We start from the raw sequence: 144,179 nt of genomic DNA on the forward strand, positions 1-144,179 counted from the left end.
TTCGTAAAATATGAGTGAGGGCTAGGCATAGCTAGCCAACTCCCCGTGTTAATTGAATGGAGATTTGACCGAAAATATTGGTATCGGACCGCTCACTTCTGAAGGATGCCACAAAAAAACGGTACAAGCTACATTTTAACTATTCTCTGGCAATGATGAGTTTCATATATAGTATGCCGAAATTGGGTACTGTAGGTGATTGACAAATGGTCGCACTTTTCTGATAAATAAGTGACAGTGAACATGAAATATCAGCGCCCATAAACCCAAGTTAGTAGCTAGTTAGTGGAGGCCGTCACGGGACTGATTATTGATTATTGAAGTGCCTTATTAATATATACGCACGATTTAGGGCAAGAAAAAACAAACCGGGATACTTTTGGAGACATCATCATCATCATCATCATCCTCATCATCATCATCATCATCATCAGCATCATCGACATCATCATCATCATCACTTTCTACATTTTTTCTTAACAACAATGGGCCTACCGTTTTAATAAGATTTTTTTCTTGAAATGCATGTAACTATAATTATTGTTTAGAGCGTGATGAAATAAAACATCACGATTTTCATCACAAAACAAATATAATGCATAAGAAATCGTTTGTTTTAGAGCGTGATGATGAAATAAAACATCACGATTTTCATCCCGAAACAAAGTAATACATAAGAAATCAATTTTTCGTGAGTGATGAAATAAAACATCAAAATTGTCATCACGAAACAAAGTAATACATGAGAAATCGTTTGTTTTGAAGCGTGATGAACTAAAACATCACGATTTTCATCACAAAACAAAGTAATAGGCCTACAAAAGAAATACATTTTTCAAGAGTGATTGAATAAAACATCACGATTTTCATCACGGAACAAAGTAATACATAAGACATCGTTTGTTTGATTGCAATCAACCGCGACAGTTCGTCTCACACACGTAACAATGCACTGCGATCAAATAGGTTGATGACAACATTTGATTGAATGGACTGCACTGCGCCATGATTACGTGCACCGGTTCAAATCCTTTGTTTGGAGCCAATCAATAATTTCACGTACAGCCTCTATGCAAATTAGAGTTTACACACGCTGCAGCTGGGGTAATCGACCGAAGCTTGTTGCCGTTAGTGATCGAATGCATGAGCTTATTTGCTTTACTGAATCGATTTACTGGATTAATTTCCTGTTAACTGGGTTTAATGCCACAAAGGTCGAATCGCCTTTGCCATGGACCATGACTGCATCATGGAACATTGTATGTGAGCCTCGCTGTAATAACATAAAGATCAGTCTGATCAGTGTGATATCACAGAGCAGACCCTTGAGAGGGCACTTGGCTCATTTGCATGGCAGTCGGACTCTCCATTGTATTTGATCATTTGTGTATGGAGATGGCGACCCGTCATTGTATTTGTTCACGTGTGTATGGAGAGCCACTCTTGGAGCCCATGGGACTTAGGCTAGGTCCTCAGGTAGAGTCAGACGCTGATGTACTAGAAACGCCCATTCTTGATTCTGCGTTCATTCAATGTTAGCATTAAATTTGTATTGCCCGGCGGCCCCGCGTAATGGAAAAACCTGAATTTGTTACATAAAAAGAAATGAAAATTAAAAAGGCAAGGTTCCACCTGAGTACATATTAAATGGGTGTAGAATTTTTTTCAAATATATATATGAATTTAGACAAACATACGGGATATAATGAACCTTTGACATGACGCCATGATGACATGATTTTATTAGTCGTTTTATATATCACCTATACCGTGTATCATAATACCAGTATTTGTAATTTTATATTATATAGAACTAATATTTTGCATCATAAATGCGCAGTTCATATGCACAGATGATTACTAATCTTCACGACTTCAAAATAACATGTTACAAAGCAGGTAATAGGTGCTGGCCTTGTCATATTGTACTTGTTCATTTGTGTATGGAGAGCTCACTGACCTGTTAATAGAGGTCAATGGAATAGCTTCTTTATGGGGCACCTCTCCATCGGTTTCAGGGCGCAGTTCATTGAACTCAGCGGGATTCTATTGCAAGTGCTTTTATATTATTACAAAACGGATCGTGGTTATTGCCTTGACAAACCTAATAAATAATTCATACCAGGGATGAATAAATCCAGGGTGCGGACATTTCATTGGTCGCAAACCACCGGGATTCGATACAAGTTTGCGTTGTAAATGAATGCGTGAATAAGAGTGTCATCCCCTTGGCGCGATATTTGATTTCTGAATATACTCAAGTTGCCGTTGAAAATGCCTAAAATCATTAAGATATTGCAATACTGTCTAAAGTGATGTAAAATTGTGGCAAATTTGTATGATTTATCGCACATAATTTCTGCGTAGCGTGGAGAATCATTTACATAGGATTTTGGAGAAAAAATGTGATAATTTTAGGGAAATATAGAATGGCGGAAGAAACAAATAAAACATTTTCCTGGAATGTGTAGACCATACTCTTTCTGTTCCTATTGATTTCTATACTGAAATAATTCTTAAAATGAAGTTGTTGGATGATTTTAGTTGGCATTTCTAGAACGTAAACATGTAGGCAGATAGTAGAGAGGCCACTCCATTCACGAGATTTCTTTTCCAACGCCAAAATAGCACGAATTTTGGTGGTTTGCGAGTGAAGAGTGTCCGCACTATCGATGGACTACGTAACTGTTCAATAGGTTTTTGTAAATGAGCTAGTGTTAGTGGGTAAGCTGTACATCTCTTTTGCATTGTTAAGACAACCACGCTAGGTTTTTCGATCAACGTACTATGCGTGTTTGGTCAAGCGAGGATAATTTGTAAAGCAGCAAGTAATGGTGAGGATGTTGCCCTTTTTAACTACTTCTTACTTTTGATTTAGCCCAAAATGAATCAATAAAATCGTGTATAAGATATTTGTGGGGATATTTGGGCGCTATTACAACAATTTTAATAAATGGGCACTTCTGGGTTGGATATATTATAGACTCTATAGAATTTAAGAATATTTTCGATGGTAAATATATTTTCACTTTCAAAGTTTGTAGTTTTCATAATTGCAATTTCTTAATATTATATAAAAGGTGAGAATAAGACTATAAATGTAAGAGTATGGGATCATTTTGATTGTTAATAAATGCGAAACGCCGGCGGTAGACATCAGCAATATCAGGGATTGCCGCGATTCTTGCAGTAGCTTTTATGAATAGAATACAATAGTGGATACAATAGCGGATACAATAGCGGAACAATAGAGCTCTCTTACGGGCAAATAAACCTCGTCGCGTTTTGCTAAATTTCACTTCTTCTTTTTCATGAACTAACCGTTATTTTTTTAAACTTGTGGCAAAACTTCGACCGAAGTTTTTAATTTCAAGCCGATCATCCTCGGCAGACACTGTCTGGCGCGCGATTTCTTGTCTGAGCACCCAACACACTGAAAGATAACCTGTCGCTGTAGTTCCATATAAAACTTAAAATTTAGGCAAATTGTGTACGAATTGGCACCCAAAATGTGTGTATGATTTCATTTTATAATTTTATGTAAAAGAAGATTTGGTCATGTTGTCCTTAGGGTATCTCCTTAGGCCCGGCGCATGTATTTCAATAGTGACTTTCATAGTGAAACCTGTACCCCCTTCTCGGAACTACTTTGAGACAAAATTATTCCCCTGAAGAAAGATTAAAATGATCGATGCTCTTTGAGCGTGCTGAAAAAGTGTCCATACTTTGTAGCTAAAATTAGGATCACCTGTTGTATAACCACAGTCCACAGGTGAGATAGCATCGAGTAGTTTTTAAAATGATTTTCGACCATTTTCTTTCCCAAACTCGTATCAGTGGGAATATCTGTAGTGCCGAATTCGACAGCGTTGTCGCGAAATATGTACATGATACTGTACATGATACTGAGTTGAACTGTTGAGTCATATAATTGGCCTACTAATCTGATCAGGTTGGTTCCGCCCCCCCCGACGAAGACAATAAACTGATGCCATAAGCTTCAGTGACAAAGTGTCATAGGGGCAAGGTTTCCCGCCCCCCCCCCCCAGTAAAAAAGTGTTTTTGTTTTTTTTTAAATCAAATTGATTCAGAACTAAACAAGTTCGAATCTTGTTCGCTGGGGGTGATGTGTATATCATGGTAAATCCACCCCCCTTCCACCTACCACTACTAAAAATGTTTTATCTTTCTCTAGGTTATCTTGGCATAGGCTTATGCTGAATACTTTATACCAAATTTGCCTGATACATGTCTCCTATTGAATATCTTTATCATGCGGACCCCTATCCACCATTGTGTCCACATAAGAGTTTAATAATGCGAGGTTTTCTCCAATATTATTTCCTAATGTAGCTCCATGGGTATAGACCGTTATTGCGTCATTCTTGTTATACATATTATAAATAAATTAGCATGACTAACAACGGTTCTTCTGCAGTGTCGTGGATTCGTTACTGGGATTGTGATCAGGAGGTCTAGAGTTCGAATCTCATTGGCGTCGTTTTTTTTTTTTTTTTTTTCATTTATCCCTTTTTGAAATTTCAGATAACACATACGACGGCAGGTTTATCGATTCTTATTTTTACACAGCCGTGACGTTAGTCACGGCTGTGTCTTTTTTCTTACAGGTTCTTTCTTTCTTTACACAGCCGTGACGTTAGTCACGGCTGTGTCTTTTTTCTTACAGGTTCTTTCTTCTTCTTCTTCTTCTTCTTCTTCTTTCTGTCAACCAGTACATTTGCTCTAGCACTCACATGCTTACATTGATTTTGACCTAACTTGGTCACAATGATCACTGACCGTGCCCTATATGTCACATGAAACTTGTGGGGTCAAAGGTCACGCAGGGGTCATAGGGGTCAAAAACGTGATTTCAACTAAAATGCATCTTCTCCCACATATAACGTAGGACAGTGATGCCACTTGCACACGTGCATTGTCATTACCCAGTGTCTATGGGGTGTACACAGATTTGGGGTCAAAGGTCATTAAGGGGTCACTTCCGGTATAAAACGAAAAACCTTCAAAACTTTTAATTAGCTCAGTCAAACATGGGACAGTAACGGTATGTTCACATATGATCTGCAGTCACCCAACGTATATGTGGTATTTTTTTATTTGGGGTCAAAGCTCATTAAGGGGTCACTTCCGGTATAAAAAGAAATACCTTTAAAATGCATCTTCTTCCACAAATAATGTAGGACAGAGTCGCCACTTGCACACATACATTGTTATTACCCAGTGTCTATGGGGTGTACACAGATTTGGGGTCAAAGGTCATTAAGGGGTCACTTCCGGTATAAAACGAAAAACCTTCAAAATTTTTATTAGCTAAGTAAAACATGGGACAGTAACGGTATGTTCACACATGATATGCAGTTACTCACTGTATATGTGGTATTTTTTTATTTGGGGTCAAATCTCATTAAGGGGTCACTTCCGGTATAAAACGAAATACCTTTAAAATGCATCTTCTTCCACAGATTATGTAGGACAGTGACGCCACTTGCACACATGCATTGTTATTACCCAGTGTCTATGGGGTGTACACATATTTGGGGTCAAAGGTCATTAAGGGGTCACTTCCGGTATAAAACGAAAACCTTCAAAAAATTTTATTTGCTAAGAAAAACATTGGACAGTGACGGTATGTTCACACATGAATTGTTGTTACCCAATTCATATGTGGTATTTTTTTGTTTGGGGTCAAATGTCATTAAGGGGTCACTTCCGGTCTGAGACGAAAAACCTTCAAAATGCCCCTTCTGCCACAAGTAACATAGCAAAGTGGTGCCACGTGCACCCATGCATTGACATTAGCCAATGTCTATTGGCCGTTTCATATATTTTGGGGTCAAAGGTCATTTAAGGGGCCACAACACGGCTGTGTTCGTGGTCTTAGACCACAGCTAAGTCTAGTTCTTTCTTTCTTCTTCTTCTTCTTCTTCTTTCTTCTGTCAACCATTACATTTGCTCTAGCACTCACATGCTTACATCGATTTTGACCTAACTTGGTCACAATGATCATTGACCGTGCCCCTACATGTCACATGAAACTCGTGGGGTCAAAGGTCACAGAGAGGTCATAAGGGGTCAAAACGTGATTCTAACTAAAATGCATCTTCTCCCACAGCTTACGTAGGACAGCGGCCCCACTTACACACATGCATTGTTATTACCCAGTGTCTATGTGGTGTACACAGATTTGGGGTCAAAGGTCATTAAGGGGTCACTTCCGGTATAAAACGAAAAACCTTCACAAATTTTTATTAGCTAAGTAAAACATAGCACAGTAACGGTATGTTCACATATGATCTGCAGTCACCCAATGTATATGTGGTATTTTTTTATTTGGGGTCAAAGCTCATTAAGGGGTCACTTCCGGTATAAAAAGAAATACCTTTAAAATGCATCTTCTTCCACAAATTATGTGGGACAGAGACGCCATTTGCACACATGCATTGTTATTACCCAGTGTATATGGGGTGTACACAGATTTGGGGTCAAAGGTCATTAAGGGGTCACTTCCGGTATAAAACGAAATAAATTCAAAAAATTTTATTAGCTAAGTAAAACATGGGACAGTAACGGTATGTTCACACATGATCTGCAGTCACCCAATGTATATGTGGTATTTTTTATTTGAGGTCAAATCCCATTAAGGGGTCACTTCCGGTATAAAACGAAATACCTTTAAAATGCATCTTCTTCCACAGATTCTGTAGGACAGTGACGCTACTTGTACACATGCATTGTTATTACCCAGTGTCTATGGGGTGTACACAGATTTGGGGTCAAAGGTCATTAAGGGGTCACTTCCGGTATAAAACGAAAAACTTTCAAAAATTTTTATTTGCTAAGAAAAACATAGGACAGTAACAGTATGTTTACACATTAATTGTGGTTACCCAATTCATATGTGTTATTTTTTCATTTGGGGTCAAATGTCATTAAGGGTCACTTCGGTCTGAGACGAAAAACCTTCAAAATGCCCCTTCTGCCACAAGTAACATGGCAAAGTGATGCCACGTGCACACATGCGTTGACATTAGACAACGTCTATGGGCGTTTTCATATATTTTGGGGTCAAAGGTCATTAAGGGGTAACAACACGGCTGTGTTCGTGGTCTTAGACCACAGCTAAGTCTAGTTTAAATTATAATCCATTGTGAAATCTGTGAGATAAATTAACAACGTCTCACGATACTGGTTATGGCTTATATTTTATATACACCTATTTGGATACAAATAACGTAATGTATGTGTTTTGCATCAAAACAAAGTAATCATAATAATTTTGTATTAGAAAATGAAGCTCGCATTAATTTCAGTGTCAAATAACCACAGGTTAATTTAGTGCCGTACTATTACGCTGACTTTCGTATTCGGCGAGGAGGACGATTTCGACCTCCTGGTTTGTTTACAAACAGAGAGGTAGACAAACGACCGTTCCGCTTGTCCAAACACTCAAGTATCAGAAGGATGGTCCACAATAGCGTGATTCACGTAACATGAATAGGGATTAAAAAGCTGTCACATAGAGCCATGTGCTTCTATTGTCCAATTTGCCATCAAGATTTCATATGGAAACAGTTCAGACCAGTACACGATCATGTCAGAAATTAATATTTTGTTCTGGGTCTGATAATTCGACTAAGGTTAATTAGTAGGCCTATTGCTCATTCATTTGGATGAGAAAGTTTTATAGAAATGAATTCCTCATTTAAAACAATGTGACAGTTGGTTGACACGTTAATTAACATTTCTCATTCATTTGGATGAGAAAATTTCATAGAAATGAGAAAATTTTAAATTCTCATACTTTTGTCCAATTCTCATCGTTTTGAAAGAATTCTCATCCTAAAAACGCGACGCGACCTCGATGACCGTGTCCATTGAAGTGAGAGAGAATTGTACGTCACAACAGAAATTAACACATTCGATTCAATCATTCTTTAGAAATAAGACTGACCCGCTTTTAGATGTAAATGAGGTTTTGTCATTTTAATTGTTATAAACCGTTCCAGTTGGTTTATATTCGACAACGCCTATAATTTGGTATACAAAATACTTGGGCGTAGACCACGCCATTGCTTTACGCTCAGTCATAATAACGGTATGAGTAGATAAGCTTTATCTGGAGTGCGTTTCTTATTTGATCTATTTTCTCTGGGGCAATCACTGGTCTTGATCATAAAGTGTCCAAGATGTCGCTTCTACCGCTGGCAATACTACTAATGTTAGGTAAGATATATTTACAATAACGTTTTAAAATGTTTTCGTGCACGACCTTTATATAACCCGGCATTTAAATCAGTGTTATTAAAACGTTTTGTAAGGCTGAGTTCACATAGAAGTATACGGTATACGGTATTCGCTATACGAAATATGCTCATTCGATCAGGCTGAGTTCATATTCAGTCATGATTCAGTATCGAAGTTACGTAATGTTACTATGTCAACGGGATCACGCTCTTGAGTAATGAACCACGATCGAAACGATCACCACACAAAGTATATGGCACTCGAAGGCATACCAAAATAGTGTGATCCAGTAACCAATAGAATTACGTAACCACTTCGATGCTGAATAGGAGTATACTATGTGAACTCAGCCTGATCGAATGAGCGTATTTCGTATAGCGATTACACCTTGGTCTCGCCGCGACTTTTTTTAAATTTTCCACTAGCATATATACAACAACAGGGGGCGCTATCAGTAAGGGATTTCCCCCTCCCGCAAATTGGCGCCAAGTGCGTAGCTTGACTAAAAATTGCGTGTCCATTCATCAGTTAGCTATCAATTAATTTGATGCAAGTCCCTTTAACATTTTTTCATTCATACAAAAATGATTACTTGATCGTACTAATTTATTTAAGATCAACAAAAGCAGTAGTACGTATGTGTAAATATTTTTTCCAGTGGTTTATGTGATGCCTAAGGTAGCGATTCTAATAAGTAAAACGAAGAACGAATGTTTGAAATATTGTTGAAACTTTCATGCCACTAGTGTAGATTTGGGATCATTAAAAAAAATGGACTCGTGTTTTTTACAAAATATTACTCGGGTAGCTTTTTCAAATGTTATGTAAATCAATAATCAGATTTTCTTATCTGCTCTCCTAATTTTTTTGAAGCTACGAAAATAATAAAAGAAAATTTTCTCGCTATTTCTGTACGAAAACTCGAAACATTTTTGTTGAAATCTATCCGAAAAAGACGATATTGTCGGACCGCGCCGAGCCTTCGCTGGTAGTGGTGCTCCGTACAACTGCTTTACATGCATCGTAATGAGCATTCGTGTTATTATCATGTATCAGTATCTTCTCTTTTTTTTATTTTTTACTATTTATTGCTCTTGGAATTAAATTAATTTAACTTTAAGTTTCTTGGTTTGTCTTGTGTTCATGAAGATTTGAAGTTCAAATAATTGTTTAATTCAGGGGTCATCCTTCGAACCTCATGAGGTCAACGTTCAAAAGTTCAACATATGCAGCGGTTCTCCAGCCATGAAGTGATGAATCTTCGAACCAAATCATGCAAATGTGCAATTTTAGACGACATGATTAAGGTATTGTATGTTTCAAATGTTCTAATAATGTTGTAAAGAATCTTTTTTACCGAGATTATAACATTGAGAAGCAGTGGACATGTTTGGTTTTTGATGTCACATGCGCATGCATGATACCGAGAGAGTCGCGTCGTACTATTGTACACACATGCACAACATACACATGGGCATGGACATGGTTAGTGCACTGATATGCTGATTAATGAGTGCCATATTATTACGATATGCATGCATGTATCGAATTCATGAATTAAATTAATTTTGTCAGCAATCAGTATTTAATAATCACATGTTGAAGTGGAGTAAAAAGTAGCATTATCTGTATCAATATCAACATCAACATGTTTATACATGATCAAGCATGTCTGTCAGTCACATGGCTATGCAGCATTGGCATGGCCAGCAATAATCATATAATTGAAGACCGAATTAAAAAGACTAGTTTGCGTATGACGTCCTGTCAACCAGACCAAAATTGCTGTACTGCGCAGGTCAGCAACCAATCACGTCCACATGACATGACGTCGCGCCTTTGCCCTGACGTCAGGCGCAATCGCAAACTAGTCTTGTTAAATTTAATTCGGTCTTCAATTAGTGCAGTGACAGTGTAGTGTAAAGTGTAACTGTAAAAGTGTAAGCGAAAGCGCATATAATTTTAATACTACGCACTGGTCAGTTAGCTGCTGTCTTATGCTTATTTATTATTCATTCAATGATTCATGTCATTTTGCTTTTTTAATTTTTATTTATGGAAATTATGAATATATCATGATACATCATGATCATCAGTGCAGTAATAGTGGAACCGGGCGGGGGGTGGGTGGCACAACTGCCACTGGTAAATGTACCGGCAATAGTCCTCGAAAATCTTAAAAGTGGGGGGGGTGTAGGGCTAAATTCACAGCGTTACGTTTTCGATTTCCTTCAATCAATGTGTTAACGTTGAATTATTTGAGCGACATGTTCTTTGCTTCTTCAACATACAAAATTGTCTATTGTTGACACCCAACCAAGCTTATTAGGCCAAGTAAAGTCAATTTTGAGTTTCCCGTCACCCGCCCTCACTTCATTTTCTGACCCTCACTTGAATTCATTATTGTGATTTTCCAAAAAATACCAATTAAAACTGGTTATATTTGCCAAAAAAATATGAATATCCCTTTATTTTTTGTGGAAAAATCAAAATCAAAACATACATTTTGCTCTCAACCTTGCAGACTCTTTGTAATATACTTCTGAATCTCATTTGGGCTAAACATCCATCTTCAAGTGAGTGGCGGCAAATAACAACACATTTTACATGCATGTTGGTCATATAATGAAAGGCAGACAAATAATGAATAATGAAAAAGTTACCTCACTTGTTTTCAGAAATTATGTGAGGAAACTCAAAATTGACTGTTAGGGGCCTTACCTTTAAAGACCATTAACCAGTACATCAGGCCCTTCGCACTTGATTATTAGTTTCCTGTTTACCGCCAAGTCCAAAATTGAAAATCTCAAAATAATTAATTATTTTATTTTATTTCTAATTTTCAACTACTTCTACTTGCCATTTTCTGACTTGTATAATATCAACAATAATGATGAATAAACAAAGAGTAGGCCTACAACTCCACCTTCACTTATTTATAAAATCAAATATTGTTGTGAAATAATTAAATGCCGCTCTAGTCAAAACAAGTCAATAGTTGCTTGTAATAGTTCAAACTAAATAAAGAAAATAAAAGATAATTAATAATTAAAGGGGCATTTAAGTGATCCACAGCCTCATCCCCCACTTTTCTCAAAAAAAGTTGAGATTTTTATATCACTGGAAACCTCTGGCTACATAATGTTTATGTACAAAATATTTCTTGCAGATTTATTCGTTTTGCAAAGATATCGTGAAATTTGAATTTCGTTCTGGTGCACCAGAACGAAATTACAACGCATTGTCTATGGAGCAGTGTAATACACATAAACATGCATAACTCGCAAACGCAAAATCGGAATCAACTGAAATTTTGGGAATAGGCTTTTTTCGTGGATATGTACTGAAAAATGTCATAAAAAGAGGATGCTAGGATCACGAAATACTCCTTTAAAAGTCACCTTGTGGCCACGCGTTTTGAACTCGCCACCCAAAAATGGTGGTTTTGTTACGCTTTTCCAAATCCAGACCCGTTCAAATTGTTATATCTCTGCTTAAACAAAAGGTATTGTAGTGTGTTTGGTGTCATTTTGTAGCTAAATGAGTGACCTAACAGACCTCCAAAGGAGAATTGTTTATCAGCTAAGATAGTGGAGTTATAATTTTTTTTGTTCAGAATGGCCGAGGTGGTTGTTGTGGCGGTGGCGGTTGTGGCGGTGGCGGTATGTACAAAGTCTATGAGAAATATAGATTTTGTGTGTGCACGTTGAATCAACTGATCATATTTTTGCATCCATATGGGCTACAGGCATGGTTAAGAGCTCTTGTGAAAGGTTATTAATTATGCTAATTGTTTTTAATCATTTGGAACTCTTTATTATTGGTTTAGTCTATAAAATACAAACTTTTACGTACAAAACTACCCGTTTTCATATTAAACACTGTAGTAAGCAATGCGGATGTCTTCAAAATCTAAAAGTTGCTGTAAATATTTAATTACTTATCCTATCATAGTCAAAGTATACATTTTCTGAGATGAAATTTGACGAGGAATCTAAATATGGACTTACTTTTTCTGTATGGGTTAGGGGTAAAATGTTTCAGTTAAAAATATGTTGAATTGTAAAAAATTCGAACATATTTTGGGACACCCTATATTCTGAGATTACCAAACAGCTGTGATTTTTTTCTTCCCCAGTCAGTAGGATCCCCCTAACCTCTAACCAAATCAATGTTGTTTACTTTCAGTTTATAACTGCAAGTTAGTAATAAGCAATGCATTAAGTGACCCATTATTTATTTGGAATTTTTTTATTCCACCCTGTATAACTTCAAGGTCACCCTGTACAATGAGTTGAAATGTGTATATTTGAATTGCTTATGCCTTCAGCTTTTCAAAAATGTATACTTTTGCTAGTTTAGGGTTGATAGTTGTGTAGATATTCTAATTTGAAACTTGATTGGTGTAAAATTCATAATATTTGTGATGTAACGCTAAGGGTGGCGAGTTCAAAACACATGACGGCCTTGTCCCTTTTACTAAATCTTTAACAGGAAACTAATAATCAAGGGCGAATGGCCTAACTTTGAAAAGATTCAGGGTTTGCACAACTTTTGAGTTCAATTTGTGACCTACTGTACTGTACTAACAAATATTTGCCAGCCGTCTATAATGACACCATATTGGACATGAATGCAAAAGGCAAAATCCTAATTTTTTAATTTTTTAAAATTTTCAATCAGTGTTGACACCAACAAATGGTGCCATCATTAAGTGCATGTATGTAGGCATTTCCATTGCATACTATCAACAGTAGGGGAAGTTGGAGCATAACGGAACACTTAACTTGAAGATGCTCTGTGGCGTCACCATTAGTAATTTGACTATAAAAATTATATGTTCAGTTGAAGTTTGTATTTACCTCTAATATACCACTAACCAATACAACTTGACTCTTACATTGTACAATTTTTATAGAAATGAACAAATGTTTTCAAAAAAAAAAATCTGTTTTGCCCCACTATCGGGGCAAAAGCGGCACCGGGTTTAAGTGCCTAAAGCAGAGATACCAGTTTTCAGGTTTTAACCTGAATTCAGGTTTTGTGAGTTAAAATTCCTGCGTTTTATTTATTTTCAGCCTGTTTTGGGGCTTTTTGGCCTGCATTCACATGCTTTTCAGGTTTTTTTTAGTGAAACTGACTGGCATCTCTGCTAAAGGTACATATCGCAACATTGAGTCAACATTATCTTCTCACTTGACCATTTATAGTATGGTAATATTTTCATTACTGTTACAAAAAATATTAAGTATACTTTAGTGGAGTGAGTGGGTAACTTATCATGCTTAGGCCTATCAATTAGTTTAATCTGTAGGCCTAGTTATATGTAGGCCTACGACTATTATTTGATTACCAAAAATATTAACATGATTAATTAGGCTACCCATCTTTGTGGAGTGAGTGGTTAATTAGAGAATAAATGATAGGATTTTGTCTTTTGCCTATCAATATCGTGTCATAATGGATGGGCTGGCCAATATTTTGAGTAGTGGATGCGGCGCATACGATAAAAATATTGGCCACCCCATCCATTATGACACAATATTGATAGGCAAAAGAAAAATCTATCTTTATTCTCATTCTTATTCAGTTTTAATGTAATTTTTGCGAGAAAAACTGCCTTTTTTCAGAAAAAAATAAAGTTACTTTTGTGAGGACATCCCCGTTGTTTTAAATGAACGAAACCATCATGAACATCTAAGCCGCCGAATCGCGATTTAGTTCTCGCACGTGTATTACGCGAGCGCATTATCGTGCGATCATTGAGGAGCAACAAGCGTGCCGCCGTTGCGTGGCGGCGCGCGCCCTGACTAATATCACTATCAACTATTGTGAGATATTATACACCAGAAAACCAATCAAATTACGTGAATTCTTTAGAAGACGCGCCCATTGAATAAAATTTTTAATCATTAATTCTATCCGTGAGTGAAGGCGTGTAATGTCCAATTGGGCGAGAGTGGAGCCCTGTTCGTGATGTCCCATTGGGGCAAAACGGACTGCTCCACACATAGTGGTTCCGTTTTGCCCCATACCCGATTTTTGAGAAATGGTTGCAGGTTTGCATGCCTAATACATTGTAGCACATACGCCTACACGCAGTACTTACAAATTTCTGTTGTAAATCCGTATGGCCATACTTGTGTTCCTCAATATAATTTGCATAGAGGGTAGTAATTGCCAAGGCCTGTTTTATTTGCCCTGGGGTCCGTTTTGCCCGGGGTCCGTTTTGCCCTGGGGGTCTGTTATGCCCCACCTTCCCCTACTAGGCATTCTACCTACCATTCTACCAATATCAGACTCATGCAAAGAAAATCACACAAATTAATGTTACAAATATAGCATATTTCATTTAATAGATGCTGACCCTGGAAACTCATCCAGATCAGGTTAATGGTCAGTACATTTGCAACAATATGTACAATTTGTAACATGCTATTTTTATTTTTAAAATGTTGACAAAACTTCATTCTTTCTCTAAATATTTTGCCTAATTAAAACAATGCATTTTGCTTCACAGTACCAGACCGGTACTGTACCAGTAAGTAAGTAATTATCCCTAACCCACCCAATTACAAAATGCTAAATGCCAACCACTGTGGCTTTTTGTAGACACCGGTAATTTTAGTTAACTTGTCAAAATAAGCAATATTTGATCTTAAAATTGCAACAAGAAAGGAGTGTTGTCTCACAAACCCGAATGCACAAGTAGCTGGTACATGTATGTGAAAGTCATCCTCATCCTCGAGTTCTCACCAAGGTCCTTTTGCAATGGCAATGGATGACTGGCTAAAGCACTTGTCCTGATTATGGTATCACATAAAAATAACCATGCGGTTTGGACCTATATCATGCGATGCTATGCAGGTTGTTCAGTAAATGAGGTGAATGTTTATTATTTATCGCATGATTTAATTAGCCAAACTTCTTCAGACTGTTCAGTGCTAAAAGCCTAAAATTTATAGCAATTTCAAAAGAAAGCTGGTGAATAGTACAGCCAGTATACAATGTAGCATGTAGCTTGCTGCTAAAACCACATTTAAAAAAAATCATACATCAGCATATTTTAGTAATTACTCTAACATTTGTTTGTGTTTCTTCCAGATGTCTTTAGAGTAAAGAGACTGACAACACAATTGAGTGAAGTACAGTAGCAATGTTAATATCATAACATTGTAGCATTTGAAGTAAAATATATTTTCTGTTATGGTACGATAGAGTTGACAAGTATGCCACTTTATTAACTCTTATGTGCTAAGCAATTATGTTTGCTAACTTAATATGCCCTACAGATGAAAAAACCTGGCGTCCATTATTGTTCAACGTTCATTTTGTGATACAACTCTTGGTGTTGGTAACTTCATTTTGGATGTGACTTCAGGCATTACACCAGTAAGGTGACGCCTCATACAGAAACGATACATCCTGAGTGGTTGGCTCTTCATGTGGAGGTAACTGTGGAGCAAATTCGCCCAGTATTGGTGTAGCGATTCAAGTCCGTGTTCACTTAGCAGGCCTAAACCACAGCCTGTTCTCTGTATCTGCTCCATTATGTGACGTTCTAATATGTGCATTTTAAGTGTAACAGATTCTCGCGGGAAATATGCCCTGAAGTACTGAAAGAATTCAGTGATTGCTATTTCTGCAAGTAAAACAAAATCAGAATGTTATGCACATAATATTATGCAAATACATTATGTATTAGATGTACCAGGGCTTGTTTTCAAAGTTCTGTTCAAACAATTACTGATAAATCAAAGACACTCTTTGGTGTATCTCGAAGTGTTTGGCATGTTATAAAAGGTCCAAATGTTGTAAATTTATTATAAATGTTAAAATATGCTACTGTGTGGTTCTTCCTTTCCTTGTATATTGATTAAGATTAACAATTACACATCATTTTGATCTAGAGAGCATGTGTGTAATGTTTTAGTGCTTCTATGTTCCACTGCAGTGTACGACGTGTAAACCTCTTAACTTGTTTTTATTGATTTCAGCATTTGGAAAAATATAGGAGTTAAAAGCAGTTGGAGATTGGAAGGGTCTTGAACTGAAGGTGAGAATTCTATAAGATAATATTCATCAATATTCCTTATGTAAATGCTCATTTGGGTACCATCATCATCTGTTGAGAATCCTGTTTTCTTACCGATGTCACTATGTTCCTCTTCCTTGATTGGGTTTGAGTGCCCGACCAACTTCCTTACTTTGGCGAACATCATCAGCAGGATGGAGAAGTGTTCTTGTAAATCATTCGCCTCCCGCTCCAGAGTTTGGATAATTGAAATTGGTATATCATCTAAGATGTGGTCCAGGGCACCCAAGTGATTGTATTATATGCGTGCCCTGTAATATCATTGATGGGTTCTTCCTATAAAAAAAAAAAGACATTTAAATAAATATGCTGATATTTTGCATTTTGAACCAAACTTACAGGCTTGTATGATAAAATTAGTAAGCACACTAATCCTCACTTTGGAATCAAAGACAAGAAAGGGTAGAAGAAATTAAATACACTTCAATCAAAGTGCTAAGAGGAGCTGCAGTATGGTTTTACCCTTGTAGAAGCAAAATCATTCCGATGTATCTCAGTGTCAGAGGAATAAATTGTTGTAAAGCGCTTTAATCAAGTTGAAAAGCCTCTAAATGTGTTAATTTATTTAGTTATATGAAATTCACCTTCAATGTTCATACTCAGTTTGAATTACCTAAAAAGTTTTCTTAAGCTTACATTTTGTATTGTTAAACTTTAATTTTTCATACCTTGCATAGTTTATCGACATGATTTCCAATGAAATGGCCACCTTGATAAGCAGCAAGTTTGACTTTGTGCTTCTTCAGCACATCATCCATGCTGCTTACCAAGTGGCCACATCCGTATTTTAGTCCCTCGTGTTCAAGTTGCTTTTCCTGAGAAGAAATGGAATGAAGAGATGTTTACTACATAAAAGTGGTAGAATTATTATAGCCCAGCCAGTAGTACTTACAGATGACAACTATGCTTAAAGTATTCTATAGTTTTCATTTTGGTAGGGGCTACCACTTTTTTAATTTACTCAAATACTAATTAGGGTCAATTATCATGCAAAATGGAGAATTTGATACAATCTTTTACTCATGACATTACTGGCATGGTAAATTGCATTTACTTATGGCATCTGAGAGAAGGGTGTTGGAGGGGTGTAAATGCTGAGCCAAGTTTCATCATTATTCGTAGTTTTAAACAGTTCGCTGCAAGTTACAAAACTACTTAAAACAGTGATAACACTATTAAACGAATCTTGTTTCTCTACAGCAGTAAAATAGCTCACCTTTTCGGGTAGCTTTTTGTCTGCAATTTGCTAGACTTTCTTTAGACTGATAACATTAATTTTATCCAATTTCTTTACAGGATTTGAATCTCTTCCTTAACTGAACCTGAAGGAAAATAAGTATAGCCATGAATAACAGGCCAAACAGGGACTGTGAAATGAGTTGGAGATAAAAGGATAAATCCTGATAAGGATGACGGGAGCCACACTTGGAATGAAAAGTAACAAAGGTACCAACCAATTTCTTTATCTCAGTCTGTAGTTTCGCCTTCACTCTTACTGCCTCTCTGCCTCCTCCCACCTTCTCTAGATCCTCGACCACCTCCTCCAGCTCACTCTTCTCTTGCATGCACTTCGCTACCCTCCTCTGCTCAGTTTCCACCCATTTCAAAAACTCCTCTTGTTTGCCATCGCCATCTTCTGCCCAAGACCGGGCCAGGGCCAAAAACATTTTTTGGTCCAGCTTGTGTAATTCTCTCAACATCATGGTGTAGATTTTCTTAAAAATTCCAGTCCATATGTGTAGACTTGGTATACACACCTATTGCATGAAATTAAATAAGAACAGGCATTATTAGTCACTATTTGTAGTACAGTATAATATAATCAATCATGTTCTCACTGCAAACATGTGGATTCACAATCCTGTACTTACCGATTCACATTGATCAATTGCATGTTCATTACAAACCCACGTATGACCGGATGTTGAATTATCCATTCCAGAAGTTATATGGGCCCCTACCATTTCCAACCCACTTTGTTGCTGTTAAGGATTTGGCAATTGTTATCAAAAATGTTGACTAATAGGCTACATGTATGCTCAATCTAACCATGAAAGACTCATAAATAACCTTATCGGTGAAATACTTTTTACAGTGCACTTAATGTTATTGCTGTTTTGGTTCGAAAATTTTTATATTTTGTTGAAAATTTTTAGCACTTACATGATCAATGGGGACCGGAAATATCGGTGGGTGAATGATGCTGTGTGATAAATCTTTGGAGGATTCCTTCCTTCCTCCTGCCTTACAAAATTTCCTCACATCTTCTTTCATCCTCTCAAGCGATCTGTTCTCCACCGGAACTCGTCCATCTTTTGAAATGGAAAATTCTGATTTAGATTCTTCACAATATACACAGCAGTATCTACCTGGATTGTGAAACAATAAAATAAAGATACTTTCTATGTATGTACATACACTTTAGTAGTAAGTTATCATGTTTGTGGATACTTTTAATTACAATTGTAACCACATGTATGAGCAAAAGCAATGCAATTACATGCAGTAAAATGATTGGGCATATATAAGATAAGCGTATACATTTTGTAAAGGTCAAGTGAAGGACTTGGACCTACCATATATTATTGATCCATAATTTGTAAGGTTTAATTTTCATACTCACTTTGACATCCATTTATTCCATATATGTTCACCAAAAAAGCCAGATCTCCATTCACCCAGAGTCGAAACTTTTTGCCTCTGTAATGAAAATGTGTATACTGTTATTATCACTTCATTATTTTATCATTCCAGATTGACTCCTATTTCATGTTGGTCAAGAGCACAGTGGCACATTGAAGATGAAAATCGAAGCTTACAACACTTTTCAAGTCAGTGGAAAAAATGTATTGCATTTTAATATCAGGTAAATGGTCACCAACCAGCGTATATTTGCATAATGAGACTTTGTAATATATTTATACAACCTTGATGGTATTTATGTGTAAAAAAAAATTTCGGTTGGTTCTAAATATAAGTGCTATCCATGGTATATCTTATAATAGCTTTGGTTCAAATTTTAAAATTACTTAGAATATTAACTTTTCCTTCAAGGTGGTGCACAGATTCATTTAAAATGCAGCATTTAAATGAAAATCAATAGACTAATGCAGACTATTTATCAGTCAAAGACCCTGTGCTTTGTATTTGTAGGCTGTGAATTATGGCTTATTCATGAGGGCTGATTGTTTTATCGTGCGTGTCTAACAATCACGGCAGCCTTACATGTCTTTACGTATTTACACAAGATAGATATACGGTTCATGGAACGATCGGCTCTCATTATTGGGTGATGCTGCGACTTTGACTGTTTGTGGTTAGTCTTTTTCTCTATAGTCCATGGAAAAGTTTGAATGTGTTCAATGTTTCTCACCTCCATGTCATGTCTTCCAAAGACATTAGTTGGTCAACTATTAAGGGTAATACTCTCTGGACATTTGCTTTTGTCTCACTGCCTTCAAGGAGTAATATGCAGATGGTGTTGTAGGATGAGTTTGGGTTTGCTGTATTACACACTGACATAGCAACCTTAAATGACCCCTTGCCATGGTCTCCACCAACCTTGATCCATACCTCGTCATCGGGAATAACGCCTCTGTTTGTTATCTTGCCACTTCTGTATAGAACAAAAAATGTAACATTGAACACCAGCATTTTGCAATATTTGTGGGATAATGACTGCACTGGTTGTTCGAGTTGATTGCAAAAATCGAACAATTTAGCCATGGAATAGAGCGCTCTTCCTTGTAATCCAGTATCCAAACAAATTGTTAAGATTTTTCACAATAACCATCAAAATTAGAATGATGCAAAGTCATTAACCTCATTCATAGCTGTCACCTTTCAATATGTTTGATTCCACCTGTATACATGTAGGCCTAATGTTAAGTTTTTAATAAAATTTAAATTATTATTTTATCTTTCTTTCATTTTTGCATTTAAAATTTGAATTAAATCTAGATCTGCCAGTGACCAATTCATAATGTTTAAATGTGCAATATACAAATAGGGTAGTTGCAGTTCCACTCTAAAACACAAATTATAACACTAAACATCCCCTAAAGCGATGGAGAATTAGATGTGATTTTAATCCTATTACTACTGCTGGAGTGGGGCACTCTACTTTAGAAGTGATGGGTATGTGGCTACTGGCATCACAAGGTAGGGGCCTATTGATACAAAATGTTTTACAATAGGGGTCATTGGATACAAACAAAATGAAAAAGAGTGTCATTGGGTATGACTTTTTTTTAAAGGCGCTCATCAGAATATTGGACTTCAAAAAAGGGGTCTATTGACAGACCATAACATAACTTCTAAATTGAGTACCCCTTGACTCTTGCATACAATAAGATGCCTTTTGAACTGTAACTTGCAAAGTTTTTTTTTAATTTCACCAAATACATACTTGTCCAGTCTTTCCATGTAGTCTAACAGGAACTCTCGTATATTGTCTATATATGTGACAGGGCTTTCTTAGCAAGAAAACCATTGGCGCTGTTAGGTGCATTTGACGGCTCCTTGATTATGACCATTTTGGTGACAACATGTGCAGACTCTAGAAGATTATTTTGACGAGCCCTCACATCATCTTCCTTGGGAAGCTTCGACCCTGTAGGATATCTGTGGAATACAATTATCACTGGTTACTGGACCTAGGATTGTACCTCAAGAATAAGTCAATCCTACAAGGTATGTTGAGTACATTAACATTTTATCACGGTTTCATTTATTTAATACTGTATACATAGTTATTAGATGTGTTTAATTGTTAAGGACTCATTATGTAAGATAAAATTTCCTTTTTTTTAAACTCATGTAATGGCCAAAGTAATTTTTTATTCAAAAACTTCCTGTCCCTGATGATACCCTGATGATAATGGTGCCTCCCTTAAATAGATGAATACAGTATTCAAGAAGTCTGAAATTGTAATACCCATTTTCATGTCAAGAAAGTCCATAAAGAAAGGTAAAAAAAAAGTTCATAGAATATGGAATGTTGGCATAAAATACTTACAATCTCAGCTTTCTTGAAGCTCTCCACGTCATATTACTGTGGGCCATTAATGCCAATGTTCTTGTACATCCCATTCTCTTGGTTTTTGAACAACTTCTTCTTGACCCCCAGGTAGTGTGTAATTGATCGTAGTTGCGATTTTCTCCTCCTCGTCTGTCTTTGGCCTACTTTTCCTCCTGACTTTGGCAGTCTGGTTATTGTGAATGACTGTAAAATGATAAATTAGCAAATATCATTATTATATATCATTTATAGTTATTAATTATGTAAATTATAATAGTCATGAAATTCTTGTCTTTATACTCACACTTTGGCAATATTAAACGTAAGAGCTGCTCTCTAAATGGCAATTTATATACAGAAAGGTTAATTTTATCAGTATCTTTTTAAGCAGAGTATTGTGTTCCAGTTTAAGTAAATTCAATTGGAATAAATTATTGAATATAATCTTTCACATCTTACTGTGGTAAGTGGTTACAATACAGTATGTACACATGTACATGGAGCACAAAAATTACACAATAGTAACTACTTGTGTTAAATTGTTTTAATCATGTTAATTGATTGGTGTTAAATGAGTTTACTTACCTTTTTGGCTTTGGGATTACTTTTCAGTTTCAGGAATGGCTCTGATTTCGTGAGAACTCCAACCCAGGCTCCAACAGCTTGTATGATATCGTCTCTCACCGGTTCTCCAGATGAGTGGTCGTTTGCCATTTGTGTTAGGTGCTCAGCAGCTGGTGAGGTAAACTCATCCTGTGGTGCGATACAAGTAGTGTGGGCCTTGATGTTTTCAACTCGGAAGCCAGAGCAGAGCTTGTTCTTGCATCTGACCCACAACTTTTGTAGGTAATCATGTAGGATCGTGGAACTTCAGCTACTTTGTCAAATGAAACATTTTCATTACAAGCACAGCAGGAGATTTTTACATTATGTGCCTGTTGGAACTGCTGGGTTAGACACTTTGTGCAAAAGTGGTGTTGGCACTCTGTTACTACAGGTTGTGATATTAGGTTTTGGCAAATTGGACAAGTATATAGATGGATAATTTCTTCATCTGTATTACATGTCACCATCTCTACACCGGAAACATCATCTCCATTTGATGATTGACTAAATATATTCTCACTTTGAAGCGAGAATGGCAATCTATTCGAGATTGCTATGGCGTTTCTTGATACCAACTTTTTCCCAAATTTAGAAGAAAGTTTCCTGTCACATGTGAAGCATTGCTCTGTCCGTTTATGTACATGCCACTCAACAGGCTTGGTGTAATGATAGTATGAAGGATTGCTTCTCTTCTTTATACATATTGTGTAACATTTGGGACACATTAATGTTGGATGAGTGTCCATATCATCTTTAGTACAGTCAACCCCAAATGCTGATAAAATTTCAGCTCTATATTTGGTCACTAGCTTTGGTGGATGCTCATGTTCATGTCTTTTACGACGCTTCATTAATTTTAGTCGTGCTCCACATATGCGGCAGAGACTGCCCAGTGCATTTCTATGAAATTCCATGACTTAATTCTATAAAAAAATATACACGAATAAGCAGATTTTTGTGAGAGCTGACAAACATATGGCAGTGAAATTGTACAAAATAATGCATGCACACATACTGGTCTGAGATGTTGGTGTGTCTAATGCACGAGCCCCAAAGGGGGAGTGCATCAACATCTATGTACAAGTGCATTATTTTGAAAATTTTCTTAAGCCACAAGTGATTTACATTTACTGTATCTCCTTGAATAGTCGCCCCCAGGGGCGTTGCGTTTCAAAAGGTGGCGTTTATTAGAGGTCATTTTGGAATGATAATTCCCGTTAAAATCATTAGGTTAATAGCTTAAAACTCGAGATGAGATGACGAACTATGAACTTAGGAAAGATAACTTCCGGTTCACTTTCGGGTTTACGATAAGATTTTCGCCAACTACTGACACCATGTGTGCACCTGGTAAGCTTACTACACAAGATAGCATGGAAACACTAGGAAACATGGTTGAAAAAAGTGGTAGGGGCGTTTATTTGAAGGGGTGACTATTCAAGGAAATACGGTATTAACCTATTTCATACATGTACACATGAAACAAATCATGTGTTATTTTTTACGGGATATGTTACTAGCAGGGTGCAGGGCTTGTCACTTGCGGTGGCAGGATGAGTTATTTGTGGGGTGCAAGATGAGTTACTTGTGGTATGAGTTACCTGCAGGATGGGTGAATGGACAAACTTAATACAGGTGGATTATGTGGTGTGGGTGGATTATGTTTAGTAACTTCAGGTACTTTATTTGCATCAACTTTTTAAACCCTTGGGAACATCAACACGATATAGGATTCTTGAATGCCTTCACACACATAATTTTTTAAGTTGAGTGCATCCCATGGTTTAGAAAGTAGAGCAATGCGCTGTCCATTAAACTCAATATGCTCACATATTCAGAAAAAAGCATCCTGCAATAAAGACCATGCACTAAAAAAAAGTAACTACCACGGTAAACATAATTCATTACGCACCCCCTAATCCACCCTTAATTCGTTCTACTCTGTAGGTAAATCACCCCACAGGTAACTCACCCTGCAAGTAAGACATCCCGCAAAAAACAGCCTGCACCCAACACCGGAGGAGTTCTCCCTGATTGAAGGTATACGGGATGTGCCACGGTTTTGGGGTACCTTTTCAGCAATTTTGGTATATCAATGGGTGGGTTTTCAGTGGAGACCAATTGGGCCAAAGTACCCTAAAAAGCGATGGGTGGCAAAATCAGCAAAAAGTAAGTATAGAGAAAGTCGGCATCCGAAAGTCTGTGTGGCACATCCCGTAAATTTTTTTCAACGAACACCCCGACCCAACACCCTCAATTCAGTTCTCACTATTGAGTTGGTACTCTTTGGGTGTAATTTCTGTGATCCATGTGGGTATTAGAACAGAACTTATAAACAGACGTATAATTCCAAATAGTGAATAACTTCTCTTTGAGGAATATCACATTGGTTGTATACCTCAAAATCTCAGGTGTGCAGTTGACAGATTAGTATCTAGACCTCCGGGCATCCATCCCTGACCATAGAGTTAGGTAAAGCCTAATGTCCATGGTAATTTTGGACTGTCTGAAAGTGTGTTGCTATGAATGGAGAAATGGAATTCCCTCATGCATACAACTGCATAATTTCTGTGGCTACTTAGCTCCCACTTAAGTTATTGGCGGCTTAGTGTGTAGACCTGATATTATGGAAAACGAGGATGTTTGATTTGCATTTTGTTAAAAAACTTTATGCAGTGTCAACTACACTACGCACACATAAGTCAGTAGTCTAGATACTTATTTGTCAATGAACACCTCCCTACACAATTTTTGTCTGCAATAATTGACTTGTTGTCAAAACCATGTGATTGTTAAGCAAATGTAGTAAAAAACTATGTGATTGTTGACACATTGGCATTGCAAAAGTCATATAAAAGATTTAATATGTAACAAAATTGTACTGTTGGTACGTAATAGACCTAATGTTAATGTTATAGTATTTACTAATTTTGAAAAAAGTTTTGAAATTTTTTTGATCCCCTATTTTCTTTTATTATTGAGCGCCATTGATACAAAAAACCAAACATGCCAAATGTAAGATGCAAATAGCAACCTTTTGCTAGTTTTTTTTGGGGGTGGGGGTGGGTGTCAGGGCACTATCATGGTCAAGTTATTCTGGTTGGGCCAGAGCGGGAAGCCTGTTTGACATTTTGAAAGTTACTTTTTTAACTAGTGTCGTAATCTTTAGACTTTTGGTACCAAAAATTGGTAAAAATATTATTAGCCTCCCCTCCCCCATCTTCAGAAATGTGAAAACTTCACCCTCAGTATTTCTGAAGTCTGAACACACTACATTGTAGGTTTTATCATCTATATCAGGGGTGGAACCAGGAATTTTTAACGGGGGGGCAAGCCACCGCTCAGACTTGGCGCCCACACAAAGTCTGGTGCCGCTCTGCAAATATACACCGCTCTGCAATAAGCACCTGTATATTACCTCAAAAGTCTTGTATTTTACTTGTAGGATTTGTATAATCACATTGTGCAATACAAAGTGCAATATATCAAAAAAGAAAGATTTTAGTGACTTTTATGCTCAATTTTCTTAAAGCAATAATGTGATTTGCATAATCCGCTTTTAATTTTGAGCCAAACAAATGAGGTATAACGAAGAAAATTGCAATTCATTCCAATGCCTACAATGCGTGTACTACGCTTCGCTGATCGTCGATTAGAATAAAACCGGTCGCCCGGTTTTAATACAAAAAGGTTCAATTTTACTGTTATTAAAGCACTTCAGGCTTAGTCTTTTACATGGTATTTTAGTATACCACTGGGCATTATAATTATGCAAAAAGTAGAAATCCGAGTAAAATCGAGGGCATCGCTATGAAGCAAATCACACATTATGGCTTTAATTGAGCAATTCAAAGTGTTTATTTCTGTGTGTTTTATATCTTGTGCCATTATTGCTTAAATATTTCATTCTTATTGACCTTATAAATGTGTATTTTATATTGTAACTTATTGTACATGTAAATTGGCCTCACGGGCCACAAATTGGCAATAAAATGATATCAATCAATCAATGTATTTTGTTACTATTGTTTCAGATAATTTTAACACGATATGATAATAAAAATGAAAAGGCAAATATTTTCTGTGATTTATTGATGTTGTCCTTTTATAAAACGTGATTTAACCATTACCATGATAATAACAAAAATAATTTATAGGGGCCTACGGGACTAACATTAATTTATTGCTTGATTAAATTGTGATGTACTTCTAGTTTTTGTTTTTTTATTAATTAATCATTTAATTGCTTGAGGTAGGGCCTACACCTTCCTGATTAAATAAAATCACAATAATTATTGTTTAATTTTAGAAAGGATTCAACCGTTTTTATTAGTTAGATTATGGGCATACCCCCATATAATTGATAAGTGAGTGTCATAAAAAGTGAACCATTTTGACAAAAATTCACTTAAAAATCACTCCAGATCGAGATTATTGTTCATTATAAAATTATTGTTTCTAAGGGGCTGTGCAATAATTTATGAGCCCCCTGTAGGGGCAGCCCAATTTGCAAACCTTAAAATGGTCTAGATAGGCCTATGTTGCGAGTGCAGCGAGTAGGAAAATTGCATATTAAAGGGTTTCCGTACTGTTTTCCTAGGGGGGCGGGCATTTTCTTCGGAAGGGGGGGGGGGGGGTCACAAATATGTCAGTGACCGAGTCAATTTTTATGACCCCCCTATCGCGGGCAAAAAAATTTTACGACCCCCTATCGCTGGTCGAAAAATTTTATGACCCCCCTTCCAACTACACAATTATTCATTGCGAACTAAGGCGGCGAATAGCGTCAAAACTTAAAAGTGAAAAAAGTGTGTGGAGCGCGTTAAATCTTTTATTGTAAGTGTAAAGAAGGTGCCCGGAACGTGTAAAAATTTTGAATAGATTGTATGCACATTTCTATTGCAAAGTTAACGAATGCGCGCGCAGCGCTCGAAAATTTTGAGTCACCAGCCCTTAATAATTCTATAACCCCTCCTATTTTAGGTGTTAAAAAAATTATAACCCCCTTATTTTTGGTCTGAAAATTCTATGACCCCCCAGTATTTTTGGGACCCCCCCCCTCCCGAAGAAAATGCCAGCCCCCTAAGCCTTTTTAGAGTGTTTAATTAAAAAGGCGGTCCATGAATGTGTGCAAAAAATCGCTTCCACCCTCCCTCTTGGCTTGCCAAAAATTGCTTCCCCCCCCCCTCCTTTCGGCTCACCAAAAATGTATTGCCCCGCCCCCAATTTTACCCTCCCACAGGGCTCATAATTATTGCACAGCCTCTTAGGGAAGTACAACGTTTACTTTTATATTCAAGCAAACGTATTTTATTTTGCTATTTCATCTAATTAATGACTGTATCCTCAATCAGAGATAATCAGGTAATGCATCCTTGGCAACACACCCCTGGCAATTCACCGCACGGGCAGTGAATTTTTTCGGACTTCATGAGTGATGCAAAAAATTCAAGTTATTATTTATATTAGGTGTTATGCACTGTAAATTCTTAATTTATCTAGTACAAATTAAATATACATGATAAGAAACTACAATTTTATGGAATTATTACTATGCAAATACCAATAATTAACCTCCATGTAGGTTATGACTAACACTAACTTTATGCATCAACTAGACGGTACATTTTATATTGAGCTGTCGACTGCTTCGCGACGAGTTGAGTGTCGCCGGTGAGGCATATTTTACATCAGTAAATCCAGATTTCTAAGAGGAGAGCAGATAAAACACATACATCTTGAGTTAGCCCTTAATGTTACTTAAACATGACATCAGTCACTTCAAAAACAACATGTCCATTTTCTGTAAATGGCAATCGTTCATCAACGTAATTAACCACAGTTCAACATAGAGGTAAGCGTTCCTGGCAAAAAAAAATTCCCCAAAACTCGTTAAATTATGTCTAAAATATCTAAGTTATTGATCACACACGAAATAAATCCCAACACAAGATATAAAAGTCATGTCTGTTGTTATTTTATTTGCATTTTATTTTAACGACATGTGACATTTCCGTATGGACTAATATCATACAATATTTAAAATGTGTTTCTAAATTACAACTGGACGAATAATAGAAACGTTGACGATCCTTGGATCGAAGGAATGCTGCCCTCTATATTTTAATAAATGTCCTATACGCCAGTGGTTAACCGACCAAGGTGATTAGCGAGTATAGGCATGATATGTCAGTTTACCAATTTTCTTCGTCTAATCAAATGCTTGTAACTTTACTTCTTGAGGTCACATTGCATTCAATGAGGTGTCATAATGTGCAGAATTAGATAGTGCATCTATTTAAAAAAAATGAATTTTCACACATATGGTTTAGTTTTAAAATTAGGACGGTATACGCTGCACTAAAACACGCACGATTCCCACTTATTCCCACTATAGGGGAGAGCGGGGAGTGTTCGCCCTAGGGGCAGGTTCGCCCACCCCTTATTTCTCAGCACTACGGCTATCGGGGGATTTGGTGATGGCAAAATTAGGTGACATAGGTCATTATAAACTTCTCATATTAGCTACGCGACATATAGGGACGTGTTCATCGAACTGCAGCCAAAACAAAAAATTACACCAAAACGTAATTTTTGTTGCATTAATAATGTTCTATTAGGCCAAAAAAAAAAAAGGTTTGTCTCACGAACATTTGCCAAAAAAGCTAAGTGCTATGCTTTTTTTTTTTTTTTTTTTTGGTTTAGAAGCTATGCTAATGCGTTTTTTTTTTTTTTTTTTTTTTTAGCCTGAGACAAATGAAAATCACAAGACAGGTATTGGAAAACTACAAGTGGTCTACTCTTACAATGAAAGAGAAGCAACAAATTTACAATGTTAATATTCTGTAACTGTATTTTATTTGCCTTCCTAGAGCTGATCACTATTAAAAATCAGTGCAAAATACAAAGTTACGATGCCGGAAAATACGGGTTACAGCTTCGCCCCGACACCAACTCATTTTTTAGGGCATTCAGAGTAACCGAATCGGCGCACCGATGCAGTGCCCAATTCCTCAGCACAGTCCCCCCTGTTTTAACTATACGAATACGAACAATCATGTTGAAATAAACGGTAAAAATTCGTTAAAAACAGCTACAAAAAATACAAAAATTTATGAAAACAACATGGCTTCACTCGATCGCAGAGTTCTCCGTAGGCTAAGTCCTTTTATATTGCATCCACTTTGCTTCGTCGGCTTTACGCTCCGTGCCGTTGCAAGGATGGCGTGAAACTAGCGAGACTGAGGCTACGGTGTGGGTTACGGGCTATCTGCAACACTAATGGCATACGCGCTGCCTGACATTTTCGATGGTTTTCTGACATTGAGGAATTCATTTTTACTACGTTGGTCGAACTATCGGGAACCGGAAAAATCGGGGGAAAAAAAAAACCCTTTAAAAAGGCGGTCAGCGCGTAGACAAACGCGCTGTATCGCTTTCACATACTTATGCGCGCGGGTTCGTGAGACAAACCTTTTTTTTTTTTTGGCCTTATCATTGATACATAAATACAGATGGTTTTAATGGAAATCTGTGTTGGGAACATATAGGATTTGTCAAAGATTTAATGCAGTTATAAACTCCTTATTCGATTTGTATTTTGCATACCCTGAAGAAAATACAAAAATGTGCACAAGGGGCACGTTCGCCCTTTTGAGGATGGGGCATGTTCGCCCTATATCTTCCCCGGGCGGACTTACCCCAAACTGGAGGGCGGACCTGCCCCCATCAGCGTATTATGCAAAATATTGATAATTATACCATTAAACAAAGTAAAACTACTGAAAAGCATGTTTTTTAAAGTTATGTGGTATCAGTATTACTCATACCACCGTTTATGTCCTAATCCAAAATCTCCCCGAAGTTGTAAACATGATACGTTCAAGCTCACTTTGGACCCCTACATTTTACCATGACCCGACCCCTGCAACAAATTTAGTGACTCCCCAGAAGAGAATGAATGCCCTGTATACATGGTATACTCTTGCTAAATGTTTGCATTGAATATGTTATTGTTATGCAATGTTTAAATATTTTTTTGTGATTAGGGTGAACTTACCCCACCATATGGGCGAACCTGCCCCAATATGGGGCAAGTTCGCCACTTTGCAAAACTTTTTTGTTTGCTCTATCCTGTTGCTATTGTAAGGCCTATAGTTCTGGGATTGTGGCCGTATATAGCTAAGACATAGGGCTTTCACATGGGCTAATCAGGTCATCCCTAACCTTAAAATTGACATCGCTAGGCTGGTCAGAAAAAAATAGGGCGAACACTCCCCGCTCTCCCCTACTACTATACGCAGGTATACGGCCTATTCGAATAGTGCCCTCTTATGTGACCCGGTACTATAAAATTACCTTGCTCGATTTAAGCTATAGGCCTACGCGTACACCTGCAAAACGTGCACCGTATACCCGAATAGTATACTTCTATGTGAACGCAGCCTTAGGCTGCGATCACATAGAAGTATACGGTATACGGTATTCGCTATACGAAATATGCTCATTCGATCAGGCTGAGTTCATATAGGAGTATACTATGTGAACTCAGCCTCATCGAATGAGCGTATTTCGTAGTAGCGATTAGCGAGTATAGGCATGATAGGTCGGTTTACCTAGTCGGGATTATGCACTTTCAGTTTCTCACGCGTTTGAACGGGAATTGGATTGCGTACTTTTTCGATGTCTAGTGAGCAAATTTCTTCAATATTTTGAGAAAATGATGTCAAATTTTCTATTCTATATTGTTTGGTAATAATGTCTTTTGCCAATAGTATGTTTAAAGTTGTAATTTTGTGTTTTTGATCGCAGAACTTTGACGATAATTTTGCCTTTTTGGACACTAAAATGCATTCGATCCTTAATTTTGTTTCAACCGAGTCTTAAATTAGCAAGCACAATAAGGTTGGTACCACTTTTATATAGGGCCTACATTGATAAAATTTTAAAGATTTTTTTTCAAGTTTCTAACCGGCGCAAATCGTTAAGTGTGTATTTCCCATTGACATCCAAAATGGCGTAAGCCAGTCCTTAATATACATAGGTACGGCGTATATAGGACTGGCAAGCAAGTCTAGGTTTACCAATTTTCTTCGTCTAATTAAATGCTTGTAACTTTACTTCTTGAGGTCACATTGCATTCAATGAGGTGTCATAGGCCCTAATGTGCAGAATTAGATAGTGCATCTATTCAAAAAAAAAATGAATTTACCCACATATGGTTTAGTTTTAAAATTAGGACGGTATAGGCGCAGCACTAAAATCGAACACGCACGATTCCCACTATACTATATACGCAGCTCGCAGGTATACGGCCTTTTCGAATAGTGCCCTCTTATGTGACCCGGTACTATGAATTACCTTGCTCGATTTAAGCTATACGCGTACACCTGCAAAACGTGCACCGTATACCCGAATAGTATACTTCTATGTGAACGTAGCCTCATGTGACCCGGTACTATGAAATTGCCTTGCTCGATTTAAGCTATACGCGTGCAGCTGCAAAACGTACACCGTATACCCGAATAGTATACTTCTATGTGAACGCAGCCTAAGAATTATTTCAGTATCGAAATCAGTAGGAATACCAAGCGTACGGTGTACACATTTCAGAAAAAATATAATTTTGTTTGTTCTAGCATTCTGTATCTCCACAAAATTATCACATTTTGACTCCAAAATCCTATGTAAATGATTCTCGATGCTACACAGAAATTATTTTCGACAAAGGATAGACATTTTACACAATTTGTCATAACTTAAAAAGATATTGGAATACTTTGATATTTTTTAAGTATTTTGTAGAGCAACATGAGTAAATAATAAAATTCAAACATCGCGCCCTCGGCGCAACTCGCATACAATCGAAGGTCGTGAAAGATAATCTGATAACAATAGCTTGACAATAGCTATCAATAACCACGTTTCCAGTCCCTTTATACACGGTCCCTGGTATAGCCCTGTTTGTTTTACCCCTGTTGACCAATTTATAGCGTCACACATCATTGCGTTCAGTCACAATAGCTAATTGTGTAAGAAAAGAGGCGGTTTCAAAAGTTGCACCTGAGCCCATAGCTGATAGCACAAGTTCTAAGTTCCCCCTCAATACTTTTTAAAATAAGTCAAACAAGAAATGTCTTTAAAAAAGACAATGCCTCATTTCAAATATATAGTTTTAGTTTTGGTTTTGGTTTTGGTCACGTGGTTTCCTATTGTCCTGCCTAACCACTTGAATCATAAGATATCGAACTCATTGTTTTTACCTTTTGTTTAAAACCGAACATTTGTGTCAGTCGGTTTCGGTTTTGGTTTCAGTTTCTTATAAGTGGTGTGGATCGTAAAATTATTTGATTTGAAAAAAACTACTCTAAGTATACAAAAGAAATGTTTAAATTTCGCAGTGCAATATTCACGAGCAGAGAAGTCGAACAAAGCAGTCTACATTTGAAAGCATTGATTTAGTTTGAAAGCATTGACTGGAGACTACGAATTAGCCTAAGCTGATTTCACTGTGAAAATATATAGACCATCGAAATATTTCCACAGACATTACAATAGCCACTTGACAGATTATGACTTCATTGATATAAACACTATTATGCACAAGTCTATTTATGTGCATGTCGCATGACGGAAGATCAATATCATAGAAAGCTGGTTTAAACTAACTTTTATTCAATTTATTTATTGGAGAATAGAGAGAGAGAGAGAGAGATAGAAGAGATCGCCAGGGAAAGAGGGTATGTGTGTGTGCGTGAGGGGGAGGGGGTAAGGGTAAGGGAGAAAGAGAAAGAGAAACAGAGGGGAGAGAGCATTGGAAGTGGGAGGGGGGAGAGGGGGGCTCAAGAGTGGAGTGGAATAATAGGCAAGAGTCGATATCGAGTGTGGGGAGGGAGGAGGTTAGGTGACGGAGGGAACATAGGTAAGAGGTATGGGTTGTGCTTTCCGGGGAATAATCTAATTCATAATCAAATCATCTACATCATCATGCATCGTTTATATTTCAGACAAATAAACAAAACACCCCCTCCCCCACCCCTCAATATATGCACATGATTTCTACATGTAGGCCTAGGTCTCGTATACATCGGTGTAATTTTATGGTGTCATGGAAGTGTGCCACCTACGGCAAAAAGTCGCCCGCGTTGATAGATATCGATAATGAAAATGTTAGCACAATAGGCTATTATATACGTATGGTTATAGGCCATTATACTTTTGATTATATATACCCTCTTGTGTCCTCCCAGCACAATAGTGTTATGATTGTATACCAGTTCATCTCCACATTTTAATCCCTTGATTTTTGGTTTCTGAACAATAGAGAAACCAAAACTATATATTTGAAATGAGGGACTGCCTCCAAGATACCAGTGCAGTGGGCACCTTTTGTTATTAGTTAAGGAGACACTTATAATGCTAGCTTTAAGGTAACGCTATTGGATATAGATTTTTGTCTGATTGAAATATGTGAGTCCATTCTCTCCTGATTACAAGACTGAAAATTTTATTTTAATCGGATATTCGGTTACCAAAATATATGGCCTGTCAAGATGGCGCGAAACCAAGAAGTTGGCAACAAATTTCTTTTATTTTTGTTATGCAATGTTGTCAGGTAGGCCTTATTTTCTAATTATATATGCAAGAATTGTACAAAGTAAAATGTTCAGATCGGCTACAAAATAAGATATAAAACCCATGGATGCCTTTTTTTTCCATGCAAATTTCCATTTGCATAATTAATTAGGGCCCTAATCAACTTTTCATATAAGTGGCCCTAATTAATTATGCAAATTGAAATTTGCCAAAACGCAACCGTAATTTTGTAGTAGGGCCCTACAGTGTGTGTTCTACCCATGTACCATGCCTCAGTACTATAGCTCTTTTAATTGTATCTGAAATCTTTACTTTGCATAATTCATGCATGTAATTAGAAAATCATCTGGCAACTGGACTTGTCAAAAATATAGAAAATAAAAAGAAAGTTGTTGCCAATTTTTTGTTTTTGTTTCGCACCATTTTGACAGGCCATATCTCAAGAACCGAATGTAATCTACAGGGCATAAGCTTTAACATATTATTTAAATAGAAAGAAAATCTAAATTTGTGCATTGGCCAATAGGGCCACGGTCACCTAAAGCCATCTTGCAGATAATTCTGATGTATGAAATAAGACCTTCAAACTTTCAGATATGAAAAGTTCCAGATGCAGGCAGCCGTTTCTGTTTTTTTAAATACCGTATATGCCCAAGTTGTATCAAGAGTCATTTCTCGTGGATTTTTTGACTGAAAATTACGATTGTAACGTTTCAGAACAAATTTTCGTATCAGATTTTTTTATGCTTGTTTATTATATTTTGTATTCAGGACTAAAATAATATTAATATTATTATATTTAGGGGGGTGTTTTTATAGGCCATTACTCTTTTGTATGTGTAATTGAATAAAAAATCAAAAACATTATTGTTTTGTTTTGTTTCCTTCATTTGTGCTTTGTCTTGCATCGAAAGGGCCAATATCAACACCTTGTTTGTAAGAAGTATTGTGTGGGGAAAGATGATTCTTGCATTTTATTTTTATTTTTATCTTAACAAACAAAAAGCAAATTTCTCAAAGTCTTGAAACGGTCATGGGTATGCATGCAAAAATATTGCAACAGTACTCAGTAGAACATAAAAAACTGACACATGACCAACCACGCATGGGAAATGGGGAAGCAAATACTTTAAAACGAATTATTCCGAATTATATCAACGCAATAAAATTGCAATACTTTAGTACATGTATTTGAACAGCAATGAAGGCGGCTAGGCGTATCATGCCATACATTGCAGTTCAAATGCATCATGATCATGTGGCCTAGTCGAGCCTAGCATGCATGCCAGTCGGTCTGCTGACTCGCCGCGGCACAAAAATACCTCCAATTTTGCACAAAACAATCCATGATGTCAAATTATCACATCCAAAGTGTCGCCATGAACGTCAGCTTCAACTTCTCCAGCCAAAGTTTTTGCATTGATAATCAGGTTTCATGTAATCATGAAATTAAACCTTGTTTGATGTGTATTCCCATTGCCACAGCATAACGGTTTTCCAAGTTGTCTTCTACGATAAAGCTGCTGATGAGCGCTGAGGCTACAACCTATAATTAAAGACCGAATTAAAAAAGACTAGTTTGCGTCTGACGTCATGACAAAGGCGCGCCGTGATTGGTTGCTGACCTGCGCAGTATGGCATTTTTGGTCTGGTTTACAGGACGGCATACGCAAGCTAGTCTTTTTTAATTCGGTCTTCAATTATACAACATATGAGTTTGAAAATATTCGAATGCATAATTCATTAACTTGATAGACCCACGCCATTGGCGCCACGTGCTAGGTGTTTCTAGAATCCCTATAGAATAAGATTAATTTTAATGCTAATTTATTGCACATGCTGAGGAAGCGTGATTACCTTTTCGAACATTCGGAAATGGCGATAGGCGAATTTATGTATGGCGCAGAGAGGTGGGGGGTATATATTGGGCTCTCAATATTGGGCGAAAATTAGAGTACTTGTCAGAATATAAATTTGTACAATCGGCCTACATGCCGCGCAATGTGCGGCATTTTAGGTGTCAATTTCAAAGCAAACTACCTCCTGCGGAGGCAGAAAAAATATTTAACGCAAATGCAAACTTGTAAAAAGACATGTGTAGCCTTAGGCTGCAATCACATAGAAGTATACGGTATACGGTATTCGATCAGGCTGAGTTCATATAGGAGTATACTATGTGAACTCAGCCTGATCGAATGAGCGTATTTCGTATAGCGATTAGCGACTAGCGAGTATAGGCATGATAGGTCAGTTTACCAATTTTCTTCGTCTAATCAAATGCTTAACTTTACTTCTCGAGGTCACATTGCATTCAATGAGGTGTCATAATGTGCAGAATTAGATAGTGCATCTATTTTAAAAAAATTACCCACATTATGGTTTAGTTTTAAAATTAGGACGGTATACGCTGCACTAAAATCGAACACGCACGATTCCCACTATACTACTATACGCAGCACACCGACATCGCCTGGCTAATAATTACTTGGTACAACAGAGATACTAAAATAAATACCCGGGATCGATACACGTGAATTTGCTATGCACGAGTTTGATATGAGAAGAAAATCTTTGGATACCGGTGTAGAAAATGATGAATATCTCCCGTAAATGATTTCGTATAAAGAAACCAGATGTGGTTCCTTGCACATGAATATATTATTTTGAACAGCTATGATAGTCGTTGGCGTGCGCTTTGAGACAGTAGCTTGCGTCTTGAGTCAAAAACTGACAATAATTCCGCAATAATTCTGATTTATATGTGCCGAATTATATAGCGCAGTGTATAGGCCAATCGTGAAGGTTGTCTAAAAGAATATGACCTATGGCATACCATGCTTGACTGACACACAGCGAGGTTAGTCACCGAGCTAATCGGGGCTATTGTCAGTAGCCTTAGTCAGATGTCCTTCAGCCTATTATGCGACTGAACTATAAACAGGTCGATATGTATAATGGCCATGCGTGGCGGTGGATTCAATCTACCATGGCGATTTCTGCCATGAAGATATCGGGGCGATGACACTGTGCGCAGGTATACGGCCTTTTCGAATAGTGCCCTCTTATGTGACCCGGTACTATGAAATTACCTTGCTCGATTTAAGCTATACGCGTGCATCTGCAAAACGTGCACCGTATACCCGAATAGTATACTTCTATGTGAACGCAGCCTTATTTGTTTTGCACCTATGGAACAAATTATAGCGTCACACGTCATTGCGTTCACAATGGTTCATTATGTAAAACAAGAAATGTCTTTAAACAAGACAATGCCTCAAGAGATTCCAGCGGGCACCATCTGTTATTTGCCATAAGAGATACTTGAAATGCTAGCTTTAAGCCTAGTACAAGGAACTTATACGATGTCCTCATTCACAAACTGATACTATCTGTCCATCGTATAAGACTATTACCGCAAGGCAGCGTATTGAATGAATATTAAACAGTCAAGAATAAGCTCCGCCACCCGCTGTTTCGGATCCCTCACTGTCTCCCAAAACATCAAAAGCGTTGCACGTATACTTACTTAAGACTGTCCTTTTTCACATAACGCAGACAAAGTTAGGCCAACTTGCCTACAAATGGTCAAATTTTGGCAAGAAATATCTCTGTGTAATCCTATGCAAGTCATCGATATCGGCGATCGTATTTTTTTAACTGAAGTTAGGCTAGGCTGGTTACCACCAGCGTCATGCACGTGACGTGACACAGCTAAAATAATCGACCGGAAATCGGGGATCATTAAAACGTCAACAATTTCAAAATACGCAATGACAGGAAACTTAATGGCGAGCGGTCCGAATTTTGAGCCATACAAGTCGACGTGGTGAACTAGCTTTATTTAAGCCATCTTGCAATGGTAATAATTCTGATGTATTTAATGCAGGAATACTTGCATGCCGGGTGGTAATCCGAATAATCAGTCCCAAAACTAAATATTAATTTACTGACATGATCGATGGACCCTGCATATTTCAATACATTGATGCTGTAGCCTTCGTACAGAGTGAAGAAGGCTACACACAAGGAAGGCTATAATCACGTATCATGTGCCCCAGATGCGTATAGATAATAGAGGCCCTCCTTCAACTCCCAACTTGTGACCACGGAAATAGCTTAATAACTGTGTAGGAAATTTAAAATTTGGACACCAGAAACTTCAGGTTGAAAGTCAAAAAGTGTCAATTGGTACACCTTGATACAGAAGTTATCATACATCAGTGATAGTAAGATTTTTTCAAATAAAATCTCTTTTCTGTAAAATTGATTGCTGTGCTGAAAAATGTTGCATATAATGGGTACTTGCTTTTTTGTACAGTAATTCATTGTAAGGTACCATAAATGATGGCTAATTTTTTTCCTACAGATATGGTTGACCCTTCATTTTTCAAGTTAAATAATCACCTTTCTTAACAAAACAATTTCAATGTGAAATATCTTACTTGCAGGGTTGTCACCAGGACCAAAAAAGTACTAAAAAGGCTACTTGGAAATTTGATGATCATACCTAGCATCAAGGGCTTAGGCAGCCAGCCGTGTAGGGAGTGTTTTACACACCCAAATTTGTAAATACACACCCAGTTTTTGCCCACTTTGTACATAAATTTTAAATTTACACACCCATTTTTTAAATTTACACACCCAAACCTTCTGATCCTGCCTAAGACCCTGCCTAGCATGGAGGACAGGCCTAGGCAAAATAAACCCTTTTTTTCTAATAATTTCTCCGCAAGCGTCATTTATGTCGACAAATTGTTCGCAAATCCACAGCAGGGTTGCAAATATACCATATGTCACTCGGAGTGCGACAATTTGTACAGATAAATTTATCACAGGTATTTTTCTATTAATTTGGCCATTCGTCTGCATATTACCAAAAATAATGCATTTTGGGCGACCGTTTCTCCGCGAACGTTATTTATGTCGACAAATTGTTCGCAAATCCACCACAGGGTTGCAAATATACCATACGTCACTCGGAGTGCGACAATGTGTACAGATAAATTTATCACAGGTATTTTTCTATTAATTTGACCATTTGTCTGCATATTACCAAATATAACCCATTTTGGCCCACCGTTTCACCGCGAACGTCATTTATTGCGACAAATTGTTCGCAAATCCACTGGTTAGTTTTAAGAATATAATACATGGCATAAAATGTGACAATTTATCAAAATAAATTGATAATGAACGCTTTTGTGGATATTTGCCAATACAATTATACATCTGACATGTACATGGTATATGAATTATGATTATGTCTTCAGGCTGTCTTCAGTCAGTAGGAATTCAGATGAGTACATGCAGCTGAGACTAGTCAATGCTAGTCTCAAATTGTAGTAAGCTACACATTTCAAATGTTGGAGGACTTGTTCTCATTGCTTACCTGTGTTTCACATCATATTTTGTGGTCAAAATGATTACAAATGTGTAATTTGCAATCATTTCCGACGGCTAGTAAGGATTTGAATGCACACTAAACCCCGGGCCGTGACACTCGTATTCAATCCCTGTATAAAAGTGAATTCACTTTTCGGCAGTTGACACATCGTAAGTTTGAGTGACAGTTGCTAGGCAGTTTAAATACACATAGTAACACTTGGCCTAAAATGTACGTACGTATGTACGACGAACGTATTGCGTACTACTTCAATAGTGAAACAGACTTATCCCCGTATTTAATTGACAATTCCATATTTGATTGCACCAAAGAAAGATGGCGGATGTCGATCGAGTACGTGCTATTTTATCAGCAAAAATACAGCTGATTTAGCCAAATTCAACATGGGGTCATCGGTTATAATATTTTCCTAGCATATTGAGCTAACACCACAGCTACTTGGTTTTTCACAATATACTAGTAATAAAATAAAGAAAATCAGTAAGCTTAAGACGAATATACCTCGGGGAGATCGGGGGAAAGTGGAACACATTTTTGTCCAGCCCAAACAGGATTACGAAGCAAGCAAGGCAAAACGTAAGGTTCACAAGATACATATTTGGTGCATACGCACCAATATGAACCTCGCGCCAATCAACCTTTTTGTTCCTTACGACTGGAGGAAAAGTTCGACATATCGCACGACTCTGTAGGATATTTGATTAAAAAGATACAGAGTTAAGTGCACAAAGTACAATAAGTGACTATATCTCATTAACCAATGATCGTACAGATACGCGACCACTGAATTTTTTGTTCCTTATGACCAGACGAAAAGTTTGACATATCGCACGACTCTCTAGAATATTTGGTTAAAAAGATAGAGGGTTACATGCACAAAATTGAAAAAGTAACTCTATTTCATTAACCAATGATCCTACAGATATGCCACCGCTGACTTTGTTCCTTATGGCCAGAGGAAAAGTTTGACATATCGCACGACTCTGTGGAATATTTGGTTAAAAAGATAGAGGGTTAAGTACACAAAGTACAAAAAAGTGACTATATCTCATGAACCAATGATCCTACATAGATGTGACCACTGACTTTTTTGTTCCTTATGACCAGAGGAAAAGTTTGACATATCGCACGACTCTGTGGGATAGTTGGTTAAAAAGATAGAGGGTTAAGTACACAAGGTACAAAAAAGGATGCAGTCAAAGATAGGAGCTTGTAGTCACCTGCTCCGCAGCCGACTGATGATTTCGGTTTGCCCCGTGTTCCACTTTGCCCCGGTCTCCCCTAAATATTCGTATCAGGCTGAACTATTTAGGTGCCGTTCACAAAATAATTCGACATTTTTGTAAGACGGGGGGTGCAGGCCCTCTAAATATCCGTAAAATCCTTCACAGATACCTTATTTCAGATTAACTTCTTTAAAACAATAAAAACTTTATATTCTTTTCAAAGTCCAGAATCAAGTCAAACATTTTTATAATCACTCTTCAAGGCAAACATTTTACTACAACCCCGTATAAAGAATTTATGACCGTCCCTGCCATTTTTTTTTTTTTTTCATAATTCATTAGCCCGAAATGCAGACTTATTGAGCATTTTGTACCGTAAGAACTTCGTGGCAACATGGAAAACGTAGCCCAAATGTACTTGACAGAATGATTTGTCATGGCAATCCGGCTATTATTTCGCCCAATAGTCGTGTTTCATGTTCCAATTCCAATACATACTGCTTTCGGCAGAAAAAGAGACCGTTTTAAACTGTGTTAAAAGCTGCATCTGAGTCCATAGGAGTCAACTCTCAAACAATTCAGCAGGCCAGGCCTATTCGTGTGTTTGTTCAACAACTTTTGTACAGGCGCCAATCGTTGTTAATCCGCGATGAATCCACAATTTCCCAGTAGCGTATACGCGAACGCAAGTTAATGGAAGCGCGTATACGCGATACGTGTCAGAAATTTGCCATACCTAGAACTTGTGTGTGCTACATGTTATGTTCATTAGTTTGGAGGAAGCGGCTAAATACTGCTCTTTATACCCGCATGCGAAGCATGGACGGGTATATTGCCATCCTATGGTTTCTTATCTATGCCTGTGGAACAGGGCATAGATATTCTGCTTATGCTCTTTATACCCGCATGCGAAGCATGGACGGGTATATTGCCATCCTGTGGTTTCTTCCATCAAACACATCATTCTGTCAAGGCTAGCGCTAAAATGTACATGAGCCCCATAAGTCAAATATTATGGGCCCCAGGGCCCAAATATTAAAACAAAGGGCCGGCTGTTTCTCATCAAATAAAGCAGCTTCAGGGCTCAGAGTTTGTACACAGATTGTACCTGAGAATAATTTTTATTTATTTTATTTATTTGAACTTTCTTTACCCAGGGTAGCTCCTTCAATGTCAAACACTGATTTCCAAGGAGGCCCTGCATTTACATGTGAACAAGAAGCATATATATATATATAAATCAGAAAATACAAATAATAATTATAAATGGTACATGAAATTGTGAACAGATGGGAAAACATATAAAAATTCAGCTGAAAAAACAGATTACACAGGTTTTATCAAAAATATCTGCTTAAATTGAGCAATACTCATTGACTTAAAATTACATCTACTATCAGATGGAAGGCTATTCCACAATTTAGCAGCACGTGAATGAAAGGTTCTTTTACCTGCATTAATATTCCATGATGGTTCACAAAGAGCAAAGTTAGTTTGACTCCTGGTTCCTTTAGAGTGTGTATCATGCATAAAAGTGAACTGAGAGGAAAGGTAACCAGGAGCCATTCCTTTCAAGCATTTGAAGGTAAGTGTTGCAAAATAGTTGAACCACCTATCATTTAATTTATTCCAATGAAGAGTACTCATCATGTCATCAGTTGGTGTTCTGATAGTAGGGTCATATTTGGACCTCCAGTGACCATCATTTCTGAACAGCAATTTTTTGATGGATTCTTGTACTTTGGGGTATTTTAAACAAAATAAGCTCCTATGTCCCTCACCAAAGTGTGGGCATTAGCTGGGAGAGGCCAAAATCCAAAATGGCCGCCGGCGGCCATTTTGAAAAAGTGAATTTTCGGTATCTTCTGAACGCTTCGGTCGTTTGAAGTCATTCAGGTGTCATTTGTGACTAATTTTGTGGTGAGAAATCCATTAAAGGCATTATTTTACCCATTTTTGGCCATCTTCGTCATCAAATCCAAGATGGCCGCCTTTGGCTGTACTAGAAATACATTAAATTATACAGTACATTGAGAAACAACTCATAAAAATGTATTACAACTGCACTTAATTCATCGTTTGTATTATAAATTGAACACCGATTCAATGTTTGTGACATTTATTCACAAATGAGATCGTCTGCTACTGAAAACAATCCAAAATGGCCGCCCATAGCAACCAAAATCCTCATAGCAACGCATCAAAATAACAAAAAATCAACGTTTTTTGACATATATGTGCATTTATTATACCTATTCTCAGTAAATCAAGGTTGACTGATTGTAAGAAAGTGAAACAATGGTCATAGGGGGTTGAGGTAAACAAAAAGTTCCAAAATGGCTGCCCTTAGCAACCAAAAAATCACAGTAATGCAGTAAAACTACTATAAAATAAGTGATTTTTGACCTTAATGTGTATGTAATTAGTCTTATCCTAGCAAATCGAGGCCTATTAATTGTATGAAGATACCAGTTTGATCAAAGGAGGTCAAACAAGTCCAAAATGTTCAAAATGGCCAACCAAAGGAGACCATAGCAACCACATTTTACCTAGCAACGCAATAAAATGTCTATAAATCATGCACTTTTGACCTGGTTGAGTATTCAATGTGTCTTTTTCTAAGTAAATCATATCCTATTGATGGAATGAAGATAACAATTTGGTCAAAGGTGGTCAAACTACTGAAAAAATATCCAAAATGGCCGACCAAAGGAGACCATAGCAACGAAATTCCACATAGCAACGCAGTAAAATTACTATAAATCATGTACTTTTTGACCTGGTTGAGTATCAAATGTGTCTTTCCTAATACATGAAAGCACATTGATGGAATGAAGATAGCAATTTGATCAAAGAAGGCCAAACATATCCAAAATATTCAAAATGGTCGAATAAAGGTGACCATAGCAACCAAAATTCAAATAGCAACGCTGTAAAATTAATTAATGAGATTGTCTGCTATACCTCGTAAAATTTAGAAAATGTATATATTTTTTATATTTTAAAAGTCATTGGCCGTTTTGAACCATAAGGGGTTGTTTCTGACTAATTAAGTGATAAAAATCCATTCCAGGTACTATTGTTAGGTTTTCTGGCCATCTTCATCATTAAATCCAAGATGGCCGCCATTGGCTGCACTACTAAAAATCCACTGAATTTTGCAATATGCATTTATTTAAATGAAACCGATAAAACCATGTTTTGAGTGCATCTTATTCACTGTTTTCACTATTAATTCAAAAGCTATTCAATTCTTGCAATATTTATCCACAAATAAGATCGTCTGCTACCTCAACCAAAATGGCTGCCGGCGGCAATTTTGAAATTTGTAAACAATTTTGTATCTTTTGAACGCCCAGACAATTGTCCCAAAATTAGTTTTACCAAATTTTAGAAATTCTAATTAAGAAGTAAATCTTGTAGCCCGTTATGAAGATTGTTATCTTCATTCCATCAATGTGCTTTCATGTATTAGGAAAGACACATTTGATACTCAACCAGGTCAAAAAGTACATGATTTATAGTAATTTTACTGCGTTGCTATGTGGAATTTGGTTGCTATGGCTGTCTTTAGTCAGCCATTTTGGATATCTTTTCAGTAGTTTGACCACCTTTGACCAAATTGTTATCTTCATTCCATCAATAGGATATGATTTACTTAGAAAAAGACACATTGAATACTCAACCAGGTCAAAAAGTGCATGATTTATAGACATTTTATTGCGTTGCTAGGTAAAATGTGGTTGCTATGGTCTCCTTTGGTCGGCCATTTTGAACATTTTGGATATTTTTTCAGTAGTTTGACCACCTTTGACCAAATTGTTATCTTCATTCCATCAATAGGATATGATTTACTTAGAAAAAGACACATTGAATACTCAACCAGGTCAAAAAGTGCATGATTTATAGACATTTTATTGCGTTGCTAGGTAAAATGTGGTTGCTATGGTCTCCTTTGGTCGGCCATTTTGAACATTTTGGATATTTTTCAGTAGTTTGACCACCTTTGACCAAATTGTTATCTTCATTCCATCAATAGGATATGATTTACTTAGAAAAAGACACATTGAATACTCAACCAGGTCAAAAAGTGCATGATTTATAGACATTTTATTGCGTTGCTAGGTAAAATGTGGTTGCCATGGTCTCCTTTGGTCGGCCATTTTGAACATTTTGGATATTTTTTCAGTAGTTTGACCACCTTTGACCAAATTGTTATCTTCATTCCATCAATAGGATATGATGTACTTAGAAAAAGCCACATTGAATACTCAACCAGGTCAAAAAGTGCATGATTTATAATCATTTTATTGCGGTGCTAGGTAAAATGTGGTTGCTATGGTCTCCTTTGGTCGGCCATTTTGAACATTTTGGACTTGTTTGACCTCCTTTGATCAAACTGGTATCTTCATACAATTAATAGGCCTTGATTTGCTAGGATAAGACTAATTACATACACATTAAGGTCAAAAATCACTTATTTTATAGTAGTTTTACTGCATTACTGTGATGTTTTTGGTTGCTAAGGGCAGCCATTTTGGAACTTTTGTTTACCTCAACCCCTACGACCATTGTTTCACTTTCTTACAATCAGTCAACCTTGATTTACTGAGAATAGGTATAATAAATGCACATATATGTCAAAAAACATTGATTTTTTTGTTATTTTGATGCGTTGCTATGAGGATTTTGGTTGCTATGGGCGGCCATTTTGGATTGTTTTCAGTAGCAGACGATCTCATTTGTGAATAAATGTCACAAACATTGAATCGGTGTTCAATTTATAATACAAACGATGAATTAAGTGCACTTGTAATAGATTTTTATGAGTTGTTTCTCAATGTACTGTATAATTTAATGTATTTCTAGTACAGCCAAAGGCGGCCATCTTGGATTTGATGACGAAGATGGCCAAAAATGGGTAAAATAATGCCTTTAATGGATTTCTCACCACAAAATTAGTCAAAAATGACACCTTAATGACTTCTAACGACCAAAGCGTTCAGAAGATACTGAAAATTCACTTTTTCAAAATGGCCGCCGGCGGCCATTTTGGATTTTGGCCTCTCCCAGCTAATGCCCACACTTTGGTGAGGGACATAGGAGCTTATTTTGTTTAAAATACCCCAAAGTACAAGAATCCATCAAAACTTTGCTGTTCAGAAATGATGGTCACTGGAGGTCCAAATATGACCCTACTATGATATCAGTAGAAAGAATAATACGAGCAAGTCTATTATGAAGAATTTGGAGGGAGTTGGAGAGCTCAACAGAACAGTTAGTCCAAACAGTATTACAATAATCAAAATTAGGCATAACAATTGCATTAGCAAGCATGATGAGGGTATCTTTTGGAATATAAGGTTTGACACTTTTAATAACACCACATCGCTTTGAAATACGGGAAGACATTGCATTAATATGATCAGACCAAGTCATGCTAGGATCAAATGTGACACCAAGGTACTTAAATACATCAACACGCTCAATAGTATCATTATTGTAACATAAACTAACATCTGTAAAGTTTTTAAAACCCTGCTAGTGCCGAACACCATGAACTTAGTTTTTGGATGTTTAATGTAAGATTATTGTTCTTGAACCAGTCAGCAATTTTAGATAAATTACATTGAAGCTTTGATTGAAGAGTAGAAGAGTCATTAGCAGTACATAGTAATGTGGTGTCATCGGCATACATAGTACATTTACAATCAACACTATTAGAAAGACTATTTACAAATATTATAAAAAGAAGTGGGCCTAAAATAGAGCCTTGAGGAATGCCAATATTAATGTTTTTAAAATCAGAAAGTATGGCATTAATATTAACAGCTTGAGCTCTATTATCAAGATAAGATTCAAACCACTCAAGTGTTGTACCTTTTATACCATAGTTGTTCAGTTTTTCAATTAAAAGAGAATGGTTAACACAGTCAAAGGCCTTTTTGAGATCAAGAAATATTGCACCGGTGGCTTTTCCATTATCCATGTTTTTCAAGATAAAATCTTGAACATCATTCAGGGTAGTTGCTGTTGAATGATTGCTTCGGAAGCCAGATTGGTTCTCTGACAGAATACCCATAGAAGTTAAATAAGAATATAATTGATTATGTACAGCTCTTTCAATAATTTTGGAAATGAGGGGTAGGACCGAAATAGGCCTGTAATTTCCAACATCCAATTTGTCACCTGCCTTAAAAATTGGGGTGACTTTAGCCAACTTCCAGTCTGTTGGATAAACTGATGTATTTAAAGAAAGATTACAAATATATGCTATAGAATGACAAACATAAGGTACAGCTAGCTTCAACAACTTGACACTAAAATCATCCATACCAGGTGACTTATTGTTTGGAATATCACAAATATGCTTATATACAAATTCTGGGGTGATATAACTAAATTTAAAAGTACTACTACATGTATTAAAACGGTTGGTATTAACATTTACATCATCAAAATCTTTAGCAAGTGTAGCCCCTATTGAGGTAAAATAATCATTGAATACATTTGCAGTTTCTTTAAGAGAAGATGTCAACCCACTATCAGCGTCACTCTTCACAGTTGTGATTGTTGAAGAAGATTTTGAAGGCAATAATTTCTTAATTGTAGACCAGAGTTTTTTAGAGTTACCTACATTACTACTGATGGAATCAGTATAAAATTTCCTTTTAAGAGTGTAACGCAAGTTATTTGCTTTATTACGATACATTTTTGCCATTTGCCAATCGTGAGAATCATTTGTCTTATGAGCTTTACCATAATAGTAATCGCGATCTTTACAAACAGAGAGAAATTCAGTGGTGATCCATTCAGGTTGAGAACCTTTTATACGCTTCTGTCTGATAGGTGCATGGACATTACAAGCATCATTAAACATTGATTTCCATGTATGTGTCTAAGGCTATATTTACATCATTAATACTTTGTACACAGTTCCAATTAGTCTTACTGATTGTATTCACAAACTTTTGCTCATTAAAATTCCTATAGGATCTGGTTTTAGTAACCTTAGGAGCAGACTTAATTTGTTTCATTTTGCGTACAACATAAATAAGATTGTGGTCACTAAGACCCAGACTATGAACACCAGATGCAATAATTGTTTCTGGTCTTGTTACAAAAGCAAGATCAATAGTTGTTTTACTCTTCTCCGTAATTCGAGTGTAATCCTTAATTAGTTGCGTAAATTGTGAGTGATTTGCTAATTTAGTAACTTTCCTAGATTCAGTACCAGGCTTAGATACATCAAGATTAAAATCACCTAAGACAATTACATTATCATACATAGAAACACAATTTTGAAACATAGCATCAATCTTATCAGTGTATTCAGCTTTAGCATCTGGAACACGATAAACAGTACCAACTAAGATGGGTTTGCTGTGAGGAAGACATATTTCAACCCAAAGTGCTTCAACATCATTGATAAGGAGATTGCTTTTTTCGACAAAGGTTAAATTATCCTTAATGTAAATTACATTGCCATCATGGTTTTCATTTTTTCTGTCTATTCTACACAAATTATAACCATCAATTTCAATTTCAGAATTATCAATACCACTTGTAAGCCAAGTTTCATTGAGTGACAAAAAATCAATATTGTTATCATGAAGAAGAATAACAATATACTCAACTTTGTTTTTTAAACTCTGAACATTAAGGTGAGCCATTTTTAGGCCTTTGCCAAGAACACATTTGAGATCAATTGCTGCCAGTTCGAGGCTCTCCCCGCACATAGTGCATAATGGCGGAACCGTGCAAGTAGCGAATAAAAGGCTCTTTACTATAAGGAAGTTCATTCCAACAAGTTCTATAAAAGCAAGAAGTGCACCAGTAAGAACCATTGTCATTATAATCAGTGACACAGCTTGTATGAAACATCAATGAACATTGAATGCAGGAAATGGTTTGATGAGATGGGATTATCTTACAAGTACAATCAGCACATATTGTATTGTTATCACTTGAGCCTTTACAATGAGATGATTGGGATGCATGGATGGCATGGTTAACAGTTGTGTCACTATTTACATTATTATTGCACATATTATTATTTTCACTACAAATTGTAGAAACACGATTATTAACATTTGAGTTACAATTACTTCGCATATTGAGATAAATTGCACAATCAGGATTTGAAGTATCATCAACATTGTATACACTATTAACATTTAAATCAATCCTTTTATTACAAGGGCTCATATGTACATATAGTTATATGTACATATGAGCCCCATATGTCACATAATATGGGCCCAGGGCCCCAAACGCTAAAACATAGGGCCGGCCGTTACTCAGTAAATAAAGCAGCTACAGTGCCCAGCTTGAGTCTACTGATAGCACTTGAGAATTATACTTCAACAAAATTATGTACATGGGCCTCATAAGTCAAATATTATGGGTCCCAGGGCCCCAAATGTTAAAACAAAGGGCGGGCCGTTTCTCATCAAAGAAAGCAGCTTCCTGGCTCAGAATTTGTACACAGATAGCACCTGAGAATTATATTGTTACTAACACCCACACACCCATCCACCACACACACGTAGGACTAAACAGACATATCGTATTATATCATAATTGGAAATACCAGCGTGAAGCGTTAAGGCTGTTCCAGTTAAATTACATACCCATTGGCTGTTCCATTTAATTTACATACTCCCTCTGAAATATCCCCCAAAAAAGGCTGTTCCGTTTAATTTACATACTCCCTCTGAAATGGCTGTTCCATTTAATTTACATACTCCCTCTGGAATAGTTTCCCCAAAATCATATTGCATAGCCTCACTGTGAGTAAGAGAGACTGACAACAGCAACCTATGGAGAGTAAGAGAGACTCCCCTGGGAGGGGACTTTTTACAATTTCTTTATTTTAAGTGATACGACAGTGCAACCTACATTCAATTAAAGCTTGTGACTTGGACTTTCACTTTTTACACATTTTCTGCCCAATTGGACGACTTTGTACAATTTCTTTATTTTAAGTCCTCAGCAAATATAAAGGACTAAGTTTGGGTACACCGATAACATGCGGGTATACATGTAGCCGTATTGTGTACAAATATATATATAGCCTTCAAGTTTATTCTGTAGCTCTTTTCCTGCTATCAACAGTAAAGCATCGATCTTCTTGTGTTTAGTGGCAATGACGAAACTGGTCATTCCTTATGAAATAATCGTGTGAATTAGACGATCTTTAGCTTGTTTTCGTTGTTGAAAGGGATTCGATCATGTTTCGCCGTTGTTCATCATCGATTAACAACTCGCGTCTGGCGCGTCTGCGTAGTTTACTTCGCGAGGGCAGCTAAAGCTAAAGCTAAAGCTGCCCTCGCGAAGTAAACCACGTAGCAGACGACGCAGACGCATCGTTAGTCAGTGATGAACAACTGTGAAACATGATTGAATCCCTAATTACAGAAAACCTGACTGCTATGGGCTCAGGTGCAACTTTTAAAACGGCCTCTTTTCTATAATTAACCATTGTGACTGAACGCAATGATGTGTGACGCTATAAATTGGTCCACAGGGGTGAAACAAACAGGGCTATACATATCTTTTTACATTTTTACATTATCATTTCGTAAAATATTTTTGAGTTATTATAAAAGTATTAGGGGGGAACTTAGAAGTTGTGTTACCTGTAGAATAGATTGAGTTATAACTCTTATTTGTGAGATTCGTGTTTTAAGTTCGAGATGAAAAAAAGGAATTTCCAAGGAGACGTCTCGTAAATCTACTCACAAAATGGTTTTAACAATTTGGAATTTTAATACTAAATGAACCAAAATGGGGTAAATTTTGGGTATAAAATTATGCAAATCGTATTGTGTCACAACATATCTGTCGACTGAGCAGGGGAGGGAACTGACGTGACACCATGACCTGTGGTGAATCTCTCTCTCCCCTCCCTCCCTCTCTCTTCCTTTCTCTCTATTTTCCCATTTTAGAGATCGCCAGGGGTGTCGCACACCCCCCCCTGGTGACGTCCCTGATTGTGATGCAGCCTATACACCTGATCCATGAACTTTGTCTTTTTTAAAGACAATTCTTGTATTAGGTAATTTTATGTTCTACAATTGTCCTGGTGCGTCAACTGTGATTACATAATAGACACAAGTTTATTTTGAACTTGAACGGTGAACAAAGAGAGGCTCGGCAAACTGGCCTAAACGGCGCACATTGTTCATATTGTAGCCCAATAATACACCCAGAAGCAACATTTTGATATAAAATTTGATTGATTGAGCCCATATTTATTGGTCGATCTATGAGTTTTTACGTCTCGTCCAATATTTTAAAACCCATAGCGAGACCAATAAATATTGTGCGTAAAGCATCCAATTTTATCATTATTATGTGTTGGATCCAATATTTTCACACACTTGGATCCATCAAAACATAATAATGGTGTTGTATTGTGCAATCGCGGGTTTAGCAACCACTGTTGCAGTTATTTCCACGGCAAATTAGCCACGCTGCCCTAGGGACTCACCATTAGTTTCTCAGGGGGGTCATAGGAGTTTGGGTCGGCAAATTTATTTATTTTCGTCGCCGAATAATTTCGGCGACTAAGTTTTTTCTTTCAATTTTAATGTAGGCCTATACCTTTTACAGAGTTTGGTGGGGCAATTTGTTTTACGTCTGACTAGTGGGTGCAGTTTTTTTTCCAAAAAAATCCCATGCCACCCCAGGAAATGAAATGGTGTGCCCCTTATACATGTTACACAAACACAATAATTGCATAACGACCCTCATTCATCGATACATCACTTTTGTGCGATTTTGGCCCGATGAAATGGTTCAGGACCATAATGGTCCTGCACCGTACCATATGGTACAGGAGCATGTTTGACTTATAAATATTTTCAATTTAAGAACATGCTCCAGGAGCATGTTTGACTGCTGATAAATATTTTCAATTTAAGTACATGCTCCAGGAGCATGTTTGAATTAGAAACATGCTCCAGGATGATGCTTGTCAAACATGTTCTTGGAACATTCTAAATCAAAAATGCTCCTCCTGGATCATGTACTTAAATTGAAATTGAAAATATTTAGAAGTAACATGCTCCTGTACCGTATGGACGGTGCAGCGGGCCAAAATCACACAAAAGCCGAGGTCACAGCGAAGGTCAATTTGTCAATGTGTCAAAATCTGATGGAATAAAAATCCCTTTAAAAGGGATGTACCGGCAAAAGGATGAATTACAATGAGTAACATCAGATTTCTTTAAAAAAATATAAATATACAGTAACCATAATTTTTAAGTGTAAAGATTATGGTTGTTTGAACAATTTGAGCCAAATTCCATTTGTTGCTGTTCTCTCAAAATCAGTCTTTACGTTGTTATATAAATTTGAAATAAGATGTAATAAATTCCAAACATTTGGTACCAAATGTGATCCCTTCACATCCTTAAGAATTTCGGAAGCTAATTCATCAGCGATTTTGCCCATGGTGCACCCTATTTTGTATTTTTCTCTCACACTATACTTACGTTAAAACTGTCTATAATTGTGAATGCACTAATGAAATTTGTAAAAGCAAACAACATTCGCTTCTTTTTACTATAGATTAATTCATAACAATCTGGTTTTGAAAATTTAAACACAGAATATTAAACACTATATCAAGAATAATTATTTTTGGAATATATTAACAACAAATATATTATACTGAAACCCAATGTGGGTCAGTCCATGTCAAAACAGACTGAGTGTACACCCACCCTCTTGGATTATGCTCTCCTTTGGCTCAGGGGTACCTTTCATGGACCCCTAGGTGAGGTCACAAGAAAAAAAAATTCAAATTCAATTTCGTTTCCGAATGGCGGGCCATCTAAGTTTGGCGACCTTGACCAAAATTGGGAATTTAAGGTGTCCAAATGACAAAGCGCTCTCTTTGAGAGGCATTTTCTTCTTAATTAAATCAGTTGTGACCCTCTTTTTGAATGTGGTCACTCACTGGCTGTGTCTGAAATGCCTAATGCCAAAAAGATTGATTTCGGAATTTCGTTGGGATTTCAGAGGGGTCAAAATCAGCACTTCATACTGTTCAATCAAATTATCTTTGATTTTGAAGGACCCATGATAATGCCACAGTGCACTTATAGGTCCTAATTATGTTCAGAATGGATTAACCATGTGCCAATGTATATGAGAAATTCAAAAAAAGAGAAATTTCTAGACCCCCTACAGAATTTTAGGCCCCCCTAAAGTGGTTCAGCCACAAATGGCGCTTAAAATCGGCAAATTTTGACACCTAATAACTTTAGGTGTACACCAGATATGAATTTCTAGTCTTTTGCATCTGAAAGAATGTAGTCTAATATTACTAGGAACATAAGATTTGTTTTGTATTTTTTGTGTTTTGATACTTTCAAAAGGTCGTTGACCTATGAACATTTTTCGTCATAGCGCCCTCCTGAAAGGTCTGACACATAACAAACTATACATTTTTGGAATCCTCATGACCATACGAGTAATTTGATATATTACTTGACATAATTGGGAGCATTCTGAAAATTTGACCCCCATAACCTGTACTTTGCATGTGCATCGTTGCCAGGAAGTGCATTTTTGACCCCCTTAAAAATCCATACAGAGGATTAGAAAGTAGTTTTTTTTATTACTTGACTCAAGAGCAACTTGAAATATCAGGATAAATAATACAAATGGCTATAAAGTGATCAAAAATATAAAAAAATATCATACTAAAATTGGCATTTTGTACTGTATCCTGTATGCATGGTATGTTAGGCAAAAATTACTATTTTTGAAAGCGTCAACTTAATACTAAAACACAAAAAATACAAAACAAATCTTATGTTCCTAGTAACATTAAACTACATTCTTTCAGATGCAAAAGACTAGAAATTCATATCTGGTGTACACCTAAAGTTATTAGGGTCAAAATTTGCCGACTTTAAGTGCCATTTGTGGCTGAACCACTTTAGGGGGCCTAAAATTCTGTAGGGGTCTAGAAATTTCTCTTTTTGAATTGCTCATAGACATTGGCATATGGTTAATCCATTCTGAACATAATTAGGACCTATAAGTGCACTGTGACATTATCATGGGTCCTTCAAAATCAAGATAATTTGATTGAACAGTACGAAGTGCTGATTTTGACCCCTTCTGAAATCCCAACGAAATTCCGAAATCTATCTTTTTTGGCATTAGGTATTTCAGACACAGCCAGTGAGTGACCACATTCAAAAAGAGGATCACAACTGATTCAATTAAGAAGAAAGTGCCCCTCAAAGAGAGCACTTTGTCATTTGGACCCCTTAAATTCACAATTTTGGTCGAGGTCGCCAAACTTTGATTGCCCGCCATTCGCAAACGAAATGGAATTTGAATTTTTTCTTGTGACCTCACCTAGGGATCCATGAAAGGTACCCCTGAGCCAAAGGAGAGCAAAATCCAAGAGGGTGGGTGTACACTCAATCTGTTTCGACATGGACTGACCCTTGTATTAATTTTGTTAGCATGGTTAATTTTGTTAGCATGGTTAATTTTGTTAGCATGGTTAAGACATAATTTGTTACATCTGCATTAAAGCTTAATTTTTCTGATTTATTTCATCAATATTATAGACCTAAATATATAAAGTTAATCAACTTATCCAAAAGAAGGTAATTGTTTATCATGTGTGCAAATAGCTTTTGATAGCAGACTTTCGATTAAGGGCATAACATACACCCTCTTCTTTGCTGACATCTATTAATTATTATCCTGTGAAACTCCTAAATGTAGAGCCAATTGTCCTGCCAGTTATTCTCTCCCACCAATTGCCAATTAATTTTCATGTGAACGTTTTCTGGAATAGATGTGTAATGACATCAAAACATTTTCATTAACTTATAGCAAGATCGCTGCTATATAACCTTGACCCTGCTTGAAAAGCACTATGACCACACACTGACACATGTACTAAGTATTATATTGTCCCTATGATTTACACTCTAACTAGATTTCGCGGTTCTCGGGTTGGGTGGTTCTCGTGATAGGACTTTCTCTAATTACGCAACACCCGTTACCCATAGGCCTACCTGCCCTGACCTTTTAAACTATGATATACGTCTCTCGCCTCTTCCAAGCCCTGTCCTCCTGCTACCACATATGAGCCCCCCCCCCAAAAAAAAACCCCGGAAATAGTCATGTTCTAAGTAATAGGCCTCTGCACGTGTGTGTTGAAAATAGGCCTATTGATACGATCAGATGCACCTGCACGATTAGCCACACTGGTAATGCCAAGGATTCTCGAGTACTAATATACGTAGTAGATAAAGGGTGAGAAACAGACCATTACCATAGATAATCGAGTGTCTTGTTGAGGTATGGTGAGCATGTTAGTCGCTCGGAAGGCGAGACCCCGAAGGGTCGAGCCTTCCGAGCGACTAACATGCGAACCATACCTCAACAAGACACCGATTATCTATGGTGATGGTCTGTTTTGAACCGTTTATCTTACATATACGGCGAGCAAAAATAAACGAATTTGTTGTAAAAGTGTATTCATTTTCCAAAAAACAAAATGGAAAAAACTGATGTATTATTTTGTAAAAGTTGTGGGGTTTTCCCCAAAATAAAAACACCTCGAGATAGTGTAATATTCTTCCCATGTGTCCTGCGTGCGAGTCTATTTAATGACAAATGCAAGTGATTTTATCAAATCAATACAGCATTGATCTCAATTGACAATTGTATTTGAAGTGGTTTGGTAGGTTATTCACTTGCTTTAATCCGCTGGAGTTTATTCACCCCGTGACCATTGTTATTCAAATGATTAATGAATAATGCAAATTATATATAGAGTTTTCAACGTTTTGACTACCATCTGTTTCAACACCATGAAATTTATATCTTAGAAAACTGTGAGTATAAGCAGATGTTTGACAGACCTGGTAACGTTGTGTCCAATGGTGCTCCCCATTATGGGTAGGTCACAGTTAGGCTTTGCACCCCCAGCCTCTTGACTTGTAATGAGTACCGCAGGTTAGTTTGCGAAGCTCCCCTGGTCGGGTAGTATCCCGGGGGTTCTTGCCTAGCAGCTAATTTGCATGGACCGTTGAGCGTTTTTGGGTTGGGCAAGGATAAAGGCAGATTCCTTCTAAAAACCAATGGCAAGTTTATATACATGTACTGAGTTTACATTCAATGAAACGGGTTACTTTTATTTATGAATATTTACTTCGTTATGCTAATTAAAATTTAATTTGCATAAATCTAACTGAGCAACAGATGCAATGTTTACGTCATCGTTTCCAAAAAAATTAAATGGCGAAAAACGGCGAACATTTGGTCGAATCTTTCTATTACTATCATATCGTGAAAAACCAAATAGCTGAGGAGTTAGCTCAATATGCTAGGAAAATATTCTGTTCGATGACCCTATGACGAGACTGGCTAAATAAGCTGTATTTTTGCTGGAAAGGGTCCGAAAAATTGGCAGTCGATGGGCGCCATCTTGGATAAATTTGGTGTACTGAAAATGCCCAGCAACTGTCAATCAAATACGAACTTGTCAATTGAATATAGGATAAGTCTGTTCCACCGTGGCGAAGTACGCACAACGTTGTTGTGCGAAACGTGCGTAAATTTTAGGCTAAAGTGCCTGAGCGTTACCAGGACGTTACTAGGTGTACTGAAAAAGCCTAGCAACCGTCACTCAAACTGCCGATGTGTCAATTAAGTTGCCGTAAAGTGACTTCAATTTTTATACAGGGTTTGAATACGAGTGTCACAGCCCTGGTAATGCTTTCTGATGCTCGCAATGAGAACCGCGATCACGCGTTAGTGAACCGCGCGCACGCGATAGCGCGCGGACAGAGGGACGGACACGCCGTAATTAGTATTAAAGATAAGGTCAATGTGCATGGTAAGAGGACCAGCGAATTTGCCAAATTTTCAATTTAGAAAGAAAGTTCCTAAAATATATACTGATTTTACCTTAGTAATGCAAAATCAACACAAAACATCTTTTGTCTTCACACACCAATTTTGGTACTTCTATTTGCCTTGACAACTTGATCATTTTTGACAATATTTTCTGTTTTGTTCATACACTATCTAATAGAAAGTTAGAAATAACAACAAACTTGAACCAAATAATAAGTACCGGCCAGCTGTGGCTGGCCGGTACAAAAACGTGAACAAAAACCGCGGGATATTACAGAAAATTCGCATCATCTTTAAACCATAAGCCAAATCGGCATTGGAAGTTTGCAATGCCTTGTGAGACAGTTTTTGCAGTTTTGGGACACTTTGTCCTTTGACCTATTGGGAAAATGTGTTACAATTAAAACAAATATAAAAAATAACATTTTATAAGTATTTTTAATGATAACATTTATGACAATAATAAGTAAATTAATAATAATTACGTCAATTTCTCCGATATAACAGTTAGAATGGCGATTGGGCTTATTGTAGAGGCCCTTTGTCTTAAGATTATGTATGTGTGTCCTCATAACCGCCTAAAAATTTGGCATGTGTAAAGGGCGGGGGGTGGTGGGCAAGGATTTTTGGCGGGCCGAGAGGGGGGGCGATTTTGGCGGGCTCATAATTATTGCACAGCCCCTTATCCAGAGATGGAACCGAACCGAGATGGTGGGTCAGTCTACGCAATTTGTTTTGTACAACCGGCAAAAAAAAAGCATCGAAAAAGCTTCATATTATATTTATAATAATAATAATATTGGATGGTTTTTTGTGTGTGAAACGAGAATATACCACACTCGCCATGAAAACACCCAAAATAGGGGGTTATATAATTATTAAGGGTTGATGACTCAAAAATTTTGCCCGCTGCGCGCGCATTCTTTAATTTAAAGCCACATCAAAACATTTGCGGAGGAGAACGCCCTCAAATTTTTTTTAAATTCTGGTTTTTACACGATTGTAATGTACTTTAGTCAATAAAGATACTCTGCAAAAACCAAGACTTTAGGTGCTGTAGTTTTGTCAAAATCCAAGATTTTTAATAAAAGATGGAACCGGCGTTTTATTATTATGATGGAAATATTAGTACGTACACGGCGTGCGGAATACACATACACGCACATCCCGAGGATCGTACCGTATTAGTATTACAACCGCGGGAATAACATGCATGGGCGCTAGTAGTAAATTCCAATTTTCTATGCTTGACCTCACTTGTTCGGCTCAAAATTAAAAGGGGACATATCTGACACTAAAAACTAACATTTTATGGAAAATAAATACTAATATATTTTTACAGAAATGTTATAATATGGCTTTAACAATCAAAATGTGCGCACAATCTAATATAATGCAAAATATTTGCAATAAACGTTTTAATGACCTTTTTATAACCCGACGTTTAAATATTATTAAAACGTTTTGAAGAAAAAACTATTTTAAGAACATTTCTGTGTTTGCTGGGAAGATGAATAAATGAACACCCGCTTATACCGTCACTCTAAGCATAAGAGCAAAAAAGCAAACTAAAACAGTAACCTGACCAGCAGGGAAACTTTGAATGGATCTTAAAAAGATTTAAGTAGTGTACATAACCAAGGAAAATAAATGTTAAAAACTGTTTAATATGTACAACAACATCCAAAATTTAGGGTTAAAAAGACAAAACAACCGACGTTTCGGGAGCATAAAAACATCCCTTTTACAAGGTTAAAAAAGTAGCACTAGTTGCTAGCAAAAGAAAAAGACAGCAAAAGAAAGTGACAAGCATAGAATGAAAAGAAATTAGAATGATAATAATAAAAATTCCTTTAAAAAGGAACAGGGCGAACAAATGAGGAAGTGTCAAGATAAAGGTGTAGTTATTTTATTGTTAGAACTGTTTCTATAATTCGCATCGATCATTATCGAACCGGTTTTAGCTTGTATTTATATTATTTATTAACATAGGCCTATTTGTTTGTGATATTTCAAACGTTTTAAAATTTCAAAATAATCCCATTCAATTACACGGTTGACGGTGGAAATTTACTGAATTTAGAGAATGCACTGCGACCACCACCTGAGACTTATCAAAATAATATTATTAACTAATCCCATAACTGTTCAAATAACAGCCCTCACTTAACAGACATTAAGTCTCAATTGACAGGGTCCGTAAGTGCTAAAGTAGGGCCCTAAATATATTTTTTCTTTATCGCCTGCCCAAGTTTCCCCATTTAAGGGATGGGGTATGAACTTTTGGACAGTATTATTGTGGGACATTAGAGCACATCAGACATGTTGAATTGCATTCTGAATACGAAGAATGTCCTTTTGATATAAAATAATTTTTTGAAATTCGCAAATTTACTCGAACTTCACTGTCTATGTATGTAGGTGGGATGAAAAAGCCGACGATCAATTGAAAATTTTGACCTTTCGTATTGAAGATATGGATCTTTTTCCCAAAACACAAAAAAATTAGGTCATTTTCAATATGAAAGGTCAAATTTTTCAAATTGAACGGCTTTTCCTCCCAGCTACATACACTTTAAGAATATATGTCATTAGATTTATAAAATTTACTTCGAGGACTGTTATATATCAAAAATGTATCAAATTTTAATAATTTGTCATAAAATTTGTAGGCCTATTAGATCGTGATTTTCAAAAAATGAAAATTATTTGATATCAGAAAGACATTCTTCGTAATAGGAATGCAATTCCCCCCGGGGGGGGGGTCACTCCCAGGGTGGCCTGTACACCATCCGCGATAATCAACTTTTGAAAAGCACCCTAAACAAGGATTTAACCCTTGGCTAAAACAATACCCTAAACAGGGATTTTATTCCTTGCATCAAATTTCATACCCTAAATTTCATTTCCGCGTATGGGTGACCCCCCCCGGGGCAATTCCATATCATGTGCTCTCATGTCCCACGAAAAACACTATCGAATCGCCCATTCCAGATCCCTTAAGTAGGGATGACCAATGAACCATCAACTTGATTAGAACACTCCCATAGACATGCAGGGAGCTCAACTGTGCACTGCTTGCACATACATTTCTAAATTGATCTCATTCTTTTATTTTTCAATATTTTTCTGTAAAATTTGGGGAAGTTACTGCCAATTATATTTTGTAACTATCTTGCAAATTACAGCAACATAACTTATTTTGTTTTTCTGTAAGTGCGAGTCAAAATTGGTCCATCGCCACAGTGCGCTTAATTGCCAGTGGCTGAGTTTAGCACTGCTCAAGAATGGCACAAAATATTCAAATCAGTAAGATCAGGTGAAAAACGTGGCCTACTGAGCTGTAATTTGGCAGAGTTGCCAGTAATACCTCTATCATACCCTCTGTAAAAAGGTTAAAAAATTGAACAAGTAGATCTCGAGTTACAAATTAAATCACCAGCTTCCCTTTGGAATTTTTATATTCCTTTCAAATCATGTTAAGAAGACACCTTTCTGAACATAAATGTGAAGTTTCGTGCTCATTCGATGTATTGTTCACCTGATCTTAAGCCTAAACGTTTTCTTATATTTAGGCCTAAACATCTACAACTTGCTGCTGGCTATACCTTGTTTAGGACTTTCAAAAGAAGTACCTGAATGTGCAACCATAACTGTTTCAAAATAGCCCGCGATAGTCATGCCGGTAACTCCGAGGTCAAGCATTGAATTGGTTTGAACAAAGATACTCATAATGTATTGAGTGCTACTTTGGTTTGAATGAGGAATACTACAGGAATACACATGAGCATGATGAGGATAATCTCTATTGTTGTGAATGAGTCAATGACCTTCAAAACTTAAGATTTTGTTTACATACACCTACTAATTGGTCATATTAAACCCAATAACATTGAAATTCTTGGTTGTGAAAAAAAGTTCACCTACTTAGTGCAATTCTGATTTTGTGCCATATCGGCTATCTTGGATGATTTTTGGCAAATGTCCTCTAAATGCATGATTTCAATGCCTTGGTTTGAAAAAATAAGTTATGCCAGTGACTAGTTAAGTGCCATTTCATAAGAAACCCCTTTGATGCTTTCACAATATGCTTGTTTCATGTTTGCAAATATGTTAAAATAAAGAAATATATAAAGGTAAATATATGCTTATGCCAATTTTGCTCCCAACTGCTATTTTTGGACCTTGTCATTTTATTTCGTTCCAATGACCGGTCAGAATGGGAAACTTTGATAATTCATAATTCGAAAAGTTTTTGACCGATTTTGACCATTTAACCACCAAAATACTTCTGTTGATTAGTTCTACTCAGAAAACAATCTTTTGTAGCAATAGGGTCAACATGAAATTTTTATGGTTATCCCTACCTTAAGTACTCTCTCTAATTTACTCAAGGTTGTGTTTGTATAAATGAATTCAGTTATATAAACACAGCCTTGTGAAAAGGTCATGTTGACATAAATTAATTGACTGTGTGGTTAAACATGTTAAAGTATCGTTAACAGATTCTATACGCTAGATAGCAGAACAACAAGCACATACAGGCAAGTATTTTGCCAGTATCAATAAAACTATATTGAGGCTATTAATGTAGCCCAACTGTACGTACAATCTGGCAATACCGCTAAATCTTAAAGAAATGAAAAATATCTGTTGCAATTTTCGTATTTTCATAAAAGTAATTCTAGTTCATCCAAGTTGTAAAACAATTATTTCTTTTAATACAAACACATTCCTTGGTAAGACAACTTTATAGCACTGTTTGAATATCAACATGAAGTAGTAATGACAAATTTAAATGTACACTATCGCCTCTGTAGTTTCCTGATTACATAGACAGCACGATTATTTTATTTTTATTATGCAACGCTGTGAGGAAATAAGTATGCCAAAACCCATCGCAATAAGGACGAAAAATGCTTTGCATTTTTCGCCCAAAAACATACAAGGGAAAAATCAATAAGGTGAGAAAAACAGGCATGTGCAAGTATAGCAGGCCAACCAGGTCAAAAGCAAATCTATGGTCGGCCATTCTGGTCAAAAGATAAACAAACAGTAATATATCAAAGGGAAGGGAAACTTTTGAAAAGCCAAAGGCCTAACAAAAAATAAAGGACCACTGTTGGTACCATCCGATACCCGAAACTGTACAGCCCGCCGAGGTGGGACATCCAGTACGTACCAACGTCTCCACGCGTCGGCTCCGCCTCCCAGACCATACAGCGGGGTACCAGAGATACCAAGGTGGTCCGATTTTGCAACAAACAAAAGATTGAAGAAAAACAATGAGGAGGACCAGAATAACTGACCAAAAAAAATTTGTTTAACGATGACTTTTAACATTCATACCCAGAGGAGCAGAAGTCTGTAAAATGTTGATCCATTTAGACTCAAGAGCTAGTCTGTGGAAATAGTTTAGAAGCATAGAAGGGATCTTTCTACATTATATTCTACATGTATGTGCCCGCAGGTGTGTGCCCCCGCATTCAATTGTTATCATGTCATGTTACCAATTTTGATTTTTTTTTACTTCTGTAAACATTTTGTTTAAAGCTAAAGATATTTATTATATACTTCGATGTATAAAGCAGTATTAATGTAACCGGTTATTGATTGCATTTCAGGATGTACCTGTGAAGCGAGTGGACCTTTTGGTGGGCATGCCGATATTCTATTCAACGAGCTGACCTTCGATGACGGCCCAGCAGTTGACGGTAAACGATTGTATATTCAAGAAGGTGCAATAGTGGACGTCATCTGCAAACAGGCTTCTGGGACAGGGAGCTGGTTGAATGATCGTTTCGATGTAGACTGGACACTGGGACCAGCCCCTGGTAACTATCCGGTTGACCATGATATCTTTCCAGCAGAAAAGAATTTTGAAGCGTATCACTCTACATTAACTGGCTCATCACACGGGCTAAACAAGGCATTATCAACGCTCCGATATACGGCACGTATGGAGGATAACGGGAAGGCTATTTTCTGCAGTGGAGTTGAGGTTGGTGTTGGTGGATTTGCTTCTAAGACTGTCCCAGGATTTACTGGCGCTGTTGCTAGCTTGAATGTTAGACGTAAGTTTTGTACTGCAATAATTCAAAGCCCCATTCGGTGATCTCACCGAAAGTGTAAAAAAAAATGTGTACAGACCTAAACAGTGGCGTAGCGTCATAGGGGCACGGGGACACGGCTTGCCAAAATTGCTTGCCCCCCTTTCGGCTCGCCAAAATTTTCTTGGCCCCTCCCCCCAATTTTGCCCTCCCCAGGGCTCATAATTAGGGGGCTGGCATTTTCTTTGGAAGGGAGGGCTCCCAAATATGTCGGTGACCGGAGTCATTTTTTAATGACCCCCCTATCGCGGGCAACATTTTTACGACCCCCCCCAACCTACAAAGACTCAAGACAAATTATTCATTGCCGGAATAAAGGCGCGGAAGAGTGAAGAAAGTGCATGGAACGAGTTGAAATGTTTATCGTATTAAAGTGTAAAGAAGGCGCGCGGAACGCGTAAAAATTTGCATAGATTCTATGCACATTTCGATTGAGAAGTTACAGAATGCGCGCGCAGCGCACGAAAATTTTGAGTCACCAGCCCTTACTAATTCTATTTTGGGTGTTAACAAAATTATAACCCCCCTATTTTTGGTCTGAAAATTCTATGACCCCTGTATTTTGGGACCCCCCTTCCGAAGAAAATGCCAGTGCAGCCCCCTTATTGCACAGCCATTTATGTTAGCACATCTATTGCTACTACTTACTAGCAAACTGTGCAAAAAAACAGGATTTTGGTGATTTTTTACCATCGCTGAATAGGACTTTGAAATAAATTCACAGGAACTTCAATACACTAATAATTGAGGAGAGGTATAATCAAAGACATTTTGAAAAAAAAAATCAGTTTGCGTCTGACGTCATCTGTCAATCAAACTCGTAACGGTTTGTTTTCAAGTGTCGTGATGATGAGTTGTTGAACGCGGCGGTAAAACAGGCCAGGGTACCTTATATTTAATTTTGCCCCTTCAAATATACAAACCGTCTCAAAAGTTTGGGTCTTCTTAGTCATGTTAATAGGAAATTTTCTTTCCTGAAAGCCCAACAATGCCTAGAAAAGTTGTTTTTTTCCTTGTAAAAGTATGTACATTTTCTGCGATTCCTTTTCTCCGATCAGCACCAGATAAATCGACCTTCCTTTTATGCGCTATTAACCAATCAAGGGTCGTAGGAACTTTAATTGATAGTGACGTCAGACGCAAAATAGTCTTTTTGATTCGTTCGTTAAGAGGCCGGTCGAGTGCAGATCCGTCGGAACACGCTTTTCAATACGGAACCCTAACACTAACCTACTAACCCTAACCGTAACCGTAACTGTAACCCTAACCCTAACCTCATCGTGACATCTTCCAAGCAGCTAAGTTAATTTTTCATTGAAAAAGCGTTATCCGACGGATCTGCAGTCGACCATTCTGTTAATTACAGCTAAAATGCAATCAGTGTTCCTTAAGGTTAAATACAATTGATTTTCAAGGCTTGATTCCAGAGGGGCGTAAGTTAATAATGGAAACAGCCATGCAGAAAAGAATGAACTCACGCGTAGGCCTACAATAGTGTATCAATCTTAACTAGGGCCACGGACAAATCGCGGCTCGTGAGTCATCCTATATGTTGCAGGGATAGGGAGGGGGCGACCATGATAGGACCATATGGGCTGATGGGGGGGGGGTTGATTGTGGGCAGCAATTTTCCTTTGGATTTTCTAAATTTTCAATTTTTAAAATTATCCTGGATGATATCTGTCGTGAAATAAATCAATGCTTCTATAGGCTATAACAGGCCTAGTAGGCCTATTTATACCCTGATTATGCAATATATAGGCCTACAACAATAACAAAACCAACAACCAATATTTTGTTAATCTAATTTGTAAAAATATATTCATAGGCCGCGCCTATTAGACTAGTATAGGCCTAAAAATTCCTGAATTATATAATGAAAAAAAACGGGCAAAAACAATCAATCGCTGCAGTCAGAAAGAAAGAAACGAACAAGAAAAAAGAAACAAAGTGAGAGAAAAATAAAATAAGATAAATGGAATGGACCACATAGGGACTCGAACACGTACCAAAGTTTTCCAGCTCAAAACTATAGTATTATATAGTCGAACGTGAGTCCAACGCGCTAACCGATTGAGCCACTGAGGGGCACATGAAAATGATTGATCTCAAACTGACTATTATGGAATAGTGCATAACAGGCTCTTATGATAAACAAGCTCATTACCGCTGTAAATGTCGGAGGTATCGATGGCGAAAAACCTCGTTTTTTGCAAAAGTAGCTTAAATTTGGAGTGAAATTCAAATGGTAAAGTAAGCGACAGACATTTGAGAAATAATGTAGGCAGTTAGAAATCAAAATTAACGTTCCACAATCCAGATATCGATAGTGTAACATAACAGTGTTTTGCAGTACAAGATTCTCGAAAATTGTTCCCAAAAACGGGCTAATAAAATTTAATCGGTACTGTATTTGGTTCTTCCCCATGGCAACATTATTTCTTTGGTCGATTTGTAGTACAATACAAAAAAGGAGAAAACAATCACTCGACGTGGTTTTATACGGAGCGAACATTTGAAAAAAACTGCATGGAACGCGTTTTTGATCTTGTGAACATGGTGCGTAAAAATGATTTAAACGAAAGATTTTCAAACGGATTCTAAAAATTTGTATAAACACACAAAAATAATGTAAAGATACATCCATGCACCAACATTTGACTCACTGCGATATTTGATTGCTGAGAAAACGCGGTTTTAGAGAACAACTTTATACGTCTTTTATACGTTTTTTATACGTTTCTTCGTGTAACCTTAAGGGCTGGGGTAGCAACGTTTGCACATTATTTTTGAAATGAGAGCACTTCAGACATATTGAATTACATTCTGAATACAAAGAATGTCCTTCTGATATCAAATAATTTTAATTTTTTGAAATTCGCGATAGAATAAAAATTTTATGGCAAATTATTAAAAATTGATATTTGTGACATTTAAAGGTCAGGTATATCAACGGACTTCGGGTATTATATAAATGCGCTTTTATAAATGCGCACGTGACATCTACAAGTCGCTATACCGTGTTCAACGATGTAAGGTACCCGGATGTACACAAATTCCACACGCAAAAGTATAGGCGAAAATGACAGGTTACAAGGAAAATTGTTTTTGCAAAATAGTGGCATTGATTGCAAAGGGCAAAATAATTTGAGCGAAACACTCTTTATTTGGATTTTCCATTACGGACAAAAAAAATTAATGACGGAAAAGCTAGAATATAGCTGATTTAAAAACTTGTATTTCATTATTTCCGTGCTAAATGGGTGTGTCAATTGGCCATATTGATGACGAAATGTGATTCTTACTGGCATTAAGGTCAGAACTGAGTAGCTGCCGATGATGTTATTTGATAATTTTTGCACGTGGTGATAGTGGTAATAAGTATTTCCACTCCCCCCCCCCGTAGTGCCGCCACTGAACATAACTCTGACCCTAATTTTAACTCTAATTTTAACGTAAATTGACGAAACTATAACTTTTTCGGAATAATGACCCTCTCGAACTTAATAGGCTATTATATTGTTCAGTTTGGTTCAAACGGCTTATAAAGTTTTACTTTACACGGAAGGGGAAACTTAGCAAAACAAGTATTCCTGAAAAAAATTGGTGTCAGTTCCAATTTACAATGTAACTATTATTTTAATGTAATGTTAAAGAGCACCTTGGGAGAACAATGCCAGTGCATTGAAAGGTCAACCCAGGTTAAATAAGAATGAAATAAATAAATAAATAAAGAGAAGTTTTGCACTGCAGCACTGACAAGAACATTTAGTGGTAGTTCATTTTATCATTAAATAGGCCTAATTATACACTTGGCGCAACGTCAGCCTTCTATTCTTCAAATTTTTTCACAGGAGGAAGATGGCGAATTTCATCATTCGATATCAGCAAAGTATCAGGCCCTTGCAACTCCTATACCAGCGCAATACAAAAAGATTTTTGTTTAATTAACTCTGGACATGCTGGATGTTTTTATAAAAATATTGTATGTGATGAAGAAGGGGGCTGGTGGTTTATTTGTGTAAAGGTCAAAATAGGATTAGGATAGGGTCAGGACTCTGTTTTGTCATCTTCCTTCTGTGGGTCTTTGAACCTGCTCATTGTCTGGTGTTTTTTTTTTTTTTTTGTAATTTTGATTTTGAAATGGAGCCTTCATCTTTGGTTCGAGTTGTATTTTTTCCTGAATGTATTTTAATGCTTTCTCTCCCCCACCAGCTCTAAGTAGGCCTACTGATAAAATACAAAAAACTGAAAAAGAAAGAAAGAAAAAAAAAGATGTGGACACCGTCAGTTCCCCCCGTGTATTATCAGAAAAATGCTGCTGCCACCAGATATAGGCTAAGTAAAACAGCGTATTACTATCAAGACAGAGATAAGTGTCTGACGTCATCTGACAAAGTGGTTGATGATGACTTGCAAAACTCGGCGGTAAACCGGGCCATGATTTTAAGCTTATTGTTAATTTTGCACCTTCAAACATACAAACCATCTCAAAAGTTAGGTCTTTATAGTAGGAAACCTTTTTGGGCGAAGGCACCATGTCAACAATGCCTAGAAAAGTTGCTTTTTGCCTTGTAAAAAGTACGTAATTTTTCGGCACTTCCTGGTCAGCATGGAAGCAGATCGATTCGGCCAAATCAATTCGTCCACAGTTGACTTGGCCATATGCCAATTCATGCATTTGGCCCCAAGCTAAGTCAGCCACAAACCAATTCGATATTGACCAAAAGGGATAAACGATTTAATATGTTAATGAATATAATGTGACCGTCCATCTCGAAACAGCTGTAAAGTCGGCTCGCGGTCAATTTTGTTTTATTTCGTGTTTAGAAAATATATCATAAGCTTTAAAATGAAAAATCATTTGACTCCAAACGATATCCAGTAAAAAAAAAGAGGGTTAAGTGCACAACGTACAAAAAAGTGACTATATCTCATTAACCGATGATCCTACAGATATGCGACCACTGACTTTTTTCCCCTTATGACCAGAGGGAAAATTCGACATATGGCACGACTCGAGGATATTTGGTTAAAAAGATAGAGGGTTAAGTGCACAAAATTAAAAAAAAGTGACTAGGCCTATATCTCACTGATCCTACAGATATGCGACCACTGACTTTTTTGTTCCTTATGACCAAGGAAAAGTTTGACATATCTCACGACTCTGTAGGAAATGATGTACATCATCATCATCATCATCATCATCATCATTTTATTTTCATTCAAATCAACATACAAAATATAAAAGACACAACATTTGAATGAGGAGATGCTCAAAAGCCCCAAAGGCCTGAAGCGAGCACCCCCTTACACTGCCTTAAGTTACAACATACAATTACACAAAGTTAACAAATAAAAGAAAGAGGAGAAGAACATGCAAAGAAAGACTCCAATATAAATATTTATAACATTTTATATAGATATTCCACAGTCCACACAAGAAATATTGATAGTTGGAGTGGAGATGGGGGGATGGGTGAGGTCATTAAATAATCCTAAATATTAGATGTAATTTTTATTAGACTTTTCTTTATTTGTAACTTAAACTGGTTTACTGATTTTGCCATCTTTATATATTTATCAGTAATATTCCATTTCCTAGGACCGGAAGCCCGTGTTGTGGGGGCCTACAAACTGCGGCTACGTACAGATACGCCGCTGACATGTTTTGTTCTTTATGACCAGAGGAAAAGTTCGACATCGCACGACTCTTTAGGATATTTGGTTTAAAAGATAGAGGGTTATTGCACAAAGTACAACGAATTGGTTTGTGACCGAATGCAAGACATCAATTCATCTAAATATACAGATTTGGTGTAAAAACAACGGTTATGGAGAAAATCACGAAATAGTTAAATTTGGCCAACTTTTTTTGTACATCAATATACAGGGTTCGAATTGGCATGTGGGCGACTTGGTTTGGGGCTGAATTGACGAATAGTATCGATATCGATATTGATATTTTTACAGAGCACGTGATATTTCGATATGATGATTCGAATTGTCACGTGATCGTCAAACCTGTACTAAAGGTGTCGGTTCTGCAGGAACTGACACAAAAACAATTATTTATGAGTGTAAAAGGGAGGAGGGTGGGTTTGGCCTAGCCGAAAAGGAGAACAAATAATATTTATAAGTAAGGCTAAGAAAAAAAGAAATCTTCTTCTACGGGCGGACGGACCTTTCAAGTAGGGTCGGTCGGTCGGTTTTTTGTTGTTGAAATAACCCAAAAAATCACCAAAATCTGCAACTAATTTGCAATTTGAGAAAATAAAAAAAACATTTATTTGTACCGAAAAAAATTACTTCTCCATTTGTTCAAAATCTGGGTCGGTCGGGCCCGTAGAACATTGTTTTCTTTTTTCGTCGCCTAAGTACATAATAAATAAATAAATAAATAAATAAATAAATAAATAAATAAATAAATAAATAAATAAATAAATAAATAAATAAATAAATAAATAAATAAATAAATAAATAAATAAATAAATAAATAAATAAATAAATAAAAGTATTATTTTTCAGGTGACTAACTTTGGAATTAAAAGTGCTCAAACCCATTACAGGTGAGCGTAGAAACAAATTCAAAGTATAGACCTCTGGAAAAGGCAACCGTTACTACTAGTTTCACAGCATACCCTCGCTTACGATCATTGGGTATACCGATCATCAGACGGATAATTTGTCATGATTTCAAGTTAACACAAATGCATATACAGGTATATACATTCTGTGGTGTCAAAACCAGGACAAACCGAGCCATTCCAGCACAGTCTCTACTCCAAAAGTAGTCGAAAGTGCTCAACCACTATAAATAGTGGGGGCGTAATATAAGTATTATTTTTCAGGTGACTAACTTTGGAATTAAAAGTGCTCAAACCCATTACAGGTGAGCGTAGAAACAAATTCAAAGTATAGACCTCTGGAAAAGGCAACCGTTACTACTAGCAGAGAGTAGTTATTCTTGAGAGGGCACTCACCTCATTTGCATGGCAAAATTACCCGTCTCCTCTGCAGCCAATTTGGTTTCGCTCCATCGAAATCAAGCTGGTCACGGAGGAGACTACTTTCCTTTGTGTTTGTTCATTTGTGTATGGAGAGCCCTTCTTGGAGTCCGTTTGGACTCAGGCTACGCTCTCAGCTAGAGTCTGACGCTGCATTGTACTAGAAACACCTTCTCTGTGAACTCGCTAGAGCAAGGAAAATAAAAACTGGTTTCATTACTATCTGTTTTTGAGCTTTTTTGCAGGTCTGCGACCATGGTGTTACCACAACTGTCTTTGCGTCATTAACATGTGCTGGAGTCTAGCACAGGTCAACCAAAGTCCCGGATTTTAATAAGACAATAATGATTGACACACACACCAGGAAGTTTCTCATCCAAAAGAATGAGAAAATTTAAATTCTCACCATTGGCCGTTTCTCATCAAAATGTCCGTTTTCTCATCCAAAACTTCCTTTAGTGTATTAAGTTAGCTTAGGCCTATTGATCCTAAATTTGCTGGTAGGGTAAAACTCGTTTTAGGGGGTGTTTAAAAAGTTGGCCACACATGCGTATAGGCCTACATTATCATACTTGAGTGCCCCTCCCCGGTGAAATTTGAGACTCATTTGGTCACCGTCCTAAGCGTCCTTGCCCACACGAGTCGCGCCAGGAGTAGGCCCTACCCGGCATTATTAATTATTAGTGGTTAGCCTCCCTAATTACAGTCGCGTATCGTGTTGTCAATTATCGTTACTTGTGTCCATGGATATGACCCCATGTATAAGTAGGCCCCTAGTCTTCATAGAATTCACACAGTCTATGCCATGTCATTTACGGATACAAAGAGGATAATAATGTTGAGGGCGCCCACAAAATCTTACACCGTCTTACACAATGTTCCAAGGCAAAGTTCAGTTTAATATTTACTCATCGTAAAAATACAGACGTTTTATTATGTGATGATGTTGTCTGGATGCAGGGGTGGACAGTTGTCACACTGTGGAAAAACAACAACCGGGAATCCGCATTCATTTACAAATAGCATTAAATTAGTATCACATAGTGGCCTCCGTGCAGTGGAAAACCTTAATTCTTTCATCAAAAAGAAATGAAAATGACAAAAAAAACCGGATCCACCTGTACGCCTATAAAATGGGCACAGAAATTTGTCTCAAATATGAATGAATTTTAAGAAACATACGGGATATGATGAACCAATGACCTGACGCCATGATAGTAGGATCTATTAGTCGTTTTATATACAATGTATATACCGTGTTGTCATAATACCAATATTTGACATAATATATAACGAGTAATATTTAGTATTGTAAATATGCAGTTCATATGCACAAACGAACACTGATCTTTATGATATTCAGGTTGTTGTACGTCTCATATAACATGTCATATGTGACCGTCCAGCACGAATGAGCCGTAAATTCCCCCTCTGGTCATTTTTGCCTTTTTAGATATTTGCAAAGAACATGTTTCAAGGATTAAAATGACACCTCAATGAACTTCATATGATAATCAGAAGCGAAGTTATGGCTTGTCAAAGGTTGTCATGAATCAAAACGCGAAACCGAGAAAAACGCGCTCAAAGTTAAGGAAGTAAAATGACCAATTTTGAAATGAAAAACAGTATATTTCCAAAGCAAACAGTATGTTTCTTACATGCTATTTGCTTTACATTTTACACAGACACAGTGTAGGTATTATTACAATAATAAAAGAAGGTTGAGACTGATAATATATTGTTTTGCATATATAATCAGCTGTTATTTCACCACTAATTTTGGTTTGATTTTATCAGATGGGCCTCAGAAAATGAAGATTTTTTCATATTTCCGCTTATTTCTTTAAAATAAAACTTTGTAGGTGTATAGAAGAAAGCTTAAGCATTTCAAATCTGCAAAAATCTCAATTTCGCCAAAATACGACCTTTGCATGTATTTTCACCTCTAGCTCGAAATGAAGTTTTGGGAATTTACGGCTCATTTGTGCTGTACGGTCACATATAGGAGGTCATATGTGTTGACCTTCTCCTATTGTAATTGTTCATCTGTGTATGGAGAGGATTAGCGCCATTAAAACTCCATCAGTATTTGGGCGTAGTTCAGTGAACTCACCAGATTGCTATTCCAAGTACTTTGATAAATACAGATTATGTATTAATGGGTCGAGGCGATTGCATTGAAAAACTAATAAATTATTCATAACAGTTACGTAATCAATCGATAGTGCGGACACTTTTCATTTACAAACCACCAAAATTCGTAATCTTTTAGCGTTGGAAAAGAAACCACGTGAATAGAGTGTCATCCCCCTGCTACTAGTTTCACAGCATACCCTCACTTACGATCATTGGGTATACCGATCATCAGACGGATAATTTGTCATGATTTCAAGTTAACACAAATGCATATACAGGTATATACATTCTGTGGTGTCAAAACCAGGACAAACCGAGCCATTCCAGCACAGTCTCTACTCCAAAAGTAGTCGAAAGTGCTCAACCACTATAAATAGTGGGGCGTAATATAAGTATTATTTTTCAGGTGACTAACTTTGGAATTAAAAGTGCTCAAACCCATTACAGGTGAGCGTAGAAATTAAATAAATAACAAAAATTAGTTATGTTTGTACATGGGGGGGGTGCTGTGCAATAATCATGATCCTTCGATATCCATGATTTATCCTTGCAAATCTATAGCATCGAGCCTCCAGCCAATGTTCCTTGCCAGTGCTAGCCATGAAACAAGGTCACAACTGTAGCCATTCCCTCAATGGTTGTCATATCAGTGATTGACAGTGATGTAATGCAAACATGGCGCTGGCCATCTGTTCACGTGCGCATTTATAAAAGCGCATTTATATATATAACCGAAGTCTACTGTATATTGCTCGGACAACATCATATCATTGGCAAGGTAATATTATGAGGACAATGAAAATGATATGACTCTTTTTTTTGAAAAATAAGACGTTTAAAATTCAGCGAATCAATCAAATAAAACTAAAAAGAAAGGAGGAAGAAAGAAAGAAAGAAAACTCTTTGCGAAAGAAAGAGCCGCATTGATAGGCTATGCGCTACATTATATATTTTTTTGATTTTGATTCTACTTTTTGACTTACGTTAAATTTTATTTACTCGGTAATGTTTTATGGGACACCCTGTATATGTGACGTGTCATGTCAAAAGGAGACACTTTTGGGCAGGATCGTAAATGGAGAAATAGCCAAAAGTTTGCGAATTTGTGATGTTTTTAATGTTAGAAATATTGTCTGATAATTTCAGACCGGAATATAACTGGCATCTTGTATTTTTTGAGACATTTTTCAAGGTAATTCCTACTCTCAACATTGTCAATAATATTTTCAAAGGCCGATATCTCAATTTCCAATTGTATAATAGCATAACTTACGAACTCAATATCTTCGCTTAGGGTTGTCCGATTTCATTGGGGAAAACGGCGTTGTGGAGCAAAATATCTCTATATTTAAGATCTGCAAAAACCTCAAAATTGATATCCTGCCCAAAAGTGTCTCCTTTTGACATGACACGTCACATATGTGTCAGTCGCTTCTCTGTACCATATAATCTGGCAGAAATATTGGATTTTTTAAAATGGACTGGAAATTGTGTATGTACTTTTTTTTTATTATTGATTTGGATAACCAGGGGTGTACTTTTAGAATCTGCCGGGTGAAAATTCCTCACCCTTGAGGGTTTTGAGAAATTCAAGATGGCGTCTAAAATGGCTGCCATTTTATATTATTAGCTATAACTTCCTTCAGATTCAACTTATAATGGTATTTTTGGTGTCCAGTCATAGGTTTTTGAGGTCAATAAATACAAGTAAACCATTTTCAAGGTGAGGTTGGGAATTTGAGATTACATAATGGTAAATCTAAGATGGCTGCCAATATAGCTGTCAGATTGGCTATAACCTACTTTATATTTAATTTAAGATGATATAAGCATGTATAGGCATATAGAGGTATTTTTTATTGGATTGGATAGCTAGGGGTGTACATTTTCAGAGCCTGTATTTGAAGGTAAAAATTGCTCACCATTGATGGTTTGAGAAATTCAAGATGGTGTCTAAAAGTTAGGGGGTTCGTTTTTGGAGACGTTTGCGTAGCGGGCCCGTATTGACCATTTCCTCTCTATCCCACAATGCACTATTCCAGGGGGCATGACGTAGTTCATCACCCTCATAGATCGTGTGCATCCGATGGTCTTTGCCAGGCCTTTGCAATTATTTTGTCTTAATATGGGCATACTGATTCCATTATGCAGATTATCGTAAAGGCCATCGATGTTACTAATTTTTCAATTATTGAATACATGAGTGATGCAGTTACGGAGCGATGCAGAACTTCTGTGTAAGAGATTTTGTTTACGTCTTATTTTCATCTCCAAAAAAAAAAAGTGAAACGGACGCCAACAAAATATCACTGCGTGTCCCGTCATTAGTTTTTCACCATTAGGTCTATAAAATGTATACAAAGTTAGGTTTCAATAACAGGAAACTTTTTTTGGCGACGACACCATGTCAATAAGGCATAGAAATGTTGTTTTTTGCCCCCGAAAGGTATATTAGTGATCGTGCGCCATTATCATGATTATTGGGGATTCCTTTTTTGTGATGAAGGCACCAGCCGAAATATCCGTATTCCAGAATGTAATGAACATAACTCTGTACTCCCCCGGGGAGATGATGTATTTTGCGACACTCATACCCCAATGGAATAGTGCATGATGGGAAAGAGGGAAAAAGGTCTATAGTCAGCCCTCGAGTTAGGGGGTTCGTTTTGGAGACGTCTGCGTAGCAGGCATCGCGCCACTATGCAAGCACGGCGCAGGGAGTGTCTGAAGGGGATGTGTCCTCAGAAATGTAAGAATTTTGAAAAATGAAGTTCCAATTGAAGGCATTTGGTGCACCATTATTACATTATTATCAGAAATATTTGGTTTCAATACATTATATAGCAAAGATGCAAATTGGCAAGGTTGCTTGCTTAAGACGAGTGGTGTTCTTTAACTATACAACATTAGAGCACATCAGACATATCGAATTGCATTCTGAATACGAAGAATGTCATTCTGATATCAAATAATTTTGATTTTTTGAAATTCGCAATTTAATACACATTTTATGACAAATCATTAAAAATTGATATTTTTGATATTTAACAGTACTTGAAGTAAACTTTATAAATCTGATGATTTATACTTAAAGTGTATGTAGGTGGGATAAAAAGCCGACGATCAATTCAAAATTTTGACCTTTCGTATTGAAGATATGGATTTTTTTTCCCAAAACACCAAACAAAAATAAGGTCTTTTGAGAAAAAATCCATATCTTCAATATGAAAGGTCAAAATTTTCAATTGACCGTCGGCTTTTCCTCCTGCTACATACACTTTAAGAATATATCATTAGATTTATATAATTTACTTTGTCATATATCAAAAATGAAAAATATCAAATTTTATAATTTGTCATAAAATTTGTATTATATTGTGATTTTGAAAAAATGAAAATTATTTGATATCAGAAAGACATGCTTCGTATTCAGAATGCAATTCGATAGGTCTGAGGTGTTCTCATGTTCCACAAAAAATACTGTCCAAACGCAATAAACGCTCATTTTGGATCCCTTAATGTGCGATCTTTTTTCAGAATATACCTTTATTTTTTCAAAACCGATTTTTGGGCATATTTGTAATACTTGCACATGTTCTAACTTAAATCTATAAGATAACTGTCAAATTCGCCCTATTGTAGTAAAACGGGATGATTTTCTGTTGGTCCGACATATTATCATAATTTTCAGATTTTGATAATATGTCGGAACGATCGTAAATCGTAGTCTTCTACGAAGCCAGTTTGGTTACGCTACACTCCCTCCACACATGTGTAACCAAGCTGGCTGCGTAATCCAAAAAGTGCGAGATATTTCGAGTGATAGAGGTGAAGTTTATGATGTTGTTTCTTTGCAAATCATGTTTTTCGCTTCCAAGTGTATTGGGAACTTTCTTGCATTATAAACTATTTTATCATTTTGGAAGAAAAAAAGAAAAATCTAAAAATTTAAAAAGATCGTACTTTAAGTATTAATTAAGTTATTAGGTTTTCGGACGAATGACCTTTGGACATCTAAAAAAAAGTAACTAACCCCCCTTAAATAATGACCATTATTCAAAAACGGGTGGCTGTATTACAAATCTGTAAAATGCGTTGGAAGCGGAATTTATATCTACACATTTTGACTCCTCATTTGCAGCAATTGACTAAATATTGACGTCACAGCGTACATTTAAATCAATGTAACCAAGATTTGAAAGTTGCAGTAAATTGTATTGATTTTAGAGACATTGCGATTTCCAAACGTAGACATCGGACGTACGTTGATCTATTCAAAACCACTCTCCTGTATCGAAGCGAGGTCACGTATTTTACTTTTTGAAGATATTCCACGTGCGAAATCGACGTAGATACATCGTTGAAAATTCACAAAATTTGTCCATTTCCCAATATATTAAAGACAGTCAAAGATAATGAACATATGAAGGAAAGTCTAATTATTATTATGATCCTTTTTGTTTGTAACAAATCATTATATTAAAGGTACAGCGATGTGTTAAAATGGACTAAATTTAAACGCAATATTCACACGCAGAGATTGCCCATTAAAATGTGTGTGATACTTTGCGTTAAGAAAACTACATTGCGATTTCCATTTTGGATTCCAACGTAGAATAAAAACGCAGATGCTACGTTGAAATATGCTGATTTTACCTCATGTCTAAGTCCATGCAACGCGCCCAATTTTCAGGACGAAAAAGTCTCATTTTGAAAGTAAAGTCATGATGTATGTATGTAGTGATCTTTAATCTACCAACATTATATGTTTTGGGGCAACTATAATATAAAAAAAAAAAAAAAAACAATTAGGTTTAATCAAAATCGAAAGCGGTCTGTTTGAATTTAGGCAGAGTCTCAGCTCACTGTTATTTTTTCAATCACTATGCCCTCTATTGACTTAGGTTAGAAGCTGTTAGATATTGAGCAAATATTATAGTCTTTATTCTGACTTTCTTGTTCTCCATCGTGACGAATGAGCACAATCCAGTCTGGAACAGAGACTAGCCATATTCAACACCGTATTAACGTACGCGAAAACGTACGTGCCACGTGCTGCGTTTGAAAAATCGCAATGTCTCTATTGTATTCACTGTAATGGAAGGAAATCTGTGGATAGATATATGAGTGTTTTTGTATTGTAAAACATTGTATGTAAGTGCAACTTTCAAATCTGGACCTCGCTACATTAAATTGACCGGTGTTTTATTGTTTTCTGGGCTATCGTATCAAATGAGGTGTCAAAATGCGCAGAAAAAATTCTGTTTCCAACGCATTTTACAGATTTGTAACACAATAGCCCCTTTTGAATAATGGCCATTATTTAAGGGGGTTAGTTACTTTTTTGAGATGTTTATAATATTTCTATTGTTTCAGCTGGTCCTTCTCCGTTGGCGTACAAAAGCACTGTAGAGCATAAGTGGCGTGGTGGATTCGTTGGCGAGATCAACATACCAATATCGGACTACTACAATTCATGGAAGATTATTCTGAAGTTCCCTAGAAAAGTATTCAATCTTCATGTAAGTGTAATACAATCTTTTAATTATATAATAGTATAGGTTGTCCCGAGAGCCCCGGGGTACTTGTATCTTGAAGGACATTATGCAAATGCACTTTCTACATCTAACAAGATTTTTTCAACATGGAGTAAGAAAAGTCCACTTTTTTTAAAAAAAAATCATCTAGAAATAAATTTTGATAATTTAATAAAATATATTTGTATTTTGTTAAGGAATAGAATTAGTGTTTGGGGTTACGATTCAGGGTTAGGGTTAAAACATAAGGTTAGGATTTAGGATTATGACATAGGGTTAGGGTTTAGAGTTGGGGTTAGGACATAATGTTATGGCTTAGAGTTAGATATAGGATTTTGTGTTATTACTGTGGTTATTATAGGGAAGTGATTATGGGTGGTTCCATTTAGGTTATGATTAGGGTACGTTTTAGGCCCGGGGGGAGGGGCACATCAAACATTTTTGGTGGGAATGTTCCCCCGGAATTTTGAGGTGGTGGGTCTTTGGGAGCTGATGGCGTACCGGCAAAAGGGTCTTTTGGAGCTGCGAACCGGGCTGCAAACAAGTAAAATGGGGTCTTTTGGAGCTGCAAACAGTCAAAATCGAGGGTCTTTTTTGGCTTTTTGGTTTAAAATCGCCTGAAAAATGAGGAATGAGCAACTTTTGGGTCTTTTAGAGCTGAAATTATCAAAATCAAGTGTCTTTTTATTTTAAAGGAGCTCTATTTTGATCAAATATATAGGGGTCTTTCGAGCTGCGAAATCCAAAAGGGGTCTTTCAGGGGAACATACCCGTATGGTCATTTGTGTGATGCCCCCGGGGATTTAGGAGTGTTGGGTACTATGTACTATTGTCTGTCCAATTAACTTAGACACCCAGTTTTTGTTACTTATTTGAAAAAATATCCACTTTCAAGGAAAGTCATGAAAGAAAAGTGTTAACATTCGCTGAGACCTAACGGGATTTTTGTGTTTCCAAAGCATTGAGTGAGAGTTTACCAGAAATTCTATTGAATTTGGAAGGTTTTTCTCAACACTTCAAAAATAATCCGGTAGAAGTTGGGTACCATTATTTTGGAAGGTCTCATTATATAGATTTGTAGGTATTGTGATTTTGGATAGTGAATGAATGAATAGTAAATTAATTATACTCCTCACCACAAACATTTTATAAAAATGAAAAATATAATTCAGTTCATCAAATGCAGACAGTGTTTCATATTGGTATATTTATTCTTAGTGTATTAACGCAGTGATCCCAGTTGTCTCTCAACCAATTACAACAATTCGGCGCGGTATTTGAATCTTGTTCTGTGCATGCTTTTGGCTTGGCCCAATTCCAAGAAAATAAAAATTGTATGCCCTATGAATGTTCTGATGTTATTGGTGAGGAGTATAATTCACAATACACTCCAGACGCACAGTAACTTGCACTATCATTTGTTATAATGCACCAACTGTGACATCTTTTGAGTTATAGAGGTTGTGCATGAAATTATTGATTGGCTCCAAACAAAGGATTTGAACCCGTGTCCTTCACCGAAATCCACAGTCCATTTAATCAAATATTGTCATCAACCTATTTGATCGTAGTGTATTTGTTATGCGTGTGAGACGACCTCTCGCGGTGATTGCAAACATGCTTTTGTTGAATGCATTTGAGTAGACCGCCATTATTGTGAATTAGTAAAAGGATCAAAGAAATAGGGTGTCATCACTGATCAATATGCATGACTACAATGTTCAAACACCCTTTCTGTAAATAGATTATCCCATCAAAAGTTTCAAGTCATTAGGAATATTCGGCTGGACCCAGATATCTTGCTGTAAATCGGTCAAAATTGAATAAAAGTAGACAAGGAAGAATATTTTTTCATCGCTTTACTAATACTTTCTGTTAGGTCTGACTGTGTTTAGCAACTTTTCTTTCATGACTTTTTGCCAAAGTGAAAACTTTTCGAAATATATCCTAAAAACCGGGTGTCTAAGTTATTTGGACAGACAAGTAGGCCCTACACATGTATGTACATGTATCTGTATATTGCTTGTGTTAAGTATAAGTAAATGTGTGAAGTTGACTGCTTGGTATACGAGGTATTGTTGGTCGAAGCAGTCAAAAAAAATCGATTTTCATTATCTGAATCAATATATTATTGAAAAATAACACTTTGATGTTTTGCAAAGTTCATTATACAAATCATATACTTTGAAAACTTGCTTAATTTATTGTTGGTAATGAGTTATGTACGTTTTACAAAAGTGTTGTTGTTTCAGCCCTCTTTACAACATAACTCATAAAGTATATCTGTGATGTTTGAATTCTTCTACACGCTCGCTATGAATTGAGCAATGCAATTTTTACTGAAGCTCACTACCATTCGCAAGATAACGTGAACTATTTTTCTGTTGCTTCGACCAATAATACATCCTATACCCTTAAGGTTATTAATTATTTTAAACTGTTGTGATTTGGTAGTTCACAGCATCTTACGAATGGTAGTGAGCTTTGGCAAAAACTGCATTGCTCAATTCATAGCGACCGTGTAGAAGAATTAAAATATCTAAGATATACTTTTATAGAGGCTGCGGTTCTTGAGTTACGTTGTAAAGAGGGCTGAAACAACAACACTTTTGTAAAACGTAGGCCTACATAACTCATTAACAACAATGAATTAAGCAAGTTTGCAAAGTATACGATTTGAGAATGAACTTTTGCAAAACATCGAGGTGTTAATTTTCAATGATATATTGATCTAGATAATGAATTTTTTTAGGTTGCTTCGACCAAACATACCTCGTCTACCCTTAATATAATAGCACAAGGCTATGTTGGCGCGATCATAGGAAAAGGTTAGAAATCTGAATGTATTACATAACGAAGCTATACTTATAATGGGAAAGTTCAGCGACTTTTATTATAAAACTTATAAATCATCATTATGAATAGCCTCTGATAATGTTCACTTTCAACTCTTGTTTGATAAAACCGCCACTCGCCATATGATGCTCTGGATGTCACCATATTTGTTTCATTTGTTTTCTTTGAGAGTGCACGGTGAAAGACTTGGGATTTTCGCCGCAAGTTTTTTACTGATCCAACTTTAACTTGGATTTTCGATTGAAAAACCAAGTATTTCGATTGAAAAACTTGGAAGTTTCGAATGATTGTATATTGGGCGTAAGGGCCCAGCAAAAATTTAATACAATTAACATGTTTAATGTTCTTGTTTAATCCAGGGTGGTCACTTCCAGGTCGCTAACGAGCCTTGCTTGCACAAAGGTAACTGTGGGGACGATCGCCAAAAGACTTGGGTCCTCTACAATACGTTCGCCAACCGCGTGCTGAACCCAGGAGACCATCTCAAGCTCACCTTTATTGCTGAGGTTTGGAAGAAGATGAGCCAGGGAGTTATAGCTGACGTGGATTTCTATGGATTCGATCAGGTTTTTCATACTGATACTGAATCGTTCGCTTCCTCTCCAGATATTCATGTAAACTAATGCATTTAGCTGTTGGTCTACCATGTCTACAGGCACATTCTCCGATAAAGTGTTCAAAAAGCCAAATCTGTGTCGCCCATAGTTTCAAGTCGTATTCAGACTTGTTTCGTCAGAAAGAAATGACTTTTATTAATAGAACTAATACTTAGGAGTTGCTTTATAAAATATGTGGGGCTAGAGGTTATAACATGCCCTAGTTATATTATATATGTGGTACATAACACAATTGTTTCAAAGTAAAAAAAATCAGGTCTATTAATGGAAAAAATCATGACGTTACGTTCATGTCCTCACAGATACGTTACCTAAATTCTAAAAAAAACGGAAAAAACGTTGTGATAAATGAAGCTAAATACCATAACAGACTTTGGTACATTGGGTGATGACTGATCAAGTATGGGTATTAAGACGGTAAGTTTTTACACTTGCACGATTAAATCAAAAGTGTGAAAGGGCTTCACAGATACGTTACCACTGATACGTTACCCCCAATGCGTACAAGTAATATTGCTCAAAAATGAAGAATTGTTGAAAAATCACCCATGCATTGTTTTGTGCTCTGAAACTATTAAAGTTTACGATTCTGAATGATTTTCATGAATTCTTCGTGGTTGGAATTGTGCAATTCCCGAGACCAAACTTGAACGCTTTATCGGAGAATGTGCCTACAAGCCTGCCCCATGAGAACTACCTGCCTATTGGTCAAAAAAGAAGTTTTCATTATCAATTGGACCAATCATCAACATTTTTAGAATAATTTCACCACGCAAAAAATTGGTAAATTGTTTGCAAAAGCTCCATTCTGATTGATGATTAAAGTGAAGATATCACGTAATTGACCAATCGGAGACAATTTTAGGTCGGCAATTCTGTGTCAGGGGATTAACAGTGAAACGTTAAATAATGTCGAACACCCTCCTACCTCCATTTAAAATCTAGAATACACCACCTATGGAAGACACGACCTTAATCGCCCACACATCGAGTGTGAATTTCAAAGGGGGTTATCTGCCCGGGGTTATCTGAATGGGTGACTCCATTTGAAATCTGTACCCCCCGTGTGGGAGATTAAGGTCATGTCTTCATACGGGTTGTATGATTTTTATTGGAATAAACCATTATGGATTTAGGTTCAAACACATAGATTGAAGGTATATTAGGTCTGCTAAATAAAGTCATCCATTGAAAAATAGGCCAAAATAATAGCAATTAAAACAAAATTGGGAAAAAAGGGGGAAAATGAATTAAATGAAAAAACAAAACAAGGGGAATCCGAAAGTTTGAGCGGAACGCGAATTTATTGTCAAAACTCCTCATGGCGTAGGTATTGAAACATTGGGAAAAGGTTTAAGGGTATTGGACCTCGAAATTGTGCGAAATAAGTAACGGAATTAAGTACTGCATAGTGTGGAGTCGGTGAGCAAATCAATTGATAATGATACCTGTACAAAAATAAAGGTTACTCCAAACAGATGTGGAACGTATGTTGAGAATCGGTATTTCACAACTGGGGCTGATCCAGCCACCGGTACCGTGTACCGTTCTAGCAGCCCCACACTAATTTGATCATTTGGCTCTTTTTCGCAATTTCTGGGTCCGCCTCTGCTTTTATTGACACAATTAATGCACTAACATATTATAAGGAAACATAAAACATTTATACGTTAAATAATGAGTTAAGTTTGACTAATATTCAGTATCGGGTTGTCCACACATTATTAAGAAGCAAAAATTCTGATGTCAAATAATTTTGATTAAAAACAATCTACGATATAATATAAATTTGATGGCAAATTATAAAAAAAAAAAATTTAATATTTTTTGACAGTAAAGCGAATTTAAACGGTATACTCAAATCTACTCGAAACTTAACGTTGCGTTAAGATTTCTTTTCCATCGCGGTGTATTTTGAAAGACATGTCTAGCTTTGCTATTTATATCTTTTGTGCATACATCACTGAAATTTCTATTTGACCCTCCGAATTAAAAAATACCGTAAAATACCGTCTACAAGCATAATATACCTCTCAATGAGCGTTATTTTACGAACGAGACGAAGGGCACACACCCTCCTCGAAGCACAGCTTCAAACCACAATTCACCAAGATTCGCTCCCCAAGGCAGACATATTTTTTTTTTTCTTAAGGCCAAAAAAAAAAATAATGGTTTGTCTCAAAGCTCACGAGTGGTTTGAAAACAAATGCGAAATGCGATTTTTTTTATTCCCGACTTTTTTCATGGTATTTGGAGAAAAATATCTGAATTTTGCCGAATTTTTCTGGAAAAACTAAAAAAAAATTTTGTAATAAAAAAAAAAATTCCGCATTTCTTTTTTTCCAAATTTCTCGATTTTACAAATGCACGCGAGAGCTTTGAGACAAACCTTTTTTTTTGGCCTAATATTAACAATAATATTAACAGGGATGAAATCTGCGCCGAAAGCATCAAGCTGATGGATGTTGTGATTGGTCAGGATGCGCGAGTAGGCGGGGCCGTCTTATTAACGAGGTTGAGTTTTTCATGCGCAGTGGATGTGGTTAAGGTTTTTAATTATTTTTAACTGTTGTGATTTGCTAGTTCACAGCATCTTACGAATGGTAGTGAGCTTTGGCAAAAACTGCATTGCTCAATTCATAGCGAGTGTGTAGAAGAATTAAAATATCACAGATATACTTTTATAGGTGCTGCGGTTCTTGAGTTATGTTGTAAAGAGGGCTGAAACAACAACACTTTTGTAAAACGTACATAACTCATTGACAACAATAAATTAAGCAAGTTTGCAAAGTATACGATTTGTAGAATGAACTTTTGCAAAACATCAAGGTGTTATTTTTCAATAATATATTGATCTAGATAATGAAAATCGATTTTAGGTTGATTCGACCAACAATACCTCGTCTACCCTTAATACCAAGGAATGGTTTTCCATCGTCGAGATATCAGATATCACAGGAAAGAAATTAACCACATCCGTTTCCACCGTGCCCAGATAGCTCAACCTCAATACTGACTACGCGCATGCGTACTAATCACATTGTGCGTCAGTTTGAAACTTTCGACGTTGGTGTTGGTAAGATAAGACTTATTGTATTTTGGAAGAGTAGTATTAATAAATTTAGCTTTTGCAGTATAATTTTTGTTGTTTGGTTTGAACTTTTTACAAATCCAGTCGTAGGCCTGTGTATTAGCCGACGATCAATTGAAAATTTTGACCTTTCGTATTGAAGATATCATATATATGGATTTATTCTCAAAACACCAAAAAAAATTGGCTTTTTGAGAAAAAAATGTATTATCTTCAATACAGGTCAAAATTTTCAATTTTTATCCCAGCTACATATACTTTAAGTACATATCATTAGATTTAGAAAGATTACTTCGAGGACTGTTAAATGTCAAAAATTAAAAAACAAAAAAATCAAACCTTACTATAATTCACCTGAATATGTCTGTGTGTCTGTCTGTCCGCCTCTTTTGTCGGAGACTAGGGGTCGCATGTTCCTTAAACTTGGTGGGTGGGTGCAGCTTGGTATGAGGAAGAACGAGTTTATATTTTTAAGGTCAAAGGTCAACGACGGGGTCAAGCCCAATTGAAGTCAAATTTTAAACACCTTAAATGGCAAATCTTGGCATGCCATTGTGTTGAAAAAATTTCAAATTGCTCATATAGGAGCTTAAACTGTGGAAAAAGTCGGTAAAACAGTTACAGGACTAGTATTACCAATTACTTCAGGGCTGTCCTTTTTTATTTGCTATAGCGCCCATGAAAGTGCGCAAACAGATGAGCCCATTGGTGATAGTCCTTTATAAAAGCTTCAAAAAGTGATGTAGTGTCAATTTTTTTACTCGTAATGGTGTGCGCGCCCGGGGTTGGACGCTACCACTTGGGGGCCAAAGCTGCACTTTTACCATAGGTAGTTGACACACAAATGCATGATAGCAATTGAACCGGAGTAGCTTTTTGGCGGGAAAAGGTTATCGAACTTTTAATACACAGGGTCAAATTTCAAAATTGCTCTCAAATGTGTTAAAATCCATCCCCCCTTTTATAAGATTTTCGCATAGAACCCCCAAGTTAATTTAAGAAAATGGAAGAGTAGATTACCATAAAAACGGAACCGTAATCTTTATCGGGGTTCTATGTAATTTTACATAGATTCTTCACAATCTTTTAAGCCTTTAATTTTGACCAAATTCAAAAAAAATGTTTGGTGTATATAAACTTCTGTCTCCTAAACGACAGCAACTGTATAGCAATTGGGTATCACGAATCGTTATGTTGTGCAGTTAATATTCATTAATTTTTTTTTATACATTGGATATTTCAGTTTTAACACACAAAATAATCGTCGAAAACCCGCTCACTCGGCTTTCAAAAAGGTAATCGGACTACCTTAGAATGCGCAATAAATTAGCATTCAAATCAAGTTCTATTTTACGAATTTTAAAAACACTTAGCCGATGACGAATGCCGCTGTGATCTATCTATCTGGATCATACAAGTTCTGTGATTAGTCTAAAGCTAAAATATCTGAACCTACTTGGAAGCTCGTGATTGATATCAATCACACTTTACAAGTTCCAATGCTAATGCTAATTATCTAATGTAATATGTTCAGTCTAGCTGGAGTCAACGATAGGCTCAAGCAAATTCCAAGGCTGGATGGGTATATTAGAGAGATTGCGATGTTACATAAGTGATGCGTGGACCGTGCGTTTATACGACGTTCATGACGTTCAAAACGGCGTTAAATATTGCTAGTCTCGGTTCCAAGCTGGATTGTGCTCATTCGACACGAAGGAGAATAAGGCGGCTGGAACAGAGACTAACATCTGATCTGGTCACCAGAGGGCGATGCGATTGAAAATTTAATGGTCACCGATTCCTCTGCCTGAGTCTGTACAGCATGCTTTTGATTTTGACTAAAACCCAAGGTTAATTGTATTTCAGTGCTTACCAAAAATTATAGTTGCCAAAAGACAAATATTTTGGTAGATTAAAGACCGATGCATCCATATCATAGTGATTCCATTTCATGGTGAAAATTAGGCGCGTTGCATGATGAACCTCGAAATACTGTAAAAATCAGCATATTTCAACGCCACCCGTGAAATCGCAATGTCAATGAAAATGTGAAATCGTAATGTCATGTTTTATACGGAAAGTATCACACACATTTCAAGCTTCATTATAATAAAAAAAAAAAAAAAAGAGGATTATAATAATAACATAATCGAATGTCAATACCTGGAAGCGGCAATAGAAATTAGCAGGAGCGGCCGCATTGATATGTAAATAGCGTATTGTTATTTAAATTTGTGCCCAGAGTTATAGAGGGCGGCAGACAGAGAATGGCTTGATGCGCCAGGCATGTCAAATTGCTGAGTGAAAGTGTATAAATCCCCTTTCTGTACAGGGTGTAACAATAAAATTTGTACAATTTTGGAAATAGAATTACACAATTATGCCGCTTATTTTTGGTTTGATATTTATATGTCTATCAAGATAATTTCTTTAGCCACCAGATAGGCTTTGTTCCAATAAGATCGATGGTATACAAGTGAAGATATGGCCAATTATGTAACCTAGTCTTAAAACCGCTTGGGCCACTTTTGTCTAAGTGTTACAAAAGTGACTGACTAAAGTAGAACCATGGACCAGTTTGGCGGCGCTCTTATGATAGGTAGTTTTAATCAATGGGTTATTCGAAGTGGTAGAAATAATTACATAATAGAATATATCCTAAGCACTGACATAACAACCTCATTTACTAGAAATCGTGGCTGCAGCTCAACAACTTCAACCCCAATTCACGTTGAAAGAGCGTATTTGTATGGTTGTGACATTCGGTAGCACACGGAGTCAAGCAGAAACCCTAAGATTCTTTATACATTTTCCAAACTCACGTCTTCTATCAAGGCATACAATAATACATATAACTATGAGAAGTATGTAGAATTTGTTAACAGAAATGCCGGCAATAGTGGTCGCACCAGAACAGCTAGATGCCCAGCTGAACTTAATTTCAAATTTTTATTGTTTTGTATAATGGATGCAAAAACTGTTCTCAGTTTTACCAATGATATCTCAGGGATATGAGAAATTACGTTATTTATAAGATAATTTGAAAGAAATGTCATGACTTCATTGATAGATTTGAAAGACATATCATAATTATTATTATTAAGTTCATGTTAATTATATGAAGAAACACTACTTATTTTTTCTTTTGTGTCAGTTCTTTGGTGTTTAATGCACGATAAGCACATCTACGCGGTTCAAACTGAATGTGCGCAAACATGGCAAAAGTGGCCCAACACGTTTTCTGGACGATTTATTTAATCGGACATAACTTTTGAACCCAAGCTAGTAAAGAAACCAACTAAACGTCTTCTTTTAGCCAAGATATTACTAATTGTATTGCATATAACATTTTTGCCATAACATTTTTATCTTTTTTTCCTGAGAAGTCAAAATGCAATTGTATAAATTTTATTGTTACACCCTGTATAGGTAATAAGCTAGTATGTTCGTGTACCCTCGGGCGTGTACCAGTTTGTTATAACAAAAAAATAAGTATTATATTAAATATATTAAGTGTATAAACTTTGCAATATACGTGAATTTGAAGTGCAGAGCTCCAAATCTAGCTTAAGTCGTGTAGTGTGAAATTATGCTGTGTGACCCCCTCTGCGTGGTAGAATTATATTCATAAAACATTGAATTTAACAGATATATTGGCAGCCAACCACGATTTATCTGAAAGTCTGAAATCTTAAAATGTTGTCACGTGATTTCCCGAACACATGGTATGTCAACATGTGACCATTATTCAGATTTACCGTAAATATTTGGATTATTGGTGCATGGCTTGCACATAGTCGTGTCAACTGTCCATTTCTTTACCTCCGTATAAAATCAATAATTCATGCTGGGAGCCAAGTAACATTCTGTCTGCTTAGTGCAGATTGGTATTTTATTTTACTTGAGAGCATAATAGAAATACATAAGACGAATAAGGCGCCATGATGGAAGGTCAGGTCGGGTATCAAAGGTTATTGTAACTTCAAATACTACTTGTATTTCACAACTTGCCTCTGTCACGTATATCCTTCATATTATTGACAGCAAGTCCTAATTTTGACTTTGCTATTGCAAAATGTCATTTCATATCAAATTAGTAGACATTCTTTGAAAAAACATATCACTGGTGCCCGTCCGCCATTTCATTAAACTGGATCGTTTTTGCCTGGTTTGTGCCCAGATGTATTGGGGGCGCGCTATGCTCTCGTTGAACAGGCAAAGTTCGCAAAACTAACAACGTTGTTTTTTCCAATATCAATTAACATGATCCAAGGGTCGAACATGAATTATTCATAACGGATCGATAACTGACCTCACTTTCTAGCTAGTAAACCAGCGGAATTTTTCATAGGTTTTGCGTTGCTAATAGAACAACCGTGAATTTAGTGTCACCCCCTTGATAATAATTAGACTTTCCTTACTTATTATCCTTGACTATCTTTAACATATTGTGAAATGGACAAATTTCGTGCATTTTCAACGATGTTTCCAACTTCATTTTGAACGTGCACAATCTTCAAAACTAGCTAAGTACGCGACCTCGCTTCCATACAGGAGAGTGGTTTTGAATAGACCGACTGGCGTACGATCACGGCGTTTGGTTATCACAATTTCTTTAGTCGGCCAATATCACATCCCCGATGACGGATGGTTACTATGGATTAATTCAGACCAAACACGCGTGTTGTTGAATGTTCTTTGATGTTTACTACCAATCTCGACACTATTAAAATCAGCGTTTATTATTTACCAAACCAAGCTGTGTATTCTGTACCAATAAAGTGAAGCTGACAAGTTTGTTTGAAAATGCCACGAGAAAAGACGGTAAGACTATAGCATTAAGTTAGTCACGTTACGTTAACGGAGCGGTCCATTGTAATCGGTGGATTGCGAGTTCGAGCCCCGGCGGTGCCATCGTGTTGTGCTCTTGGGCACGGCGCTTTACCTTACTTACCTCTCTCTACACAGGGGTAAAATGGAGAGCTGTTATGAATATTGTCAATTGAGCGCCGCCCAAAGGTATGAGCATAACTTGGGCATTGTATGGCAGCTGACATATTCTTAAACAGCGGAATTGATGTAAAGCGCTTTGGTACATGTGCACATTTGAAATACCAACATTTATTTTATTTATTTATTTTAGCTCGAAATAATATAATACATGTACTAATACCCAGCCCATGAAAACAGGGAGGTAATTAACAGGAAACTGGGTGGGCATTTGCCAGTAAAATATTTTTGCCCACCAAATAAGTCATAGCATTTGGTAAATGGATCAATATAATTTAGGGTTGACCATATAGGGTTCAAAAGAAATACCCCCCCCCCTAAAATTACAAAACATTTCTTTGCATAACTTGACATATATTTTGTTGATTTGAAAAATTCAAAAAGCTGTGAATAGAGGAATCGTTTTTCAACCATACCAAAAGTTGTTTCATTTGCAAAAACAATATTTTTGGTCAAGAATGATCACATTTCCCAAAATGATGCTTTCAAAAAAGTTGCACTTTACCAGATTATGTACAAAACATTCTCGATATTAATGTTAAGGTTGATTTGATTCTTGGTATTTTCCTTTCTGCCTCCGATCCGTCAGACAACCATGCAACCATCATTCAGTGCAAAACATTTGTTGAACTTAATTTCGGCGTAAAATGAGATTTTGTTTCAAAATGATAAAATCTCTACGAAGGAGAAATAAGCTCTCCACGCATAAATTTGACCAAAAGGGTGAACATTTACCGGTATTGGGTCTTCATTTTGATTTAAAATGATGGCTTTCTTGGATAAGGGGTAACACTCATGATGTGGCCACAAGTAATTGGCTGCATGCAGTTAATTGGCTGAATGCTGACTTCCAACCTCCAATCTTTGTTGGCCATTTCTTCTTTGCAATGTACGCCTTTATTCAAGAGAGTCGTTGCTTTATATCTCTTTTTCATCTCTTCTAGCCAACGAAAGAAATAAGCATCACACTGCAAACCTTATTTATACTCCTATAGTGATTTTACCATTTTTGAAACACCGACTAAAAACCCCATTCATGTCAAAATTCATGTCAATGAATTATTGTTTCATACTGAAAGATGATTGCATGGGTGACTGAGTGATCAGATACATAAAATTTAAGACAAATTAACTAACAATTTACATTGATCACGTTGATATCGATAACGTTTTTGTACATTACATATATAGGATGTTGAAAAGTGCAACTTTTCTGAAAGCATCATTTTTGGAAAATGTGATATTTTTTGACCAACAAAAAAATGATTTTCAAAAAGAAGAAAATTGGGAGGGTAGCAAAAAGATTCATCTATTCACAGGTTTTTAAATTTTTTAAATCAACCAAATGTATGTCAGGATATACAAAGAAATGTTTTGTAATTTTAGGGGGGGGGGTATTTCTTTTGAACCCTGTACATTGTTAAATGCCGAGGAATACAACATGTGCCGCAGGTATATTCCTCTTTTTAAAACTAAAAATAAATAACTAGTCAAAATTCATCTGATTTCTAATCCCATCTGGTCCATTTTGACCATATGAGTTCATTCGGACCATTGTGACCTCATGTGTTTATAACATGAATCGTAACATTGAATTAGTGCATAAGTTTAACTTTTGCCGGGTTTGCCGCGATTTGCATGCGGTTTTGGTGGTATATAATCCCTTGGACCCCACGAAAAATTTCACATTTTCTTATCCCTAGATATGAACATTGTATAATTTTTTACCACTACATGATCAATGATGATGCTATGGGGATATTTTAAAGGTCGCTATTTTGTAGGTGATGAGGTTAAAATAAGTTCGTTGCTAGTTTGATGGAAAAAAAAATTTCAGTTGCATCATACAATACATAGAAACTATGTCTTCGAGCTTCCCGAAAAGGGCCTTGTTGGGATGATGTTATGGTATTTTACACTATTTTCGCCCATTATCCGGCTAAAAAAGGCTTTATCGTTACAACGTTACACTATTTTGGCCCTGAATTTTGCTAGAAAAGGGGCTCCTTGCCCTTTTTCTTTTCCTTTGCCCTCCTGATTTTGTCTTTCATTTTTTGTCAGAGGGGCACTTTTTCTTTCATTTTTTTGTCAGGGGGCACTCTGCCCCCCCCTGCCCCCCCGCTACGCTACTGGTTGTTGCAATTTCGTTTCTCTCAACTGGATTGCTGATTTTATCGACAAGTTGTAATCATAGCAATATAGGTTGAGTGTTTTGGGCAAAAACCAAACTGTCATTAAGGATTTCATGGGCATCAATATAATCAACAAATCGAATAAAAAAATCTGGAGAAGCATGGTAGACTGGTTGGTAATTTAAAAAAAAAATCAGCATCGTTTTTATAAATTGGCATAATCTTTTTCATTTTTAACACTTCTGAAACTGTCCCAGTTAAAATAGATACATTGAATATCATCGTCAGAGGTTTCAATACCGTAAAACCCCGTCTACAAGCATATATGGTGGTGTTTTTTTTTATAAAAGCTTAATTAATTCGTAGCAAGCGTTAATATACCAATACAATAGATCGGTCTTAAAATAATACTTGTTTGTATATGCTTGGATCCGTAATTTATTTGCTCAAACTCCATAATGGCGACTGGATTAATGTAGCGTTCATCAGAAGCACACTATATGCTTGTAGATGGGGTTTACGGTATTTCATTTGCTACTCTTTTTATAATAAAGTTGGAGACGTTGTCGTTACCAGCAACCTTATTTGGGTTGAACTTATCCATTATCTTTGTTAGAGATATCCTTTTCAACTATAGGTTTAAAATAAAAGAAACTCGTCAGTTATAGTCATCATTGCTGTTCAACAACCTGATAATATACAGTTTGTTAATTGCCCGGGTTAATTGGACTTAGCTTTTTCATTTCACACCTTGTTCGTAAAGATCGAGCAAGAATTGACCAAGGATATTCGCCTCCAAACCCTCTACTCGAACCCCGAAATCAAAAGGTGCAATTTCAACGCATCGTTGTATTGCTGTCGTAGTGCACGTTACAATATGACCGTTGCTAGGCCAACTGGGTCACGCTTTCTTTGTTGCGAATCACCGATCGAAATGATCACAACACAAAGCCTATGGCATATCAAAATTCGGAACAGGTGTATGAGCCCTGGCTTGGAGCAGTAACCAATGGTTACTAACGTGTACCACGGCAGCGAATTGCACACAATCACCACGGGCCAATCAATAAAGCACACAATGAAACAGACACAGTTGAATAGAATAGAATAGAATAGAATAGAATAGAATAGAATAGAATAGAATACAAATATTCTATGTTTATGAGTTCAATGGTAAGAATATTTACATGATGTGAAATATGGACTGTTCCAATCAACGAGGCTTGGCAATGGAACAGTTCATATTTCAGCGAATTTGTTTTATATAAGTCATATATATGTTCCAAAGAATAATAATAAAAATTAACAAAATAAATAACAAAATATTTAAATGTATGTTGTTTAAGAAGCAACACCCGCGCCTATAATTGGCTCGTCGAGGTGGAAACCTCGCGCTATACGATCGTGCGTTTGTCAGCGTTGCTACGGAAGCTCCGCGTCAGTGCAAAGGAAAAATGACTATTGCACTCACACGGAGTGCAATAGTCCTTTTGCAGCTGACCGCTAAAAATAGCAGAATAATCAATAGTAACTGGTCTATTAAATGAAACTTTGTATGAGTTATATAAAGTAGAATAATTAAACATATCTTCGACTATTGTTTTGAATTGATTCGGTGAGCATTAATTGATTGAAAGTTATATTAAAATGCTATATCCTAATGTCAGGATTTTAATAATACTAGCGGTCACCCGTTTTTCGCGGTCACCGTCTTTCACGGTCACCTTCTTTTGTGGTACTGATGTTTCATATAAATGTGTAAATATTCTTTGTGACTAGTGAGGTGAGAGGATTTTTGTAATTTAGAATTACAATTGAGAAGGCCGGGTACAGTCTAAGTTCGCGGTCATCACGGTCACCGTCTTTTGTGGTACTGATATTTTTTTTATATCTAAATATTCTTTGTGATAAGTAATGTGAGAGGAATTTGTCATTTAGAATTACAATTGAGAAGGTGGGGTGCAGTTTTACCTTCCTATAGCAAAATATAGCAGGTAAGCCGGAGACTCCAGGAAGGTGCAAATTAAGCATCCCAAAATAAGAAATTCTGGATATATTAATGTCCGAAATAATGTTGATTGTCACACAAATACCAGTTCACAAATGTACGTATTTACAATGTAGATGACAACCTATGTACAACATTAATTTACAACATTACATTACATTACATTATAGGCATTTATATAGCGCATCCACATCAAGAACGATGCGCTTGGAAACAAAAGAAACAACAGGAACAAATGAACAATGTAATAAAAAGACAATTAATGCATAAATAACTGAGGTTTGAGAGACCTCTTAAAAGTGGATATGGAATCAGAGTTTCTGAGAGACTTTGGGAGAGCAGTCTGGCGTCTGGTATTTGGTACACTTAGTCGAGTGGCATCAGATGCTGAACGGAGACTTGGTCGTGCTGGATGGTACAAATGCAGGCATTATAACAATATTTACAACATAAAATATTGTTTGGCTGGGAGGGGACAAATTTTGACCCAGATATTTGTGCACCGTTTCGATATTACGCCCTGAATTGGGCATGGAAACATGTTAAAATTAAGGTTCAAATAATGCAAACGTTCCTCCGCATTGTGATCCCGGCAAATGATTATGACAAATTTATGAAGGTTAAATACAATAACTGTTATATAACTACATGTAAACGATCATCTATAGGTGATGGGCTTGTAAAATTAATACTGCTATAGGCCTACAAGGTACTTCAATGCGAGAGCAGATTATGACTATACACCCTATCTATAATTATGTAGCCAATAAAATGGATATGCAGGACAAAGTGACTACAGTCTTTAGCTTCTAAATATAAACCTCAGGGAAGTATACACATAGATATATCAGGATGCATAAAAGATTTGAAACATACCTTAAACAAGTCTGCAAGCAATTTGGATGAAATATAGCACATTTCCCTCAGAATATTTTCACAATAACAATATTCTCCTTCACATGCATGCATAGCATATGCAAGCTAAAGTGGTTGTTTTTTACAACTGTCACTTTCCAAATCTGCGGAATATATGTCATGTGACAAGGTCGCCCCATAATTCGTCCCATTCACTGATCACCTGCCTATCACATGGGCTTCCTGGAGTTCTCCTGGACACTTTATTTGGGAAACAAAGTCTCCCAAAACCAATTGGAGACTTTCTTTCCAGGATACTTTGTCTCCCAAAATTGCTGGAGACTTCTGGGATACTGTTGTCTGGAATACTCAGTCTTCCCAAATTATGACAATTTTTGAGAGACCAACCGAACGTCTCCTGAAGATCCCCCGATAAATGGTCATAGTAATTAAACCAGAAGTGTCCTGTTAGTAGCGGGAGACTTTGGGATACTTCACAAGGTTTCGAAAGGTCTCCTGAAGACCTCTGGGAGATCTCCGGAAACATTTTCTTTTTTGCTATGGGTTGTTTTAATTATTTTTCCTTGGGGTGCACTTTTGAAGTACAGTCTCAGAAGAATCAAAATAAATGTACAGTTTTTAAGACACAGTACGTTCAACATGGGCCTCAATATTTGCACAGACACAGAAACAATGGATTTCAGTGTTACAGTGGCGTACGATAGGGCTTGTTTCGAATGACACAATGCCGTGGAATCATTTAATGTAAAATTCATATGCATCAAAAAAAAAGGGGCTCAAAAAGGTTTTGACATGGCAATAGGGGGGTCAAGAAAGTTTTGACACCCATAAAGGGGGTCTAAAAAGTTAAATACAAAATTTGTGCACATTGCGCACATTGTCACGATAAAGCCCTTTTCATCTCGACCATAGGCATAAATAGAGTAAAATACGCGAGCACATAAACAAGAAAGCTGGATACACCCTGATACATCCGTGCAATAACTTTTGAGACCTTATTTGAAATTTATTTATATTTTATGATGTCCTGACAATTTAGGCCTATTATAGAAGGCCTATAAGAGTGACACTGATAAATGATAAATTTATTGTGGATCTGTTTGCTTGAATTTGTAACAAGGTTGATACTGTATAAGTTTAATCCAAAATAAAGCATTACCTATAGTGGAAACAATAGCGGAGTATTTTAAGTACATGTACTATATAGTATACCTTCATTATGTGTGTGTGTGTGGGGGTCAAAAAGTTTGGGTGTATACAAAGGGGGGGTCAAAAAGTTTTCAGTCCAAAAGAGGGGGTTCTAAAAGTTTAACATACAGCAAGAGGGGGGGGTCAAATAGTTTTGACACACCGTAATCAAATTTTCCAGCCCCCCCTACCAAAGTATTTATGAACGTTCCCTAAATGTATGAAAAACGAATCTGGATACTCCGGATTGGCATTGGCCAAAAATAGCTTTGCCCCTCCCTTTGACTGGGCCAAAAATCTTTGCTCACATTTGACATGTCAAAAAATTCTGCAAGTTGGCACTACATCTGTTCGGGGGGATCTGAAAGTGACGTAACTGTGCATACCGGAGTACGACACTAGAGGTCTATCGGTGGGGATTTTTGTAAATAAAAGGGTTAATTCAGTGTGGGTCCAACAAAATGGGGGGGTCCAATAATCCAATACTTTCCTAAAATATTACGTTTTGTGCAATGACTTTTTAACTGATTTAAACGTGGATATTTCGAAATATATTTGGCAATATGTTGTTTGAATGAAGATAAAAAATACAAAAAGTAAATTACAAGAATATTGGATGAAATCCAGACATCCTTGGATTATCTAGTTGAATGGAGATCATTAACCACATAAACGAATTTGTTTTGAGCCAACCCGCCCGCTTTATTTGTTTTATATTGTAAGAGAATTGTGACACTTTTCAGTGACGCATTTTGAAAATAGAATAAACTGGTAATAAAGAATCGCTGAAGGCTATTTATCTTGAATAATTTTAATGTCTAGGAAAAAGTTATGGAGACAACCTTGAATAAGTGAATATATCGGTTCTAACACTTTCTCGGATCAAGCTTTTTCATGTACACAAAATTCAGAAAAAGGGAATTGATGACACAATTATTTATAAGGTGTCTCAAAAGTTCATTTTCCATTTCTAGTATTCTGCAACCGACAGCAATCATGGAGGTATCTTTACCGCCTATACGGAAGCATATTTGTCTATCTTAGCTCCAGAAATTTCTTTTTTAACCTGAGGTTTTTTTCATGAATCGACTTGATTTGACCTTCGATTAATATTTGAAGAGCTTTGTTTCAAAACCCCTTACATTCACTTTTGACTTTTTGAGAAAAACAGCTTTTTTTAATTGTGCAAGTATTACTTGTCGATTTGATTCAATTTGGGTTCGGATAAAGTGTTGATGAATGGAAACTAAAAGAATAGTTTTGGTACAATTTTCAAGGCTTCCTGTTTATTTAATTATTTATCCCGCCTTTTGTGAATGTACGGACTTTTGCAACACAATAAATGTACCCCTTTTCTAGAAACCACCTTTGCAATCAAATTTGAGCCCATTTGTTTGCACTACTTTATGTAACTTGACTAATGCTTTCAAAATCAAAATGAAAAATTAAATTATCTCATTTACTTTTTTAATTATGAATTTTTAAATAAATCCGGGAAAATTATGTTTTTGAGCATTTCCGAAGCTACAGATTTCGTTAATTACAATGATTTTTTTTTCAAACATAGTGACCCCAAAATAGTTCCTTTTAGTTTTAATAGTTAAAGAACATTCAAGGCTACTGTTATGCATCAAGAAATTATTTTCCTAAAAATTTATATTCATTTTAAGTTCAGATTTCTGGAAATTCCCTAAGATTTCCCAAACGGGAAATATACGATATCTCCGGAATGGAAAGTGGTATGAAGGTCAAACAACCACCAAAATATGTATTTTTACCCACACTACAATGTCATGTCAATAACTCAATTTCAGCCAAAAGTGGATGTTAGGGCTTTTACAACAGAGCTCTTCATTTATGGAAGAAAAAAAGTTTCACTTGCTTAAAAAATTTTTATGTTACGAATTTTGGAAGTTTCATGTCATAAAAAAAGTCTTTTATCCGGATTTTTTTTTCATGAATCGACTTGATTTGACCACAGATTAATATTCATCCAAAAAAAAAAAAAAGAAGAAAAGTTCTTTTATCCGGATTTTTTAATGAATAGAATAGATTTGACCACCGATTACTATTTATCGAAGAAAAAAAAGTTTCTTGGTTGAACTGCTGATCGTAAATAATCTTTAGCTTGGTTTGAAAGGTTCGAAACTCATGTACGATCAGTGCGTAACATTAGGGAGAGCTACAGGACGAAATATTGGCAAAATGTATAAGCTTTGTGATCAGAATTATCCCTACACTATAGAGGTTATCCGTGTTCTGTAAGCTGCATATCCTATCAACGACTGCTATACCTTGTTTAGGACATTCTAAAGAAGTACTTGCATGTGCAACCATGACTGTTTCAAAATAGCCCGCCAAAGTCATGCAGGTAACTCCGAGGTCATGCATTGAATTAGTTTGAATGAGGAATACTACGGAAACCAGTGCCTTTTGTTAGAAGTCACACATGAGTGAAGTGGATAACCTCTATTGAGCCATTAACACGGACTACGAAGGGGGGGGGGGGTTCTAGCAACACCCCTAATTTTCAATTATAAACTTCATATACCGTTACATTTGGTATTAATTTATAGCTTTGGGTCTCCTCTATCCAGTGATACCAAAATAAGTACAAACATTCCCCACACAATATCGATATGACGTCATAATGTGATGCAAATTTGGGTAATTCTGGCTATGTACACAAGTATAGGCAACATTATTGATATTTGGCTAAAAATTGTACAAAAATACGAATTTTCTCCTGCATATAAAAGGAAATGACTATTTGAACCTAACTAACAGGTAAAAAGCCAGTAGCTCTTGGAATAATTCCACAAGAGCGTAATGAAAATCATTGGGCCTCACCCCCCTCTATGGTCTTTGATGGCCGGTCGCGGCCTGGGTGCTGGGGTAAACATTTTATCACTAAAATGAGCGCATATGATGGATCTACGATTAGCGTATGTCGTTTGGGCGTAAACGCGTGCGTTTTTTTTATAACGGATAAAATATCGTAGGTGGGGTGTGGTACACTATAAACATTAGTAAACCATACATTTTTCTTACAGGAACTTCACGGCAAAGTGACATTTTGGTTAGCTCTATCTACCATTGTGATATCCATCGGTGCTGGGGTACCTCTAGGATATAATGCTGGTGTTATGACCGTTGCTGCCCCGGTAAGAAACTATTACCGCAACTATTTTAAACTTGCGAATGGTAGTGAGCTTTGGCGAAAATTGCATTGATCATTTCATAGCGAATGTGTAGAAGAATTCAAACATCGCAGACTTTTGTAGATCCTGTGGTTCTTAAGTTATGTTGTAAAGAGGGCTGAAGCAATAACACTTTTGTAAAACGTACATAACTCAAGTTTTCAAAGTATATGATTTGTAGAATGAACTTTTGCAAAAACATCACAGTGTTATTTTTCAATGAGAACAAACCTTTCATGCCGTTGGGACATGAATGTTGTGCAGACCAAGTCGTATTAACACGATCGAACACTTCTAAGAACTTAAAACCACATGACTTTAAATAACAACTCGAACTCGGGGCCAATGTAAAGAATGGACTATGTATAGAAAACCACATTCCAAAGGTCCGAAGGTCATAATTTCTTCATATGTTTTCTTTAAAGTTTATTTTAGAATTTCTGAATCAAACTAATCAAGAAAACTGGAACGGCAATGCACCAGAGTTGGCTATACCTTGGATTTATTCCTGCACAGTGACAATCTTTTTTGTAGGTGGTGCATTTGGAGCTATCATGGGAGGACGGTTGAGTGATTCATTAGGAAGGTTTGTAATGTGTGTAGGGGTGGGGAGGGGGAGGGGGAGGGGAGGTTTGTTGTTGGGGTGGGTGGTTTAAGGAGTTCATGTGTACATGTGTGGTGTTCATGTAAAATGTGCAAAATTACAATGATCCAGTGGCACTGGCGTAACCAAGGAGGCTTTAGTTGTCACATTGTGACGGAGTCTATTTGCTTAAATCGTAGCAGGGTGCCTTGCTGAAACACCGGTATTCGGACAGGGTCACCTCCGAATCTCTTCCTGCAGATTGTGTTGCTGACGATGCAACGACAATGTTCGACAATGAGCCAATGCCCCCTCTCATCTCAATGAAATATCGATTACACATATTTAAATGGAGTATCGGTACTTCCCCGGTAGATTTTTCCCCGGCTACCCTGGTCTTGCCGATTTTAGGTATTACCTGCAGATCAGCGGCCACTTCGACGACGACAACGTGCCCTTCCCTCCCCTCACATTGAAACCATTGGGGCCGTATGCACACAATAATTTAGACCGGGTCAAACTTTAGACTTGGTTTGATTATGGAGGTTAGTCCTGCGGAGAAGGAACTGTTTGGTACTTACCTTATTCCATATTATTGGACATCCTGTTAAAGGCGAATACACATAACTAGGTCTTAACATTCAAAAGTTAAGGAGAAAAAAAAAGTTTAAAGGGATCCCTCCCTAAGTCTAACCTCCATAGTTAGTCCAGGTCTAAAGTTAGACCTCGTCTAACTTGTTTTGTACATACAGACCTTGCCCTCTACCATATGAGTTGACTGTTTGTACATGATTCAATGATGGACTCTCATTTAGCCCCCCCTCCGCGCGTGGCAGATTGCCCGCCGCTTGCCACTTAGAGTGATTACAAACGTCAAGTTACGCCAATGCAATTATCGTAACTTGTTGCAATTGTAAGCCGCAGATATTTTTTTAAATATAAAACGTCATTTTGACATTTTGATATCAATTTCGCCATAAATTGTTGTGAAATGCATCATGATCATAGTCAAGCTTTCAATACAGTAAATAAATCAGAATTACCTTTTCAAAACGATTATACGAAAGCATAAATGTAGTAAATATTTGTAGTTTATATTTTGTCGTCATCTATGCTTGCCGAAATTTTGAGCTATCGGTTTTGTTTTATCTCTAGAAAGTACACTTTAGTTGCGTGTGCCATACTCCTTCCAATTGGAGGTTTACTAATGGGAGTAAGCCAAATAACCGACGTCTATGGGCTTCTATTCTTGGGCAGATTTGTTGCTGGTTTGTATTGTGGTAAGTTATGATAAAAGCATAATACTTTTTCTGATAATCTTAGAATTTCTCTTGTTTTGAGCTCTACATGAGATAGCTTCAAAACTTTTTATATACGGCATAAACTTAGTCACAACAGATGGCGATATATACAATGCACTAAAATGGCTCATATGGTCATTTTAAGACCAGTTTTAATAGTGAGACTGTGTTGGTTCTTGCTATTATTGTTACTCTCTCTCTACCCTCTAAATCCCCTCACATAGGCAAGCATACATGTTTATCATTTCTTATGCATAATGCATTATGCACATGCATTAACCCAACCCACTGATGACCCGACCCACATGGTCCAGCTTGGTAGCTCTATCTGGATCTATTAACATAAACACAGGGTCTGTGCATTTTTAATGAGGTAACATCATATACGGTAACAGAGTGCATAGTGCATTCCAAATATAGTAGACCATTTTTAATGGATATCTAGCTGTTGGATCAGAACAGGATTGGAGGATTTTCCATGGTCAGAGGGATTAGAGGATGATAAATGAAAATGGGCTACCACAGTAGACTACTCCCTCTTTGTCGCTCGCTCTCTCCTTCTCTCATTCCCTCCGTTTGTGTGTCCGTTTGTATGTCTGTCTCCATTCTTCTCTAACTCAGGTGCTCTTTACAGACGCCGTTCATTTGTTCGACGTTCCACTTGTTCGACACGGTAAGCCCTAAAGCTGAATTTATACTCGATCGCCGAGCGATTGCGATGCACCGCTTTGGGAAAGCGATGGCCAATCGCCGAATTTTGCGATGCATCGCTCGTCGCTTTTGCACTTATACCTATCACGGCGACAGTCATTGCAGACGGCAATTAAAATATTTTAAATGCCACAAAATACATTTTTAGAACATCCATTACTGTCAATAATTGTTGCTTTGATTTAATTCATCACCGAAAGTTAATAATCGAGGAAAAGTAAATCAGTTAGCAAAATAATAGATCCAGTTGATAGGAAATGATTGGTTGATGCATTCACGTGTCGAAAACGAAAGTACAACACTAAAGCGTGCGTGAGAATCGCTTTTCTGCAAAAGCGATCGAGTATAAATTCAGCTTAACCCTGACCACAACTCTAACCAGTCCGGTCCGACTGCCTGCTCAGGAAATACTGCCGAGTCAGGCAGCATATTGCCTGCGCAGGCAACATGGTATCAATGCTCTATTTCAAATAGAGCATCTTTTAATATACCGTTATTTCTTGGTTTAGAGTAAAGAAGTAGGTAAAATATATAAAATTATCAATGGATGTACAATCAGTAGTATTTTTTCATCAAGTTTAGTTAAAATAAAGGTAATTTGCATATTTAAGTCAAATTTCCGGTGGAATTTTTTTTCGCCCGGTGAAAAATTGTCAACTTACATCTAGCTCGTGTGTGTCAAAGTAAAATTTCCACCGATCTTTTATAATATCACCATGAACAATTTAGTCTTGGTTACCAAAGCCTGTGTTGCCTGCGCAGGCAACATGCTGCCTGACTCGGCAGTATTTCCTGATCAGGCAGTCGGACCGGACTGCTAACCATAACTCTAATCCTAACCCTACTGCATAACCCCAATTCAAACCATAACCCTATTGAAATTCGTAAGTATTCCGGTCTTCGAAGTTGATTACTTATTGAACAACTAAATGAATGCATTCTTTCATATCTCATTTCGTTGCAGGGATTAGTCATGGGATTAGATCTGTTTATCTTGCTGAGATATCACCTATCAACTTACGTGGAGCAATCGGGGTCTTCGGTACTTTGATGCACACATGTGGACTGCTATTAAGTCATGTAAGTCACACCATATAGACCCATACCATAGAACAAACTCTAGGAAGCGGCAATGACGGGCAATCGAAAATTAACATTTGCCGTATTGTTATTCAAATAAATATTTTTATTGAAAATTATTAAACGGCGGTTTTAATTGTCAACCCTAATTAACCTTAACATGCTTAACAAGGAACATGCTTTTTTGCTATCGGAAGGCAGAGAAGGAACGAAAAATGAGAGAAGATGAAGAAAGATTTCACTTGGCACCCGGGAATTGACCCTGGCCCCTCGGGTGCCACGCACACGATCACCGACCTCATGCCACGGCGGAGTCGCTTGCCCGGCCAGCGACCTGGTGCCCATAAATGACTTAAGGTGATTGCGCAATGGCATCACGTGGAATGCATGCATGCGCAGATTTTGTAAGATTTTTACGTGTTAGGGTTACCATGATAAAGGGGTCGAATATGAATTATTCGTAACCAAGCAACTAGCATAATTTTCTAGCTCGCAAGCCAGCAGGATTTGTAATAGGCTAGAACTACCGTGAGTTTAGTATCGCCCCTTGCCAATACGCGCGCGTACCAGCAAAAATAACAGATTAGTTTTGACTGCTTGGATGCGGTATAGCCTGGTAACAAATCTTAACTTTAGTTTCATTCTAAAAAGTGCCCGATGGCCATACTAAAAAAGTGCCCGGTGGCCAATGTATCCATTATGAAAGGATTTATGCAAACAAAGTTGTGTCCACTTTTTCTTAAATCGGGTGCATTTTGGATATTTCCTGGGCGGCACATCCATGTATAAGGAGAACCAAACCCGGAGGGTGAGAGTGCATAAGGACAATGTCGGATCGATCGGTTACAACAATGCTGGACCTAAGTTAAGTTACTAACGCATGCGTGTTAACTGATGTATTTTGTAGAAAGTATTACGACACGTGAATCACGTATACCCAAAATGGTACCAATTGTCTAGACCTAGGATACATGTTCTTAAATCGTTACGTAATTCCAGTTGCCCTTCCCATAATTCAAAGTTCCCTGACCAAATCCACTTCATAAGGTTACTATTTTCATTTGCCACAGGTGGTCGGCTTTTGGGGCTTCTATGGCCAGGAATCATGGCCGATACTGCTATCGTTAGTTGGATGTATGGGCATGGTTAATATTATTGTATTACCGTTTTGTCCAGAAAGTCCACGCTGGTTGTACATCAAACAAAAACGCTACCGGGATGCAGAAAAAGGTATCTATCATAATAAAGTTAGATTAAGTTATAAATCTTTTCAACTGGACTTACTGTTTTTGTTGACTACAGTATCACGTCATATCTCGGACGCTTCGTCAGGCATAATAATGTGAATTGGCTCTGTGTTATTGACCTGTGACGTCACGGTGGTAGGAGTGACGTCACACCGCGAACATGTATTGCTTCCTTTACCCCTCTTTCGACCCACCTATGTTCTTTGTCGAGCACAATAACGTCTATATCCTCAAAAGTATGCTTGGCTGCTTTGAGGTGCGTATAAACAGACGAATCGTTTAAACCTGTTGAAATGGGGCGCCGATGTTGGTACATCCGTTTATGGAGCGGTTGTAACACAGAGCCAATTCTCATTACTAGGCCTGATGAAGCGTCAGAGATATGACGTGATACTGTAGTCAACAAAAACAGTAAGTCCAGTTGAAAAGATTTATAACCTAAAAATATCCTGAAGCCCCGTCACTTTTTAATTGGTTTGATTCCATCTTTATAATAATATCAAAAAACGAAATAATTTTACCAGTATGTTTTATTTGCCCTTTGAAAATCCTATAGCCGATCCGCTAGCAACCAATTACTGCGCAAGTCAATAAAGTCCCAACTTACGCCCACGTAAATTCACACGCGTTTGCCGCGCAATTATGCAAAGCACAGTTCGCGTAGGTACTGTGCCCAGCTGCTGTGTGTACGTCATTATCAATACACGATGTTATGAGGCCCGCCTATTACGCGCTGATCAGAGTATAATCAGGCAATGTTAACACGGTATTAACTGTGCATAAATAGTTCGTTAGTAATAGCCGCGAATTGCGTTCGCATTTTTGCCAATTTATAAGTTTGATTGGGTCTCATTCATCGCGTATAATTAAAATGTTATAAGGTACTCCCTAATATAATGTGCGAAATTGATTCTGAAATAAATGACGAATCATTCGATCAAAAGCCGCTTTTGTTTTTTTAAAGAAGTATTAAATTTAATCATGTCATTCATTTATTCCCAGCTTTGCAACAGCTTCGAGGTAAAACCGCAGATATTAGTGCAGAGATTGAGGAGATGAAAATTGAGGCTCTGCAAGATGAGGATACAGGTCGTGGGGTTGGTATTATAGATATCATTAGACTGAAAAATCCTGAATGGAAGACGCCTCTCATGCTCTGCGTTGTCATTACGGTTGGGTTCTATCTATCCGGCTTTGGAGCGGTAAGTTTGTTAAGTCAAAAGTTTCAATAAATTTCTACAATAAATGCTCTTATGAGGGGCGTAGCCAGCTTTTTTGGTCGGGGGGGGGGGCAAAATGAAATTTCGGGGGCACAGACGAAAAAATTACAGTTGCATCATACAATACGCGCAGAAAATTGTTATTTTACACTATTTTCGCCTATTATCAGAATGGAAAGCGCTTTATCTGTACAATGAGCTTGCGTAGCGCGCAAAAATTTTGTATTATACACTATTTTGGCCCATCTTTTCATTTTTTTTGTCAGAGGTGCACTTTTTTCTTTCCTTTTTTGTCACTCTTCCCCTGCCCCCGTTGGCTACGCTACTGGCTCTTATTGATGTACACAGGCGCGCGAAAAAAACCCGTATAACTTAACCCATAAAGTGCAGACAAAAAAGACCGTATAGTTCTAGATGTTAGTTGTTTAATGCGGATATGATCAATGCCCCTGGTGGTTCAGATCTCAAAGAAGTAGAATGCAGCCCAGACTTGAAAACCGCCATTTAGCTGAATAATTTGCTCAGAATTCCTAGATTTAAAGGGTGTGAGCCCGGGGGTAAAATTTCCACACGGCGCACCAAAACTCATTTGAATGTGTGCCAGACATTGCTTGCCCCCTTTCAACCCGCCACAAAATGTTTGTCCCACTACCTCTTGGCTTGCCAAAAATGTATTCCTCCTCAATGAATATGATTTAAAGAAAGAAAGAAAATAAAGTACCCTCCCTCGTGACTTATAATTATTGCACAGCCCCTTAATTATTGGTGTTTCTTTTTTTAAATATGAAAGTTTGTTGAACTGTACTGTTCAATATAATTAAATCTAGTCGGAGAAAACTGACTCGTTTCAAGTAATAAGTTTTCGTTTCTATTTTGATCAGAAACTAAAAATCGGATTAAAAAGACGGGTAGAACTTGTCTGCAATCACAACATCTAAAGCTAAATTTATACTACATAGCTGAGCGACAGCGGTTGGTTTTTACCCAATGAGGTAGAGCGCTTTTTGTTGCGTTGGGAAAGCGCCAATATGTCATTGGTCAATAGCAACCGCTTATCACTCAGTGATAGAGTAATAAATTCAACTTAAGGGAAGGGGTATGAACGTTTGGACAGTATTTATTGTGGGACATTAGAGCACATCAGACATATGGAATTGAATTCTGAATACGAAGAATGTCCTTCTGATATCAAATAATTTTGATTTTTAAATTCGCAATGTAATACACATTTTATGACAAATCATTAAAAATTGATATTTTTGATATTTAACAGTACTCGAAGTAAACTTTATAAATCTGAAGATTTTTTGAATATGAAAGTTCAAAATTTTCAATTGATCGTCGGCTTTTCCTCCCAGCTACATACACTTTAAGAATATATCATTAGATTTATAAAATTTACTTCGAGGACAGATATATATCACAAATTTGAAGTAAACACCTCAAAAGAAATAAGTCCCCCTCTGAACATGTCGTCATAACATCGTAAGGTTTCATTTTGTACCAACAAAACTAACTTTGAAATAATTATATGACTGTTTACTAAGTGCTGTGTGAAAATGAGAGATTTCCATTACTTCAGGGCTGAATGAGCCTAAATTGAAGGCAAAAACTGCCCTTTTCAAAAGTCACAAAGTAGGCCTATGCTTGTCACAAAAGTTGATTCATGGCTGAATGGAAAACCCCATGTGTTTGAGTGCAGTTTAAAATCCTCACCACTGAAGTGAACATTTACTGTAATGTGTATCGATTCTTGATCATTCAGCCATGCAAATCCCCTTGGTGCAGAGTTCAGCACAGTGAGTTGTAAGATGGTCAGTTCCATTCCTTGTCCCAATACGCCTTGCAGTTAACAAGCATAGGCCTACTTTGTGACTTTTGGAAGGGGCACTTTTTGTCTTCAATTTAGGCTCATTCAGCCCTGAATTCATGGAAATCTCTCATTTTCACACAGCACTTAGTAAACAGTCATAGAATTATTTCAAAGTTAGTTTTGTTGGTACAAAACGAAACCTTACGATGTTATGACGACATGTTCAGAGGGGGACTTATTTCTTTTGAGGTGTTTATATCAAATTTTTATAATTTGTCATAAAATATGTATTATATCGTGATTTTCAAAAAATGAACATTATTTGATATCAGAAAGACATGTTTCGTACTCAGAATGCAATTCGATACGTCTGAGGTGCTCTCATGTCCCATAAAAAATACTGTCGAAACGCCATAAACGCTCATTCCAGTTCCCTTAAGGTGTAGAGAGGACCATAAGTATAATAATAAATTTAGCTAATTGTCATGACTGGACTAAGCAAATATCGGATACAAATCCGATTGAGGTTATATTGAACGTAGAAAATTATATAGGATCGGATATCAATCACACATACTGTTTGCTACAAGTTTTAAGTTTTTAACAGAGGGTACAACCAAAGATATCGAAACTGACGTCAGTCAAGAGCTTCGGAAGAATAATAGGAAACCACGTGACCAAAACAAATACTGAAACGCAATACTTAAAACGACCGACTGTCCAAAGTACCAAACTATAATGGACAGTCCATCGAAGTTCGATGATATAATATACAAATGGGTTATGTAACAATAGAAATGGGCTAGACCATATCAATTATATTGTGAGATGTTTATCATGATTAGCCCTGTTCTTTATTCTTTTTCAGCTTTTATTCTACACAACCGAAATCTTGAAATCAGCGGGTCTTGATCAAACAGAAATTGCTCTGGCAACTGTCGGTTACAGCTTTATCAACGTCGTTTCAACGTTTGTAGGGGTAGGTTTAATAGGTATTGATACTTTTATTTTGTAAATTTGTTTACACAGCCACTAGAAATATTAATTTCATGAAAGAATATATTCAAGCACCTCATAATATACATTGACTGTTAACGAGGTGGTAGCTATATTCGTATAAGGACCTGACAAAGACTGCTAGCTATCGTTTTAGATTCGCCGAGTTACATCTAGCTTCAACGTGCCTTGAAACAAATCAAAAGATTTCTACTTCTATCTACAAATCCACGGTTTATAACAACCTAAACTATGCAACCTCTTCCAAGGGCGTAAACCCGTTTGTGAAAGTGAAGAAGACACATTATTATCATTGTTAGTTGGTCAATTCTAAGCAACCTCGCCCAAATTGTCTAAATTTAAAAATCAAGTCAAGTACAGGGTGTCCCAAAAATAGAGGCCCCTCATTGTGCCCACTTTTTCTCGTATTTCAGAAGTTGATCAAGTATATGTTGGTATGTATGTGTGCTATAATTCATGTAATTCTAAGTTGAAAAGTATCAAATGTGGGGTTCATCAAGGTTCAATTCTTGGACCTCTGTTGTTCATATTATATGTAAATGAAATTATTATTACATCATCGGCACTGAAATTCGTTCTGTTTGCGGATGACACTACCATCCTATATTCTCACAAAAATCTTGCAGACAAAATAGAAATGATTAATATTCAACTATGTAAAGTTACAAACTGGTTTAGAGCGCATAAGCTATCAATAAATGTTGAAAAACACCTCAAAAAAACATTTCATTTCAAAAGCAATACAAACGTAATGATGGAAGTGTTCTTCCAAGAGTAAACAGAACGAATTCTTGGGTATTATAATGGATGAAAAGCTTTCTTTTAAATATCACATTGAAGCAATATCTAACAATATCTCTAAAAATGTAGGTATTATCCAATATCTGTGGTATTATGCATAAGTTAAACTATTTTATTCCTAAAAGTATACTGTATTGTATATATTCGTCATTGATAATGCCGTATTTGAGCTATGGTATTCTGATTTGGGGAAATACACATATGATTTATTTGGACAAATTACTCAAATTACAGAAAAGAGTCGTAAGAAACATTTCCAAGAGTGATTTTAGGGCTCATTCAGCTTCACTATTCAAAAGTCTAAAGATTCTTACTATCTCTGACATGTATAAATATTATCTTGGCATCTTTATGTATAAGCATTCTATTAATGTATTACCAATATTATTTGAATGTTATTTTATGAAAAGAAAAAATGTCCATACCATAAACACAAGATGAGAGAACGATTACCAGTTGGTCTCATGACACACAAAATTCAAATTCTATTTAAACATATTTAAATCCAAATTTAAATCAGATTTAATAAGTCTCTATGAGTAAGGTACACATTTTCAAATCATTTAAAAATACTTCATATACTTCATATATTTATTCAAAAAAACTTAACAATATACGATTATTATTGCATGTTTTAAGTTATGTGATGGTTATGTTATGTTTGTCGGCATAATTTAACGTATTCTGTCGTGTCCTATCGTACTTTGGTTTCACATAGGTGTAATGTAATGTAATGTAATGTAATGTAATGTAATGTAATGTAATGTAATGTAATGTACGTAAGATAGGTGTTGTCCACCTCTGGCCTCATTTGGCCTTTTGGACGGCTCCGCCATGCCTAATTAGTGACATGTTAATTAACTTATTCACTTTAAGAAATGTATTAATCTAAAAATAATCAATGAAATGTATGTAATGTTATGTATGTATTACTTTGGCATGGAAATAAAATATCTATACTGCGCCAATAGAGTATCCTTACACTTGGGAAAATAATCACAATTTCAAAACTGAACTATATTGGGGTAAATTTGTTTTTTAATATTATGCACTGTCTAATCCTGCACATTATGACACCACATCGAATCCAATGTGACATCAAGAAGTTAAGTTACAAGCAATTGAATAGACAAAGGTCTAATTTTAAAAGTGACAAACTGGCCTATACAAGGTACGGCGCAAAAAGATTCCCAACAAGCGAAACAAAGAGACAACACAGTTTCTTCAATGAAGCGTTATTTAAAGCAGTTTTTATTTCAGTTTTTACTTCTCTGTACTTTTCATAACTTTCAGTTTTCTTTTGTTCCTTTTGTTTTAAATCAAAGCCAAACGCATAAATTAGCCATTCACCACTCTCAAACCAGATGTATAGTCTGTGAAGTTTTGAATAGGCCAGTTTGTCACTTTTAAAACTGGACCCTCGTCTAATCAAATGCTTGTAACTTTGCTTCTTTAAGTCGCATTTGATTCAATGAGGTGTCATAATGTGCAGCATTATAGAGTGCATCTATTAAAAAAACAAATTTACCCCAATATTGTTCAGTTTGGAAATTGTGATTATTTATTCAAGTGTAAAGATACTTTATTGGCGCAGTATATCTATCTCATCTACCATCTATGTAAAGAAGCCTGAAACCTGTATTCACCAAGGAGGCAACCAGGTAGAGGGCAGAGCAGCACAATAAACTCACTTGAAAAGAATCAAAGACAAACTAAACAGCCCTTTTCAGGGCTACCTTTTATTCCAAAATAAAAACGGATACATTTCTTTAAAAGGGCATATCTTCAAAAGTTATGAGCCGATTGAAATAATTGTTTCGGTTTATTCCACTTAAAAGAAAATGTCAACACCCTTAACCCAACCCTCTAAAAATGTCAAGGTTAAAATAGAAGTAAATATTTTGCTTGGCAAAACAAAGTGAGTTTTTACTCACTGTAACATTTTGTCCTTCACATCGGAGGACTTCATCAGATATGACTGATATGGTCATCTGATCCACTTTCTTGGCAAATTGGTTTCCGGTACTTCTTAGTCTTTTTTCCAGTCTTTAAAAGATAATCGTATATAGACGTTACTTAGGAACTTTATCTTTAAAGCATTACACAATAACAATCAAAACTTGCCCACGAATGGGTTCAATTAGGTCGTCATTTCGGCTTGTTCAAATTTTAATTGTTATTAAAATATTTTACGCAATGATAGTACCAAAAAGGTCCACCAAATGGCTTATATTGTGTCTTCAATTTTGAGGCTAAAATGGCTAAATATGAGGTTAATTTGGCATACAGGCGTCAACATGGGGAGGGGGGGTTATTGTATGAACCATCCCCAAGCAAAATATTGGGAGGGGGAATTATCTCCCATCCCCTGGATCTACGCCTATGGGTTGGTTTCGTATACATTCTAATGTTTTCTTTCATTATTCACACAGGTATTATCAGTAGACAGAGTTGGAAGGAGACCGTTACTCATATGTCCTTTCATAACAGGACTTGTTTTACTTCTAGGAATGACAGTGTCTATTAATACACAGGTATGTGCCTATAATATTATAGGCCAAGTGATGGTCAGAATTTAGTCGGCCATGACTGGGTCCCTGCGCACCAAATTGGTGTTATGACTGCCCAATTGGGTGGATTAAAGCTGCTTAAAAACCGATGTTATGTTGTATTTTGTTGTAAACTTTCATCATTCTATTGTCTACGTAAAACACGGGTGATGAAATGCAGTTTAAAATTCCCGCCAAGGACGCATCATTTCACATTTTAGGTGGGATATACACTACGGGGATCCAGCTATGGCTGCCAATGAGGTGTAGGAATGCGTGAAATGGGATTCGTCCATAGTTTAACGCGGCTGTGTACTCTAGACATTGTTTCTTTTGCGAAATTGAGCTTTTTTGAAATGCATTTACTTTGTTATGTTTTTTATAAATACAAGGAAAGAAAATCCAGATTTGTTAACTCCAACTGCTCTATTTTATGGATTTTATTTCACTCTTCCACTCGTGTTTGAAATTGAAAAGGAAAGAAAATCTTTGTTGTACCAACAGGGTACACGCGCGCAATAACGCATCGCGTTTCGTATCGCGTAATTTGTTAACGCACAAATACGCTACGCATACGCGACGCTTATCTGCATGCGCGGCACATCTTATGGAAACACCACGGAAGCACAAAAACCTAGTGGTCAAATGGCTCCGTTTTAGCTGATAAAATGTGGGTTTTTTCAAGTTCTTTCCCCCGATTTAAATATCAACTTATGAATGGATTTCGCTCAAACTTCTCAAGGGGCCGTGGATTTACCCGATGTTCACGTAATGTAAGGTAGAAAAACGAGAACTGCCGCATTCTCCTGTGAGCTTCGATCAAAGTGCAAAATGTGACCGCTTTAAACTTCAACGGCCTTTATTTCAATGTTCATTTTTTCGGTAAAATGACGATTTAGGTACACGATAACTAAATAAATACAGCATCTATAAAGCATGATCGACTTAAGAAACGGTTTTCTAATCTTTTTATATTTTGGTCTATTTCCGATTTTAGGCATCATTTTGTGCAAATAGGCGTTTGTGAATTTAAAAAGTTCATTTTGATGCCTTATATGGTCAATATCTTAAAAAATAAGGCCAATATCAAAAAACTAAAAAAACCGTTTTTGGAATGATGTCTCAAGATTAAGAAAAAAACAAAAAACGAACATTTTTGGAAAGAGTGTTTTTTTGTTATGATGTACCGAACAAAAATGGCCAAAAACTCACTTTTTTGTGATTTTCTTCATAAGTGTTGTTTTTACACCAAATCTGTACTTATATTAAGATTCATTGATGTATTGCCTTTATAAAAATGTATACTTTTATATGTCTTGCGTGAATAATTACAAAGTTATGGCACTTTTACTACATGCATGTCTGAGAGTACACAGCTGCCTTAATGCGCATTGCAATTTCCAACACCAGGTTCAAGGGGGGACGGGACCAGAGGCAAAACACAACACACTGAATCTCCCCTATGCATAAGATAGGGGGGGGGGGGTATTAGGAATAAGTAATCTGAAATGAGATCACCAATAAGATAATTTATACTGTGAAGATGCTAAAAGAACAAGCCAACTGTGGAACCATTCAATAGAGGGCGATAAACCCTAAATGTCCAAATTGATAAAAATTGCATTTTTATGTTCTAAAGACACAAAACTTGAAACATTTAAATGCAGTTTTCATCACTTTGGACCTTTAGGGTAAATTGTTTTGGTGGACGAACAAATATTGGCATGAAATAATCTAATTTGGCACTTTCCTCAACAACTGCTCATTTTTGCAAAAATGCCGTAGTAGCTTGATTTCGTGCATTATTCCCATTTTGAAAATGTATACTTTTATGTACTTATCATCATTAGCCTACCTTTAAAAACATGACACGAAACAATTTCTAAAATGTCCAACTTTAGACTCAAAGATCCTGCGTGCCACCTTGAGGCATAAGTTTTCTTAATAATTCCTTCGAATCTGAAAGAAGCATGAAATATATGATGGAAGTGCCGGGTGGAAGTGGCCCCATGCATTTATAGATATGATGCCTTCTCAGTAATGCCATTTGTATGTCATTTTAAGCTAAAGATTTAGAGAATAAACGATAGGAATTTTTATTTTGCCTATCCTCTACCGTGTGATAGACGACAGGCAGGTCCAATATTTTGAGTAGTGGATGCCGGCGCAGCCGGTATCCACTACGATATCCACTACTCATTCTTAGTCAGTTAAACATGTTAAATACTATTTTAATAACTGTAAACAACTTTTTAAAGCAAAAACTAAGTTATCGTCATTAAAAACTCCCCTCATTATCAAATGAACGAAACTTGTTTACAACTTCACATATTCTGTTGCGCGTACTGCTAGCGCGTTCGCGTATTCCGCACTAGTCTACGCATACAGCGCGATATATACGCGCACCTCTACAAGAGTGTTACGCATTATCAAGACGCATGATGACGTGGGGTCGTCTACGGCCTGATAGACGGCACCTGAAATCATGCGATTATCCAATCAGAAATGTGTCTAGGAACTAGACCACTCCTACTGACTAAGAATTTATTTTCAATACGTGCCCAGCAGCAAACACAAAAACGTTTTAAATAAGTTATGTTTTGGCTTTGGTTTAGGTAAAAACGTTTTAATAAGATTAACATGTCGGGTTATATAAAGGTCATGAAAACATTTTAAAATGTTTTGTATGAAAACACTACAACAATATTTCTAAAATGTTTTCAAAATGTTATTGCAAACTATTTTTGCAAACATTTTTTGCCAAATATTTTGTCAACACTTAAATAACATTATGTTAAAATGTTTGCACCCAGCAAATTTATTTTTTGTTTTACTTTATTCTGTATTGATTATATGTATATTCTAGTAATGTTTTGATTTTAATGTAAGGGCAATCCTTTAATTTATTGTGTAATCAATATTGGATCTGCCTGGCCTGACTAAATAAAAAACACAGAAATGTTCTTAAAATGTTTTTTTTTCAAATGTTTTAATAACATTTAAATGCCGGGTTACACAAAGGTCATGAAAACGTTTTAACACACTACAGCAATATTTTTAAAATGTGTTCAAAATGTTATTATAAACTATTTTTGCAAACATTTTTGCCAAATATTTTATCAACACTTGAATAACATTTTAATAAAATATTTGCACCCAGCAAACACATTTTAATAACATATAAATGTCCGGTTATACAGGGTGTCCCAGAATGATCTGTACCGGAAAAGATGGAATTTTTTAGGTATGAAGGGCATGTTAAATGGTCATATTGTTTTGCATTTTAAGTTCTATATATATTTAGCTTTCTCAGATTTTTTAGATTTTAAAAATTGGACGTTTCTAGTAGAAGTTATAGAAGATTGCGTAAAAATGGTGAATTCTAAGTTTTGACCACGCAACCTATTTTGAAAATCTGTAACATTACTAACCGTTCAGCACAAAGTTATTTGGAAAAGGTTATGCAGGTATTTTAGTTGTGCCCTGTTCATATTTCCACTAAATAGCCGATATCTATCTATTATTTATGACGTTACAAAGCAAACATATGGAATTAAGGATTTGTGGCCTAATCCAATTCTCTCTTTAGCGGTAGTTTTAAATATAGTTATTGTGGTGTGAGGTCCATGTCATTTGAAATGCTTGCAGAGATCGAACTGGTTGTGGTACAGAAAAGACGACTCCTCAATTTACTGTACAGCAGCGTGGTTTCTTTCAAAAACTTACTGGCAAACCGGCAGCTATGTTGAGACGCAAAGAAGATTCATTAGACGATAGTGTATAACGTAAAAGAGTTTGACAAAGAGTTTAAAAGAGCACGGAACTGTCAGGAATCGGCAGAATGAAGCATCAGGTGCTCGTAAGACTGTAAGAACTAGAGCGAACATTGCAGCTGTCCGGCAAGCTTTAAGGGGCAACCCCAACAGTAGTTTTCGTCGGAATGCTGAGCCAAACATCCCACGTTCTTCATTTAATCGTATCGTGCCATTTTTCAAAGGTATGCGAGTCGTTTTTCATCGATTTTACATTATTGCAAGCCACGCCAAAACAAATAAAGGTAGCGTGCTGAAATTAACAGAATCAGTAGGAGACATGTCAAACATTATAATGCTGGTATCAAAAATAGATACACTGCCCGTCTTCTATTTTTAGTTATTTTTGCAAACACGGTACAAATCATTCTGGGACACCCTGTATAAAGGTCATGAAAACGTTTTTAAAATAGTTTTCAACCCCAAAATAACATTCTGTTTAGACTGTTCCGTATCAAGTTTTCAAAAATGTTTTTGCAATGTTATTTAAACGTTTTCATACCCTTTATATAACCCGACATTTAAACTTTTTCTGTAAAACATTGTACTTGCTGGGCAGTAGATTATCAAAAAATGTTTTAATGTTATGAAAACGTTTTATACCCTTAATATACCCTTTTATATATAACCTGACGTTTAAACATTTTCTGACAACCTTTTATAACATTTTGCGAATGATGTCGAAAACGTTTTGTGTTTGCTGGGTATAGGCTTGTAATTTGACTTTGTGCATTATGGCTCCGCACGGTGCGACCGTTAAAACAACCAAACAAGCAAAGAACTTATCATACTTCATCATTTATGACAACTATAATCATCTATTGAAAAATACTTCACTCGTAAATATTATGATTTGTATATCTATATTGCTTTAATGTATTAGGATGACCTGGACTGGATGAAATGGCTAACCATCGCGATTGTTTTTATTTTCATTGCGATTTTCGCTTTTGGTCCAGGTAATAATAGCTAAAAAATAATCTAAAACAGTACCACCTGACCGGCAGGGGAACTTTGGATGGCTCTAAAAAGGTTCAAGCACTGCACACAACCAAGGAAAATAAACACATAACCAGTAACCAATAATATCAAGTAACCAATAATAATAAACAACCAATAATAACCAGTTTTTAACAGGTAATATATAATACTATATTAATTAATTAACCACCACCACCACCACCACCACCATCACCATCACCATCACAACCACCACCACCACCACCACCACCACCACCACCATCATCATCATCATCATCATCATCATCATCATCATCATCATCATCATCATCATCATCATCATCATCACCATCACCATCATAAAATCATCAAAAAAATTACTGATATAACGGGGTTTTCAACAAAAGCAGTTTTTAGCGGGATGCTCATCCTACCCAAGCATCCCGCCAAAACTGCTTTTGCTGAACACCCCTTATATCAGTGATTTTTGGATGATTTTTGATGTGTTCTCAAAATTACTTAAGTGGATGTAAGGGGTTTTGAAACTAAGCTCTTCATATTAAGATTCAAATCGTATGAGGGGGTACACATTGTCGAACGCACAGGGAACTTACTATATCCGGGAATTGTAATTGAAAAAGGTCACGACACATTCAAGTGGTATATCATCTCTATGACCAAAATTGACATTGGTATTTCCCGACATACTTACTAGGCATAGTGCAGTTATATTGCACAGCAAACATGATTCGACCTTCGCAATACTTAAACCTGGTTAACAGGAAATTACTCCAGCAAAATCAATCGATAAAGTCTAGCCCATCCTCCACATTGAATGGTGGACTGCACTTATGCCCAAATATGGCACTTGCCAATTAATAATCACCCACTTGAAATCCCTGACTCGCTCCACTGACCAAAGTTACGGACAGATATGGGAGTTGTTTTTGCTATTATTTGTCACTTAGGGGTGGTGCAATAATTATGTGTACCCCGAAGTGAATTATAGGGGGGGGCAAAGATTTTTGGCAGGCCAAAAGGGGGGGCAAGCATTTTTGGCAGGTCGAAAGGGGGGTCAAGCAATTTTGGCAGGTCGAAAGGGGGGCAAGCAATTTTTGGCACAGATATTTTGGGCACCGTTTCTATATTACGCCCTAAAAAGCGGTAGGAAAACGTTACGAACACGTTCAAATATGCAAAATGTCCTGCTCGCTGCGCTCGCATTATATGTTAAGACAATTTAAGGTTTTAAATTCGGGTTCCTCAAAATCTTGCATGTGTAAGGGGGGGGGGGCAAAGATTTTTTGGCAAAAAGGGGGGGCAAAGGTTTTTTGGCACGTCGAAAGGGGGGGGGGCAAAGGTTTTTGGCACGGCCAAAGGGGGTGGGGCAAGTGATTTTTGGCAGACCATTTTGAGAATACACCCTCCCGGGGGTACACATAATTATTGCACCACCCCTTACATATCAGGGAGGTACGAACATTGGCAAATGCCACACCTAGTCAGTTTTTAGCATACGAGGGGTATCCAAAAGGTTTTGGCATCACCCGGAAGTGAAAGAGCTATATCTAGACGGAGAGTAGGCGTATAACCTTTTCAAGATAAGATCCTCCACTTTCTTTGAGTTTCTTCACTGTGGCCGCATCATCCGTAAGTGATGGACGTCCACTTTTTGGTTCATCTGTGAGGGACATGTGGCCAGTTTGGAAATTTCTTTTTCAAAAAGCAACTTTCATTTCATCATAGATTTTCTGAGCATTGCAGGCCTAACCCTTCAAAGGCAAGAACTGAATCATGCTGCGTGCCTCAATTTTCACCATCTTGCAGGTTATGCGCCTACTACCCATCTAGCGCCACCTGTAAAGAAAGTAAACATATTTATGAGACCATTTTGGACCATAATGTACATAAGGACCAGTGATTACACTGACAAAATTTCATCGATATAGCTCCTTTACTTCTGGGGGATGTCAAAAACTTTTTGATACCCCCTCGTACATGTAATATGTGATCCTGTGCCATATACTGGGGTACCCAAAAAGGTGGCTTTGTTACATTTTGATGTGCAGTTTGGATTTCAAAACACTGTCTCTCGAGTATTCCTTTACTTAGAAGATTCAATTAGGTCTTAAATTGAGGCTAATTTATTCTATATTACTCATGTTTTTATCCTGTTTAAAAATATTTTTCAATTATTTTCTTATGACGTTTGGCATGAAATGTGCCAAGGGTGGCTGAGGATTAGGGGAGGAGGATTAGGGGAGGGATTCATATTGTAAATTTGATTTAAAACCCCTTTAAAAATTTGAATCTAGTAAAAAAATGTCTAAATGAACTCCCAGACATCTAAACCAAGTAAATAAATACAGAAGTTCATTTAAAAGACCAATACTTGCTCAGAATGATTGTAAATGTGGAAAAAGGAGTTGGGGTTACATCCTCCCTACTTTGTGATTGTTTTTGCCTGCACTCTCTCATTTTTTAACCGATTTCCATAAAAAAAGGTGTCAAAATGCTCAGAAGGATAAACCACTTCAAATGAGATGTGTTGGTAAAATGTTTGAACCATTTCATTTTTTTACTATGTAACACAAAGGTACCCCAGGTTGTGACACAGGACCATATACATTATTCTTGATTGACAGCAAGTACAAAAAATATTCGTCAAGTGGTTTAGCTTTAATGCCCTTCGGAAGAGAGCGGTCCACAAGTGAGTGATAGTCACTAAAAGTTGCATTCGATTAACACAGGGAATTTTGCAGGGCATGCGCGCCCTTCCTTACTAAAATCAGTGGCGTAGATTTCTTTTTTACATTGGGGGGATGAAGTTGGAAAAAAATCTTGAAGTATAGTCAATCCAGCACCCTTTGGCGACAGAAATAGTTTATGATATAAATGCGCGCGAAGCTCGCGAAAACTTTAGCTATTTTGAAGCTAAAGTGATGATATATGGTGTTAAAGTAGATTAAATGCGCGCGAAGCGCGCGAAAATTTGCACTTTTGGGGCTAAAATGGGCAAACATGAGGTTAATTTGGTCAGAAACCCATTATCAGGCGTCAACATTGGGGGGGGGATTGTATGGACCATTGTATGGACCATCCCCCCCGGATCTACGCCTATGACTAAAATACCAAAGTACGAATATTTCCAAACATCTAAATCAGCTAAAAATGTAGGACATGTTACAAAACTATATTTTCTAGAATTTCGGAGAGTACGATAAATATTGGCCGGTTATTTTTACATAGTGACATTAACTAGGCAATGCCCTATACCTATAACATTACACTGTTTGTAGAGGTCACGAAGTGACCGCCAATTATGACTGGTTGATATTTATTGCCAGCAATGTGGAAAAAGAGACACATGTAGAAACGAAAAAGTTACCATTTTGTTGAAGGAGCAAAGTTCAACAAACCATAACCCCGCTTCTGGATATCGTTTGAAGTAAAATAATATACCATTTTAAAGCTTATGATGTATATTTTCTAAACACGAAATAAAACAAAATTGACCGGAATTTACGGCTCATTCGCCGTGTACGGTCACATTTATTCTGTAGTAAATCGATTAAATGACGGTGATTAATTGTTCAGGTATTATATGCTTGATAGAATTAAACTGTCTGACCAACTAATATTCTCCTCCGCCGTCAGTGTGATTCCAGTCACTCCACATACCATGTTGCGAAGGTGGAGGAGACTAAAGCTGTATTGAAAACCACGCATACGTTAAAAATGATGTAGCCGACATTGTCCCTATGAACTCTCACCCTCCTGGTACTGGTCACTGACGTGGCTTTTGCTTTCGCAAATGGCTATCGGTTGTAGGGTTCAACTCTTCTCGAACTGTGAACTGGGTCTCGACATTTTTCCCTGCCTGTGCAGTGTCATCCTCCTAAACGCATTTTAAGCATAATTTGATAGTCATATGCTAAAATACAACAGGGTAATACTCTGATATTTTAATTTATATCACTCATACATAAATTCTAGACAGTTTATTGGTTGATTATTATAATTTATCATTTTTACCATCACCCTCTCCGTGTGATAGTCTTTACCATCATAGTGCTCTGCCGTAGTGCGCCTGCGCCAAGCCGTGCGCTGACTCTTGGACTCGCCGATTTAGTTATGGGGTGGACCTCAAAATGTGAAGTATATCACCAACGATCACGGCAAAACATGGTGTTATGTTGATGAAAAAATGTATTTCCTACCGTAAATAGTATTTTAGTAATATAATTTATGCATGAGTGATATAAAACAAAATAATATTAACTGTCTTAAATTCGTGTAATGGTCGAAATATAATCACTCGGTGAAAGATGTATTGTTCCATTCCACTCGCCCGGACAATCCATCTTTCACCTCGTGATTATAGTTCGACCATCACCCCAGCAAACACAAAACGTTTTCGACAACATTCGCAAAATGTTATAAAAGGTTGTCAGAAAACGTTTAAATGTCGGGTTATATAAAGGGTATATTAAGAGTATAAAACGTTTTCATAACCTTAAAAACATTTTTGATAATCTACTGTTCAGCAAACAAAAATGTTTTACAGAAAACGTTTAAATGTCGGGTTATTTAAAGGGTATAAAAACGTGTTAATAACATCCCAAAAACATTCTTGAAAACTTGATATAAAACATTCTAAACAGAATGTTATTTTGGGGTTGAAAAAATATTTTGCGAAAAATGTTTGCCCAAAATATTTTCAGTAACGTTTTAAAAACGTTTTCATGACCTCTATATAACCCGACATTTAAATGTTATTAAAAGGTTTTGAAAAAAAACATTTTAAGAACATTTCTGTGTTTGCTGGGTTCAAATATTTTAACATAATGTTATTTAAGTATTGACACAATATTTGGCAAAAATGTTTGCAAAAATAGTTTACAATAACATTTTTTGAAAACATTTAAAAATATTGTTGTAGTGTGTTTTCATACAAAACGTTTTAAAACGTTATCATGACCTTTATATAACCCGACATTTTAATGTTATAAAACGTTTTTACCTACACCAAAAGCCAAAATATAACTTATTTAAAACGTTTTTAAAACGTTTTTGTGTTTGCTGGGACACTCATAGGCAGTTAATATTTCTATATGAATAACTCAGCCGTTTTCTTTTATATTTTAGCGAGTTTAAAAAATCTGATAGCAGCAGAGCTGTGGTTACAAAGCACCAGACCAGCGGCCATGAGTATAACAGTCCAAGTAACGTGGTGGATAAAGGCGTTTGTATCACTTACATTTCCACTTCTAAACGTATGTGTACATGATATCGTTATGAATACGGCAGACGGCCGAATCCGGACTCATCTTTTGGTAAATTCATTTTACGCATGCATTACTTTTCAATTAGAGAACAAGTGATCAATGTTATACCTATAGAGGGCAGCATATCGATTTCTTAATGGTTACCGTTGGTGACCGTACTGCGATATACCGTCAGCTAACCCTGTATGCCGCCCTCTTTTGATTACTTATTATGCTGTAATCATCTGATCTCCGTTAAAACATTGAAATGCTACCCTCTATTAATATGTGCAACATCGATCCCTTGTTCTCTAATTCAAAAGTAATGCATCATGCATGAGTAAAATGAATTTACCAAAAGACGAATCCGGATTCGGCCGTCTGCCGTATTTATAACGATATATGACATAATTGATAGAAATATAAAACTACCATTTTTATGACAATTAATTTTCTGGATGATTACACATGTATATGCTATCCAAGTATATGAACTTTGTTGTAATGGCGATGAGGCTGTTCCTGTTGTTGTTGCTGTTGGTGGTGGTTGTGGTGGTGACGATGCACGCGATGGCGGTGATGATGAAGAAAAAGATGATGATCAGAGGATGATGATGATGATGACGATGATGATGATAATGATAATGATGATGATGATGATGATGATGATGGTGATGACGACGCCACCACGATGATGATGACAGTACTCGTCATTTAACATTACAATTCAATATTACCGAATTAAAAAATAATACATAAAGCAAGCAAAGACACACTCTATCAAACTCGCACAGGAACAGGCATGGCATGTAATGATATAGTAGTAATATACTATACCCTCAAGCCAAATTAAAAAAGAATAGTGATAATGATGATTATGATGATGATGATGATGATGATGATGATGATGATGATGATGATGATGATGATGATGATGATGATGATGATAAGATTTTTTTACTACAATACACAATATTCTCGTTTCATATCTTTTACAGGAAGAATTGGGTGGATATACCTTCCTTGTATACTTCGCTTGTTTATCAATGGCTACTATTGTAGTATTTCGATATTTACCTGAAACTAAAAATAAGACATTTGGAGAAATCTCGGCCAACTTTGTAAAATCACCTGAACAGAAAATGAAACAATCAGAAGGAGTTCTGGAGACAGAGACTTATTTTAATAACGGTGCTGTATTCGAAGAAACTTAACTATCATTGAAACCCAGAAGATCATACAAATGTACAGGCTGTATCAAAATGATTGGTACCCATCAATTTTGATGTTTATTGAAAAACCTGCCTCTTCCAAATGCAAAATTGGATACGGTCAAAATGTCCAGAATGTTAATCTACAAGTTACTTGGATCTTACTTTGAATTTTGATGTGTCAGACTCATCCATTATCAATGAAAACCAATGAGTACCAATCATTTTGATACAAATTGTACACTGAAACATTTTCAATTTTTGACTCCCCATGGAGCATAGGAGCGACTAGGGAAAAGCTAGACGAGTGACTAGCCTAAACTTGTCGATCGACTAGCTTTAACTAGTCCATCTAGCTTGACTGGGTAAAAGCTAGGCACCACCTTGACCAGGTTTTATCCAGTTGGACTTTCCAGTCTAGGTTTTCAGTAGCTCCTACTTAATAATCCAAGTTAAACACACTAAACCCAAGGACGATATACCCTAGCAAACACAAAACGTTTTCGACATAATTCGAAAAGGTTAGAAAAAGGTTGCCAGAAAACGTTTAAATGTCGGGTTACATAAAGGACATATAAAGGGTATAACACGTTTTCATAACATTCAAAAACATTTGTTGATAACCTACTGCGAATATTTTAACATACTGTTATTTAAGTGTTAACAAAATATTTAGCAAAAAATGTTTGTAAAAATTTTTTACAATAACATTCTGAAAACATTTTAAAAATATTGTTGTGATGCGTTTTCATACAAAACGTTTTAAAACGTTTCCATGACCTTTATAAAACATTTTTGTGTTTGCTGGGACCCCAAGATCCGCTAAATTCCAGTGACCGCTCAACTCGACACCGGCCGTCACTGGGTTTGAGCAGTTATCGGGGTATAACTAGTGGGAGGGAGCACATCATAAATTTTTGTGGGAATGCTTGAAGTTTGAGGTGGTGGGTCGTTAGGAGCTGACGGCATACCGGTAAAAGGGGGTCTTTTGGAGCTGTGAACAGGTAAAAGGGGGCCTTTTGGAGCTGCGTACAGTCAAAATCAAGGAATTTTTCCAAGAAACAATTTTTTTTGTATCTTAAAAATAAGCTACAGACTTGATAATTTGAGAGTATAGAACAAAGTTACTCTTTATCCTGTCTTAGATTCAAAAATATTATAAGATGTTTTTAGTGGGAAAGTACACGCCCCTGCGTTCGAACATACAGTAAGGCAACTAATTAAGGTACCAGTTACGTTCATCCCCTGTATATCCTGAACAAAGACAGATATGTCATAACTGAAACCAACAGCCAATAGCTGCATCTTTTAGCTCGAATTTAAGACCTCATTCGTTGAAATTGTTCGAGAAAAAAGACACGACCATCCAAAAACCCAAGGAAGATGCCAATTTAAAAGTTGCAGTTTGTCACATTACATGACCTATTGATTTTTACACAACGCGTTCGCGAACAAGAGAACTAGCGCCGTGCTTTCATTGGATTAGCACGAAAAACTACCGTCGTGCTTTCATTGATTAGAACACAAAAGTACAGCTTTTTATTTCGTATCTTCATTAGGTTTTCTTTAATTCTCAATCAATTTCAACAAATAAGGTATTAAATCAGAGCTAAAGAGTACAGGCATCGGCTGCTTGTTACCAGCCGTGACTAACGTGTCTTTTTTCTTACAGGTTCTTTCTTTACCTAGCCGGGACACCGGCTAGGTCCTGTGATGCTATCGGATCTTTACCTAGCCGGGACACCGGCTAGGTCTTGTGATGCTATCGGATCTTTCTTTCTGCTTCTTTCTTCTGGCAACAAATTTCAAAATGCTTCTTCTCCTACATGTTACATCCTACAATGACGTCACTTGCACATATGCATCGGCTATATCTAGTGTCTATAGGATATTCTCAAATTTGGGGTCAAAGGTCATTAAGGGGTCATTTCCGGTATAAAACCAAATATCTTCAAAATGCTTCTTCTGCCACAAATTACATAGTACGATGATGTCACTTACACAAATGCATCGGCTATATCCAGTGCCTATAAATTATTCACAGAATTTGGGTCAAAGGTCATTAAGGGGTCATTTCCGGTCTGAAAGCTAAAAATATACAAAAAATCACTGTTTTTACAAATTACATAGCAGAGTATTGTCATTAGCACACATGCATTGCTACTAACCAGGGTCTTTGGGGTGTCTACAGTTTTGGGGTCAAAGGTCATTAAGGGGTCGCTTCCGGTCAAAAACCAAAAATCATCAAATATGTTCATTTTTTATATCTCAAAACGTAACCAGACCAGAGTGACATAAACTTCATACATGCATAAGTGTTACCCGATGTATGCACGGTATTTTTATTTTTTTGGTCAAAAGTCATTTAGACGTCATTTCCGGTTTTAAGCTAAATAACTTCAAGAATTTTTATCTCCATAAATAAGCATAGTAGATTTTTTTAATTTAAACTTCAACAATGCATTTTCTCGGTGTGTATGAGGTTTTTTTAAAATTGGGGTCAAAGGTCATTAAGGAGGTCAAAACGTCAAATTTGAAAAAAAAATGTTTAAAATTACGGAAAAGTAGCTGTATCTCAGCCTATGGAAGACGGATTAAGCCCCTACATGCTACAGTGATGCACCATTAATGGTGTGAGATGTCCATAATAGCCGGTCAAAGGTCAAACTTTAAGTTAAGACGGGCATTTCCGGCCCCGGCTAGGTCCAGATCTGTAACCAGATCTAGTTACACAGCCGTGACGTTAGTTTTTTTTTTTGTGTCTTTTTTCTTACAGGTTCTTTCTTCTTTCTTTCTTCTTTCTTTCTTCTTTCTTTCTTCTTTCTGCCGACCACTACATTTGCTCTAGCACTTACATGCTTGTACCGATTTTGACCTAACCTGGTCACAACCATCACTGATCATGCCCCTACATGTCATATGAAACTCGTGGGGTCAAAGGTCAAGCAGGGGTCATAGGGGTCAAAAACGTGATTTCAACTCAAAATGCTTCTTCTCTCACAGATTACGTAGGAGAGTGACACCACTTGCACACATGCATTGTTATTATCCAGTGTCTATGGGGTCCTCACAGATTTGGGGTCAAAGGTCATTAAGGGTCACTTCCGGTATAAAACGAAAACCTTAAAAAAATTTTATTTGCTAAGAAAAACATAGGACAGTAACGGTATGTTTACAAATAAATTGTAGTTACTCTGTGCATATGTGGTATTTTTTTATTTAGGGTCAAAGGTCATTAAGGGGCTACTTCCGGTATAAAACGAAATTCCTTTAAAATGCTTCTTCTCCCACAAATTACGTATGACAGTGACGCCACTTGCACACATGCATTGTTATTACCCAGTGTCTATGGGGTCCTCACAAATTTGGAATCAAAGGTCATTAAGGGGTCACTTCCGGTATAAAACGAAAAACCTTCAAAATTTTTTATTTGCTAAGAAAAACATTGGAGGGTGATGGTATATTCACACGTGAATTGTGTTTATCTATTGTACATGTGGTATTTTTTCATTTGGGGTCAAAGGTCATTAAGGGGTCACTTCCGGTCTGAGACGAAAAACCTTCAAAATGCCCCTTTCTTCCACAAATAACATAGCAAAGTGGTGCCACTTGCACCCATACATTGACATTAGCTAATGTCTATGGGCGTTTTATATATTTTGAGGTCAAAGGTCATTAAGGCGTCAAAACACGGCTGTGTTCGTGGTCTTAGACCACAGCTAAGTCTAGTTCTTTCTTCTTCTTCTGGCAACACGTGCGTGACTTGCCACGTTTCGCCCTAGCTATGTTATGCTTTGACCGATTTTGACCATACTTAGTCACAAACACCACTGACCATGTCCCCACATATGACATGACATTGAACTCCATTTGACCTTTGACCTGCTCACAATGGCAAAAATGTGATTTTTACTCTAAAATGCTTCTTCTTCCACAAATAACATGTGATGGTGACATGCTTAGGTCATGTGACTTGACTTTGGTCTGTGTCTATAGGGTGTTCACAGATAAGGGGTCAAAGGTCATTAAGGGGTCATTTCCGGTCTGAAAGCTAAAAATATTCAAAAATCACTGTTTTTACAAATTACATAGCAGAGTGCTGTCATTAGCACACATGCCTTGCTACTAACCAGGGTCTTTGTGGTGTCTACTGTTTTGGGGTCAAAGGTCATAAGGGGTCGCTTCCGGTCAAAAACCAAAAATCATCAAATATGTTCTTTTTTTTTTATTCTCAAAACGTAACCAGACCAGAGTGACATAAACTTCATATATGCATTAGTATTACCCGATGTATGCATGGTATTTGTATTATTTTGGTCAAAGGTCATTTAGACGTCATTTCCGGTTTTAAGCTAAGTAACTTCAAGAATTTTTATCTCCATAACTAAGCATAACAGATTTTTTAAATTTAAACTGTAACAATGCATTTTCTCGGTGTATATGAGGTTTTTTTTTATATTGGGGTCAAAGGTCATTAAGGAGGTCAAAACGTCAAACTTGCCAAAAATGTTTTAAAATACGGAAATGTAGCTGTATCTCAGCCTATGGAAGACGGATAAAGCCCCTACATGCTACAGTGATGCACCATTAATGGTGTAGCCAGTCAAAGGTCAAACTTTAAGTTAAGACTGGCATTTCCGGCCCCGGCTAGGTCCAGATCTGTAACCAGATCTAGTCTTTACAAGCCGACGACGAACGTCGGCTTGTACTGTCTTCTTGGCGTTCTTCTTCTTCTTCTTCTTCTTCTTTCTGTCGACCACATTCGTACGTATAACTCAGTCACGGGTTGACGTATTTTAACTAAACGTTGTCAGAAGGACCATTGGCATTGCCCGCACATGTCATATGACTTTGACTTGCATCTGACCTTTGACCTAGCTACAATGGTCAAAAACGTGATTTTTTTGCTTTTTCTTAGCAAAACGTGACATTTTGCGTGATTTGCCACGTTTCGCCCTAGCTCTGCTATGCTTTGACCGATTTTGATCATACTTGGTCACAAACACCACTGACCATGTCCCCACATGTTACATGACATTGAACTGCATTTGACCTTTGACCTGCTCACAATGGCTAAAATGCGATTTTTACTATAAAATGTATCTTCTTCCACAAATAACATGTGATGGTAACATGCTTAGGTCATGTGACTTGACTTTGGTCGGTGTCTATAGGGTGTTCACAGATAAGGGGTCAAAGGTCATTAAGGGGGTCATTTCCGGTCTGAAAGCTAAAAATATTCAAAAAAATCACTGTCTTTACAAATTACATAGCAGAGAGTCGCCATTAGCACACATGCATCGCTACTAGCCAGGGTCTTTAGGATGCCTACAGTTTTGGGGTCAAAGGTCATTAAGGGGTCACTTCCGGTCAAAAACCAAAATTATCAAAAATGTTCAAAAATTTTTTATCTCAAAAGATAAACAGACCAGAATAATATAACCATCATACATGAATCAGTGTTCCCTGATGTATGCATGGTATTTTTATTTTGGTGGTCAAAGGTCATTAAGGGGTCACTTCCTGTTTTTAGCTGAATAACTTCAAGAATTTTTATCTCAAGAAATAAACATGCTAGAATTGTTTAATTAAAATTGGAACAATGCATTTTGTCGGTCAAAGGTCATTAAGGGGGTCAAAAGGTCAATCAAAAATTTAAAAAAAATCAAAATCCATGTATAAGTTCCGATTAAGCTGAAATTCATCAGGAATCTTTCTTATGACATCCTAAGCACAATGCAAGAGCAGTTGACCCCATCCGTGACCCAAGGGTCAAGTTATAGGGGGCAAAGGTCAAATTTCGAAATTGGTCCAATCGAGCTCAAATTCAACAGGAATTATTCTTACGACATTCTAAACATGTTAAAAATATTCATGACCCCAAAAGTCAAAGTTTAGGGGTCAAAGGTCAAATATCTAAATTGCTCAAACTTGACCCATCAACATGTCGGCTTGTGTGTCATGTCTCGCATGACAATTTCTATATAGCTCTTGTTCTTTCTTTCTTTCTGTCAACCATTACATTTGCTCTAGCACTCACACGCTTACATCGATTTTGACCTAACTTGGTCACAATAATCATTGAACGTGCCCCTACATGTCATATGAAACTTGCGGGGTCAAAGGTCACGCAGGGGTCACAAACGTGATTTCAACTAAAAATGTATCTTCTCCCACAACTTACGTCGGACAGCAACCCCACTTGCACACATGTATTGCTATTACCCAGTGTCTATGTGGTGTACACAGATTTGGGGTCAAAGGTCATTAAGGGGTCACTTCCGGTATAAAACGAAAAACCTTCAAAAATGTTTATGAGCTAAATAAAACATAGCACAGTAACGGTATGTTCACATATGATCTGCAGTCACCCAATGTATATGTGGTATTTTTTTTATTTGGGGTCAAAGCTCATTAAGGGGTCACTTCCGGTATAAAAAGAAATACCTTTAAAATGCATCTTCTTCCACAAATTATGGGACAGAGACGCCACTTGCACACATGCATTTTTATTACCCAGTGTCTATGGGGTGTACACAGATTTGGGGTCAAATGTCATTAAGGGGTCACTTCCGGTATAAAACGAAATACCTTTAAAATGCATCTTCTTCCACAGATTCTGTAGGACAGAGACGCCACTTGCACACATGCATTGTTATTACCCAGTGTCTATGGGGTATTTTTTTATTTGGGGTCAAATCTCATTAAGGGGTCACTTCCGGTATAAAACGAAATACCTTTAAAATGCATCTTCTTCCACAGATTCTGTAGGACAGCGACGCCACTTGCACACATGCATTGTTATTACCCAGTGTCTATGGGGTGTACACAGATTTGGGGTCAAAGGTCATTAAGGGGTCACTTCCGGTATAAAACGAAAAACCTTCACAATTTTTTATTTGCTAAGAAAAACATAGGACAGTAACAGTTTGTTCACACATGAATTGTGGTTACCCAATTCATATGTGGTATATTTTGTAATTGGGGTCAAAGGTCATTAAGGGGTCACTTCCGGTCTGAGACGAAAAACCTTCAAAATGCCCTTCTGCCAACAAATAACATGGCAAAGTGATGCCACGTGCACCCATACATTGACATTAACCAATGTCCATGGGGTTAACCTATAGTTTGGGGTCAAAGGTCATTAAAGGGCCACAACACGGCTGTGTTCGTGGTCTTAGACCACAGCTAAGTCTAGTTTTAATTGTTACACATTTGTCAATACTTAGGATATACAGGGGTGAACACAACTGGTACCTTAATTCCTCTGCTTACAGTGGGAATTTTTTCGGGGGGCATTCGGGGCAAAGTGAATTTCAGGGGGACAAAATTGGCAAATTTAGCGCAAAATTGCCGCAAAAAGTGGAAATTGACGTGATTTTGGGGTTTTTGCCTCAAAGGGGGGGGGGGGAACTGGGGGAAAGAAAAATATTTGGGGGGCAAAGGCCCCCCTTGACCCCCGTAGCGCCGCCACTGTTTGCTTACTGTATATGAATATTGATATGGATACGCTTGAAGTAAAAGATTAGTACGAATAAAAATAATAACAATAATGTTGTGTGTTTATGCTTGTTTACTTGTTCGAATGTAAGTTCATACGTGCTGGTGATAAACAATTTCTAAAAGTTTAAACTGACATTCAGCACAAAAATCCAACTAACCTTGAATTTTCGATGTGCGACACACATCTTCATCAGAAGAAGTCCTAGGATGTTGTGATGGACTTGCCCTTTTGTTGATCATTGGCGACTTTTGGTCGAATGAGGGCGTTGTAGAGAGTTGGCAATTCCAGTCCTTGATCACGATTTAGTTCTGGCGTTTTCTTCTTGATCTGGAGGGCTTCAGACCACACAATACGCTGATGAAACTGTTAGTCTCACCTAAGGATCCCACGCCAACAGAGAAAAAAATCAGGTGTGGTTTATGAGATCCCCTGCGGCGAGTGTTCAAGTTCGTACATCGGCCAGACCGGTAGACAACTAGGAGAAAGACTGAAAGGAGCATAAGTCAACTGCACCCAGCCGCAAACCCTCTGCTGTCGCAGAGCATAAAACTGAATCTCACCTCAAAATTGACTGGGAATCCACCAAGGTTTTAGCAAAGGATGATCGTGAGTACCCCCGTTTAGTGCGGGAGGCCCTCCAGATCAAGAAGAAAACGCCAGAACTAAATCGTGATCAAGGACTGGAATTGCCAACTCTCTACAACGCCCTCATTCGACCAAAAGTCGCCAATGATCAACACAAGGGCAAGTCCATCACAACATCCTAGGACTTCTTCTGATGAAGATGTGTGTCACACATCGAAAATTCAAGGTTAGTTGGATTTTTGTGCTGAATGTCAGTTTAAACTTTTAGAAATTGTTTACTTGTTGTTTTGTCACTGAATTGGTATAAATACAATTCCCCATCAGTTTGTAATTTTAATGATAATAATAATATCAAAAGCGATTACAATCAGAGATAGATATAAAATGTGTTTAAAACATTTAAATAAAATTAGATCTAATTATAATTTATTACAAAATGTTTAATCTAATAGATTAGCAAAATAGGATTTTAATCCCTTAGATTAAAACTCTGAGTAAAAGGAATTGCAATTTATTGGAAATATTCAATCTAATACATTAAAAGATCTAAGTAATTTCTAGTCCCGTAGAGTAAAAAAATCAGTGTAACCAATTAAGATCAGGGACAAATTCAAAATTACATAATATCATTTAAAGAAAATTAGATTTAATTATAATTTGTTAGATTAAAACACCTCATTCCAGATCTCTTAACACTCCCGACGAAATTGTTATTCCATTTTCATTGGTATATTGCCTATTTGACCTATTTTGTGTTATCTATGTAACAAAACATCCAAACCAGTCCAACATTTATTATTTTAGAATGAAAGTTCATCTGTGTTGGTAGTAAACATAATTTAGAGGTTTAAACCTTTGATCTCAACACAAAAATTTGCGTACCTGGAATTTTCAGTCGACACTTCGACTTTCATCAGCAGACTGGCAACCCAATTCAGAGGTCAGCGACCTTTCGGACACTTGACCCCAAAATCGGGTCGTACACTCTTGGTAGCTTGTATCGGCCCCCGTCTCTGTTCAGCGATGGCTGGTTCACTCTGATATAGATGGCCTCCTTCACACCACGCTCAAAATATCTGGGTTCCTTGTCCAGAATTTGAACTTTGTCCAAGTCTATATGATGGCCAAAAAAGCGGTTAAACCAAAGAAAGACTAGAAAGACACAGAAAAAGTCAATCGTGAGACTAACACTGAGACAAAGGGACAAGTGGTTTTGCCTTATATAAAAGGTACATCTGAGGCGCTTAGGAGAACTTTTGGCACCTACGGGATAAGAGCGAGTTTCAAGCCTACCCAAACGCTAAGACAACTGCTTGTTTCCCCAAAAGACATAACCGAGAAGAAGGACATAGCTGGGCCGGTTTATTTTATTCCATGCCAAGGACAAACCCGTAAGGGTCAGTGTTCCGAATCTTATATCGGCGAGACAGAAAGATCACTTCGCACTAGATTTTTGGAACACCGTCGCCCCAGCTCCACCTCGTCTGAGGTCTCCCAACATATTCACATCGAGTCTCCCGGCCATCATATAGACTTGGACAAAGTTCAAATTCTGGACAAGGAACCCAGATATTTTGAGCGTGGTGTGAAGGAGGCCATCTATATCAGAGTGAACCAGCCATCGCTGAACAGAGACGGGGCCGATACAAGCTACCAAGAGTGTACGACCCGATTTTGGGGTCAAGTGTCCGAAAGGTCGCTGACCTCTGAATTGGGTTGCCAGTCTGCTGATGAAAGTCGAAGTGTCGACTGAAAATTCCAGGTACGCAAATTTTTGTGTTGAGATCAAAGGTTTAAACCTCTAAATTATTTATTATTTTGATTTATTTTTGCCAAAGGAACAATTTGATACCGGTTGGGCTAAAATAGGAGCATATTTCGTATATTTTGTAAACCCCAAAATTTGACATTTGACTTTTTGCTATGGAACTATAATGTCAGAGACTGGCTAAACTATACTTTTCTGAATCCGTTTGATGAAAGCTATACATTGGTATGCCTGACAACAAGATTTGACTAATGTTGAAATTTCACCCCTGTATAAGCGGCCATTTTGGTTTTATGCAAATTAAACACTGTTCTACTACTTGGATTTTTGGGTACTTGATGTGTTATTTAATATGCTTTTCGGAAATGAATGATGATTGAATGGATTCTGTTGCAATTAGTGGTGGGTTAACCCTATTATTTTTCTTTAATGATGAGGTGCGGCGTGGCTTCGAGTCGATCCTCTGCTTAACTAGTTGGACTTACTTGACTTATATGCGCAGGCCGGTGTGGCCCTTTGCACTCTGCCGAGTAAGCCTCCTCCATTTAGTTCTGTCTGTTGCTTGTGTCTTTGCTTCATGTGGGGTCATTCCCAAGTCCCTCTGAATTTGGTCCTTCCATCTTGTTGGTGGACGACCTGGTGGTCTTTTCTTGCTGAAGTCATTAATGTAAACTTGGTGGGGAAGCCGATGTAGAGGCATCCTGAAGATGTGCCCAGCCCATTTCAAACGTCTCCGGCAGATAAAATCATTAATGGAGCTAGTGATGTTGAGACTCTGTCTGATGAAATTGTTGCGGATTTTGTCAAGTAGGGAAACTCCAAGCATTGCCCCAAGGCATCGCATTTCAAAGACATCCAGTCTGTGTCGATCGGATTCACGTAGCGCCCTGGATTCTGACCCATATGTGGCAATAGGGAGGATGAGGGACTGGTAGATCCTTACTTTCAGCGATCTGGTGATGTCATGGTTAGACCAGATGGTATTTTTCAATCTACAAAATGCCCAGGCTGCCAACTTTGTGCGACGTTTAATATCCTCTTCTACTGAGGGCACACTGCAACCAAGAAAGACAAAGTTATTTACTTTGTCAATGGGCATTTGGTTCAGCATGATATCTCTTGGATCGTCAGACATGATCTTGCATTTTGTTGGGTTAATTTTCATTCCTCAGCTGTTGCATGCTTTTTCCAATTCACTAGTGGAGATTTGCAGGTTCTCAAAGTCCATATCCATGAGTGTGGTGTCATCTGCATACCGGATGTTGTTAATGCACATGTCACCCATCTTCACACCTGAGCCTAGATTTTGGATGTCCTTCATGACAAACTCCAGATATATATTGAAGAGGCATGGTGAGAGAAGACATCCCTGTCTAACATCAACTAGGACTTCAAACCAATCGGTGATCTTTCCATTTACCACAACTGAGCATTTGGTTTGCTCATACATTTTTGCAATGAGGTTCACCAGTTTGGTGTCTACTCCTACTGATTCATTTCCAAAGGGCCTCCCATTATGGTGTCAAATGCTGCTTTGAAGTCTACAAAGTTCCAGTGTATTGGGATGCGTCTTTCTTTAGCCTTTTCATAGATTTGGCGTACTGTAAATACCGCATCTGAGGTGCCTCTGGAACTCCTGAACCCACACTGTTCCTCTCTCAGATGGTTATCTACAGTCTGTTGTATTCGGTTAAGAACCACCCTACAGAATACTTTTCCCGGGATTGGCAGGAGGGTAATAGCTCTGTAGTTGACTGGGTCTAGTTTGTCGCCCTTTTTGTATACAGGGGTTATTAGACCTTTACTCTAATCTTCAGGGATTTTTCCTTCAACCCAGGCGGTGTTGATGATCTTCAACAACATTTATTTAACATGGGTCCTCCTGCTTTCAACACTTCTGCTGAAATCTTATCCCAACCACACGCTTTGTTGTTTTTAAGCTTCTTGATGGCCTCTTCAACTTCATCTATTGACAAGGGCACACTTGCTGTAGCAGGGTTGACAGGCTCGGGGATGAAGTTTTAACTTAAAAGTATATTACAGTATCTGGGGAATTCTGTATTCAGATGTTTACTGAAGTATTTCTCATTCATTACTTCCTCTGGGGCTGTTTTCAGTGATTCATGTTTGTCTTTGGCTGCAGTTTGAACTTTGGTTTTATCACCTGCTAGCTTTGTGACTTTCTTGAAGAGATCATGGCTTATGTTCTTTGCATGGGCTTTTTCCATTTCTTGAACGTCTTTTTCAAGAAGTTTCCTTTTCCACTGCTTCGCTTGATATTTGACCCCTTTTTTCAGCTTCCGATAGCAGTTTTTGTTTGGAACTAAGGGGCTGTTTAACATTAAGACTCTGGCTTTTCTTCTCAAGTGGCACATTTTCCTGGCTTCTTTAGGCAATGTCCCCGCCATATTTTGGGATGGGGGACACAATAGCAAATGCCCCCACGTTTTTCAAATACTTACCTGGTCTAAGGCAATATTCGGTATTATAGTATGAAATTGAAAAAAAATTTGCGCTCCGCGCTCACTTCATCCTCTAAACATTTAAATGCACCTTGATTGGGGATTAAAATAGTCTAACAAGCTTTGCGTGAACGTGACCGGTAAAAAGCTTACACTGCTGATGTCTTACCCCTGTTATGTCCTTCTTAAAGTTCTTTAATATGCAAGCAAAATCGAGCCAGAATAATGCTCACTGGATAAAAAGTCCAGGCACGCCACTAGAAATGATGAACTGCACACTGCTTCAATTGGGCCACAAAAACACTGCTCAAACGCTCATATCAGAGCCCATAATCTGAGCTAAAAGATGCAGCTATTGGCTGCTGGTTCCAATTATGACATTTCTGTCTTTGTTTAGGATATACCGGGGTGTGTTTAACTGGTACTTTTTGCGCATCGTACTTTGCTTCAGCAAGGCATTTTACCGAAATAATCTTCACAATTTACAAGATACAGTGCAGATGATATTCTACTACAATTCTTTTATTTCTATTAAACATGATAGTACAGTTGGATAATTTTAATCGCCTGTGATGTTTCTAAAGTTAGAACGAAACCACTTCTAAATATACCGCTACAAAGAGAAAGAGGGACTACAAGTTACCTTTGTCTTTAAAGACTTTAAAATAAATTTGAAAGGTTAAAATTTGTGTAGTGGTGCGCTAGGAAATTAGCGGTATCAAATTTGATCGTGTATGGTTATAAATTTAGACAATACTTCAAATAAAACGCGAAAGATAGGGAAAGTCAAAGTACAAGTTGTCTTCAAAATATAAAGAAATAAACTTAATAAGTGTAAAGAACAAATTAAAGTTAACTGTTCATCGTAAGGCAAAGTAAAAAAAATAATAAAAGCATGCTTAGCGTACAGCCTTTTTTTTACAATGCAAAAATTATATCGTTATCAGTTGAATAGCTGAATAAAAAACGAGTCCATATTTTGGCCAAATTGAGTTAGGTATGCCGTTATACCATCACGGTTGTTTGATGCGACCACTTATTAATTTTTCTAACAAAACATAATTATAATGTTCAATTCTAGACCTGAAATATCCCAAAACCTGTCACACTAATAAACTGTATACACGTATTATTTTGTAGCAACTTTTAACATAGATTTTCGTTTCTATATCAAATTATTCATAATTTTCTGCTATTTTGTAGTAATTTTAATTCTATAAACTGTACATTGTGTGCAAATTGAGGGTGCTATATACATATATTTTAAATTTAGATTAGTCAAATAATATCAGATATACCTTACATTTCATGATAAAAAGGTGTTTTTTTTAATTTCCTTGTCATTCGTTAGTCTGCTTGCTGATGTTTCTAATATTATTTTACAAATTTTACTCCTTGTATATATGCAAACAAGATTTTAGATAAATAGCGCCATCATTGTTCAACTTTTCTCAAAAATGACTCAGTTTTACATGTCATCAAACAACCGTGCCATTTGTGTATACAATGATATCATTTGTGTGATAGACAGGACCAAATCAACTCTGTCAATTATTCCGGCAATAAGTTGTTTATTTGGAAGAGGGGAAGCCCTAGTTAGGTTTTTTATTTTAGTGGTATTATGGTCTAATTAACCTAAAACTTGCTTTAAAATGTTTTAAATAATCGGATATAGTGAACAAATACAACTTATGAAATAACATGAAATGATATGTGTGAAATAAAGAAAATAAATGACAATTTCAGAATCCCTAATAGAGGAAGGGGCGGACGATAAACATAATATTTAATAATACATGTAGTATTGAAGATTTTTATTAATTATTGCAGCTCCTCTCTACACCTGCATATGAGGGCGTGATTTGATATTCTTTATTATTTATCATAAATTTGATTGATTCACAAGAATAATATACAACTGGGTATCATACCATATACGGAGCTATGACTTCTCGATGGTCATAAGCGAAGAGCAGAAGCAAATGTTAACAACTTCAACATTAGTAAGGTAAGCGAATGTCAACATTTCAAATGCATGTGCTACTTTATAAACTCAACTCAGCCTTGGAAATGTTCAAAATTTATAGCTGCTCTAATTTTATATCTATACTAATAAAATAATGATGTGTCTGTCTGTTGTGCTTTAGATTATATTTAGAAAGGTTACTTCGAGGACTGTTAAATATCAAAAAATTAAAAAATATCAAATTTTAATATCAAATTTCAAAAAATCAAACTTATTTGATATCAGAAGAACATTCCTCGTATTCAAAATTCAATTCGATATATTTGATGTTCTCTCATGTCCCACTAAAAATACTGTCCAAACCTTCATACCGGAGCCATTAACAAAAACGTGGTATATGGTGTGTTTTTTTCACATTGTGATCGTATCGGATAAGATCGTACTATTCTATTATAATAGTGAGACTCTTAGGATGAGAGTGTAGGTAAAACATAACTTCATTAATAAACGCGATGGGTGCCATCAAATCACATTTAGTTATTTGTGAAAACGCGAACGCAAATCGAGGTCATTAATATCTCACAATTGACCGCAAAATGCGTAATTGTTCGAAAGTAAATAATAGTACCCTCTGTGAGCGCCATATTGTGCGTCGAACAAACTTCGTGCGCGCTGGCTGCCGCATTTAGATTGCGTGCACAGATTTGCAAAGATTGTGATACGCACTTTTGTTATTGGTCGTCCTGTTTTAGTCTGATCGAATTTTGGAAAGGGAAGAGGTAAACATTATCTATTTTGCCAAATTTTTGAGAAAAAATTTAGAGTTATTTTGTAAAGTAAAGAGGTCAAAGTGACGGTTATGAATGAGGTTAATAACTTTGCATCGGTAATAATGTCGGAATATCATTCTTCGGTTCCAAAGGCGAAATGTTTAGATTTTTCACAATGCCCTCCAAATATCCGATGCGCAGTTATTAACCTCTAAGTAGTAGCCAATTGTAAACTGTCTTGTAGACGCCCTCTTAAATAATGGAGTATCGCTATGAGGTAATTACCTCACAAATGAGGTCAGTAAACGTAGGCCTAATGTCAAATGTAGTATCAATAGGATTAATGTATGGTGTGATGATTGACTATAATAGAAATCAAATGAATAAAAGTGGAACTATTAAGGGAACTGGAATGAGCGTTTTGAGCGTTTCGACAGTATTTTTTGTGAGACATGAGAACATATCAGACCTATCGAATTGCATTCTGAATACGAAGAATGTCTTTCTGATATCAAATAATTTTCATTTTATGAAAATCACGATATAATACAAATTTTATGACAAATTAATAAAATTTGAAATTTTTCACATTTTTGAGATATAACAGTCCTCGAAGTTAATTTTATAAATTTAATGATATATTCTTAAAGTATACGTAGCTGGGAGGAAAAGCCGACGATCAATTGAAAATTTTGACATTTCATATTGAAGATATGGATTTTTTCCCAAAAGGACCTAATTTTTGTTGGTGTTTTGGGGAAAAAAATCCATAGCTTCAATACGAAAGGTCAAAATTTTCAATTGATCGTCGGCTTTTCATCCCACCTACATACACTTCAAATATAAATCATCAGATTTATAAAGTTTACTTCGAGTACTTTTAAATATCAAAAATATAATTTTTTAATGATTTGCCATAAAATGTGTATTACATTGCGAATTTCAAAAAATCAAAATTATTTGATATCAGAAGGACATTCTTCGTATTCAGAATGCAATTCGATAGGTCTGATGTGCTCTAATGTACCACAATAAATACTGTCCAAACGTTCATACCCCTTCCCTTAACCCTAACCGAATCAAACATCAAAAAATAAACACAATTCACAAAGCATAAGCACGCGGGGGTATCCCACGTGATGCGATTGTGTCATCATGCGGACAGTCATATGGCCACGGGAAGCTTGGCCTACCAAGCTAGACCCCCTGGCACGGTATGCCCGTGCACGGGTGTAACACCCGAGGAGTCGGGGTTTCAAAACCGCACCCGAGAAATAGTTTTCTCTTCTTTCTTTGTGACATTTTGTGACATCGGCGTAAGTAGGCTATAGACTAGTAAAGTTACGCCGAAGCTATCGGCAACGTACTTCATCTTTCGAGGAGTAAGTTGGCGAGTAAGCAAATCGTTTCATAGATAAAGGAGACAATCATTGATATTGATATTGATGAGTTTTTGAAAGTAAATAATAAGATATTTCGCAATAATAGAGTGTATTCCGCGTATGGAGCGTCTCGTAAGCGGCGCCGCAAACCTTAACGTTGGAACTATGGAAACCTCATAACTGCTCAATTGTATGCCTATTTAAAAGTATAAATATTTATATAGAATGGCAAACACTTGAGGAAACGGTATATCAAGCGACGAGATCCAAGTTGGTGATGTCATATATTCTGGAAGGGGAAACAAGGCAGTTGCAAGGGGTGATCATCATTAATTACTGTATCAATCAATCAATCAATCAATCAATCAATCAATCAATCAATCAATCAATCAATCAATCAATCAATCAATCAATCAATCATCAGTCAATCAATCAATCAATCAATCAATCAATCAATCAATCAATCAATCAATCAATCATCAGTCAATCAATCATCAGTCAATCAATATTCATTCCCTGTGCCGTGTCACATAGTGATCAGCATAGTGATTATCGAATGCATGTTGGATTGCATTTGTATCTTTAGCACACCACTCCACGCCATACATAAATTCTCCCAGTCACATTTCCCCAATATGAAATTTAAAAAAGTAAAATTTAAATTCTGCTTCTTTTAAAATTTGGCAGAGGCGGGGTTCGAACTCACGGCGCCGCTTATAATACTCTATGAGCCTAGCGCCTTAGACCACTCGACCACTTGTCTTCATGGAATTCATTTGAAACTTATTTGAAGATATAATCGCAACTTCAATATAGGCATACCACGTGACAAGCAAAAGCAGAAAACGTACCATATTTTGGAATTTTATTTGCCTAAATACATTAATGTGTATTAATAGCGCTCAATTGTTGTTAATCCGACCATAAACATGATAAATGGACAATACATGATATCGATTTTGACACGTGCTCTCACGGTGTCAGTACATTTCCATGGTCAGTAAAATACTATAGAGGAACCTACCATTTTTCTTGTATACACGTTCGATGTTTTTATCAATTACATAAAAATTCCATTTTAGACCCCAAATGTTTTTTCGGGAAATAAAAGATTAGATTACCATAAAAACGAAACAGTAATCTTTTGCCGGGTCTAATGTAATATTCACATAGGATTTTCAACGTTTTTTCTATCCTTATTCTTGCTCAATTAAAAAAAATTTTGGCGTATATAAAATTGAAATAAAATTCTCTGCCTCTTAAACGGCATCAAATGCGCCATAATTGGGTATCACGAATCGTTATATATGATGTGCAGTTAATATTCATATTTTCTTTTATACAGAGGATGCTTCAGTTTTGACAGGAAAAATATTTTCTTGAAAACCCTCTCACTCGGTTATTTTAAAAAGGTAACCACGCTTCCCTAGAATGTGCAATAAATTAGCATTAAAATTTTTCTTATTCTAACAGCAAGCGTTTCTAGAATGTATTTTGGCGAAATGTGGTGTGTATCTTTAGTAGGTATTATCAGAATTATAGTGTGCATACCATTTAAATCAACTCATCATTATAATGCGTGGTCATTTAAACTTAGTATTAAGGTGGTTTCGGGGGGCTGAACCACTTTTAATGAGTTCGTATGTTACCCTACACGGCTGGATACAATCACGAAAATAAATTCTTTCCTCATGATCAGGAAGTACTGCCGAATCAGACAGCATGTTGCCGGGTCAGGCAACACAGGCTTTGGTAACCCTTCCGCATTTGACAGACTAAGGACTAAATTGTTCATTGTTCATCGTGATTGTTCAAAGATCGGTGGAAATTTTACTTTGACACACATGAGCTACATGTAAGTTGACAATTTTTCACAGGGCGAAAAAAAAATCCACCGGGAGGAAAATAATTTAAATAACAAAACAATTTCTAACGGTTTTTTTTAAATTTGATTTAAATATGCAAATTAACTTTATTTAAACTAAATACTACTAATTGTACATGCATTGATAATTTTATATATTTTAGCTACTTCTTTACTCTAAACCAAGAAATAACGGTATATTAAAAGATGCTCTATTTGAAATAGAGCATTGCATTGTGGGATACCATGCTGTTTGACTCGGTAACATGCTGCCTCACTCGGCAGTATTTCCTGATCAGGCAGTCGGACCGGAGTGAAATCAACTGGCAACTCCAGTAGAAGATCTTCTACAAACACTTATCTCAGCAGCATCTCACACACCATCACCCACTGAGGAAGGAACCAGTTGGTTCCGAAATATTAGGGAAAATAACCTGATGATTGCAGTTGAGAGTTTTAATCTTTTCACTTCTTGTTTACTACATGCACGCATGAACTTTCAAAACTTTATAATAATCTTGTATTTTAACCTGATAACGGCATATCAATGCTATCCCAAACCGACTGGTCCTGGATGATTTTACCTTAAGAATATTTCCCGACCCGTGACGATTTACATGCTCCACTTTCCTGTTGTTTCTTTCATTCCCGGTTCGCCTGTTTGCAGGGCTCGAAAATTGCACACTCTCACAAAACGCCATACCCCCCATCCCACCCCTAGGCACACCATACGGTTAATGCTTGATTAGTATACTATGCCCACAATTGAATTCATGAATACAAAACCCACCCAGGTCCATACTTTGGCCAAATTGAGTTAAGCATGGGAAATTGTTGCTATACATAGGCCTGTCATAATTATATATGAAAGAACAACTCAAATTTATCCTCAGTGCCTATTGAGCATGTTTAAAATTGCATGAATGAAAAAACCACCCAAGTCCAGGATTTGAGTCTTGCATGTAACACATTGATTGAAATCCAGTATGTATAAAAGAACAACTTGTAACACATTCATTACTGGAGAGTGACTTTTGAAGAAAAGAATAGGTTTAATCAAGGAAAGTGTGTGGTTTATATTACATGGCAGTATTCTTATCAACATACATACCTGTGTGCTTTATTCACTTGTCCTGTTTCAAAACAGGACAAGTGAAAGGGACATCCTGGTGGAATGACACGGTCAAAGCAGCAACCAAAGAGAAGAAAAGACTCTTCAAGAAATGGTCCAAAAGCAACCTGGAAGCAGACTACAACGAGATCAGAGAAGCCCGGCGTAACTGCAAGAAGACTATCAAAGAAGCCAAAGACCAGTCTTGGAAAACATATGGGGAAGATCTGGCAGAAAAATCAAGTAGCTCAAGCAGAGAGTTCTTTAAAGCAGTTAAAGCCTACAAACAGCGGGACGAGCCTTTTGACCCAACCGCCATCATAAACGACAAGGATGGAAAACCCCCTCACAGACAGCTGCGAAATCACCAACAGATGGGGAGAATACTTCGAAGATTTGCTCAACCCAAGCGGTGATGGTGACAGACAACAGCAGCAGCCCTTCCATCCTCGGTTCCAAGAGGAAGTTGATCCACCCATACTCCAGGAGGAAGTCAGAAATGCTATTAAAACCAGTCCCAAAAACAAGGCAGCTGGAATTGATGACATCACAACAGAAGCCATACGTGCTTGTGGAGATACAGGAGTCAAATGGTTGACAAGAGTATTCAACAGGGCTTGGGAGGAGCGAGCTGTACCCGATGACTGGCAACGTGCAATAATTGTCCCCATCTGGAAGAAAAAAGGGAGTAAAAGAGATTGTAGCAAATATAGAGGAATCTCTCTGCTCAGCCATACTGGGAAGATTTATGGAAAGATCTTAGAGAAACGAATACGACCAGTTGTTGAACATCAGCTGAGCGAAGCGCAGTTTGGGTTCAGGAAGAACAGAGGGTGCACTGATGCCATATTTGCTCTGAGACAGCTGTGTGAAAGGAGTATTGAGTACAACCAAGATCTGTACACTATATTCATAGACCAAGAAAAGGCGTTTGATCGAGTAAACAGAGATCTACTCTGGACGGTGCTAGAAGACTACGGTGTAAAAGGGCAACTGCTGGACAGTGTGAGAGCCATCTACAGGGACAGCCTCTGTACTGTCAGGACAAGGACAGGACTCACCAAGTGGTTTCCTGTGAAGTCAGGTGTCCGACAAGGATGTGTCCTCTCGCCTCTCCTGTTCCTCATTTTTATGGACAGGATCACCCAAGAAGCAAATCTAGATGAAGAAGCTCTCAATGAACTACTGTTTGCAGATGATCAATGTCTCATCCACCAAGACAGCCTTAGCTTACAAAACCACACCAACAGACTGCACGCAACCTGCCAGAAGTATGGCATGAGCATAAGCATCCCAAAGACAGAAACCATGCTGATCAGCCGATCCCAAAAGACCTTGGACATCAAGATTGACAACACAACCCTCCAGCAATCAAAGGAGTTTAAGTACCTGGGCAGCATCTTTACTGAAGACGGGAAGATAGACCGAGAAATTGAAACCAGATGCCAGAAAGCAAACAACATCACCTTCATGCTTGGGCCTATACTTTCGCACCCAGCTGTGCCAATGGATGCAAAAAGAACAATCATCAACGCAATCTATACTCCGACCCTCTGCTACCAGGCACAAACATGGGCTATGAACAAAAAGACTGAACGGAAGATCACCACCTGTGAAATGAAATGCCTACGAAAAGCTGTAAACAAGACACGACGGGACAAAATTAGAAATGAAGTCATCAGAGACATGGTTGGCACCAAGCCTATGCTAGACCAGATTGAAAGCCATCGCATCAATGGTTTGGTCATCTTATGCGCATGCCCACAAATCAACCAGCCCTGCGGACCTACAACAGCAAACTGTCCGGTACCAAGCCTGTAGGAAGACCAAGAAGAAGATGGATTGAGGGGGTCAAGAAAATCCTGACAAGGCACAATACCAACCTGACAGATGCTACCCATGCAGCCCAAGACAGACGTCCCATCATTTCCCCGCGACTCTGAGAGGAACAAGCGGAGGACAAAAGTAAAGTAAAGTAAGTAAGTGCTATATTTTGTATTATCTTACTGTGGTAATCTCATTCCAACATTGTTGTCTTATGATTTAAAAAAACACCCAAGTCCAGCATTTAAAATGAACCCCAACGAAGTCCCTGAAATGCTAATCGTCATACCTAATACAGTTTAACACCACTCATTTGCATGTAAAACTTACCATAGTGACCAGTTAAATCTAACAGAAGGAATTTTTTTTTTTCAAAATCACTTCCCAGGGACTTGGGTGGATTTTGTATTCATGAACTCAATGGTCAGATATGTTAGCCTAATTGAAAACAGTTTCGCGAGATTGTTACCAAATATCATTAAAAAAACCGCTTTATATGGGCGAAATTTGTGATGTTTTCGAAAAATGCAAACCTTTATACTAAAATTGTATTTAAATGGCGGGGAGGGGGCATTATTATGCAATAATGGTAATAATATTTGCGGCCTATTATGACGCATGGTCATTTGAACTATTAAGGTGGACTCTGCGGGGGGTGAACCCTTTTTATGAGTTGGTTTGCTAACTAACACCCTCAAAAATATCCAACCCCCTAAAACCAACCTCACAAGAGAAAATCTTAACACCCTAAAACCAACCCCCTAAACCCCCTGACCCCAGTGTAAAATTGAAAATTGACCTGGTAAATACCCAATGTTACCCTTATTTGGGCAAATATAATGTAAACTTGAATATTGGCATAGTAAAAAAAATATCACACTAATTTTGGGCTAAGATGGTGTACAATTGATAATTATTTTCGCGTTTCGCGAACAAATTATTATCACACTAACACAGGACCAAAATGATGCCCACCAGATTTGTTTTTGTCTTTATCCACTCCTACAACTGACCCTAATACGCGACTGAACAAACGGCTGGCTGAGTCCCCACCCCGGTGGATTATACCCTTCTTCCACGGTGTGTCAGAATAGATAACATAATAATAAAACTATAGGCCTATTAGTTACAAGGTACGTAGGGTATTTTGTTTGTACCGTAGTATTTCGTGACGCTGCCTATTGTTAATATTGAATAACAATAACAATCTACCACCTCAGAATAGGGCCAATTACTTCATCTCACAACTCCAGGGCTGATTTTCTCACAGTAAACAATTAACTGCCCTATAGGTTGAACGTTCGCTGAATGTTTCTCCACGCATTTTGACAAATATATATCCTATCTATAGATAGATTACCGAAGGATTTTCCCCACAAATTCTTGCACAAAGGATTTTTTGGCGTCGCGATATTATCTTTTACATGACTTTGTGAGTCGAAAACCTCCCACTCTGCAGTGTATTGGGCGAGACACTTTTCAAGGT

At 36.9% G+C, this 144,179-nt stretch overlaps 3 protein-coding genes across 3 annotated transcripts; 2 read left to right on the top strand and 1 right to left on the bottom strand.

Annotated features, from left to right (window-relative positions):
* The first annotated feature begins 8,072 nt into the window (after positions 1-8,072).
* Positions 8,073-80,401, top strand: LOC140139950 (uncharacterized). The gene is made up of 4 exons (XM_072161735.1): positions 8,073-8,244; positions 61,742-62,191; positions 76,747-76,892; positions 80,123-80,401. The coding sequence occupies exons 1-4, from the start codon at positions 8,208-8,210 to the stop codon at positions 80,384-80,386; spliced, it is 897 nt and encodes a 298-aa protein (XP_072017836.1). The 5' UTR covers positions 8,073-8,207; the 3' UTR covers positions 80,387-80,401.
* LOC140139595 (uncharacterized) lies at positions 15,147-20,823 on the bottom strand. The gene is made up of 6 exons (XM_072161300.1): positions 20,769-20,823; positions 19,734-19,976; positions 18,984-19,060; positions 18,524-18,729; positions 17,811-18,117; positions 15,147-15,907 (listed from the first exon to the last, which is right to left on the bottom strand). The coding sequence occupies exons 1-6, from the start codon at positions 20,783-20,785 to the stop codon at positions 15,585-15,587; spliced, it is 1,173 nt and encodes a 390-aa protein (XP_072017401.1). The 5' UTR covers positions 20,786-20,823; the 3' UTR covers positions 15,147-15,584.
* Positions 80,402-95,681: 15,280 nt separating the features above from the next.
* LOC140139001 (solute carrier family 2, facilitated glucose transporter member 5-like) lies at positions 95,682-121,460 on the top strand. The gene is made up of 9 exons (XM_072160782.1): positions 95,682-95,687; positions 97,739-97,849; positions 100,391-100,442; positions 101,445-101,560; positions 102,631-102,790; positions 103,810-104,009; positions 106,709-106,819; positions 110,091-110,192; positions 121,245-121,460. The coding sequence occupies exons 1-9, from the start codon at positions 95,682-95,684 to the stop codon at positions 121,458-121,460; spliced, it is 1,074 nt and encodes a 357-aa protein (XP_072016883.1).
* Positions 121,461-144,179: the final 22,719 nt, after the last annotated feature.

This window comes from Amphiura filiformis, chromosome 18, assembly GCF_039555335.1.
Source record: "Amphiura filiformis chromosome 18, Afil_fr2py, whole genome shotgun sequence".
Taxonomy (NCBI): domain Eukaryota; kingdom Metazoa; phylum Echinodermata; class Ophiuroidea; order Amphilepidida; family Amphiuridae; genus Amphiura; species Amphiura filiformis.

Bases quoted from the DNA above. Each gene is read 5' to 3' on its own strand.
- LOC140139950 (XM_072161735.1), top strand. From the start codon at position 8,208: ATGTCGCTTCTACCGCTGGCAATACTACTAATGTTAG. The intron at 8,245-61,741 runs GTAAGATATATT...ATTGCATTTCAG, and splicing joins GGCAATACTACTAATGTTAG to GATGTACCTGTGAAGCGAGT. The intron at 62,192-76,746 runs GTAAGTTTTGTA...CTATTGTTTCAG, and splicing joins TGCTAGCTTGAATGTTAGAC to CTGGTCCTTCTCCGTTGGCG.
- LOC140139595 (XM_072161300.1), bottom strand. The intron at 18,730-18,983 runs GTGAGTATGAAA...TTCACAATCCAG, and splicing joins TGGAATAAATGGATGTCAAA to GTAGATACTGCTGTGTATAT. The intron at 15,908-17,810 runs GTACCTTTGTTA...TTTTACTTGCAG, and splicing joins TGAGATAAAGAAATTGGTTG to AAATAGCAATCACTGAATTC.
- LOC140139001 (XM_072160782.1), top strand. The intron at 100,443-101,444 runs GTAAGCCCTAAA...ATTTCGTTGCAG, and splicing joins CGTTCCACTTGTTCGACACG to GGATTAGTCATGGGATTAGA. The intron at 104,010-106,708 runs GTAAGTTTGTTA...ATTCTTTTTCAG, and splicing joins ATCTATCCGGCTTTGGAGCG to CTTTTATTCTACACAACCGA.